The sequence below is a fragment of the Epinephelus fuscoguttatus genome, linkage group LG17 (genome assembly GCF_011397635.1).
Source record: "Epinephelus fuscoguttatus linkage group LG17, E.fuscoguttatus.final_Chr_v1".
Classification (NCBI taxonomy): Eukaryota; Metazoa; Chordata; class Actinopteri; order Perciformes; family Serranidae; genus Epinephelus; species Epinephelus fuscoguttatus.
In genome coordinates, this window is record NC_064768.1 from 2,746,914 (window position 1) to 2,891,092 (window position 144,179).

General features: G+C 42.3%; 4 protein-coding genes across 7 annotated transcripts; 1 reads left to right on the forward strand and 3 right to left on the reverse strand.

Annotated features, from left to right (window-relative positions):
• Window positions 1–7,002: 7,002 nt before the first annotated feature.
• On the reverse strand, window positions 7,003–33,599 carry tmem200b (transmembrane protein 200B). Of its 3 annotated transcripts, none has more exons than XM_049601608.1 (2): window positions 33,370–33,599; window positions 7,003–9,830 (listed from the first exon to the last, which is right to left on the reverse strand). In XM_049601608.1, exon 2 carries the CDS (start codon window positions 9,778–9,780, stop codon window positions 8,542–8,544), a length of 1,239 nt encoding a protein of 412 aa, XP_049457565.1. In that variant the 5' UTR covers window positions 9,781–9,830; window positions 33,370–33,599; the 3' UTR covers window positions 7,003–8,541. The 3 variants fall into 3 exon arrangements, with proteins under 3 accessions (XP_049457565.1, XP_049457566.1, XP_049457567.1); XM_049601609.1 differs by having other exon boundaries at window positions 33,118–33,599; XM_049601610.1 differs by lacking the exon at window positions 33,370–33,599 and adding an exon at window positions 29,134–29,374.
• Window positions 33,600–47,881: 14,282 nt separating this feature from the next.
• On the reverse strand, window positions 47,882–91,344 carry LOC125904303 (uncharacterized). Its single transcript, XM_049601638.1, has 2 exons — window positions 87,291–91,344; window positions 47,882–48,993 (listed from the first exon to the last, which is right to left on the reverse strand). Exon 1 carries the CDS (start codon window positions 89,147–89,149, stop codon window positions 88,376–88,378), a length of 774 nt encoding a protein of 257 aa, XP_049457595.1. The 5' UTR covers window positions 89,150–91,344; the 3' UTR covers window positions 47,882–48,993; window positions 87,291–88,375.
• Window positions 66,244–70,587, forward strand: LOC125904297 (zinc finger and SCAN domain-containing protein 12-like). 2 transcript variants are annotated; one of them, XM_049601630.1, is made up of 2 exons: window positions 66,244–66,652; window positions 69,036–70,587. In XM_049601630.1, exons 1-2 carry the CDS (start codon window positions 66,457–66,459, stop codon window positions 69,680–69,682), a joined length of 843 nt encoding a protein of 280 aa, XP_049457587.1. In that variant the 5' UTR covers window positions 66,244–66,456; the 3' UTR covers window positions 69,683–70,587. The 2 variants fall into 2 exon arrangements, with proteins under 2 accessions (XP_049457587.1, XP_049457588.1); XM_049601631.1 differs by having other exon boundaries at window positions 66,251–66,652; window positions 69,039–70,587.
• Window positions 91,345–93,644: 2,300 nt separating the features above from the next.
• Window positions 93,645–102,239, reverse strand: LOC125904269 (uncharacterized). Its single transcript, XM_049601583.1, has 2 exons — window positions 98,749–102,239; window positions 93,645–95,501 (listed from the first exon to the last, which is right to left on the reverse strand). The coding sequence occupies exon 1, from the start codon at window positions 102,237–102,239 to the stop codon at window positions 100,539–100,541; it is 1,701 nt and encodes a 566-aa protein (XP_049457540.1). The 3' UTR covers window positions 93,645–95,501; window positions 98,749–100,538.
• Window positions 102,240–144,179: the final 41,940 nt, after the last annotated feature.

Sequence of the window (144,179 nt, forward strand, 5' to 3'; positions counted from 1 at the left end):
CGCATGAGGAGATCCATCTCTGCAGCTGTAAAACGCTCACTCTTTCCAGTTGGCAGGTCCGCCATCTAACTAGCTCTGCGCCATGCGCTCCAATTGCACCTCTTTTAATTAAAGGGAATGAGAGGTGACACTCTGACTGGCTTATTGAATGATATGCCCAAAACACACCCATGACTAATTCACAGAGTAAGTCCAACCCTTTTAGACTCTCCACCATGGAGCACAGTCTAAAAACGCACTGTCTAACTAGCAAGTGACTGGGACACGCCCATGCGCCGCACACCTGGCTCTTAGCGTTTTAGACCATCTAAATAGGGCCCCATGTCTGCATTTATTGCTCTCATGGTACTATAACTGTAAATTCAGATTGACAGCAGCAGTCTGTATATTTGCACAAAATAATAACTTTCCAGAAGTTGATTTCCATAAGTGAAATGAATAGGACGAAATGCCTGGCAGAAGATCTGAAAAATGCATTATGAAATTGAATACCCACATATGCTTTTGAAATGTGTCAGCAGGAATGTATAAATGATTTGCAGGAAATTAGCTAAAACATGCCAAATGCTGATGTGATTCTTTGAATTTGCTGAAATGGATTTGGATGTCTGATAGTGAAACTTCTGATGATGTTGTTGTGCCGTACAAGGATTTCTAACAAAGGCCTACACTTTATCCATAAACTTTTGGGCCTACATGTAACAATCAAAGCCTGAGACCACATGTTGGCGCCCAAAAGAACAAAGGAATCAGTCAACCCCCTTTCTCTGTGTGAATCAGCTGATTCAACCCCCAACACAGCACCCCAGCTGACCAGCAGAGTTCCCTTGAAATACACAGCTCCCATTGGGTGAAATCCGCCATGGCCAACCCCGCACCGATGACGTCACGCCGGGGTATATCATCACAGAGCGTACCTGAGGGAAACGCTTCTGGCTGTGATCCTCATAGCTAATAGAAGTACCCACAACTGTTCCTAAAGCTTAGCAACTCGTCCCACGTGGCGAACGCTTTAGAAAGAGTTATTACTGTGCACAGTTGGACGCGTTTTAGGCCTACGGATTTCCCTCGCTGGTCGAGCTGATCTCCTCTCCTCTCCCTCACTCTGTGCGCCGAGGAACACAGAGTAGCCCGCACGAGACCACGGATTGACCCTCTCACCCGGATGCCCGTGGATGAAGTTTGGTAGATAACAAGGACTGCCTGCTTCAAGAAGAAGGACAAGGACCCCCTTCTTTCCCAGTGATTCCCGCTCACGAGCGGTGCTCGCCTCGCCAGAGACTTGCCCCCTCGCCAAGGACCCGTTAGCCGCTGTGAGCCGCTAACCACTTCACCTCTGCCACAACAAAGGACGCACGAGGAACGACCGACACATCACTCCACCTTCTGCAACAGTAAGAGGCTTTAGCTCTGGGCAGATATTAGATAGTGTGTGTTTTCTTTTTAAGTTTGTAAGGGCTTGTTGATACGGACCGCCGCGTCCGATTTTGGCTGCATTGATATTGTAAAAATATTGCCTGTGTTGCTGCTGTCTGTTATTCTCCTGCCCGTTTGTGTCTGCTTGTAATACGCAGTGATCCGACCTCGTCGGACCGCTATTGTGTCACCCAGCACGCGGGATCGATCAGTACTTCGGCTGTGTTGGTTCAATGTCCAGATTCACGCCGCTCACCAGCTGAGCCGAGCGCGTCTCTGCGTAACACAGACGGGTTACTGCATCTCAATACCGCCTGCGTGACCACACTTCTGAGTGCTTCCCTTTCTCTCTTCCTCTCTTCCACTAACCTACACTTGGAGCCGAGCAATTTGAACTTCCCTCTCTACCGGCTCCCCTCCTTTTTGAGTCGCGTGCTTTCTTGGCAAGCCGCCATTGCGTGACGTAGCTTGCAGCGTCACAGCCGCCATCTTGCTACGCTCACACGCCTCTCTCTCTCTCACACACCCACTCGCTCAGACATACATACACATACACACACACACACACACACACACACACACCACACACACTCACACATTCTCGCTCACTCACCCACTTTCTCCCACACCCTCATACACACCCACACACACACACACACACACACACACACACACACACGCGCACACACACACACACCCTTCTTGATGCTTGCTGGTTGATTCGGTAATGTTTTATAGTTGATACGGTTTATAGAGCAATGTTGATGTTGGTTGTAAATTAATGTCATCAGTGTGAATAAACCCTGTTATACTGCAAAGAGAGGTTGCTTTGGTTTTTCATTGTATACTGTGATGAAGCTGGTTGACAAAGTCAGTGCCTGAGCTCCACTCCTTCCTGTTCATCTTATAGTTGCTGATATCTCCCTAGAATTAGCTTCCTAAGTGAACACTCTTGAGACTGAATTTACGTCTGATCATTGGTCCGGGTTTTCCCGGTGGTGCCCCGCTGTAAGCTAATTTGATTATTATGCTTATGTAATAACTAATTAGTTATTAATTAATTAAGCAAATATTTTAATAATCCATAATTAATATTAATAATTATGAATTATTGTCAATGATCATATTTAGCTCCTCCTCTTCCCAACAATGTGGTAATCATTATCCTGCTCTGACCTCATTCTGAAGATGCAAATGTTTACAAATCCCTGCTTGTCAGACACTAATGCATTGGTATATTAGCTAATGGACAGCAACAATGGTGTGCCAGTCTAAAAGATCTAGCTTCATCTTGAATCAATTGAGCTATTCATCACAGAAACCTCTCTTTTCAAATGTTGCTTTCTTTTGGTTTGCAATGTGCTGAAAGCTCGAAAAAGAGGCTGCAAGGTTATCCCTTTTTTTTTAATAATACATCTGCAACTTCTCGCCCTCCTGCAGCCATGTGATCTTTTCCCTCCCTGGCTTTTGCCGCAGAGGGCAGGAGGTCCTGCCAACTAGCTTTATGAACTGTTAGAAACCCTGAAGCCATCTTGTAAACGACCAATTAAATGAACAGAGATCATGAAGGACTGCATACCTGCCCAGAGGGAACCTTAAAATCTAATAAGGGAACATTTGGAGCGTGCAGGAAGCTCTACTGAGGAAAATTGCAGCTGCGGAATTCCCCTTGCCACTCCACTCCATCCCTAACCTCCTGCTCAAGACCAATTCAAAATATCAAGCTGGTACTGTGGAACTGGAGGGAATGAAAATCAATTTCTCACATTTCCATTCATCAAATGATAAAGTGAACATGGGCCTCAATGGTCCAAGACCCAGCAGGATGTTTTCAACCTGAAAAATATATGAGTGAAATGCAAAGTCTCCTTTGGAGTGAGGAATAAGGTCGCCAGCAGCAAACATGGAGAGATGATTATTATGCTGCATTCATATACAACCACGTGCCATTACCCTGACAGCTTGAAGAAATGACACAAAAGCAAACAGGAGCTACTTTTGCTTTGCCTTATATTTGCAACACAGGCATAGCAATGCTGTTTAATTCCGGTGTCAACACAGGGCACGACACAGCGATTGATTGTTCTGTCAGACTGCTCTTATTGCTTGGTTTTTACATTTAGAACACAAAGTGTCAGACATGGCATACAGAACAGACAGCACAGACAGAGAAAACCAGAGTAACACTGTTGTTTCAAAGACGGAGGGCTCGCCTCTGTACATCTGCACATGGTGTGGGAGATGGCAAGGAAGTGGGGGTTGGGGATTCATATTCTCTTACCTCTGTGACACATACCCAGCTGTATGCAGTAGCACCCATCAACTCAAATCGACCTGGAGCTGCAGGCTCGCCTGCACAATCCATTATGTCAGTTTGTTCAAAGAAGGTTTTAAGAAGAGACAATCAACAGGAAGTGAAGGTAGGTGTCCCTACTTTCATAACAGGCTAATACTGCACTGACCAGAAGAAGGACAACAAAGAGATCCTCCTTCATTATTAAGGATCAGTCTTTTTACAACTTGGGTCTTATTTTCATAGTTATGGTCATCCTTCTTATGAGTAATAATAACTATGTAATCAGCAGTGGCCATTAAAAATAGGTTATGAAACAGGAGTGGTCAGAAGATCAGACAGGTTCTTCAACCACTGTAAGAGCCAAATAGGTCATTCATTCAGCAGTCTATTTATTTGCTATTTATGTACACTGGGTGGTGCTTCATTGGCATTTGGAGTTTTAAGGTATAAAGGTAGGAACAACATTGTTGCCGTCAGGTTTTGCATCCCAGAAGAGCAAAAGGTTTTTGACCACTGTGGTGGTATGCAACATGCTGTGTGTTCAGTTTGAATGAAAGATTAAAAAAAATGGGGGCTACTGTGATAAAGTAAACAAAAAACTGCTGTAATAAAGTTAAATAAGTCTTGTAATAGTTAAATAAATCAAAGTGGAACCACTGGTGCTTTAATTTTCAACAGTTAGCAGAAAGTCAGACTGTTACCATTGCACCTTCTAATGTGAGGATTAATTCATTGTGGGCTGTAAACAAAATAACAGCTCTCCAGTTCATATGTTAGTAGTATTTGGTTTTTTTCTGTCTCTCTCCTTCCCCTCCCCATTCTGTTTTACTCTCCCTGCAGTGTGTGTGTGTGGCAGGAGGCGTGGCTGATTTTCCTCTCTCTCCCTGAGATTCGGCAGACGAGGCACACCTGGCTGCAACCTCCACTAATCAACCCTCCACATAAGCCTGGTCATGACTCCACTCCTGTGCCAGATAATTCCGTCCTGTTCGGTAGTGTCACACGGCTTTTGTAGTTTGTTCTCCAGTGATTTTTGAAGAGTTTTGCTGCTTGAAACTTCTCAGCTCCTTACCAGTGTTTCTTTTGTGTTTTTTCAGTGTGTGCCTCGCTGCCTACGTCAGCCACCAGTGCCTCTGCTCTCCAGCGCTTTTTTCCTGTGTGAAGCTGGATATTTTTGCAAGCTCGGACGCCTTCCCAGCTCCCAAGCCCGCCTGTCTCCTGATGCCACCACCTGTGTCTTTTGACTACCTTTTTCATTAAATACCCTCAAACTTCATACCTGTGTTTGTTCCTGCCTCAGTTGGTCCAGAATCCAAACCCGCCTCGCAACAACACTATGGTTAAACTCATTAAGTTAAACTCTTACAATGGCACATGTAAATGTGATGATTTATTCACTGGAAACTGGAAACAAACTAACAGCTCTCCAGTTCATATTTTATGTGCAAGTTGCACTAGTAGTCCAGACCTCCAGATCGTGGTCTGGAGCCGTGATATAAAAACACAGTTCACCTCGCTTGCCCACAAAAAGGAGAGAGGGATCTGAATGGGAAGAGTGTGAGGTACGAGGTATCATGTTTGTCTGATATGATTTGACTTTTTCTTTATGTATGTGTATCTGTCTGCGAGTCTAATGCTCTCAATGTTCACAATATAGTCATTTCACATATCGCACACGGAATAAGCCGTAATACATTAAGTATATTTGATATTCATCTGGCTTATTTGGTTTATAAATTACAATTGTTAGTTTTTAAGCACACAATGAATGCCATTAGCAGTACAGCAAACCCAAACCACGATGTTAGGGGAACTGCTCATTGGTCTGACAGCCCATTGTTCCGACCATATTAAACCCATTGTTCCGAAGTCCATTCTGAAATCATCATGATGCCCTGTGGTTAAGGTCTGGTTAGGTTTAGGCACAAAAACCACTTGGTTAGGGTCAGGAAAAGATCATGGTGTGGGTTAAAATGAAAAAGAAAGTGACAAACACATAAGCCGTGAGCCTGCTCCGCCTCAAGCCTTTCCCAGCTGACCCAGAGCCAGTCGCGGCGCACCATACACCCACCGCGAGCCGTTCAGCACCGCGGACAGTCGGACTAATGGGATGTTGAACCAATGGGCTGTTGGACCAATGACATGGACCCGATGTTAGTGTGGATAGGCGGGCAGGGCTTTTAAATCTGGATGTCAGGCTTAGTTGTTGATGACAATGATGGTAACATCCTTTTGGCCCAACCTTACTGCTGCAAAATACATTAACAAACAGACTGGCTACATAATAGTCTGTGTTAAAAAAAAAAAAAAAAAACATGCATTAAATGTCTAAATACTGCTTAGAAATACTAAATAGAGGGACCTAAGGTTTTTCTACCAAACTTAATGAAATAAAGCCAATGTCAAGTGTCTGTTACAAGTTTAACAAGTAAAACACACTGTTAATGGGTCGACACAGGATACGCTTAAAAAGAAAAAGAAGATTCAAGTTAGAGACAGAGTGGGACAGTGTTGAAACTGATACCCCTTGGCCCTGGAGAAATCTCTCTCTGATGGGCTGCTTTACAGTACATCAGATCTTCCATTACACCTTCCATCAGAGCAACTATTAGCCATTCTGAATTGTGGTTTATAGCCAATATTTCCTAACACGTACACTTCTTTTATTACTGGCAAATGTTCCTTTTAACCAAATGCCCGGGATTAAACACCATTAGAAAAACCATCTAATTACTAAACTAAGATCACTACATGGATGATACAGAGATACCTGTACATGCTATCACTGACTGAGACCTTATCCAGGAGTTGGATGTCTACTATTTATCTCTTGTGCTGACTTTAGCTGTGTGGTCATAGCTGTGGCTCTTCTCATTTCTGTATTCTTTCACAGCTATTTACTCACTCATTATTCACACATGGTTCTTGTTTTGACCCTGAAAGCTATATAAAGTATGATGGTGTGCATAGTGAAAATAAAAACAGAGCTAAAAGGTGGTTGATAAAGTAGGATACTGAAACAATAAACATAACTTTAACACAGACTAACACATTAAGGCCTGCATGCTGGGGCAGAGTCCTGCACTGGGTCAGGTACCCGTGGGTAACCAAAAGGTACCTCACAAAAAGCTGTGTAATGGGTAAATATATGTGTGTGTGTGTGTGTGTGTATATGTATATATATATATATATATATATATATATACATATATATATATATATATATATATATATATTTATATATATCTATATATATATATATATATATATATATATATAAATTTGTGGGTATGGGCATGAGTAAAAATAAACTACTCATGGGCAAGCAAAAACATATTTTTTATTTTTCAGAATAAAACAACTAAAAAAGATTTGCAGTATATGTGTAATATTTTGACAACTAAATCCCTATTATCAAGCTGCGATTCCTTTTATTTTGAAAGTCAATGACACAATTGAGTCAATGACCCCATTGTCACATTTGTCACTGACGTAGAGGACTCCAGCTATGAAAAGCCTGAGGATTAGGTTGCAGCCTACATGGAGTTCGAGACACCCAAGGAGGATCCTTTTCAGGTTTTATGATGGTGAAAGGAGCATGCTAAAATTTTTCCTAACCTGGCAGTGACTGAATGTTTTCACCATCCTGGCATCAAGCACAACCAGTGAAAGAGACTTTTCCTCCGCTGGATTTGTAATTCAAGAACGGAGAATCCAGCTTGATGTGAGTGGCTGTAACCTGTGTGTCTTTAATCGGGTCGGGATATAGGACTTTTATTAATGGGTGTGCGCGGGTATGGCTTTGACCTAGACATAACTGGTAACAGATCGGTTTTGGTACGGAGTTTTTGGCTATGGGTGGGTGAGGGTTTTCAAAAATGGACCCGTGCAGGACTCCATGCTGCGGTGCTCACACATGGGTGTGTATGCCTGTGTTGGTAAGGGTCCTTAGTGAAAATAGTGCCCAGGATTGATGGGCATGATAATCTGTTCATAACAATATAAAGGGAAATCATATATTATTATCCAAAGTGACCATTACGACCATCCATTACAGTTTAGAGACAGTTGTGGTGATATCATCCCAGATCTCAGCAATCAGCTTGGAGAGTACAATGTTATTCTAAAAGATACTGTAGAAATAATGTCTAAACCTAAGAAATTAAGACCCAAGTTGTAATAAATCAGCATACCTTTTAACTATCATTACTTCTTATATACATAAAAACAAACAATGACATTATTTTCCATAAGTATTAAGATGTAACATACTGTACATCACTGCCATGCATTGCATTTCGAGTACCTCAGCTGAGGGAAAAAAAAATCCCATTTTTATATAGTAGTTGCATTCGTCAAAAGCTGTCAGCACTTTATGGACTTAGGAGTCCAGGTGGTTTGGTTCAAAATTGATTGCACAGTGAAAACAACCACCCTTCTATCTCTCTTTCACTAGACTGTGCACACTGTGTCCTGGAAACAGGCAAACCCATTTTGGCATTGAGATACAAGTTGTTTTCTGGCAGGTAAACAGTCTGTCAAATTGCTTTGCTCATCTGTGACAGTGTATGGTCTGTTTATTGTTCCTCCAACGACATAAAACATTTCCAAATCCAATTGGAGGCCAAGCAAAGACCATAACCTCTGAAGATTGAGAACGATCGGAAGATCCTTGTGAGAAGTACTGTATTCCAAATGACCCGGGGCTCACTTTCTCTCTGCCCCAAGCAGAAAAAAAACCCCAAAAAACATAGTGCAGTTTAAAATCCAGGGGAAATATTAGTATGATCCTCAGTTATCAGGGTCATCAGAACTGTCACCAGCAGCCATCACTGGAAAGGTCCAGAGCCAAAATTCTTATCCCACTGAGAACAATGCTGCTCTAACTGGACAAGCAGTTTGTCCACTGAATCCTCTTTGTTCTCTAGTTTGAGGTATCGTCTCCCACTGCCCAGGTCTAATTGAGGCCAGCTTCTGTGAGTTTGCTCCTCTGCAGCATCCACAGCCTGCCAGGGGATGTTCACGCAAACCTGTGAACCAGCCTCTCTGCTTGTGACTACCAGCTGATTTATTTCAGCCTCCTTGCTGGCTGTGTGGAGTCCATCCTCCAGACGCACACCATTTTGGGCTATATAAGGGTTAGTCCTGTAGCTCATACTGTGGCAGCGTCTTTGCTTGACAGCTGGGGTATCCACCTCGTCTAGGGTGGACATGGAGCTGGCAGACACCAGGCAGTTGCTAAGCTTGATGAGTGAGGCGGGCTGCAGATTGAAGCTGGTGCTGCCCCTGTGCTCAGCACCAGACTCTGTGTTTAAGTTTGTCTCGCTGGAATTACATGAGCTGGAGTTAGAAGGTGGAGGCTCTGACTCCTGGTGGTGAAGAGCTTCAGTCTGGAGAACAGCTTGCTGGTAGATGCCCTCCAAACCATCCATCTGGTCTCTGGGATATCTGGTCTGAAGCAGGGGCTCAGAGCTGGCCAGCTGCTGCAGACAAAGGATGTTGAGATGAGCAGCTGGTAAACTGCTCACCCACTGGTAGTGTTTTGCCATCGAGTTGGCTGCTGCAATTTCTTTAAGGTCTGCAGAGGGAACAGCCGCAGACACAGAGCAGATCACACTGCGCATTTGAGCCAGAAGCATCTGAGTCTCTCTGTCCCTGTTCTCGTAAAGGACTGTGTTGGCACATATGAGGATAAAGAGACCGACTCCCATGATGACAGGTCCCAGCAGCTTCATCCGCTCACTGTGGATGAGGCTGGCTGTGGATAGGAGGCCCTTAGCTCCCAGACTCCAGCCAGAGCTCTGTGACTCAGAGATGCTTTCCCCCTCTGCAGCTCCCAGGATGGATGATCTCGATATCCGATAGGGCCAGTATCCCGCCACAGCCAGAGCCGTGCCAACAATCACCACAATGACCCCCAGCACAAGAAAGGCTCCAGGCAGGGAACGGATGCGAAGCTTGCCTTGGATCACCCTGTCCTTCTTCTTTCTGCCTCGTAAGGTGAAGCGAGACTTCCGTCGGCTGGGAGGCGAAGCTGATGTAACACCTTGGGCCTTCTGGGTCTTCATAGCACAGGTCAGCCCAGAGCTGCTGCTCCTGGTCAAACCCTGTCAGAGGACTTTGGGAGTGAGGACATTTTAAGAGTTAATGCAGCTAATGGTTTATCTACATGTTGCATCAATTAATTCAAATACTTGTGAATCTGTATCTAAGGGTGCACAAATACATCAGTCACTTTATCTTTTTTAACATAAAATGTAATTATGCATTTTGCCATTTATTTTAACAACAGTATATTTCTATTCAATTTTGAACAAATTTAAAGCCAAGTACACAAATTTAAAATTTATAAATGATGCCCACTAGTGGTAGTATCAAAAAAGACAGTGTGACAGAATAAATGGGCTGAAAGCAATACATAGACTGCAAAAGAAAAACTGATATTGTCAGAATAATCTCAACTATGTCATCATCTCGAGAGATGCATAATAATATTTGCACGTCATCGGTATCAGCCAATACTGGTTTTAAAATGAATTATCAGAATCGGCCAATGTACTTTTTCTTATTTTGCACAATGAATGACACACACATGAATGACTACATACATTGAACACTATTGTATTTCATGTCTCCATTTACTGGTGGGCCAGTATGTTGATGTTAATTCCACTACAGAAGAGACTTGATGATCTAAAATCAGGTGGGGGAAAAAAGTGGTTATATTGATATCGGTATTGGTTATTGGCCAAATGAGTTGTTACATATTGACATATCGAATATCGGCAAAAAATCCAATATTGTGCATCCCTAACCATCACATAATGAGTTTTTCTACAAAAGGAATCTTTTAAGGATCCATCTGTGATTAAAAAACAAAAAAAACCAAAATGTCTAATCATACCACCAGACTAAATCCCTTTCCCCTTTCTATATTCTCTTTTCTTATAGCATCTATGACTGTCAATATTGTTCCAGTATATGAAGGAATATAGTGTAAGGTTTGATCTCAATAATGTTTGGTAAATCTGTATTCATTCTCAATAATAAAATTAAAGCAAAAACATATCAAATAACATTTTTTAACTAACTTGGCTAACACTGTTTACAACCTAATTAACGCCTTTCTGTCCAGGTGTTCCACTGGATCCACAATCTATAGCACTTTTTTTTATTTACAGAGATTCTGAAATACTGTTGTAAAAGATTTGCCAATGTGCAGGCACCGCTTAGGAGGAGACTTGATGATCACTAAAAATAGGGGGAAAAGTGGATATATCAATATCTGGGTTTGGTGGATGGGTCCAACAACCACCGACTTTCACCCAGGAAGTTGGTTTTTGCCTCTTGATGATGATGAGGATTGTAAAGCTAAACCCTATTCTTTTTTCCTAAACCCAACGATGAGCTTTTGTTGCCTAAACCTAAAAAGAGCTTAAAGGGACTGTGTAAGTGTATAACACTTTCAGTTATTTATTGGCAAAAATTGATGTCTGCATTCATAAATATGTCATCATTGGTGTATCATTAACTCCATCAATAATCTGACTTATTCTCGTAAAAGCAGAATTGGATTTGTGTGTACACTGTGTGGGTAAGTCGTCTGGGGGGTTCCATAGAGTTTCGGCATCTTGAGAATACATCCACCAGCAAGGGACATACAGCCCCGCCTTTTGGCGTTTTCGTTGAGAGCCAGGCCAGTGCTGCATGACTGACAAGCCAAAGGAGAGGGGCAAGAGGCGCTTCGCTACTACCCCAGCAAATTTTAAAAGCCTGCTCTACTGCAGCATAACAAAGTCCCACTCTTTGAGCATAATGCAGGATCATGCATATGCAGCATCACGGGAGACGGAATCCTTGTCACCAAGAAAGCACAAAAGGCAATCAAAAAGGCAACATGACCGGCGAATTCTAAAAACGAGGGTCAACATCGGGGTAGCCTTTCCCAGGCGGAAAGAGCTGCTGAAGCAGAAAGGTAATGCAATTATAGGCCAGCGCCACTAACAGCGCCTAACAGCGACAAGTGGCTCAACCTCACACACCTCATCCCTCTCCTCACATCAAGGCCTGTGATTGCATTACCTTTCTCCTTCAGCAGCTCTCTCCACCTGGGAAAGGCTACTCCAATGTTGACCGTCGTTTTTTGAATTCACCAGTCACGTTGCCTTTTTGATTCCCTTTTGTGCTTTCTTGGCGACGAGGATTCCGTCTCCCGTGATGCTGCATATGCATGATTCTGCAATATGCTCGCTGTTGCAATACGCGTTTGAAACAGCGTGTTTTAACAGCTTTAAAACACACAATGCACGCAACAGGCTGAAGTTGACACAGCATCCCAGAATGTCAACAACCAACGCACCCAGAGTAGCTTGCACATTGTAGCCTATCTAAGCGTGGAAGGGTCATGACCAAATGTCAATATGTGATAAGGTTGGAGTGAGAATGTTTTGGCAGATAAGCTTCTACCAGATTGTATGATGCTGTCTTCAGTAACATCATCCTCTACCAACCACAGTTCTTGTGGCCTCCATGTTTTATCTCAGTAGCGACCCTTGTCCCATTATGTAGCTACATTCTTGAGAAAGTATATGTCATCCCTGGCAAGTTCCCTGATAGCTTCAAAGCCTCTGTAACACTTTGCCATAGAACGCATCTGGCTTCAGATGAGGAATTGGCTCTAGTTTCAAGCAAATACTTTCTTCTGAAATGCATTTTATCTGTCATCACGACAGAGACGTTACACATTACACATAGATCACTGGAATCCAGACATATTTAGCCCTGCCTTAAGTCGGTCATCCATTGGTCAGTGGTTGTTCACAATGCACAGTCCTTTTTCAGTTTTAAATCATTTCAATTTAATTAAAGTCCTCAAACTGTTCCAAACCTTCCATGTCCGTGGGGAGCTTGTAAATTCAATGAGGTACAAACAAAAGTAGAGAAACACACACACATGTGCTGTTCTTCTTGAGCTCCCTCATGGTCATAAACAACATAGAGTGAAATGGAAAAACAGCTTCACTCTGACTGCAATTACTGTGAGGTCCTGAGCATGTTGCAATGAGAGTAAAATATTCTCTCTATGCTGACTAGCAGACAATGCATATTCTTATTGTGATGACCCAACAGCAGATGGAGACATGAAATACAATACCTTTCAATGTATGTAATATTCATTCATTGTGCAATTTAAGAAAAAGCATGTTGGCCTATTCTAATAGTTAATTCTAAAGCCAATATCTGCCGATACAGATGACTAAGGGCGGGGAAAAATCAATACAGCGTGGGATCGTGATATTTTCTGTGGCAATGCTGTATCAATACATGGTTGCCAAATATCGATCTTTTATTATACATTATTAATTTTTGCAAATACACATTTTAATACAACCTTTGTTACTAGAATAATAAAAATCAATTGCTTTTTTGGTCCACTAGATTTTGCTGATTTTTTTTTTTTTTTTATTTTTTTTTTTTTTTAGTTTCTTTGTTTTTCTGGTGAGGTCAGCAGAGAGCTCAGTCAGCAGCATTTGGCAGGAAGTTAATCAAAACAAAGATGGAGGCACCAGAGAAAGAAATCAGAAATGTGCCGTCTGCATTTAAATCAAACATCTGGACTTAGTTTGGATTTTTTTTAACACAGAAGGAAAGGGGGACCTGGATATGACACATATGACACATGCAATTTGCAAGCAGTGTCGTATGAGAAAAAAATACTCTAGGAATACTACGAATATGAGGGCTCACCTCATACACCACCATCCAGAGATAGTGTTAGCCACTGACGGTCAAGCTAATGCTTAACCCGCTCTGCCAACACTGGACACACTTAGTTTTACAAAACCACCATCCAACTCTAAGAGAGCAAAGAAAATATCATAGTCCATCACCTATGTCATGTGCAAAGATCTCCATACAGCGTTGTTGAAAACAAAGGCTTCTGTTTACATGCTAAGAACACTGGAACCCAGGTATGTGACTCCACCCCAACATTTTTTCAGCAACACAGCTGTACCCAAGCTCTACAGAGAAGTAAAGCATAAAGTTGAGAAATCTTTGAGTACAGCAGGAAGGGTGGCATTAACTTGTGATGCCTGGACTTCAAGGTCAGTTGATTCATATGTGACTATAATGGCACATTATCTCACAAAGGACTGGCGACTGCTGTCTCACATTCTCCAAACTAGAGCACTACACGTCACAAAGTCACACCGCAGCAAACAAAGTAGACCTCCTGCTAAATGCAGCACAAGAATGGGGGATTGTTGTTGTAATAGACAACACTTCTTACATGGGTGTTGCCCTTCAGTGAAGTGTAAAGTGTTTGGCTCACACACTGCCAACAGTTCAGTTTGCCAGGTGTATGCAGCATTTCTGACAGGTTTTATGAAGGTGCTGGTCAGTCTGTCTGCTTTGCATTACATTTTGCTGCAATAAAAATGATTAAAGTCAGATGAACAGATTGCAAACTTTATCTTATGAGGTAAAACTGATGTTGATAAAGTTTTCCTTTGGGTAATTAATTTGCAGTTGGAAAAAAGGTGATAAATCACAACATATCACAATATATTTTATCACAGTAACCTAAGTGTCGTGATATATCGTATTGTTGGTCTCCTGGCAATTCCTACCTCTATCGATGATGTCCCAGTATTATCATGAATCCCTATTATTAATCATTAACAATACTTGGAAACCACTAATAAAATGGCCAGGTTTAATTTTATTGCCTTTGTGCTCCACTGTCTCTCAGATTAACTCATATGGCAGCGGTGCCTGGACAGCGTGACGTGTGTGGTTGTGCTGCTGCCGTGGTCCTGCCAGATGCCTCCTGCTGCTGCTGCTGCCATCATTAGTCATTAGTCATACTTCTACTGTTATTATACACGACTATTGTCACACATGTATACTGCCAGATATTAATACATACTTTCAACATATTGTACCACAGTAGCCAGAACTATAACTATAATATTATTACTTTCAATAATGTTGTTGTAAGCTACTGTCATTACCTGCATCTCTCTCTCTCTCTCTCTCTCTCTCTCTCTCTCTCTCTCTGTCTGTCTCTCCTTCTCTGTCTCATTGTGTCATACGGATTACTGTTAATTTATTATGCTGATCTGTTGTGTACGACATCTATTGCACGTCTGTCCGTCCTGGAAGAGGGATCCCTCCTCAGTTGCTCTTCCTGAGGTTTCTACCGTTTTTTTTCCCCGTTAAAGGGGTTTTTTTGGGGAGTTTTTCCTTATCCGCTGCGAGGGTCATAAGGACAGAGGGATGTCGTATGCTGTAAAGCCCTGTGAGGCAAATTGTGATTTGTGATATTGGGCTGTATAAATAAAATTGAAAAATTGATTGAAATTGACAATATCAGAGTACTTCTGTTTGTGTCAACACATTAATCATATTTATGCAACTTCAGGTCTGCTCAACATACTTGCCCTCTGCAGAGGCTCTACACCTTTCCCAGTGTGAGACATAGGTGTTTCTAGACCATTTTGGGGGGTGAAAATTAAATTAAATTACTGTTACTATGTTAATGTTACATGTTGTGCATTGCATTTCAAATAAAAGTCCAAAAAATAAGTCCAAGGTCCATTTATGGTAATTTTGGTACTCACTATAGGGGGCTGGTTTACTCCAGAAACATACATACTGTTTATGTGTATGTTGAGGAGCTGCTGTATCAAAATGAGTTGTCTTCCCCCAGAAATTAGGGTTACGATATGTTTCTTTTATGATTCCAATCCATTCCTCTTTTGCTGTGGCTCAGCATTTAAATAACCTTTATCAGATTTCATGGTTTAGTCACAGACTTTCCCAAAAAGTGTTGTGCTTTTCTTTCACAAATGTGGGAATGAAATTGAGTTAAAATGTACAAAACAGTGAAATTTATCTTGCCTGGCCGGGCAGCTCTCCAGGTGCTCAGCACCCCTAAACCTTTGATCCTAGAATCGCCCCTGGTGTGAGATATACTTGGTTAGATGGAGAACGACTGTCCAGCTTTTAAGGTTCAACAGAGGTCTCTGATTGTTTTTGTTAATGAAAGGGTCATCAACTAAATCATTTATTCAGCATAATATTTAGTTAAAAAACTGTTCAACCGTTTCTCCAATATTTATATCTGTCCTTACGAATGCAATTATGCAAAAGAAAACCTTGTGCTAACTAGACTACAGCACATGAGTGAATTATTTTTTGAGATGTTGACTATCATTGTCCAGCAGTGACTAATGACTAGGGGTGGGGGATAAATATATTTTTGTGTAAGTAACGTATAGAATAAATTATTAATATGACAAATACAAATTAAATGTTAGCCTACAGGAATAATATAATCAATTGCGTTTTCAGTCCACTAGATTCATTTTGCTGCTACAAAAAAATGGCTGAAGTGAGATGAATAGATCAAAAATTTCATCTTATTAGATAAAACTGATGTTGACAAAGTTTTCCTTTTTTGGACAAAATTTGCAGTTAAGAAAAAGCTAAAAAATCGCAATATATTTTAGTGCAATACTCAGCACATCACAACGCATTTAAAATCTCAATAACAACAAGTATCGTGATAATCAGTGGAAAAATAGTAACTAGTTACTGTTACTAGTTACTTCATTAAAAAGTAACTGAGTTAGTAACTTTGAAAACTAACGCGTTAGAGTATAAGTTACTGCCAAAACTAACGGCATTACTGTAACACGTTACTAATAACGTGTTACTGCCCAACACTGGTGATAATATCATATTGTGGCTCCTCTGTTGAGTCCCAGCCCTACTAATGACTACATTGCAACGCAACAAATCACATACAACATAAACTTTGTTATATAACTTATAACTTTATAACTAGTAGAATTAACAATTGGGAGGAGGCAGCTCGTAATATCTAACGTACACACTCCATGTTTGAAACTATCAATCAATCAATCAATCAACCAAAAAAAAAGGAGAGAAAAAAAAACAACAATTATGGGCTGGGTATCATCATATTAACACATCATCAGTATGGGCTGATACTGGCTTTATAAATGGTTGGCTATTTGAATCAATCAACATGTTGATAATGGCCGCGTTTCCCAGTTAAGATCGATCTTAAAGGAAAATTTCGGTTTATTTCAACCCGTCTCCTATCGTCCTAAATTTGGTTCACGTGACTAGTGACATGCGCGGCCGAAATATCGAGAGAACAAGCAGTGATCTCATAGCGTGCCTGAACAAGCAGCAACAGCTGGAAGGCAGAACCGGACGGTCGCCTGAACAGAGTAGGAGGAGGAGAGAGCGAGGCGCAACAGGTAACGTTAGACGACGAGAGAGGAGGAATGGCTGCCACAAGGCTTTAGCTCTGGAGATAGGTGGTGTACCTGTGAATGCTGTGCCCCAGTGCCCACAGAAGAGGAATGCCTCTGTTGCAAGGAATGGGACCGGTTGCAGCCTTATTTTCAAGGTCTGGATGTGACTGAGGATGAGACACCTCCACCTGGAGTAACGTTAGTATCCAGCTGGGCTTTATCTAGAGTTGGCGAGATATATTTCGGCTGCGCTTTGGAAAGCAGAGCTAGAGGGATAAACAAACATGGCACCACACCGGTAAGGTAAGACAACACGTTTACATGTCATTTTCTATACGTTCTCTGACATTAATCCTAACGATATAAGGCGGTCTTTGTGGAAAAAAGCTTGTTTAGTCGACTAACTTTGCACTTGAAGGGATGCCCATTCTCTTACGTTTTAACAGGTCTGACGCTACAGCTATCTAGGCTAACGGCTAACATGCTAACTATTATCTGTATGTCACTAGTCACTTGAACCAAATTTAGAACGATAGGAGACGGGTTGAAATAAACCGAAATTTCCCTTTAAGACTTCAGAGCACAGTTAAGAACGTCTTAGCTAAGAAGGGTTGCTAAGATAAGAGTTTTTCCCAGATGAGTTCCCTAATGTCCTTCTTAGGATCGCTCTTAAGATCGCTCTTTAAGAAGCTCTTAACAGGAGCTGACCACTACCGCGGTGCTGAAACTAAATCAATCGATGCCAGGCAATTCGATCACCCACCACTTCATCAGCGCATAAGTCACACACAGCCCTGCTACCTAACGCACTAATTCCCTGCTGCTCATGTGTATGTGTGTTCTAATAATTCTAATGAAAAACTAAGACAATAAATATTTGTTAATGATCTATTTTCATGACGAAAACAAGACTACAACTAAATAAGAAGTAGTCTTGGTAAGTGAATCATGAGGAAATGTATTATATTTAAACAAAAATCTGAAAGATGGACGAAAGGACAAATGAACTTAAGGACCTGCATTGTATCCTGACCACATTGTATCCTACATTCATCAACGGTGTGTCTCTGCTAATGATCATCTTCACGTGACCAGTTCACGAAAGGACAAAATTGACAGATTTATAGACTATATTAATCTACACTGAGAATCAGACAAAACGGCAGGTATAAACTATGAAAACACACAGGCAGCACGCTGATAGTTGTAAAAGAGTTAATGTAACATGTATGTGAGTGGAGACATACAGCTGCTACCCAACACACTAATTCCCTGCTGCGCATGTGTATGTGTAATTACAGGTAACAGGTGTATCCAACAGGTGTATCCAAGTAGAAATCACATCCATTTATGCACAGTAATTGGTTAATGCAAATATAAAATTACCTGTGGGTAGCTAGGTGCACACATTAAGACAGAATGGCAGAAGCAGGGTGCAAGTGGGCCAAGAGGTCACCTGCATTCACCCCAGAGGAGTTGGCCATCCTGATGGATGTAGTATGACAGCAGCGGAACATACTCTTTGGCGGAGCAAAAGGCAAAAGAAATCTAGTGGCCAAGAACCGCATTTGACACGCAATCGCTGAAAAAATGGCTCCCTCCAGCCCCTGCAACCTGTGAGACTGGATGGCGGTGAGAAAGGGCCTCTTGTCCCCCAGTGACTCAGGTGAGGTTGAGCCATCTGGGAGCGGGGCCAGAGGAGCTCAATAACCAACCTCCCTGCCCCTCAGCATCAGCCTGCCCGACAAAGACGTCCCTTGCACACTCCGAAGCTCAAGGCCTGTCCCCGTGCTCCAACCCGCACCAGCAAGGTCCGCTGTCCACCTGCACCTACAGTGAGACACTCGTGGGCCTCGAGAGGGAGAAGCTAGCCGTGCTGTGTCGGATCGAGGGCCAGCAGTGGAGACAACTGGCACTTGCCGAGACGCAGTTCTTTTTACTCAATATTATGGTTTGCTCGTTTGTAACTGCTTTATCTTTGTTATTTTTTCCCTTGTCCCTTTGTGCGTTTATTATTTTGTTTAATCTGTTTCTTGTACTTGGTTTTATTAACTGTAAAGTGTATTGAGACCATATGCCATGGTGATTTTGCACTGATTTGTTTCCCCACAATGCGCAATCTATCTCATTCAATTTACTAATCAACCTCCCTTCATTGCAGGTGATGCAGAACCCATGTGATGGGAGGTGTCCCACCACTTTAGGCTATTTTATGTTTGAATAAACATGGTTTCCTTTTTAGCCATGTGTTGTGTGAATCATTGCACATCATAAAGTAAGGGTGTCAAATCTACACACAGAGGGTCCCAGGGAATTGATATAATTTTATGATTTATTCCTAAAGACTACTCATGACATATGTTAGTGTGTAAAGCGAACACTTTTGCATTTGACTTAACATATTACAGATACATGTGTTTTACATTATAAAAAATAAATTTCATTGCCTATGTGCACTGCCTGTTGACACCTACGTCCTATCTGACAAAAACTTTGCTTTTGGGCACTTAATCATGATATTATTATGATATTACATCTGCTAAATGAAATTGTAACATTGTAAAGTGTGCGTAACGTGCACTTCAAGCATGACGCACGTGCCTCTTCCAGCCAAAACCACATGAAAACTTCCGCACACTGCATTGACTTTCAAGAATACTTATTGTTAATGTTTCAGTGCTGGACCTTCATTAGGCAAAGCACTGAAACATTGCAGCAATAAAGTATTCTTGCAAGGTAACAGTGTGTGGGAGTTTACATCTTGTTTTGCATCTGTGCAGCCTCATTCAACCCTAGGCATGATAGTTGGGTGGTGTGGTGGTATGGGTGGTGTGGTGGTAGTGGGCTTATTGTTGGGTTCTTTATTTTGTGGTGGTGATCAGGGGAGTTGGTTAGTGTTCAGGTGCTTAGATGACTTGGTGACTGGTGGTGACAGGGTGGGAATGTCCGGAATCAAAACAGGTTGATGAGCTCCTGTCTGGCCTGGACACCAGCTTAGTGGGGCATCATCCTCTAATTCCTCATCCTCATCCATGGGTGACAAGCGCAGCACCCCCCAACAAGCAATGAATGCAGCGAAAGTGGGATTTCCATTTTCCAAACAGCCATTCAACATGGGTCCTGGTGTCCATGTGGGTCTGATTGATCCTCTCCTCTGCTGGTGTTGCTGGATTGGCCACGGGGGTCACGAGGTAGCTACGGAGGGAGTAGCTACTGTCCCCAAGGAAGAAGCTCCTGCCAAACTCTCCCCTGCCAGCCTTCTGCCCCACAGCCGAGTTGGCCCACATGGCTGTCATGTGTGCCTCCTGGCCACCTGGCGACGATGTCGGTGATCAGGCCCTCATGGTCCACCACCACCTGCGTGTTGATGGCAGTAAAGTGCTTCCTTCCGATCCAGCATGGGTCCACCAGGGTGGGGTTGAGGATCGGAATCAGTGTGCCGTCCACCACACCAATTACCGGGGGAATCCCAAATCGATCCCCATGGTGTGGAATCCGTGGTGGACCTGGCGGACCTCCTCCCTTAGGGTGGGCATCCTGATGTGTGCCGGGGCATGGGGCAGGAGGATCGGTGTCACAGCTACCACACTCTGTGACACTGACGCCTCGCTGAGGCCGGTGCCGTCTCCCACCACCTCCAGGGAGCTCCCCACTGTGTAAAAACGCAGCACAGCCAGGCAATGCACCTCTGGGCTGAGGGCAAAATTGCACCGGGTTGCCCTCCAGATGTGTGGAGACACTAACCCCCCTATTCCACCAGATGCATGTGGGTTGCGTCTGCGATCTGGAATGGCAGCGAAGCCGATACGTTTCAGTTCTAGTCAATGTGCGTGCTTCCACCGTCTGCGGCTGTGCTGCGTTCAGGCTCCGTCACAGCTGCGGTGCTCCGGAGCCCTCCGCAACAGATAGGCAGGACTTCTATTTTTGCCGGATGCCAGAGCACAACGCAGCAGCAGCAGGTTTTCAGACATCATTTCACCCCATTGACACCATGGACAAGGAGATGTTAATCATGAAGGTGCACCGAGATTTCTTCCTACTAATGTTACTCCTCTGGTTTTGTGGTTCTGTAAATAGAAACTACATCTTGTTATATCTTGTTTGCATGAATTCGCGAGATCTCGTGGGTCCTCATGACTCCCGCTGTCCGGCAGAGCTGCACCGCTCTGCACAACAAACGCAGCCGGTGGGTGCTGATGGACGGACCCAGTATAAGTAGGCTTGGCAGGTGATTAGAGGTGTGGTTGAGGTGTGGTTCTGCTCCCGAACCTAAGTTAACAGGTTAACTACATTTCACTAGCAAGAACCACGCCACAACAATATGTCGTTTAAAGGTTTAATGGAATGCAGGAGTTATTGAATGTTGAGAATAAATGAATGGATGTGAGGTAGAGGGAAGATGTCATCTGTTAGGCTGGTCTGGGAGGATGTATTGGAGACCGGGCAGAGGGAGACTCAGTGTGGGGGTTCCGTCTCAGGCATAATCCACCCGAGCTGATCACTGGCCCCCAAAAGAGTCAGATTTAAATGGAACTGATTTGCGATTTCTGATCATATGCCTGTTTTGTTTGAAGTTGCTTTCTCCTGTGCCGATGTTAAATCTGGTGCCCCTGTTCAGCGCCGTCGGATTTTTAACTCTTTTACTGCCGGTCAGTTCTCCGTGGCTTTTAACCAGCTCTGTGTCCGCCCTGCCTCTGCTAACACAGAGGAGCTCAGCTCCTGGTTTAACTCCTCCTACCGAAACATACTGGACTCTGTGGCTCCAATAAAAACTGTGCTGCCCAAGGCTAAAACTGAGCCATGGTTCAATAAGGAAACCCGTGCAGCTAGACGGGAGTGCCGCAAAGCAGAGCGGAAGTGGAAGAAGGACAAGCTGCAGGTTTCCCTCCAAATCCTAAAGGACTGTTGGCGCTCCTACCAGAACACTGTTAAAGAGACCAAAAGGAAATACCTGTCAAACCTCATTGAGTTAAATCGTCATAACCCGCGTGTGTTATATAAAACCATTGACACTGTTCTTAATGCCCCACAGCCTGTCAGCTTGGAGGCGTCTCCTGACATGTGCAATAGCTTCCTGCATTTTTTTATTGATAAGGTTGCTACTGCAAGGGCTCTCATCTCAGCCCCTGCATCTGACCCCTCTGTCCCTGTTCCTTGTTCTGCAGCTCTTGATAAGTTTGAACCTGTGTCCCTATCATTTTTAGAAGAGCTGATTGGCCATATTAAGCCATCAGGTTCTCCATGTGACGTTGTCCCTCCTGGTTTCTTCAAAGCAGTTTTCCCTAGTATAGGGCAGTCGGTTCTGGCCATCATCAACAGCAGTCTGTCCTCTGGTGTTGTTCCCCCGAGTCTGAAACATGCAGTGGTCCAGCCCCTACTTAAGAAACCTGGCCTTGATGGCAGTGTGCTGGCCAATTTTAGGCCCATCTCTAAGCTGCCTTTTATGTCCAAAATCTTAGAAAAAGTTGTTCATGCTCAGCTAAAATTGTTTTTAGATGAGCATAATGTCCTGGAGATCTTTCAATCAGGCTTTAAAACTCTGCATAGCACCGAGTCGGCTTTAGTCAGAGTTTTTAATGACATCCTCCTGGCAAATGACTCTGGTGACCATGTAATTCTTGTTTTGTTGGACCTAACAGCGGCTTTTGAAACCGTGGACCACAATACCCTAGTGGCTCGGTTACGCACCTAGTGGGCATCTGTGGTACCGCACTGGAGTGGTTCAAATCTTATCTGGCTGACAGAAGCATGAGTGTAAGCCTTGGAAACTCAGAATCCAGCTCTGCTCCACTGCCGCATGGGGTTCCACAGGGGTCGATTTTAGGGCCCCTGCTTTTTCTTTGTATTTCCCCTGGGATCCATCCTGAGAAGGCATGGCATCTCTTTCCACTTTTATGCTGACGATAGTCAGATATATGTGCCGCTAAAAAAGAAAAATGCCTTCTCACTCACACCACTTCTGGCATGTCTTGAAGACATCAAAGAATGGATGGCCTTGAACTTTTTAAATTTTAATGAGAAAAAAACAGAAGTGATGGTGCTTGGTCCCAGTGGCCTTTGTAAACCTCCCCCTGTTGACTTGGGCCCTTTGGCAGATTTTTTAAAGCCAACAGTCTCAAACTTGGGTTTTAAGATGGACAGTGATTTTAAATTGGATCGGCAAATCAGCTCTGTAGTGAAGTCCAGCTTTTTCCAAATTAGACAGCTGGCTAAGGTGAAACCTTTCCTTGCACAACAGCACTTTGAAACAGTAATCCATGCCTTTATTACATCTCGGCAGGATTACTGTAATGCACTTTATTTTGGAGTCAGCCAGTCCTCCCTCGCACGTCTCCAGTTGGTGCAAAACGCAGCTGCACGCCTGTTAACTGGAGTACGTAAGAGGGAGCACATAACTCCCATCCTGGCCTCCCTCCACTGGCTACCTGTGCACTTTAGAGTCCATTTTAAGATTCTTTTATTAGTTTTTAAATCATTAAATGGTCTGGCCCCACCTTACCTCTCTGAGCTTCTTCACCCCTACGCTCCTGCTCAGGTCAGCTGATCTGCTGCTTCTGGAGGTGCAGAGGTCCAAACGGAAGCTCAGAGGGGACAGAGCTTTTTCCGTTGCCGCTCCTAAATTGTGGAACGAGCTACCCCTCCACATTAGACAAGCCTCCTCACTGTCCATTTTTAAAACTCGTCTAAAAACCCATTTTTATTCCTTGGCTTTCAACTCCGCATGAGACTCTGCTTCTGTTTTAGTGTTTTATGGTTTGTTTTATTTATTGTTTTATTGTTTTTAAATTGTTTTAAAAACAATAAACAATTATTTTAGTATTTATTTCCTGTTAATTATTTTATGTCCCTGTGTTGCTTTGTCTATTTATGTACAGCACTTTGTTTCAGCTGTGGCTGTTTTAAAGGGCTATATAAATAAAGTTGAGTTGAGTTGAGTTGAGTTGAACATGAGCTTGATGGAAATCGTTAAAACTGTTGCGGATGTAGGAGCAATATGCTTGGGATGACCAGCGGCCTAGAACCTGAATGGTTTGGTCTGAGATGCCTAGTCTGGCTGCTGTGGATGCTGCACCGATGCGGAAGGAGTGGCTAGAATACAGTTCTGGAGATACGCCTGAAATGCGAAGGACTTGGTGTAAGTGTTTCTGGAACCAGAATCGATTGGCCACTTTTCCTGTTTCAGTGAGAAAGAGTGGGTGTTGAGGTGATGCCTTGGCAGCATACCTGGAGCTGATGTATTTGGTCAGTGGCTCGTACGGGCTGAGGTAGGATTCGAGGCGGAATAAGTAGATAGGGAAAGAAACTCCCAACTGATCTGTTTTGCTCCTTTGAAGCGTGAAAATGAGTGAGTCAGCAGTGTGGATGGTTATGTCAGATAGACTGGGGTGATGAGAAGGATTATAGACGGATGAAGTCAGGGCGAATTTAGAGCACCTCAGGAATCCAAAAAAGGCCAGAAGAAACATGGATTCTAGGGTTAGGTCAACCATAGGAGATATGTAGCCTGAATGAAGGGAGTGAATGCAGAGGCCTGAAGTGAGTGGCAACCACCTAGCTGGGAGAGCCGGTTCCTATTTGCACAGGCCTTTTATTAACATAGTAACGTGAGAATGGGAGGTTGAAGGACAATGGAAGCCAGTGACTAGTTTGATGAAGAAGTTGATTCCTGCTAAGTAGGTCTGGATGGTGGAGGACCGTATTTTTTGGATGGAATGAGCATGGGTGATGAAATTGCAGATGGACATGACGTCCAGAGAGGGAAAAGGCAGCTGGTAGGTGGAGTGATATGCCTTGAAGCAATTCCAGTCAGTTAGGTAGGCTGAGAGTGTGTTTGGGGCTTTAAAGTCCTAAATGGGCTGGCACCCCCTTATTTAATCGAACTCCTGCACTTTCATGCTCCCTCCAGAGCCTTGAGATCGGCCAGTCAGCTATTACTGGCTACTCCTAGGACTAGGCTGAAGACCAGAGGTGACAGAGCCTTTGGGGCAGCTGCCCCTAGGCTCTGGAATAGCCTGCCCCTGCACATTAGGTCTGCCCAGACCCTAGAGGTTTTTAAGTCTTTTCTGAAAACCCACTTCTTCTCACAGGCTTTTAACTCAGGTTGAGCTGGACACCCAAACATTTTATCTCATTTTTATCTTATTTTGTAACTCTTGTATTTTATTATATTGTATTGTATTTTATGTATCTTATGGTTATTATTGTGGTGTACTATTAGGTACCTCATTGTATTTGCTTGTTTATTTCTATCGACCTGTTCAGCACTTTGGTCAACCTTGGTTGTTTTAAATGTGCTTTATAAATAAAGTTTGAGTTGAGTTGAGTTGAGACTGTCAAGAATGGCTTCTTGTGAAGTGTGAGAGAGGTTTGACAGCTGTGGAGCTAGTTGAATATTGTGGCTGAAAACGATGGGATAGGTGTTGGGTGAAGATCCGATTCTGGGGCCAAGTGTCTGAATTTCTGGAATGAGAAGCGAGACAATGAGTCAGCAATGCTATTGTGATGATCAGGAACGGGGCTGCCCGGAGGATGAACTGGTGTTGAGCTGAGAATAAGGTGAGTCTGCGTAGGAACTGCATGATGGCTAAAGAACGAGATCGACCTTTGTTCAGGATCTCTACGACTGCGGTGTTATCGGAGTGGATAAGTATGGACTTCCTAGACCTTTCGTGCCCCCAAAGAATGGCAGCTATTATGATGGGATACAGCTCGTAAAGCGCAGAGGAAGGAGAGCGGGATTCTGAGTCGAGGGATTCGAACTCTGGGGGCCAAGCGGAGGCAAACCATCTCCCTCCATAGTAGCCGCCAAAACCTGTGGAGGGAGCCGCGTCTGTGAAATTGTTGAATGTCCTCAGGCTGGGTGATGAAGTCGTCGCAGAAAAAGGAAATGAAGATAGGAAATGTAGCCACGTACGCATTTCCATTTTGCAGGTATCGTCTAGAATGACCCTATCGTGGAGAGAGGGAATGGCAGCAGCCTTAGACAAAAGGATGGACAAGAAGGATTTAGCTTGAGGGAATATGTGGATGGCATAATTGAGATGGCCAAGGAGGGCTAACAGCTGGCGTTTGGTGCATCTGTCTGCTAGGAGGTGGTTTGACAGAAGCAGAGAGATGCGCTGTATTTTTCTCCAAGGGCAGAGATGCTTGGAAGGAAATTGAGTCCTGGGTGATGCCTAGGAATTCAATGGAAGTGCCAGGTCCTGATGTTTTCTCCTCGGAAAGAGGAGAAAACATCAGTGAGGTGCTGTACAAGTTGGTCTGCAGCTGTGGTTGGATTGTGGGGGCAGGGGCTCCTGGCATGCGCACCGCCGCAGAAGGAGCAGACATGCAGGAGACAGCAGTTGGACAGAGCACTGCCCAAGTGGTTGAAATTGTTGCACACCATCCTGCCACCCTGGTAGGGGATTGGCCTTCCCCGTGTGTCGACCCCCTTTGGCACAGGGACATTGACCGAAGGACGTATGTTAGCGGGCCTAGGAATGGTGGGAGGTGGGGGTGCGGCAGGTGACAGGCGGTTAAAGACTGTGGTGGTGCGTGAGGAAGATGTATGTGAGCGAGGCAGTGGAGCAGTGACAGTGCATGCTGAAGCAGGGTGAGAAGGGGCTCCACATCGCTCGCAGGAGAGGGACGTGCGGGCTGCAAATATGCAGCAGTAGAGTTCAGAGTCAAGGGTGCCCCACTACGTTCCCTGGTTAAATTGCTGTATCCAGCCAGCTGCTTGGTTAGCGAAGTGCACATGGTAACTGTAAAACCCTGGCCATGTTGAGCACGATAGATAGTTAATCATCCATCTGCTCTCCGTGTGGGAAATGCAGAACAGATGACGTCGCGGTAGAGAGAAAAAGCGAAGGCAAGTTCTATGGAGGTTAGGTCTTTAGACTGTGAGGGTAGTGGGTGGCGGAGTTGCATGGAGCCGAAGTTTGTCTGCACTTCCCTGAGCTGATTAGTGTCAGTGACTGATGGCTTCAGAAGCTTGGCTAAATCTATGTAATAACCAGTGAGAATCTGTTGGCGTAGTGCAGGAGAGACTTGAGAAGGCCGATAAACAGATGAAGCTGGCTAGACAGGTGGTGCTGCTGTGGCGAGGGTGAAATTGCCAGTACCATGAGAAAATACATTTGGGTGTTGGGGAAGGGATGGGGTGGGGATGGGGAGGGGAGGGGGAAAGGATAGACCAGTTGGAAGTAAAGGAGGAGGCTGGAGATCACCGAGTTGGTTAGCCTGTGGTGGGACCCCTTGAGTTGCTGACTAAGGCTCTCCTGCTGCTGCGTTGGCTATTGCAGAAAAAGAGGAGCAGAAGCCGTGTTGCTGGGAACGGCTGAAGGAAGCATAGAGGAAGGGATGATGGGAAGAAAGGATGTATGTGCACAGGGATTTTGTGAAGCCTGCGAAGACAGGAATGAAAAGAAAGCTGAAATCATCTGAGAGAATTCAGGAACAGAGGGAGCAGGCACAGGGGGGACATACAACCTGGCCCCCACCTGAGGGGGCTGGTGATGCAGGCTGTGGCTGAGGCAGTGACGGCCTTGTGACATCACGCCTGACGACACCGGCAGTTGGTGGCACGGGTGAAGAAGCCGGAAGAGCGGGAGGTATGGAGTCTGTTGCTGCGTTGATAGAGGCTGAATACAGTCGAAAAAGTGTGGCTTTGTTGGCGTTGCGGTGAAATGGGATGCCCTCGCTCCGCAGGAAACATCGGAGGCAAGTGACGGTCCAGTCTCTGATATTGGGCTCAGTTTGAGGACATGGAGAATGCCGACTCGCAAATGAGGGCGCACCGCGGGTGCGCCGCGTTGAAGAGCCAGGAGCTGGAAGCCTAGGCGATGGGGTCAGCTGCCGATGAGGAGAGGGTTGGAGCTGGCTCCTACGCCCGTGCTCGCGGTGTGTGGTCCTCGCTGAAGGAGGAGAGGAGGCCTGAGATCTGCGGACCTCCGTGGTCTGAGTCGGACTCGGAGAAATCTCGTTGGCGGAGCTTGAATGGAGACGGCGGGACTGAGGCACTGAGGCAGTCTGGTGGACCGGTGTCGAACAGATCGTCGAAGGGATCACCGTCTGAATCAGTCGGGTAGATCTGCAGTACCGGATCCATGGTAGGTAACATTAAGACAATCTTTACGTTTTTGTCTTTGTTTGAAGTTTTCTCTATGAAGAGTTTAGGCGAGACGCACGGTCTGTCTGAGCTCGAGAAATCTTGAGACAAACAGGGTAGGATGGGTTGACCCAGTATAAGTAAACTTGGCAGGTGATTAGAGGTGTGGTTGATGCGTGGTTCTGCTCCCGAACCTAGGTTAACTACATTTCTTTTCTGTCACCAATGAATGCTAAACATTATAAATCTTAAGTATAAAACAGATCAAAATATATATGGTGCACATTGTTTTAATATCTCCTTGCTTAGTGTAATATTAATTTGCCTGACGCGGCTGGATCTGTGAGCGTTTGGTCGCTAAGAGGACTGTTAGGAGTGGGTCAGCTCGATCTTACAACTCCTTCTTAGTGAAAGATCTTAAGCTAAGAGCGATGTGGGAAATGCGTTTTTCTTTCAAGGGAGGCTTAAGAGCATTCTTAAGAACCTCTTAGCGCTAAGATCTTCGTAACTGGATCTGGGAAACGCGGCCAATATTGGTACATCATCGGTATCAGTCAATATCAGCTTTAAAATTAACCCAAAAATCCAGTGGTTACAACTTCTCGAATGTAAAGAGTTGTTATCTATGAAAGTCAGTTCAATATTTTGGGGTTTTGGACTGTGGGTCTGACAGTCCAAAATATGGCAAATATGGAAAAACCATGTCTGGCATTTTTCAGAACATTCTGATAATTTACAGACCAAACAATCAATTTATCAAACTGGCACATTACTAAAACAAATGCAAATAATCAAAAGTTGCAGCCCTAATTTTCAACATTGTTATTTAGGCAAAGGCGTTGTACAGCTGTTTGTCTCCAGACATTAAATGGAGTTAATTGTTTAACTTAGGTTCAGGAGCAGGACCACGCCTCAACCACTCCTCTAATCACCTGACTAACGTATATATACCAGCACAGCTCTACCACAGGCCTGTCAGATCTCTCGAACATTGACAACCCTACGTATCTCAGCAAGTGTGTTTTTCGTGTACTCACCAAGATGGATCATGTGATGCAAGTCAACCCGTCCGGGTCCGACTCCGATGACTTGTACGACTCCCTGTTTCAGCCAGGTGATCCTCTGACTCTGTCTCAGCAGTCTGCCAGTAGCCAACACTCCCAGGGGAGCCGGCCGCGCTCCGTGGTCCACATCCCTCAGTCTTGCCGTGGTTCTCCGTTGGGCTCCATCAATGAGACTGCCCCGACTCCTAGCGGGTCCCAGGCCTCCTCTCCTCCGTCCTCGTGGGTGGGAAATCGACGCCGCGTCCACAACCGTCGGAGCCAGCAGCGGTCTCCTCCTCCCCCTTCCCGCAGCGGTGCAGCGACTAATCAACCTTGCGGCTCCCGCGGCGCTCTGTCGCGCTCCACTCAGCCATCTCCACCATCTCCACGTCCACAACAAGAGCCCAACATCAGGGATTGGACCATCGCCTGGCTCCAGCGGTTCCTGAGGGCAAAAAACATCCCCTTCCACCGCAGCGACAATAAGCTCCTGAGGGAAACACAGCTCCTTCTCCCACTTCCGGGTTCCCTTCTGGGGCCTTCTCCCGCCAGCGTCACTGTTGGTGACGTCACGGCGCCTCCACCACTCCAGCCGGAGCAGCCTCTCTCATTCATTCCCCCAGCCAGGGGTCAGGTCGTATCACCCCCTGTGCCTGCTCCCTCTGATGCAGATATGTCACGCGCAATATCTGCCTTCTTCTCCTCCCTGTCTCGCAGGCCTCCACTCTCATCCCGTGCGCACACATCCACCATCCCCACATCCCTTTCCTCTACCCTTCCTTCCAACTATCCTGTTCCGGCTGGCATCGCAGCCCAGGAGCCCCGTCCTGCAGCACAAGGGGCTCCTCCGGTGGGTGTTTCACTGCCTTCCATTCTCTTTCCGACATGTCTCTCCGCCCACATCTACACCTCACCCAGTTTGACCCTTCGATGACGTCATCTCCATCCCGTTCATTCATCTGCAAATCTGAACTCCCCCATTCATCACCACCCCATTCATAACCATTTCTGTGACAATTACATCTTCATTAAATCTTTAAACTGCATTTCATTGTGGTGTGGTCCTTGCTAGTGAAACAATATTCAATTGAGATGTTTGGCTCATGCTGTTTTTTTTTTTCTTTTTTTAATGTCAAATCAGATCTTAAACTCATAGATGTTTGTATAATGTACACGTATTTTAATGTCACTGGTATCAGTTGTGCAAAGGTTGATGAAATAACTGCCTTATTCATACAGCAGTTTGTTCTTGTACTCCCCTTTCCTTTTGGATCATGACTGCAGTAACACAAACATGTCCACTGGAGGAGAAATCCTAATTAACAGTGGACATTCACAGTGCATTCACCATCTCTGACACCAGATTCCATTATTAGAGCAGGAAGGTTGTGCCTAATTGTAAATACAAATATGATCAAGAGGATGCTCAGAATTCCAAATTACTGTATAGCCTCATTTAAAGGTCCACAGGTGATAATCCAACTGTTCTCTTCAATTGGCTGTTATACTGCTCAATCCCCCATTTGTATGTATTGTCACTTTGGGTAGTACAGCTTGTTCTGCCGAGCTCATTTTACCATGCTGTCCCACTGCTGTCATGTTTGGTAATCGACTCAGAAAGATGCTTGAGATCCTGAAAGCCTACTCTTGACCAAAAACATTCACAGGAAGAAACGAACCATCTTCTTCTGACAAGCTAACAGTTAGCCATGGTTTCCTGGTGAACCACTCCACATAAAATCTGCGAAAATTCTCACCAGTGGTTCGGTTTATAATGGCTGGTGGCCGCTGGCGTGTTTAATGTCTCGAAGATTGTTCATGGTGACCACAGTTACCATCCTCTTCAAAAGTAATATTATTTTCTGTCAACAGTGAATGATGACAACAGGACTTGGCAAATAGCTAGTTGAATTTACAGTGGGGCAACGGGTAGTTCCGATTTGGCATCACATTTGTGCCATCTGCTAACAACTGCTGGCTTGTCATAGAAGATGCTTTTTTTGGTTTCTGATCAGGAACAAGTTTTCAGGATCTAAAGTATCCTTCAGAGAGGATTGGCAAAGTAAACATAGGCTACTGTACAGCATGGGTACTGCCCACATAAACTGATGGCACATACAAGTAAGGAATAGTGTTTTTTGTTGTTGTTGTTTTTTTTCATAATTTATTGCAGTGATTAAAGGCTCATCAATCCAGACCATTGTTTCTTTCATGCACATCATTTATTTTTTAAATATAAATTACAAAAATTAAGTGACGCATACTCAACATAACCATACAAAAAAGAATATAAATAAATAAAAATAGGGGCGTCGGTGGCTTAGTGGATAGAGCAAACATCCCATGTACAAGTTTTAAATAAATGAAAATACTGAGGAAAAAAAAAAAAAAAAAAAAAAGCAAGGAATAGTGATGCATGCATGAGCATGTCATTGGTATTAGCCAATATTGGCTTTAAAATGAACTATCAGAATTGTCCTACATGCTTTTTCTTAATTTACACAATAAATGAATATTACATACATTGAAAAGCATTCTATTTCATGTCTCATCAGCTGGTGGGCCATCATAATAAGAGTATGCACGCATAATATGATATTAATTCCACCACAGAAGAGACTTGATGATCACTAAAATTTGGTGGGGAAAAAAGTGGATATATTGATATCTGTACCAGTTATTTGCCAAATAAGTTGTAAACTACATCGGCATATTGGATATCTGCAGAAAAATATCCAATATCGTGCATCCCTAGCAAAGAATTGAACAACAGCAACTTGAGGAGAACAAGTGTTTGCTTAGTTAGATCATCACCTTAAACTCCATGGGAAATGATGATTATCTTCTATGCATTAAACAACCCAACGGCCACCAGCCATTATAAAGTAAGAATCGAAGACCAATCTTTTCAAAATGGCCTTTGTCCCATCCTAAATTGTCCACTGCTTGTTCCCTGGTATGTTTCTGTCTGAGGCCTCAGTAGCCTGTATTTGCTCTGTTTTACTTACTTTTTGTTGCCTTGTTTTATTGGTTTATTGTCTTTGTTCTTATTGATTGCATGTTTTGCATGTGTTTTTGATTGCTTGATTGTATTTTGTAAAGCAAATGTGAATTTCTTTTTTGTGAAAGGTGCTATAACAAATACATTTATAATTATTATTTATCATTATAATTATCACAGATTTTACATTTATTGGTTTTCCAGGAAAACATGGCTAACTGTTAGCTTATCAGAGAAGATGCTTTGTTTCTTCTTGGTATGTTTTTCGGAGGGGATGGTACCTGGTCAGGACAGGCTTTCAGGATCTCAAGCATCTTTCCGAGAAGGTTACCATACATGAAAGCAGTGGGACAACATGGTAAAATCGGGCTTGTCTTGAAGAGTAAACATAGGTCACTGTGCAGAATGGGTACCAGCCACATAAACTGACAGCACATACATGCAGAGAATTAGGTAACAGCAAGTAGAAGAGAACAGGTGTGTGCTCAGTTGGATTATCACCTCAAACTCTGTGGGAAATGTGAAATAGCCATTTTGTCAATTGCAATATGGTGTTGGTTTTGCATCTGTCCAAAGTGGGTATGGCGTCACTATATTTTCCAACTAAAAAGGCCACTGCATAGACATACCGTTATCATACCGTTCATCTTCTGTTTTCCAACCAGCAGAGGAAGCTGAACTGAAGCCAGTCACCCCTGGGAAGCCACAAGTTGAGCTTCATGATGGGAATAGACGTGTTTTAAATGTATGAAGATGACCTCACAGCAGGGTGTGGAAGGGCGAAACCGTACCAATAAACATGTTTTTTATAATGATACGAATGCAACACAAGCAACACGGTTTTTGTTTTTTTTTTCTATGAAGCCCGACAGAGGCAGGCTTTACCCGCTGTAATCATATTCAGTCAAGGCTTCAGTTATGGTAAAATCAACATGTAGCTTCTTTAATTTACAGGAATAAGGCGTTTTTATCTTTACCTTAACAATGGACAGCCGTGAACTGTTCAACTACCTCCCCGAAAAATTGTGTCTGCTGTTTGGAGGCTACAAAGAGACAGGAATGCGTCTGACTAACCGTGCTGCTGCATTCCTCTACAACACACACCAGCTCACCATACACACTGTCGTCAATGAAACTGAAAGTCACAGTGTAACCGAGTCCATTTCATTCAGCTGCTCTGACTGCAGCACATTTAACAATCCAGCAGCCGGTGACTTTTGGAAACTTGCCTGTATTTCTCGGATCCTTTAGCAGCTTGTTCATAGTTTGAGGACACATGACATCCTGATCATTTGAAATGAATAGTCTCCAGGCTGTGCCAGACCCAGCTGTTCACTCTATTCCAACACAAAGCCTTTCATGCGCAGTCTTCATCAACTCCTCCAGACTGTCTCACAGAAAGCTCGTTTTTTTCACGAGGACAATGAAATCCAGCAGAGCCCAGCCCGCCGCTGTGTCCGCTCTGTAGTCTGTCTGCAGCCGCTTCCAATGGACCAGCATATTATCAAGCCAGCAGCAATTTATACCTCCGCTGAGACACACTGTGTTTTTCAAAATAAAAGAATTACTGGGGCCCCGAGCCTAACAACACACCATCGTGTATCCATTCCCGGAGCAGTTAGAAAATGTCCTGTTATCATCCAAACGCAGTGGTGGAAAATAACTGCACATTTATTCAAGTTTTATATATATATATATATATATATATATATATATATATGTGTGTGTGTGTGTGTGTGTGTGTGTGTATATGGGAGATGGTTTGTGTCAAAGCCCCCACATTACTCATTCTCCTTTAAAAGAAAGTAAAAAGAATGTTTTTAAAAGACAGATTTTACATAGGCCTACTGCAGTGTAATTAAAGATAGCTACTATACTTTGCACTTTCTTTCTACTCAATTACATGCCACTCGGCTACAGTTACTATACTAAGTGTTTCAATTCAATCAATTTTATATATATATATATATATATATACATATATTTCTTTTTCACTACTTGTCTGCAATTGCAATCAATTTTATTTATAAAGCCCAATATCACAAATCACAATTTGCCTCACAGGGCTTTACAGCATACGACATCCCTCTGTCTTTAGGACCCTCGCAGCGGGTAAGGAAAAACTACCCCAAAAAAACCCTTTAACGGGGAAAAATGTTTATCAGATAGTGCTGTCGCAACATTTATGGATTTATTCCATGGACATTAAATTTAACACCATGTCCCTCTGTAACTGAGGCAAGTCCGGTTCCAGGCAGGCATAGCCCACATGAGGGGGCAGTCATAAATGTGAAGGGGGCATCAGCACATTTTTGCCATAGATAGAGCTGACAAATAAAGGTCACTTGCTCATTCACTCACTCACTCGCAGGATGTGGGGACGCTGTGTGATTGCCCTATAGAGGGTGTCAAAAGGGTCAGGGTACCTTCAGACAGTTCGTTTTTTTCGTTTTAAACCAAAAACGAAAAAACGGAAATACCATGGTTTTCCTGTTTTTTCCTTTTTGGTTTAAAACGAAAAAACGAGAAAATGGAGCCGTTTTTCCGTTTTTGTTGTCAGAAAAAAAAACGAACGAAAAACGACAAAACCAAATTCAAATAACAGCCCGATTTTGGTTTTTTGCAGATTCATTTTTTCATTTATTGTTTTGGACAAAAAGTAGAACTGCGGTGACATCAGAGGCAGAAGTAACTTCAAAATAAAAGACAGGAAGATAAGATTGCCTATGAAACTTAAAAATATCCTATAAAACTTTCCCATGTATCTTTTATTTCCACTTACACCTGATGTTTTGCGCATTTTGAAAAGCTGCCTGCCATTGCTGTGAGGAACTTTTTATTCATAAAAATAGAAATAAAATAGCAAATTTTATGGCTAAGGTAAAACTTGTTGTTCAACCATAACGTTGCTGTTCAGAGACTAATAAGGGAAATCGTCATGCATATTGTTCCCATGAAGGACGTATAGGGATTCCCTCAAAGGTTGTGTTTTAATATTCATTCGCCGAATTGTTTGCAATAAAGTAATCGAGGATATAATAAATTATTGTGTGTGTTGCGTTGTTTTCTCCATAACGCATTGTTGCGTCAGTGAAGTGTCAAACTGATGTTTGTCCTTTTTACCAGCAGATGGCAGTAGGCCTATGGATTTATTTGCTGTCAATGAAAGCCTGGTTTTCTTAGTTTCTGTTGGATTATATCAGGGCTCCCCCTGACCAAATTGGGGCCCTAAGCGAAATTTTATTTCCCAAATGTATCATAAGTACAAAATGACCGTACAACAACTTGCCATTTAACTTGACAACCTTTATTGGCAATAACAAATGTACTGTAGATACAGTAGTTTGGCTGTATGAGTCAAATAAAATAAAAAATTCAACCTGAAATAAATAAATAAATATTAAATAAAAATAACTTCAAACTGAAATAAATAAATAAACAAATCTGAGTCACAAATAGCCATCAATTACTCATCAAAAGAAAGTAACTTCCACCACCTCAATCCCCCACCCTTGATTAAACACTGAAAATAAAATAAAAGAGGGAGACAGGTTTTTCCTATTTAATCTTATTTTGTTATATTTCTCCCTCTCCCCTCTCTGGAGGCGTCTGATCTCCCTCAGCACTCCGCCTCTCCCACCTTAATTAAACACTGAAAACAGAAATAAAATACAGAGACATTCTTTTCTATTTTCATCTTATTTAGCTATATTTCTCCCTCTCCCCTCTCTGGGAGCATCCGACCTCCCGGCCCGCACATACCCTCGAGGCTCGGGTCTCCCCCTCCATGGAGCTTGCCCGCCCTCAAGTCCCCGCACATACGCCTGAGGCTCTTTTGGACGACATGTCGACAACTCTTCATCTGCTGCAGCTCTGCAAGTGCCTGCCAGCGCACCCTCTTATTGTTCAGATGTCGAGTGCTGTCAATCATTGCAGCGACGCATGGGCGGTCAGGTCTCTTCTCTCCTTCCTCGAGCGGATTCTACGCGCGCCTCATGGTAGCGCATGTGCGCATCCACTGCACATATGCGCAAATGCGTCCCCTCGCGCAAAATGTGGCCTCATCTCCCCATGGAAGATGAGGCCCTACGCACAGCGCGTGTTCTGCGTTTAGGGAGGGGCGGCCCTGTGTTTTTCGCCTCCATTGTGTTGCTTTAACGCCAGGTTGTTAGCGTACTGCTTTTTATCCATTGAATATTTGATCAGATCCTGTTTATGGTCTCATCAACATGTTTATTTTATAACATTCCAACTCATCCTGGTGATCCTTTATTGAAAAGATATATAAAAACATATTAAACAACAATCCTGGGGTTCTGAGTATTTATTCATAAAATGTATGTCATTTTCTACAATCAAAATAATGTAGTCATTCAACCCTGTTACTTTATGCAACCCCACTACTCTAATTTCAACCCTGTTACCATATCATTTTCATTTAAAAAAAAATCTTAAATGATTTTCCAAGCTCATAAGGGTGTGACATATTGTCTTTTTAATAGTATGAGTGATTATATGCAGAATGTATTTTTAGAAAATATTTAAAAAATAAATACTAAAATGACTAAAAATAATGTGTAACTTCTGAAAAGTTGGGCAAGATGATTTCAAAAGTTGCTTAAATGAATTTAAGACAAGTATTAAATGAAATTTAATGAGTATACGATGTAAGTGTGACTATTTTATATGTAATGGTAAAATATTTAACCAGCAATATTTTAAAATACACTTTGGTCTGGGTCCTGAGTATTGGTAACAGGGTTGCGTCAAGCATGGCTGCCAAAAAATAAAAAATCTCATAAAATGTGTATCTTTGATGTCTGAGCTGGACAGATCAAATTATTTGATGGTTTATTACCTGTTCTTCTTAAAAACATAACAGAAAATTAAAAAATAAAGGGTCGATTTTTCAAAATTCTTTTGCCTAAATTGCCCTCCAATTGTGGAATGACCCATATTTATGTTCTGTCCTCTGAGTTAAGTCAGTAAGGAAAGGGTTAACATACATTGCTTGTGTTAAATATGTGACAACTTGGACACCGCTGTTGACTGAACAACCACGCTTTAATCCAACAACTTCCATATACATTTACATCATCACATCATACTCAGACGCTTATACAGAATATATCACATCCCTCTTCTTAAGATTTTTTTTTTCTTTTGCAACACTTAAGTACCACAACACTGCTGCTAAACCTGTCTTTCAAACAGTTTCAGTACCAGAAGTAAACTAAAAAAAAAAAATCTTAACTTCTTGTACTGTATTCTACCTCGTACCTTACAGCACAATATAAACTTCAGTAAGTTTTCTCTTGCAAACATGAATTAATAAATATTTTACTTCACACCTTGAACCTGTAACATGTGTGACCTTGTTTCAAACTCTGCAATACTGTATGCATGTTTAGTCTCTGTATCTAGCTGGAATCTTGACTTGTCTCCCAGACCGTGTGACACAACTGTGACTGCTCTGGCACTGCATCAGTGTCAGCCTCCTGAGTGGCCTCTGTGTCTTTGCAGTCTGCATCATTTTTGCTGTCACTAGTTTAAATGTCTGTATAGGTGGAAATGTCCTGTGCATCTGTAGGTGGAAACACCCTGTCGCCGGTCTTCAGTAGATGTTTCCTGTTCCTCCTCTAGACTGTTCCTTCCGGCGTGCGAACTATGAAGGATTGTGGTTGCTGATGCTTGCTCACCACCACAGCTGGCTGCCAGGTGTCTCCTCTCTGTATTCTGACGTTTTCACCTGTTTGTATATCTGGCAGTTGTCTCGTGTATCTGTCATAGTAGCTCTTTTGCTTCAGCTGCTTGTACTTTTGTTTGTCATGTACTTGAGGTCTGTCTTCAGGAGTCAGTAGAGTAGTGGATGTTGGCAGTTTGGACTTCAGACAACGGCCCATTAACAGCTGTGCAGGACAGTCGGTGTGCTGCGGTATTCAAGCAGAGCAATGTAAGGATCGCCATTGCTGCTGCGTGCCTTTTTGAGTAGGTTCTTGACAGTTTGTACAGTTTTCTCTGCTTGTCCATTAGACTGAGCATGTCCTGGACTGGAAGTGACATGTTGAAATTCCCAGCTTTCTGAAAATGCTCTGAATTCAGCACTGGCATATTGCGGACCATTGTCACTAATGATAGTGTCTGGAATACCATGCCTGGCAAATGTTGACTTCAGTGCAGTAATGACACCTCGACTGGTCGTGTCACTTAGCTTGGTGATCTCAGGATAGTTTAAGTAATAGTCGACACAAAGCAGATACTCTGCACCATTGTAGTGAAACAAATCTGTGCCGATCTTCTCCCATGGTCTTCCTGGTAGTGTGTGATGAAGCAGAGTTTTTTTTTTTTTTTCAGCCTTTTTCAGCCTGTGGCTGGACTCGAACCCGGGCCGCTGTGGCAACAGCCTTGTACAGGGGGCGCCTGCTCTACCACTAAGTCACCGACACCCCTGAAGCAGAGTTTCTCTTGGATTGCTGTTTTTATTTTCATTACAGACAGCACACTGAGTTACAATGTCCTCTATCTGAGTTGACATACCTGGCCAGTAGAGAATGTCCCTTGCTCTTTCTTTACATTTTACTATGCCCAGGTGTGACTCATGAATCTTGTCCAGCATTTCTTGTCTCATTTGTTTTGGTACAATGAGTTTTGCATTCTTAAACATCAGTCCTGATGCATAGCTGATTTCCTCTTTAAAGGTCCAGTATTTCTGCATTTCCTTTGGAATCTCCTTCCTTTCTGTCGGCTATCCATTCATTGTGATGTCTCTGAGCATTTGCATTTCAGGATCATATGCTGTTGCTTTCCTGAACATGTTCAACTTTTCCTCAGAGATGGGAAGTTGAGGTGTGACCCAGTTGACCTCCAGCTCTTCTCCTAGTAACTCCTCTTTTTGCTGTCTGAGGTAGGCACGGCTCAAAGCATCAGCAATGTACAGCTCTTTCCCTGGCTTATACGTGACATTGAGAGTGTACCTCTGTAGCCTGAGAAGCATCCTTTGCAGCCGCATAGGAGCCTGGTGGAGTGGCTTTTTGAAAATGCTCTCAAGTGGTTTATGATCACTCTCAATGTGGATTTCGCTGCCATATACAAATTAGTGTAACTTCTCACACCCATAAACTAAGGTGAGTAATTCCTTTTCGATTTGAGCATATCGACGCTGACAGTACGTAAGTGCTCGTAATCCATACGCCACAGGCCTCTCCTCTTGCAGTATTACAGCTCCTATTCCCTCTGAACTGGCATCCACAGATGATGTCACTGGCTTTTTGACATCATAGAACTTAAGCGTTGGCGCATTGGTAACCAGATGCTTCAATGTGTCAAAACTTTTCTTCTGCTCCTCTACCCAGTGCCATTCAATAATGCTCTCTAGCAGCTTTCGGAGTGGAGCACTGACCTCTGATAAGCTGGGAATGAATTTGGCAAGATACTGTATCATGCCCATAAAACTTAGTAGTTCCTGTTTATCTTCTGGTGGTGGTAGCTGTACCACAGCTTTGACCTTTTCATCATCTGGTTTTAACCCAGCAGCACTGAGTACATGACTTATGTACTTGATCTCTGTTGTTCTGATCTTGCATTTATTTCTGTTCAGCTTCAGGTTGTACTCACGTGCTCGCTCCAGGAGCTTCCTCAGCCTTTGATCATGTTCCTTAATGGTGTCGCCCCATACCAGCAGATCATCGATGATGTTGACTACCCCATCCAGGCCTTCAATCATTTGTGCCACAGATCTTTGGAATACCTCAGATGCAGAGGAAATCCCAAAGGGTTGACGCAGGAAGCAATATCTATGTATAGATAGATATAGATATATAGCAATATAGCCTGATCTGCCAGAATCCTTGATTGGCATCAAGTACTGAAAAGTATTTCGCACTGGGCATGCGGGAGACCACCTCTTCAACTGTTTTGATGGCTTGGTTTAGATCTTGTGGATCCATGCATATCCTTGTCTTTTTCTCTGTGACCACTGTCACCATGCTATTGACCCAATCAGTCGGTTCTGTTTGCCTTGTTATGACTCCCATCTGTTCCATTTTGTGTAGCTCCTCTACTACTTTATCCCTGAGAGCCACAGGAATTTTTCTCGGGGTCTGCACAACTGGTGGAATAGCTCTATCAATCTGAATATGGTGTTTTCCTGGGAAACATCCTAATCCAGACAACAGGTCATCGAAGTCTGTAGGATATGTCATTTTCATTTTCAACAGCATAGACTCGCTTCACCAGGCCAAGCTTAATGCAAGCTGATTTGCCCAATATCGCTGGAACCTGTTGCTGCACTATCTCAAACTCTATCTTGTATTTTTGACCTTTGTGCAGACAGGTAAGTGTTTTTTTGCCTAATGGCACCGTCTTGTGGCCAAAATATGCAACAAGCTTGCAGGTGGATTTTCTTAGCTCACCTCTGATGTCCAGTGAGTTAAATGTTTCCACTGACATTACATTGCACCTTGCACCAGTGTCGAGCTTGAATGTCACATTCCTCCTGTTTATTAGGATATCAGATCCTGAGTCCAGTCGTCTTCATCCTCCATCTCTGCATTTTCAACATTTTTAATGCACATTTCATGTTCCACTTCAACTGTGCCAATGAACATATCACTGCTGGCCTCACTCTGTTCCACAGCATGCATCTACCGTGTGTGGCCCTGAGATCTGCACATCTTTGCAAAATGATTTCTTTTGTGGTATCACTTGCAGGTCTGAACGAAAGCTGGACATTTTCTGTCTGCATGCTTATAACCGCATCTGTTGCAATTAATTTCTTTTTGATCATCCATTGGAGCTGGCTTTGTCTTTCTCTTATCGCATCTGTCTCTCTGGGCAGTTTTCACAGTTTTTACTTTGTGTAGGCTACTTCAATTTCTTCATTGAGCACTTTAACCTGACTTGACGTGATCTCACTGGCACGGCATACATCAATTGCTTTTTCCAAGGTGAAATCCGTCTCTTTCAATAGCCTTCCTCTCACTTGATCATTTCTTATGCCACATACAATCCTGTCACGGATTAATGAGTCATGCAGTTGTCCGAACTCACAGTCACTTGCCTTGTTCTTCAAATCTGTCACATAGGCACCTATGCTCTCTGTCAGTCCTTGAGCCCTCGTGAAGAACATGTGGCGGATGTACGGTAGGTTTTTTCTTGGTTTGCAGTAGTCTTGGAACTTTTTCTTCAACATTTCAATTTTATCTTTCTCATCATCTCCGAAGACAAACATGTTGCAAACCTTTTTTGCCTCTTCCCCCGCCACATGCAGAAACGTAGCGCACTGCACATTCTCTGCCTTTTCGTCTACTCCGCTGGTGGTGCTAAACAGCTCAAACTTCTGGATCCATATTTTCCAGTTCTCCGCAAGATTACCTTGTAGGCTCAAACTTGACGGTGGCTATAACTGAGACATCTCTGACGTATCTTTCTCTTCTCTCTTTCGTTATCAGTTTATCTTTTTCTTTTGTTTTTATTCTGACACCATGTTAAATATGTGACTCGGACACTGCTGTTGACTGAACAACCACGCTTTAATCCAACAACTTCCGTATATACATTTACGTCATCATGTCATACTCTTATACAGAATATATCACAGCTTGTAGTATCAGATCAAATTTTTCTTCTAAAATATACCCAAATAAGCACACACTGTTTTGTATATGTATATGGTTTTGTACTGAACTTGCAAAAGACCTTTATTTTGATAAAGCAACTTTTATTTTGGTATGCTGTAAAGGATATCCTGTGTGCTGTGGGATAGGGAAATCCAAGGCTATTCAAGAGAAGGCTGAGACACGGGGTCAAACATGGGGGGATTGCACATGCACAGTAAAATCTGGTCTGCACTTCTTCAAAGGCTCAGTAGATGACGTGAGACCGCGGAATAAGGGGGATGTGCATGTCTATGTGTGCATGCATGTCATTTTCACAGCTTATTACTGGACTGTCACTGGTGGCCTGCGTTGTGGGTGAGAATGACAGAGATGCAATTCTGACAACTTCAGGCAGCCTCCGTCCAAAAGTCCAAGCAGACCGCACCAAGCGCACTCCTTGATCACCTGAGCGGATCCTGCACTTTTTATCCAGTGCCCCTGCTGTCACCCTCCAGCATCGCAGCTCAAGTTACACTGCACATGTGCAATCCCCCCATGTTTGACCCCGTGTCCCAGCCTTCTCTTGAATAGCCTTGGGGAAATCCCGGTAGTGAAAAAAGTCAGTGGCTGCGTCCGAAAGGCCCACTGGCATACTGCATACTACTACTACGTACTACCACTAGATACTCCTCCTACCTACTAAACAAGTTGGGTCCATTCGGACATACTAAAAGATTGGTGGGAAAACACTCCATCTGCTGGCAGAGCGGAGGTACTGCACCAAAATCTGAACGCACCTGTGACTATTGAACTTGCCCAAAAATGAAGTTGTCCACTCTTTACCCACCAGCAACATGTCTGCAAGCTCTCTCATGCTTCTCAACATGCAAAATGCAACGCGTCTGCGAACTTTTGCACATAATAATTAATTCACTGCCACAGTAAGCAATGGCAAAGTCAGGATAGGCGTTATAAGCCTTTGCTTCAGCCTACACCTTTTCAGTCAGTCCTTGTTTTGTTTACTTGTACTTTGTTGCTGATATTTTTTTTCTGTGGCTTTTTAATGACCGAAATAAATCAATCAATCAAACATGACATGCCACACTCAAAAACTTAAACTTTGCATTTGAAGATCCTTTATATTAGTAGGGTCCAGAACCTCAGTTCCATGACCATTTTCTGGCTAAACATGTTTTGATGATTGATTTGACATCTATAGATCTTTCATAAAAAATTTAGCTCCCAGGTCCCTCCCAGAAATTCCGGGCTTTTTTGCTAGAGTGCCAAATCCAAGATGGCCGCCAACAGTCTTCTTGAAAAATTAACTTTTGAACCGGAGCACCTAGAATTATGTATGAAGACACTTTTTCATATAAGTTGACCATGAGGGATTTCAATTCTCACATCAGTTTGACGTTATGACATCATTTTGACCCAGAAATGCAAGATGGCTGCCATCCAGTAGTGTGAAAACTTAACTTTCGAATGTAAAGGTTTTTTTCAATGAAAATTATTTATAAGACACCCTCTAAAGTGCATTTTACTTTTTAAACTATATTTGATCATTTATTCAGGTAGATCATGTCAATACCTTTCAAATGATGTATAATACACCAAGGTTTAAACAAAAATGACTTTGTTGACACACAGTAAAAAATATCTTAAGACATGTATTAACCATGTTAGTGCGTATGTGTGTGTGTGCGTGTGCGTGCGTGTACGTGTGTGTGTGTGTGGTGGGGGTACTGTAAGCTGTTAGGCTACTGTTGTGGTTAGCGTACTGTCCCTTTTAAATATATTGTGGTCACTGCACTTTAAGAAAATTGCTGTTACTCCCTGGTCATCTTCTAACCACTTCATCCTCTTGAGGGTCGCGGGGGGGGTGGAGCCTATCCCAGTTGACATCGAGCGAGAGGCAGGGTACACCCTGGACAGGTCGCCAGACTATCGCAGGGCTGACACATAGAGACAAACAACCATTCACGCTCACATTCACACCTATGGACAATTTAGAGTTACCACTTAACCTAGTCCCCAATCTGCATGTCTTTGGACTGTGGGAGGAAGCCAGAGTGCCCGGAGAGAACCCACGCTGACATGGGGAGAACATGCAATCGAACCGGCAACCCTCTTGCTGTGAGGCGAGAGTGCTAACCACCACACCACTGTGCCGCCCTGAGTAAGTATCAATTTAAAAAAAAAAAAAAAAAAAAAATTCCTTAACATTCCCAACCAGTTAGGCAAAAGTAAAATGAAAATTGAATCACATTTCATCATCTGAAATATTTGTTAATAATCATCATATTTGCTGCTTGATCACAACCGCTACCAGTTGCTAACTTTAGCTATCACACGCACGCACGCACGCTCACACACACAAACACACAGTAACACACACACAGTCACACAAACACACACACACACACACACACACACACACACACACACACACACACACAGTGTGTTAATAATGTGTGTATTTGTTTCATATATTCAAATAACTACACAAAGGCTACACACACACACACACACACAAGCTTAAAGGAGCTATAGGTAAGAAATCTAAAGCAAATAGTCGTAAAATCCTCCTAATATGTCACAGAGACTAAGGAATAATGTTCGTATAACATACTGATCTCACCGAGAACAACAGTACAGCCAAAATTTTTACGGTCTGCAAATCATGTTTATGTTTTGAATTTGTGTTTTGGCCTGTTGCGCCACCCACCGCCGTCTACCAGTCACGCAGTCAGTAGAGTCTCAGCATCAGTTACAGTTACGATTGAGCTACAGCAGCATGGCTAGCTGCATTAGCAGTGTCCCGGTACATAGCATTAGCAGCCAGCTCCTCCTCAGCTGTATTCCGGCAGCAGTGTTAGCAGCAGAGAAGCCGGACTTGCTTGAACGGTCTGCTGGAAAACCGAAGATCATGGACGCGGCGACGCGGCCCTGCCACGGCAGTCGCCTGTGGGCAAACAAATCAGTCTCCAGTGTGCTGCAACCTCGAATCTGTAGGTGAGGGGGGGGCGGACATGACTCGCGGAAGCTAGCTTAGGTAGCTAATGATTTTGATCATATTTTAACATTGTGCCAACCCATTTAAATCACAAATCACCTAATTTTTTAGAAAGGATTTGTGTACAGTGTCCTAAGCTAGCTTAGGACCAGTTGCTCAATTACTAACTTAAAGGCGCTGGATGTAAGAATGTGGCCAAAACGGTTACTGCACTCAAATTCAGAATACTGCCGCGAGTCGTGTCCGCCCCCCCTCACCTACAGATTCGAGGTTGCTGGACAGCGGCACGCTGGAGACTGATTTGTTTGCCCACGGGTGGCTGCCGTGGCAGGGCTGCGTCGCCGCGTCCTTGATCTTCGGTTTTCCAGCGGACTGTTCGAGCAAGTCCGGCTTCTCTGCTGCTAACGCTGCTGCCAGCTGTATGTACTATGCTATGTACTGGGACACTGCTAATGCTGCTTGCCATGCTGCTGTAGCTCAGTCATAAGTGTAACTGATGCTGAGACTCTACTGACTGCGTGACTGGTAGACGGCGGTGGGTGGCGCAACAGGCCAAAACACAAATTCAAAACATAAACATGATTTGCGGACCGTAAATTTTTTTTTAAATGCGAATATTCTGGCTGTACTATTGTTCTCGGTGAGATCAGTATGTTATAGGAACATTATTCCTCTGTGACATATTAGGATGATTTTACAACTATTTGCTTTAGATTTCTTACATATAGCTCCTTTAAGCTTTGTGTGTGTGTGTAGCCTTTGTGTAGTTATTTGAATATATGAAACAAATACACACACTATTAACACACTGTGTGTGTGTGTGTGTGTGTGTGTGTGTGTGTGTGTGTGTGTGTGTGTGTGTTTGTGTGTGTGAGCATGCGTGCGTGTGTGTGATAGCTAAAGTTAGCAACTGGTAGCAGTTGTGATCAAGCTAGCAAATATGATGATTATTAACAAATATTTCAGATTATGAAATGTGATTCAGTTTTCATTTTACTTTTGCCTAACTGGGTGGGAATGTTAAGGAAATTTTTTTTTTTTTTTAAAAATTGATACTTACTCCGGATTAAAACATGACCAGGGAGTAACAGCAATTTTCTTAAAGTGCAGTGACCACAATATATTTAAAGGGACAGTAGGCTAACAGCTTACAGTACCCCCACCACACACACACACACGTACACACACACTTACACACACACACACACACGCACACACACACACACACACACACTAACATGGTTAAAACATGTCTTAAGATATTTTTTACTGTGTGTCGTCAAAGTCATTTTTGTTTAAACCTTGGTGTATTATACATCATTTGAAAGGTATTGACATGATCTACCTGAATAAACGATCAAATATAGTTTAAAAAGTAAAATGCACTTTAGAGGGTGTCTTATAAATAATTTTCATTGAAAAAAACCTACATTCGAAAGTTAAGTTTTCACACTACTGGATGGCAGCCATCTTGCATTTCTGGGTCAAAATGATGTCACAACGTCAAACTGATGTCAGAATTGAAATCCTCATGGTCAACTTATATGAAAAAGTGTCTTCATACATGATTTTAGGTGCTCCGGTTCAAAAGTTAATTTTTCAAGATGGCTGCTGGCGGCCATCTTGGATTTGGCGCTCTAGCAAAAAAGCCCAGAATTTTTGGGAGGGACCTGGGAGCTAAATTTTTTATAAAAGGTCTATAGATGTCAAATCAATCATCAAAATATCTTTAGCAAGAAAATGGTCACGGAACTGAGGTTCTGGACCCTACTATATTGTTTTTGAAATAATCCAACCTGTTATGGTGGTGACAACCATCATCACTTCTCATAAGTGTCACAACGCTAACATCATGTGTCAATCAAGTGATTAGTTCATTGAATATCAATATCTAGACACAGCATTTCCACCAGCACATTCTGTCATGTGTGTAGGCTGAGTCACTTTGAACACCTGTCACCTCACACAGTACAATGACGTCCAATAAAACTGCTATGCCATGATGTACTTTCATTATGCCAAACTTTATCATCATTTGTTTTAACAATACTAGTATTTATTATTATCATTACTTATTTTATTGTTGTTTGTTGTTTGTTGTTTTGAATGTCAAACGAATGTGAATGTCCAATATCAAACTGACTTAATACCGGTATAAAACAGACCGCTTTGTTCATAATCATAATAGCAGAAATACATTTTTGACCAATGAAAAATGTGTGTGTTGATAATTGTATATTTGTGCAACTTAAATCTTTAGCTTATTGCACATAATAAAGGAGGCGTACAGACCTGTGCAGCCACAACAATGCTACATTATATAAATATATATATATATATATATATATATATATATATGTGTGTGTGTGTGTGTGTGTGTATGTATATGTATATATATAGGTAATGTAACAAAGTGTCAATCAATCAATCAATCAATTTTATTTATAAAGCCCAATATCACAAATCACAATTTGCCTCACAGGGCTTTACAGCATACGACATCCCTCTGTCCTTATGACCCTCGCAGCGGATAAGGAAAAACTCCCCAAAAAACCCCCTTTAACAGGGAAAAAAAAACGGTAGAAACCTCAGGAAGAGCAACTGAGGAGGGATCCCTCTTCCAGGATGGACAGACGTGCAATAGATGTTGTACAGAACAGATCAGCATAACAAATTAACAGTAATCCACATGACACAATGAGACACAGAGAGAGATACAGGTAATGACAGTAGCTTACAACAACATTATTGAAAGTAATAATATTATAGTTATAGTTCTGGCTACTGCGGTACAATATGTTGAAAGTATGTATTAATATCTGGCAGTATACATGTGTGACAATAGTCATATGTGTATAATAACAGTAGAAGTATGACTAATGACTAATGATGGCAGCAGCAGCAGCAGGAGGCATCTGGCAGGACCACGGCAGCAGCACAACCACACACGTCACACTGTCCAGGCACCGCTGTGATATGAGTTAATCTGAGAGACAGTGGAGCACAAAGGCTCCGGAGAAGAAGCCGAGTTAGTGACATCCAGAATGGCCGGGTTAGCTAGATGCAGTAATAGGATACGAGACAGAGAGAGAGAGAGAGAGAGAGAAGGAGAGAAGGGGCCCGGTGTATTATAGGGGGTCCTCCGGCAGACTAGGCCTAAGTCAGCCTAACTAAGGGCTGGTACAGGGCAAGCCTGAGCCAGCCCTAACTATAAGCTTTATCAAAGAGGAAAGTCTTAGGTCTAGTCTTAAATGTGGAGACGGTGTCTGCCTCCCGGACCGTAACAGGAAGATGATTCCACAGGAGAGGAGCCTGATAGCTGAAGGCTCTGGCTCCTGATCTCCTGTTGGAGACTTTAGGGACCACGAGTAACCCTGCGTTCTCAGAGCGCAGTGTTCTGGTGGGATAATATGGCACTATGAGCTCTCTAAGATATGACGGAGCTTGACCATTTAGAGCTTTATAAGTTAACAGTAGGATTTTAAATTCAATTCTGGATTTTACAGGGAGCCAGTGCAGAGAAGCTAAAACAGGAGAGATATGATCGCGTTTCTTAGTTCCTGTTAGTACACGTGCTGCTGCATTCTGAATTAGCTGGAGAGTTTTTAAGGACTTACTAGAGCTACCTGATAATAGAGAGTTACAATAATCCAGCCTTGAGGTAACAAAAGCGTGGACCAATTTTTCTGCATCTTTTCGGGTCAGGATAGGCCTAATTTTCGCAATATTACGCAGATGAAAAAATGCAGTCCGTGAGGTTTGCTTTAAATGAGAATTAAAAGACAAATCTTGATCAAATGTTACTCCGAGGTTTCTTACGGTAGTGGCAGGGGCCAGAGCAATGCCATCTAGAGAAACTATGTCATCAGATAAAGAGTCTCTGAGTTGTTTGGGGCCAAGAACAATAACTTCAGTTTTGTCTGAATTTAACATCAGGAAATTGGTGCTCATCCAAGTTTTTATGTCTTTAAGGCAGTTATGGAGTTTAGTTAATTGATTGCTTTCTTCTGGCTTCATTGATAAATACAACTGAGTATCATCCGCATAACAATGGAAATTTATAGAGTGATTTCTAATGATGTTACCTAAAGGAAGCATATATAGAGTAAACAGGATTGGTCCGAGCACAGAACCTTGCGGAACTCCAAAACAAACTTTGGTACGTAAGGATGGTTCATTGCGAACGTCAACAAATTGAAAACGATCAGATAAATAAGATTTAAACCAGCTTAGTGCAGAACCTTTTAGGCCAATTAAGTGATCCAGTCTCTGCAGCAGAATTTGATGGTCAATTGTGTCAAGCGCCGCACTAAGATCTAATAAAACAAGTACAGAGACGAGTCCTTTGTCTGAAGCAATCAGAAGGTCATTTGTAATTTTAACTAGAGCTGTCTCAGTGCTATGATGCACTCTAAATCCTGACTGAAATTCCTCAAATAAATTATTATCATGGAGAAAATCACACAGCTGGTCTGCGACTACTTTCTCAAGGATCTTTGACATAAAGGGAAGATTAGATATTGGTCTATAATTGGCTAACACCTCTGGATTTTTTAGTAGAGGTTTAATTACAGCTATCTTAAAAGACTGTGGTACATAGCCTGTTAATAAGGATATATTGATCATATCTAATATATGAGTGTTAACTAAAGGAAAGACCTCTTTAAGTAGCCTAGTTGGGATGGGGTCTAAGAGACACGTTGATGATTTGGATGAAGAAATCACTGCAGTCAATTCTTGAAGAGAAATTGGGGAGAAGCAATCTAAATATATATTAGATTTTACAGCTGTGTTTGAGGTTAGATAGGTACTATCTGAGGGCAGGAGGTCATGAATTTTGCCTGTAATAGTTAGAATTTTGTCATTAAAAAAGCTCATAAAATCATTACTGCTAAGGGCTAAAGGAATACAAGGCTCAATAGAGCTTTGACTCTCAGTCAGCCTGGCTACAGTGCTGAAAAGAAACCTGGGGTTGTTCTTATTGTCTTCTATTAATGCTGAGTAATAGTTTGCTCTGGCATTGCGGAGGCCCCTCTTATAAGTTTTGAGACTGTCTGTCCAGATTAAACGAGATTCTTCCAGTTTGGTTAATCACCAATTCCTTTCAAATTTTCGCAATATTTGTTTTAACTTACAGGTTTGACAGTTATACCAAGGAGCGAACTTTCTTTGCTTTTTTAACTTCTTTTTAAGAGGAGCTACAGAGTCGGCGTTGTTAAGTAGCGAGCCTACGGTGCTATCAACAAAATGATCAATTCGGGAGAGGTTAAAATCGCACGGGAAACCTCTGTTACTGAAGGTATTGGTATTGAATTTAACGAAATAATCTTTTCCTTAAGTTTTGACAGCACTATCTGATAAACATCTAGTATAGTAACTGTTGCTGAGTGGTGTGTAATCGAGTAAAAAGAAATCAAAAGTAATCAGATAATGATCCGATAGCGAGGGATTCTGTGGAAAGACTTTTAGGTTATCAATTTCAATTCCATATGTCAGAACTAGATCGAGGGTATGGTTAAAACAATGAGTAGGTTCATGTACACCCTGACTGAAGCCAATGGAGTCTAATAATGAGATAAACGCGGTAGCCAGGGAGTCATTATCAACGTCGACATGAATGTTAAAATCGCCTACAATAATAACTTTATCTGATTTAAGAACTAAACTGGATAAAAACTCTGAGAATTCAGATAAAAATTCAGAATACGGGCCAGGAGCACGGTACACTATAACAAATAAAAGTGGCTGCGAGGTTTTCCAGGTCGGATGTAAAAGACTAAGAACGAGGCTTTCAAATGAATTAAAATCTAGTTTAGGTTTAGGACTGATTAACAGGCTAGAGTTAAAAATGGCTGCAACTCCCCCTCCTCAGCCGCTGCCTCGAGGAATGTGGGTATTATTATGACTGGGAGGAGTGGACTCATTTAGACTGACATATTCATCTTGACACAGCCATGTTTCAGTGAGACTGAGTAAATCAATATGATTATCTGATATTAATTCGTTTACTAATACTGCTTTAGACGATAGAGACCTGATATTTAACAGTCCGCATTTAATTCTCCTGTTTTGTCTTTCTGTCACAGAAGAGGTTTTAATTTTTATGAGGTTGTTATGCACAACTCCTCTTTGTTTAATTTTAGATTTAGATAATTTAGGCGGTCGGGGGACAGACACCGTTTGTATAAAACTATTAAAACTATGGCTGGGTAACTGAACTAGAAGCTCAGAGAGGCATTTAGGACTGCGTCTCCGAGTCCTGGTCTCAACTCTGGGTTGTCAGGGATTTAAATTACTAATAAAGTTTGCCAGGTTCCTAGAAATGAGAGCAGCTCCATCCAAAGTGGGATGAATGCCGTCTCTCCTAATAAGACCAGGTTTTCCCCAGAAAGTTTGCCAATTATTAACAAAACCCACATCGTTTGCTGGACACCACCTGGACAGCCAGCGGTTAAATGATGACATGCGGCTAAACATGTCATCACTGGTCAGATTTGGGAGGGGTCCAGAGAAAACTACGGAGTCCGACATCGTTTTTGCGTATTCACACACCGAAGCAATATTAATTTTAGTGACCTCCGATTGGCGTAACCGGGTGTCATTGCCGCCGACGTGAATAACAATCTTACTGAATCTACGTTTAGCTTTAGCCAGCAGCTTTAGCAGTCTCCTCTTGACTGTTGTTCTAGAGATGGGTCTGCTGCTAGAACTCTGTGTGGCATTCATCTGCTCTCTGATCTGAGCTGCTGTTAACTTGCGATTTCTGAGGCTGGTGACTCGGATGAACTTATCCTCAGAAGCAGAGGTGACTCTTGGTCTTCCTTTCCTGGGTCGGTCCTCATGTGTGCCAGTTTCGTTGTAGCGCTTGATGGTTTTTGCGACTCCATTTGGGGACACATTTAAAGTTTTTGCAATTTTCCGGACTGACTGACCTTCATTTCTTAAAGTAATGACGGCCACTCGTTTTTTTTCAGTTAGCTGATTGGTTCTTACCATAATATGAATTTTAACAGTTGTCCAATAGGGCTGTCGGCTGTGTATTAACCTGACTTCTGCACAACACAACTGATGGTCCCAACCCCATTGATAAAGCAAGAAATTCCACTAATTAACCCTGATAAGGCACACCTGTGAAGTGGAAACCATTTCAGGTGACTTCCTCTTGAAGCTCATCGAGAGAATGCCAAGAGTGTGCAAAGCAGTAATCAGAGCAAAGGGTGGCTATTTTGAAGAAACTAGAATATAAAACATGTTTTCAGTTATTTCACCTTTTTTTGTTAAGTACATAACTCCACATTCAATTTCAATTTCAATTCAATTTTATTTACACAGCCCAATATCACAAATCACAATTTGCCTCACAGGGCTTTACAGCATACGACATCCCTCTGTCCTTATGACCCTCGCAGCGGATAAGGAAAAACTCCCCTAAAAAAACCCTTTAACAGGGAAAAAAAACGGTAGAAACCTCAGGAAGAGCAACTGAGGAGGGATTCCTCTTCCAGGACGGACAGACGTGCAATAGATGTCGTACAGAACAGATCGGCATAATAAATTAACAGTAATCCGCATGACACAATGAGATAGAGAAGGAGAGAGAGAGAGAGAGAGAGAGAGAGAGATGCAGGTAATGACAGTAGCTTACAACAACATTATTGAAAGTAATAATATTATAGTTATAGTTCTGGCTACTGCGGTACAATATGTTGAAAGTATGTATTAATATCTGGCAGTATACATGTGTGACAATAGTCATATGTGTATAATAACAGTAGAAGTATGACTAATGACTAATGATGGCAGCAGCAGCAGCAGGAGGCATCTGGCAGGACCACGGCAGCAGCACAACCACATGTCACGCTGTCCAGGCACCGTTGCGATATGAGTTAATCTGAGAGACAGTGGAGCACAAAGGCTCCGGAGAAGAAGCCAAGTTAGTGACATCCAGAATGGCCGAGTTAGCAAGATGCAGTAATAGAATACCAGAGAGAGAGAGAAGGAGAGAAGGTGCCCGGTGTATTATAGGGGGGTCCTCCGGCAGACTAGGCCTAAGTCAGCCTAACTAGGGGCTGGTACAGGGCAAGCCTGAGCCAGCCCTAACTATAAACTTTATCAAAGAGGAAAGTCTTAAGTCTAGTCTTAAATGTGGAGACGGTGTCTGCCTCCCGGACCGTAACAGGAAGATGATTCCACAGGAGAGGAGCCTGATAGCTGAAGGCTCTGGCTCCTGATCTACTTTTGGAGACTTTAGGGACCACGAGTAACCCTGCGTTCTCAGAGCGCAGTGTTCTGGTGGGATAATATGGCACTATGAGCTCTCTAAGATATGACGGAGCTTGACCATTTAGAGCTTTATAAGTTAACAGTAGGATTTTAAATTCAATTCTGGATTTTACAGGGAGCCAGTGCAGCGAAGCTAAAACAGGAGAAATATGATCGCGTTTCTTAGTTCCTGTTAGTACATGTGCTGCTGCATTCTGAATTAGCTGGAGAGTTTTTAAGGACTTACTAGAGCTACCTGATAACAGAGAGTTACAGTAATCCAGCCTAGAGGTAACAAAAGCGTGGACCAATTTTTCTGCATCTTTTCGGGTCAGGATAGGCCTAATTTTCGCAGTATTACGCAGATGAAAAAATGCAGTCCGTGAGGTTTGTTTTAAATGAGAATTAAAAGACAAATCTAGAGGCCAGAGCAATGCCATCAAGAGAAACTATGTCATCAGATAAAGAGTCTCTGAGTTGTTTGGGGCCAAGAACAATAACTTCAGTTTTGTCTGAATTTAACATCAGGAAATTGGTGCTCATCCAAGTTTTTATGTCTTTAAGGCAATTATGGAGTTTAGTTAATTGATTACTTTATTCTGGCTTCATCGATAAATACAACTGTGTATCATCCGCATAACAATGGAAATTTATAGAGTGATTTCTAATGATGTTACCTGAAGGAAGCATATATAGAGTAAATAGGATTGGTCCGAGCACAGAGCCTTGCGGAACTCCAAAACAAACTTTGGTACGTAAGGACGATTCATTATGAACGTGAACAAACTGAAAACGATCAGATAAATAAGATTTAAACCAGCTTAGTGCAGAACCTTTTAGGCTAATTAAGTGATCCAGTCTCTGCAGTAGAATTTGATGGTCAATTGTGTCAAACGCCGCACTAAAATCTAATAAAACAAGTACAGAGACAAGTCCTTTGTCCGAAGCAATCAGAAGGTCATTTGTAATTTTAACTAGTGCTGTCTCAGTGCTATGATGCACTCTAAATCCTGACTGAAATTCCTCAAATAAATTATTATCATGGAGAAAATCACACAGCTGGTCTGCGACTACTTTCTCAAGGATCTTTGACACAAAGGGAAGATTAGATATTGGTCTATAGTTGGCTAACACCTCTGGATCCAGGGTGGGCTTTTTTAGTAAAGGTTTAATTACAGCTACCTTAAAAGACTGTGGTACATAGCCAGTTAATAAGGATATATTGATCATATCTAATATATGAGTGTTAACTAAAGGAAAGACCTCCTTAAGTAGCCTAGTTGGGATGGTGTCTAAGAGACACGTTGATGATTTGGATGAAGAAATCACTACAGTCAATTCTTGAAGAGAAATTGGGGAGAAGCAATCTAAATATATATTAGGTTTTACAGCTGTGTTTGAGGTTAGGTAGGTACTATCTGAGGGCAGGAGGTCATGAATTTTGCCTCTAATAGTTAGAATTTTGTCATTAAAAAAGCTCATAAAATCATTACTGCTAAGGGCTAAAGGAATACAAGGCTCAATAGAGCTTTGACTCTCAGTCAGCCTGGCTACAGTGCTGAAAAGAAACCTGGGGTTGTTCTTGTTGTCTTCTATTAATGCTGAGAAATAGTTTGCTCTGGCATTGCGGAGGCCCCTCTTATAAGTTTTGAGACTGTCTGTCCAGATTAAACAAGATTCTTCCAGTTTGGTTAATCGCCAATTCCTTTCAAACTTTCGCGATATTTGTTTTAACTTACGGGTTTGAGAGTTTTACCAAGGAGCGAATTTTCTTTGCTTTTTCAACTTCTTTTTAAGAGGAGCTACAGAGTCAAGTGTTGTTACTTGGCGAGCCTACGGCTATCGACAAAATGATCAAAGTCGTCACGGGAAACCTCTGTTACTGAGGGACTTGGTATTGAATTTAATGACGGAGTAATCTTTTCCTTAAATTTTGCGACAGCACTATCTGATAAATATCTAGTATAGTAACTGTTGCTGAGTGGCGTGTGATCGAGTAAAAAGAAATCAAAAGTAATCAGATAATGATCCGATAGCGAGGGATTCTGTGGAAAGACTTTTAGGTTATCAATTTCAGTTCCATACGTCAGAACTAGATCGAGGGTATGGTTAAAACAATGAGTGGGTTCATGTACACCCTGACTGAAGCCAATGGAGTCTAATAATGAGATAAACGCGGTAGCCAGGGAGTCATTATCAACGTCGACATGAATGTTAAAATCGCCTACAATAATAACTTTATCTGATTTAAGAACTAAACTGGATAAAAACTCTGAGAATTCAGATAAAAATTCAGAATACGGGCCAGGAGCACGGTACACTATAACATATAAAAGTGGCTGCGAGGTTTTCCAGGTCGGACGTAAAAGACTAAGAACGAGGCTTTCAAATGAATTATCATCTAGTTTAGGTAATGTCATGCCATGTGTTCATTCATAGTTTTGATGCCTTCAGTGAGAATCTACAATGTAAATAGTCATGAGAATAAAGAAAACGCATTGAATGAGAAGGTGTGTCCAAACTTTTGGCCTGTACTGTATATATATATATATATGTATATATACACACACACATACATACATTCACCTCAGGAGTTCTTACCTGTCGGAATCCTTCGGGAAACGGTGGAAGGCCAGGTGTGGGGTGTTCCACTGATAGTTGTTGCAGTTCATTGCACTACACTGTTTTCTTTTACTTTTTTTCTCCTCTCTCCTTGACATTGTTGTATATTAAATAGCGATGATGTGAAGGTGATGAAGAAGTCTCCGATGACACCATCTTGCTTGCATAAGAAAAGGTTTATTACAAGAAGTACAGCATCTATCAAGCATCTAGAATGCTTGGAGAGGTTCTTCAGCCAATATGAAACACTCTGGAAAACAGTCCCAAATTCCCTGCTTATATAGACCTGGTGGTGTTTGTGAAATGTGAGACAAAGTCAAACAGACAACAGAGAGACATTCTTGTTGGATTTCTCCAATCCTTGACCTACGCTATAAATATCTTTTCTTTGACCCTGACCATATATGTTTCTTTGACCCTGAGCCCCTTACTGGTCATCCATTCCAAAGCTTCAGAGTAAATGATAATACACTACATATTTCCCCCCTTCGAGACTACACAGAGTCTCGAAAACAAAGAGGTAATACATACATTTTTGCAGTTGTGAGAAAAATAACAGTTCCTCCAATGATGCTTTCTACAGCATTAAACTTAGCAACATAGCAACTTTATGGAGTGCGAGAGCGAAAACCTGTCAGGCAGCTATCTTTCTGAAATATCCTTCAATCAATCTAGACAGGAAAAATTCTCTCACGGCCCCTCTGCCTTAGGCGACCACATATAGTACTCCAGACCAATTTAAAAAGGAATAATTTTTGATAGTTTTTTAGAGATATGACTTGAAAAAATACATATGAAAACCTCAGTAAATAAAATCAAAAATGTCCAAATTCAGGCTGGTCGACCCATCGCACCTTCCAATGGACCTTTCCCTGCTTAATCACCTATATCCCTGAGCACTCACGAAAAAAACAAAACATCTGAGGTCCCAATGTATTTTGTCATTAGCATAAATCATCATTCTTCAAACAAAGAGAAACCATAAACATGTATCACACTGCAGCTCCTCAGCAGCGTCGCCTCTCAATGTAGTGTCGATGGTGTTTTAAATCTCGACGTTTTTATCGTGATGTCCTTGTTCAGGGCCCTCCAGTCCATTTACTGTCCATACTTGAGTGTCTGAATCCCTTCAGAACATCGGGGTTCCTGAGCAATCAACCACCCTCACAGTGGTCTTTCCCCAATATCGTCCTAGGTAGAAAGAAAAGAAAACACCAACCAGTATCTTTTGGAAAGACAACAGATGCAAATTAATTAAACATCAAATGCAAAACTTCACCTTATAAGTAGATGTGAAATTCACAATATCATACTTTCACACTGTTCCTAATTATAAGTCACATTTTCCATTTCCCCCCTTTAATCATACCTCTCTATAGTATGAAACTACTGAATAACACAATAAGAGATATTAAGAGCATAATTTTATTAGATGTTTAAAATGGATATTTCTCAGCCAGGTCACCAGTCACTTCTGCTTCGTCAACGTCTGTGTCAGTCTTCTGTAATAATGGCATCTATGTTTCCGTAACCAACTCATACAGTGTCATATACAAATCACACAGCTTACTTGAGCGACACACCATAAGCGCCAATGGAAGAGCCGCTATTCAATTTAAACCTTTGGCAAAATTTTTCAAAACACCATTCATTTTTTCACACATCCCTTGGCTTTGTGGATGATAAACTACTCCAAGACGCTGTTTAATTCCTAATTTTTCAAAATCAATTTCACCATTTTATCCACAAATTCCTTCCCATTGTCTGAGGATATCTAACCTGGAAGTCACCACCTGCTTATGTCCTCTCTACACAAAAACTTGGCAACAAACTGAGCATCCTACCACTTGGTTGGACAAACCTCAGGCCATCATAAAAATCTGTCCACAACTGTTCATCCATTTCAGTTGCAGCTTCCTGGATTAAAATCACACCCCTTAACGTAATTTTATCTTCCAAGTCCACTTCATGAGTGTCCAAGAAAACTTTACCCAATTTATCTGCTCCTGTGACGGCTTTTTCAGCTTCGTCAGCAGCTTTATTTCCTTGTGTAACCTTTGACACATCTATTTTATGTGCTGCACATTTAGCTATTGCTATTTTTTTTAGGCTTCATCACTGCATGCAACAATTTCATCATCTGAGCATGATGCTGTATTGGAGAGCCATCCGTTTTCTTAAACCCTCGGTTCTCCCACACTGATCCAAATAAGTGACACACTATGTACATATGCAGAGTTTGCATATATTATCACTCGCTTGCCTTCCTCTGGAGTTGGCAAATTCTCAGCTGGATCCACCATGGCACACTTCACTAGGGTGACATCTTCCTGCTCTAAGAGCCTATGATAGTCTCTAAGCCTAGGCATAGTCAATGTATATATACCATAATTCAAGAGATTTCTGAGACCCTGATGGGTAAGAATTGTCACCAGATAACTCCTCTTCCTTTCCCTATTTGCACTAGACCAAACCCTGGCTGTGGGTAGAAAACAACTGGAACCACTGATGGTGGCTGGGACGATTGGTACTGAACCTGGTTCGGCTGCATATGTGGCGATGGTTGGCTTAGTGGAGGCTGGCTCTGTATAACCACAGCCTACTTCTTTTCCTCCTTCTTAGTATCCACCAATTGTATTTGATTCAGTTTTCTGAGGATCTCTTGATCCTGCTCTTTTTGATCATGCTCCTTTTTCCTATATAGCTCCACTTGATGGGCTATATGATCTGTATAAACACCCTTTGTCATACTTCCAAGACCAACCACTTCTGCCAGTTTACTTCTTACTGGTAGGAGCAACCCCTTCTGTATTTTGGCTCGCAAAATGGATTGTTCCCTTTGATTCAAATCCGGATCATTTCCTGTGACATTTCTCCACACTTGATGGGCTCTTGACACATAGGCCCTCAGATTTTCTTCCTGTCCCAGTGGTTCAATATGAATGTTATCTGGATGTACATTTGTCAGAAATGTATCTCTCAGTGCTCTCCACACTCGACTTCTAGTTGCAGCAAACAGCTCTGGTTCATTTACAGCAGTTCCCACATATCGATTAAGTCCCCACAGTAATTAAACCAAATAATTATACTCCATTTATTGATTTAATAATCAACTGATCAGTCCGTTGCCAAGCTCCTCTTGTAAATAACTATAACATATAATATTTTATATAGATATATATAGATGTACTCTATTTCCCCCAAATTAAGAAATATGTGTATGATAGCCTATAAGTGAAAGCAAACTAAACGTGGATCAGCAATAGTGGCTATAAATGAGTATGCACACATTCGTTAAAAACGCAGGTTTCGGTGAAAAGAGTTCGTGGATAAAACAGCGTTGGCCTTGATCAGATTAGATTCAGGAGCTGCCCTTGTCACAACCTCATTTGCAAAATTCTTAGAAGTGACAAAAGTAGAAGTTGTCACCATCGCTGTTATATCATTTATCCCCTTTAACGTTGTAGCTAGACTAGTAGCCTAATTCTTATTTTCAGGTGATTATACCCCAAAGGAAACATCTCTGGTAAATGTCAGAGTCATATAAACACAAGCTGAACAGCTGTCACTAACAAACCTCTCAGTCTCTCAGACTAAATCGGCTACAGTTACTACTTACTCCTACGGGTGTGAACCTTATGCTAACATTAGCTGCTATTAGCTGCTGAACAAGAGACTATCATCGTGTAATGGCATTAGCCCTTTGACTCTGTGTCCTATGCTATCAGACTATGTGCGCAACTGAGTTAAGTGCCAAAAGAGTCTATCGCTGCACCATGACTCCTTCTTTAGCTCCTGGGTGGAATTTTATTACTTACATCTAACCTATTCTGACTATCTTCACCCCAGAATGATCTTGATCACCCATCTCTGACTCCTAACTCACCAAAACTAAATAATGCAGGTTCTGCTGATTCATCATCTGTTTTAATGAACTTTCCCACTGTTTGCTCCATGGTCATTCCCAGTTATTATTAGTAATAGGCTCCTCATGAGTGCTCCCCAAGCATGCACTGTTAACAGTGACAACCTAGTCAGACCTACTATTCATCTTCAGCCTGCCTATCATCTTCATCTATCATGATTTAATAATTTTCTTCAAATAATATCAATTTCTTTATGATCATCGAGGCTTGGCTTAGCCCAGAGGACCCTTTTCCTCTTAATGAAAACCTCCCCTTCTAATTTCTCTTATTTATTTATTTATTTATCTTATTTTCATTCCTTTTCATTTTTATTTATTTATTTTATTTTATTATTGTTTTTTGTTGTTTTTTTTTTTTTACCAAGACCAGTAAGAATGTTCATAAATGTTCTCCCATCTCCTTTGGAAATTTTACCACCTTTTAAATCTTCAGTTTTATAATTAACAGTAGAGACCCAGTACTCTGTGTTTTAATCTATAGACCCCCAAAACTGAATTCTGGCCTTATTACTGAATTTTCTGCACTTCTGTCCCTCATCACTCAACACTTTGACAATATTATTATACTTGGAGGCTTTAACATCCACGTCTGTTGCCCCTCTTGCAATCTTGTTTTATGCACCTAAGAAACATTTCTCATATTAGATCTTTTTATCTTTCCATGACCTCAACAAAATCGTAAATACCCTTGTGTCCTCCTGCTTAGACTACTACAACTTTAGGTCTCTACACCTGTCTTAGCCAGAATTGTCTCCACCATCTGCAGTTGGTGCAAAACTCTGCTGCCAGACTGATCGTCTGTTCAAGGAAATTTGAGCACATAACTCCAGTTTTAGCTGCATTTCACTAGCTGCCAATTAAATTTAGAAGTGATTTTAACATTTTAATATTAACTTTTAAAGTTCTTCATGACCTAGCTCCTCGCTTCATCACCGAGCTTTAATTCCCTTCAAGCCAGCTCCTTATCTAATTTTAAATCTCCTTGAAAAACATATATTTATAAAAAGGCATTTTATTCCTACTAATGGCAGCAGTCTCGTGCATCTATGCTCTTGTTGTCTTTTCTCCTTCTGTTTTTACTCATTCATTCATTACTGTTGTTACATCGTTCTTTACTATATTATTGTCACTTTATTTTCTCCCTTTTTTTTTTCTTTTTACATGCACCTTGTGACAACTATAACCACCTTCACAAACACCTTGTCTCCTCTATCTCTTCCTCAAACTCTCATACACCATAGGTGAATAAGAGAAAACAGACAAGAGTTCAGTACCTTAAGAACCCACTAGGTCCTCATAAACAACACTTAAGTCATTTTCATCTATAACAAATGCTTTTCTCCTTTAAACGTTCAACTATTAACAAATACCCAATTATGATTATAATACTTTATTTCAGTAATATATATTATCCTCAAGCTGTATTTCTTCTTATTCTTTTTACTTTAATTTGATTCAGATAACCTAAAAACTGTCAAACTATCAAATCACAATGATCTAACTTTATTTATTTATTTATTTTTTTCCTCTGACAACCTTACAAGGAGAAAAGGAAAGGGAGCACTTTCCCCTTTTAGGAAGATCAATCCTATTTGCATTTGATATGGGGTATCCCCCCTTGCTCCACCTCTTAGATTTATCAAGAACGTCCACTATTTTAATTTTAGAGTGAACATCTAGCCCAATTTTCTAAAGATCAAATATGCTCCATATAGCAACATATGAAATCATAAACAAGGAACTCACACACACACACACACACACACACACCGGCCGGAGCACACACTCTCACACAGACTCACTAAAAATATCCTCACTGATCTTTTCACCTCTCTTCACAGACATAAATGTCCTTCTTGGGGCTCATAAGTTTTACAGAACCAAAAACGTCCCCTCGAAAGAGGCTCATAACTTTTATCAAAGTCCCCTTCAAAGGCTCATAAGTATTTATCAATATTTATAAAGTCCTCTTCTTTGAGGCTCATATATTTTATCACTAAAAAACAAATAAATCTCCTGTTCTCAACTACAACCTATATATATATATCTATTTCATATGAAATCTATCACATCAACATAACATAAACCCCTGTAACCATCCCATTTCGCAATCTTTCACACACAACCAGAACACAGCTGAGACAGGACTTCCCTCACGCAACAAATTCAACATCCTCCCAAAAACACAAACAACTTTCAATCTTCAATTCTCAACGTTGACTCATTCACACTGTCCTATAGCATGCTTTTTGCCGCTCTTTTCCTATTTCCTTTTTACATCTAAATTTATGCTACCTTATGAGGTGTAAATATTCAATGAGAGGCCATATCAAACCATCGTTTGTCAACGAATGTTAAGAGTAAGAGCATACAATTGAATTTTTATTCTACACCTCCAGTTCCTTGAACTGACCTGAAATTCACCTAGTGATATCCCAGGATTTTAGGCCCATCTAAAATCGCCTCCTTGAGGGCTTTTGTCAAATCTGCGGCATTTTCTCTTTACTTATTCCTATTTTGCCTTTATTCCTATTTCTCTTTACTTTATCTTTATCCTTACCTTATCTCTTTTACCTTATCTCTTTTTTTTTGTTCCATGCGTCCAATTTCCCTTGGGCCCAGGGTTAACACTATCCTCTTTTGTTTTTAGCCAAATTCCTGACTAGTTCTCAAAGCCTACTTTCACGCAGTGACTAATATACACATGTCTTACCATTATGAAGGTACAGGGCCCACCTCTTCATTAACTGCGCATGGTATTTTTTAGCTCACCTTATCGTTACTAATCAGGCTATTCTACATTTTCTCATTGCTTCACTGTTATTTCTTCTTTCCTTAGTTTACTTCAAAGTTTATTCTCTTTACTTACTTTACATTAATGTTTATTCACTATCTTTCCTAAGACAGACTCCTTACATCAATGTTTATTCTCTGTCTTTCCTAAGACAGGCCTCTGTCTTTCCTAAGACAGGTCACTCCCCCCTTTTGCGCTGCACACAGCGCAATCCAAAACAAATTTAGAAGGAGAAACACCCCTAACACCTACACATCATGGCACACACACACACAGATGATTCGTTACGGTGTGACCAAACAGCAAACACACAACAGCCCCAAAAGAGCGAACCAGCACCCAATCACGTGAAATGCTCACCGTATGCGCCGGCTTGGAGCGGGAGCAGATGCACTGAAGCTGTCATTGATGCCGCAGGACACAACACGTCCGGAGTTCGTGACGCCAAAATTGTTGTGCCTTCTTCTCATCCTGTTCGTGACGCCAAAATTGTTGTATATTAAATAGCGATGATGTGAAGGTGATGAAGAAGTCTCCGATGACACCATCTTGCTTGCATAAGAAAAGGTTTATTACAAGAAGTACAGCATCTATCAAGCATCTAGAATGCCTGGAGAGGTTCTTCAGCCAATATGAAACACTCTGGAAAACAGTCCCAAATTCCCTGCTTATATCGACCTGGTGGTGTTTGTGAAATGTGAGACAAAGTCAAACAGACAACAGAGAGACATTCTTGTTGGATTTCTCCAATCCTTGACCTACGCTATAAATATCTTTTCTTTGACCCTGACCATATATGTTTCTTTGACCCTGAGTCCCTTACTGGTCATCTATTCCAAAGCTTCAGAGTAAATGATAATACACTACAACATCTTGCATGTTGTCTGGGCGCAACAGTCCAAGCTCAACAGTCCAAAATGGCGGTAGCACCCCTGGTGGCTGTTGGCAAAAATTCAACGGAGCTTCGCTAACCCTGCATTCCAAATCGCATACTTCTACTATATACTTTTAGTATGTACTGCAGCTGCCCTTAGAAAGTATGTAGTGTAGCATGCAGTATGCATACTACTGGGACACACAACATCCGCCATCACACCCAGTCCTCTTGCTCACTTCCGCTGCCATCCGTAGCGCCACATTTGAATATTTTGTTTTGTTGTACTTCGGAGATGCAGCAAATCTCCTCTTGTCGAGCTCGCCAGAGTCGTGCATACCGTCGGAGGTGCTGGAGAGCTCTGTTGCTGTTATGTCGTAATGTATGTTGTTGTTTCTAATAAACTGACGTGTTCACGTAAACAGTCCCAAGCCTATTATTAGTGACCTGTCTATTGAACTAGTCACCAGTAGGCATATTAACCCCCTTCACATATAGCTCTCTGTTGCTGGCATGCATACTGCTATGACCGGATGTAATAGAACATCCTGGTACTTTTGGCATACTGCATCTGACATATGTTAGAATATAATGATTTTAATGTGTTTGCTATTTGAACTTTAGGTAATGGCTTGATGTTAAATACTGTGATGAGTTCGGCTAATCAAAATGTGCTTGCTTTGCAGAAGTGGAGACGTACAGGAGAGAAAGAGACACGGAGACAGATGAGTGCATATCGCAATGCTTAGATAATTAGCTCCATATACAGTAAAAAGAACAGAACGATGTACAGATAGTAGAGTACTGCAGGTGTAGGGAGGTGCTGTTGTTCTCTTGTCTCACAAAACAGGACCCACGCCCCACCCGTCATCAGGAAGGAGTCAGATTAACACGAGGCGGGGACGTGGTGCAGCAGAGAAGGAAATGGAACAACCAATGAGAAGAGGACGACGCCTTGCGTGCACAATGACTCATGTTACGCTTAAACATGCTGGGTCAGGGAGAGATAGTCAGTCAGACTTCGTGAACTGACACACTTGTTGCTTGTCAGGGACCGACAGAAAGACCCAGAGCTCTGTAATTTTATTCCTTTACGGCTTAATAAAACTGCATTAATTGAGAACGAATATCTTCTCCTATAGACCTTTTTCACGACAGACATTTTGACACGTCAGAGTAGGAGCAACACAGGTGTGTTCAATGACACTAATGACAGCTGCGTTCCACTTAGGGGAGACCCTGGTATTGTCCATGTTGGCTAAATGTTACTAGCTTACTGGGACACTGAATGGAACTCAGCCATCCTTAATGTTATCATTTTCACCTGTGCTTTTTCTACTGACACAAGTCAAAATGTCTGCTGTGAAAAAGGTCCATTGCTTCATTTAAGAACATGCAGGACTGAGCTCACACATACATGAGAGGAAAGTAGGATGAGACTCTTAGTCCAGCACATACTATGTACTGGGACACACTAATTCTTTTTCTGGCATACTAAATAGTATGGTAGTATGGGTATTGGAACGCAGGGCTGGTATCCATGCTCTTTGATCATACTACAATGTAGGCGTGTTTAGTAGGGGTGGTAGCATACTACTCCTCCCTACTACGGTTTTGGACATACTACATACTAATTTGGTCTACTACAATCCATACTGTGGAAGCAAATTGTGACTAATATTTAAATTAAAATGTATTTGCAGAAATGCTTTTTCATTTTAAGAATGTGGCTGCATTATTTGACTCATATATAAAATTAATCATCAGTCATCTTATTTGCATTTTAATTTTCTTCTTCAAGACTGCTCATTCTTTTACTTAATTAAAATGAAAAAGAAAAAGTCATTTGAGATTTAATTTTCAAAATATGCCCCAGCAAATAGATACCAAAATTCAATTTGAAATGTAAAATTTGAAAATTAAAATGCATTTGCAGAAATGCTTTTTCATTTTAAGAATGTGGCTGCATTATTTCACTCATAAATAAAATGAATAATCAATCAACCTGTTTGCATTTGCATTTTCTTCTTCAAGACTGCACATTTTATGCCATAATCAAAAAGAAAACAAAGAAGACATTGCTATTTCATTTTTGTGGTCTGCCCTGCAAAATAGTGCCCATATTTCGAAAATGATTTGGCAATCTGAGCGACGCAGGAGAGTGACGTCAGTAGCCGCTCTTCTTCAGCTGACCGTGCTACCCATCTAATATGGTAGGGGGCGGTGTGCACATTTGATATATGGATGCATCACAGATCATGGCACTCCCTGAGATTGTGCTTTCTAAACATCGGAATTTCCCAAAACTGAATAAATACCACACATAGCAACACAAAACTGCTTTGCTAGCTCAATCATGTTGTAACTAAGATATCTGCTGGAAAAAATAATTTTTTCATGGACTGTTCATTGAGGATAAAAAAATTGAAATTGAATTTTGGTATCTATTTGCTGGGGCATATTTTGAAAATTAAATGTCAAATGACCTTTTCTTTTTCATTTTAATTAAGTAAAAGAATGAGCAGTCTTGAAGAAGAAAATTAAAATGCAAATAGGATGGTTGATGATTAATTTTATTTATGAGTGAAATAATGCAGCCACATTCTTAAAATGAAAAACCATTTTTGTAAATGCATTTTAATTTTCAAATTTTACATTTCAAATTGAATTTTGGTATCTATTTGCTGGGGCATATTTTGAAAATTAAATCTCAAATGACTTTTTCTTTTTCATTTTAATTAAGTAAAAGAATGAGCAGTCTTGAAGAAGAAAATTAAAATGCAAATAGGGTGAATGATGATTAATTTTATATATGAGTCAAATAATAATAAATAGTCAAATAATAAAAATAAATAATAATGATAATTCTTAAAATGAAAAAGCATTTCTGCAAATACATTTTAATTTCAATATTAGTCACGATTCGCTTCCATAGTGCTTGCGCTCAATGTCAGCCACGTGTTTTAAACAATGGAGAGGTCTTCACAAAACCAGCAAAGAACAAAGAGTTCAAACTAAAAACCAACAAAATGTATTTAGACATCCAGTCCAGCAAGTGGCGGTATATCCACAATGTGCTACGGTAAAACGCTCACTGAGCAGGCTCACAGACCGTCACAGGCATTAACCTGGAAGTGTATCCAGGAAACAGTGAAGCACACGACGCCTCGCAGCGTGAAGTCGTCCTGTTTTCTTTTCTCCACTCCGCCGCTCAGACTGCCGGGAATATGTCTAAAATCGAGATGCTGAGGCTGCTCATCAATCAGCGGCTCACCGAGGCCGCGGAGGAGATCTTCGGGGTGTTCGGAAGAACCATAGCCGAGTACGAGGAAGAGATCTCCCGCTCAAAGCTGGAGATCGACCGGCAGCGACGGCTGCTGGAGCTCTCCAGGAAGCCACAGGTCTCTCTGCAGGCCAGCACAGGTGAGGAACTGTTACTGCCCACTGAGCCGCCCGATAGAAGAAAGATATGTAGAATAAAGCTCATGTGACAGCAATATTTAGGGACTGTTCGTTACTTATGGGGGGGGTAGGGGGTGATGTAAAAAGGATGAGGCATCTCAAATAATTGTGAAAAGCACTGTGGAGGGACGTATATTTGTTTTTTGGCCTAGGGGAGGGGCATACATATTAAATGGCTGTAGTTCTTATTCATTTTACCGCTAATTTTTTAAAGAGATCATGCAGGTATGTTATACCAATTATCACAGCCAGGAACTGTAAAAACAGCAATTTTTGTTGGATTTTTAAATTTGTGATGGTGCTCAGACTGATCATGTGCATCAAAAGCCTCCATCAGAAAAAAACAAAACAAAACATAACCAAATCTGAGGTTAAAATAGTGCTATATTAAAATCAGTCTACATCTCATTTAAAGTAGCAGTGTGTGTAATTCACTCATAAAAAAAATTGTAGTTTCACAGTCTTACAGAATTTATGTAATTATCAGTCAGAATGAGCCTTAAAGGAATGAAAACAGAAGGGTTATTTTTGGCCGAACAAACGTTTTATTACTATGATTGAAACTATTATGATAATGGAAGTTTGTGTTAAAACTTTACCCTTTGATTCAAATAAAGGGGAGGCTCTCCGTCAAGTTGCTTTTTTTTTTTTATTTATTTGTTAGTGTGGTAGATAAGCAAATGTACATGGTATGATGACTGTCAACTTTTATATCACAGTATACCTTACATCAAACATATCACTGCAGTGAAAAGTGATTAAAAAAAAAAACCAAAATACTAAAAACAGTGAAATTACCTCAAGTGTGTTTTCTTCTAATTTGTCAAGGTTTTCATGTTTTCTTTAAAGATTGCTAAAATTACACCGTTTATCACAGCCAGAAACTGTAAAAACAAAAAACTGTTATATCTTTAAATTTCTGTTGGTCCTAAAAATTTGGCAAAAAAATAAACTGTTTGCATGATAAGAGTCAAACACTGAGGCTTTTTTCAGCTCCAGGATTTCATCTTCAACTTTTATTTTTAAATCAGTATGTACATATAGAGATGTATTAATGTGTTGATCAGTTTAATGTTGCAGCTGGTAAAAGTGGAGCTCATTTTAATGACTTTACATACTGCTGGGTAGTTTCATCTATAAAAATACATCATCATTTATGAACTGATTATATTTTGTATTATTAATCTGAATCTGCAAAGTAACTAAAGCTGTAAGATAAATGTAGTGCAGTAAAAAGTACAATAATGGCTTCCAAGATGTGGTTGAGTTGAAGTATTAAAGCTATAGTTGGTAATGTTGCAGAGCTAGCAACATTTGAAAGCGGCACCTCCTCTAAGCTCCTCCCCCTCCCATCAGTGCTCCGTCCAAAGCCATGGCCCCACGCAAGCTTGAACGTGCATCCTGCAGTCAGCAGGGCAGAGGAGAGCCGAGTAAAATAACAAATCCCCCCGAAGAAAACAAATAATTATCTGTCCAACAGAAAGACAGCAACCTCTGCATCACTTTTCAGGTCCTTCAGCTCCCTCAGTTGTCTCCACCGTTCAAAAGCTGCATGGATGTTGATGTCTGGTTTGTCCTCTCCCTTTATCGAAAGCCTTTTTCGGCGCAGCCTTTTCTGCCTCTGACTTTCCTTTCTCAGCTTGTTTAGCGGGGCGAGCCGTTACAAGTAACGCTGGAAGTGGTACTTTTGGCTGCATTTTCTCTGCCATTGTTCAGCAAACTCCTGCTAACTCGGTATTTCTGCTGAGGAGTGTGCTGAATATTTCCGGCAACGGTGACACGTGATGAGTGCACGCAGGGAGGGGGGGGGCTCGGGCAGGACGAGACATGAAGGCATCTGATTGGTTCTTTCCATTCGCACCAAATGGCAGGGATTGGTCAGAGTTTTTACAGGCCTGCAGCTGCCACAGAGGTCGGATTTTTTTCATCCCTTTTTCTGAACACATTATGTATTGACTACTCTCAGGGTGGAAGGACCATTTAACCCAGTATAACAAAAAGTGTTTCTGAACAGGATTACCAACTATAACTTTAAGGGGCATGAAATGGAAATACTAGAAGTGAAAGTACCTCCAAATTGTACTTCAGTAAATGTTATACTCTACTGCTGATGTTAGCATTTAGGTCAAAGCACTGCTGTGTCTTTATAACACCAGGTCATCAAGATATGACATTGCTGAAATGAGGTAAACTATAATATTAAATTATCTCCACCTTCACATGGTGGAAAAAGAAAACAAAGACACAGATCTCATTTACATTTGGAACATTTCAAGCTTTTCTTGATAAAGATTTGAGCAGCTTTAGTTGATCCACCCTTCCTGGCTGTTTTGTCTGTTGTCAGCAGCTGTCTGTGAGCAGCAGGACTGGAGTGCCAGTCTTGACCTGAATGAGATGAAACCTGCTTCCATCAAAGAGGAGGAGGAGGAGCTGTGGCCGGAAGAGACGCCTCAGACGGCCGATCAGAATGATGTCAAGTTCGTGTTGTTCCAGAGTGGCGGTGTAAGAAATAAGCAGGGCGATGACCACATGACCTCCTCGCTCTCAAAGCTCCAGGACCTGGGTGACTCAGAGCTGGACCCCCAGCCGGGCACCTCGGTCCAGCCGACCAGTTCAGACCTGGACGACGATGCCCCCGAAGCTGCAGATCCGGCTTCAGGTAACGGCGACTGTGTTGACCTGGACGCATCACTGTCTGAGGTAGTGGACTCGTACATTTGCACCATTTGCGGCCGTGCGTTTGCTCAGCGAGGCCACTGGGCCAAACATGTGCAGGTGCACCGCAAGGTCGAGAGCAAAGTGGACAAGTCATACACGTGTGACATTTGCGGGAAGAGACTGACGCGGTTCGACGGTTATCAGAAACACTTAAGAATTCACACAGGGGAAAAGCCATACTGCTGCGACGAGTGCGGCCGCAGATTCAGCGACAACTCAAATTACAAACGGCACATTCGCACGCACATGGGACAGAAACCACAGCAGAGCTGAGGCTGCGGGACGAGTGTTCATACTGATGTGTGACCAAGCAGGACAGACGATCAAACCTCTTTGAGCCAGGAAATGTCCAGTCTGATGTGGAAAAATATGAAATTCCTCCTCCTCCACACCAGCTTATTTACAGAAATCTGCATTTTACATTGAAAACAAACAAAACACGACACACTAAACCCAGAACAAATTATTCTACTACAGATTGAGTTCCAGATTTAAAAGGTTTCCAGGTTTTACTCCTGTTTTTTTGATATTCAAACCAGAAAAACTAAAACTCGTTTATTTAAACTGTGTCGAAAGAGAAAGAAACAACCAGCTGTGTTGGTCGACCAAACATGTCACCATTTCATTTTGCTGCTGTTAAACAAGAGGAGGAAAAACAGGATTTTAAAACATTTTTCTTGTGCCAACATTCTACTGTGAAAAAAATAAACGGACTGGAAACTTTGATTTTTTTCATATTTCTCCACGTTGGTGTGAACATGGACCCAGACAAGGAGGAAGAGACACTATAGAGTATTTTTCTATGTGATATATTTTGACAGATATTTCTGCACTGGAGGAAATGGTGATGTTGCACTTTACAGATGCATTAAACATATGTGACAGTCACAGGTTCAGTTTGCTGTCAGTTTAGACTCATTGAGATCTGCCTTGTTCATGATGGAACTCTGTGTCCACTAAAGATTATTTTTGAATTTGTTAATCTTGATGGTAACAGGGCAAAACAATCATCCAGCAGTCATATTTTTGATTTAGTCAGAACTTCATGACACATCAAAGTCTGAAGTCTCATTTCAGGGTGTCAAACATGGCTGCCCATACAGTCAACAGGAAGTTAATGCTTTAACAAGGCTGTATGACATTTACTAAGGTAATAAAGTCACATGATTGGAAACTCATTTTTGTGTTTCTCACATTGATTCAAATGTTTTGATTGTGTTACTGTTAAGTTTATGAAAATTTCACATTCAACAACAAATGTTTATATTCTTTTACAGTGTCATGCTGTGAGCAATTTTAGTCAGTTTTAAAGGGTTAGTTCGACATTTTGGCAAATACGCCTATGGCCGTAATCCCTGTAGTCATATGGGTTGGTACATTACCTTTAACAGCATATGTTTAGTGCAGTTACTCCCGTCATCAAAACAACAAGTTTGTTGAGAAGAAGCCGACTGCTGATCATGGCAGACTGAGGGCTTGAAGTTCTCCGGCACTGTGCCGGATTTCCGGTGCAGGAATATTTTTTCTCGTAAATATTTTATCATCTTGCCGTAGCAACAGTCATTTAACCAGTCGTTTTAAAGCAAAGCAAAGTGATAGTTCCAACTACCAATGATGTATCACATTATTCAAGGTAAACAAGGAGTTCTAGCCAATCAGAGGCAGAGCAGGGAGGGCCTTAAGTTTTCACAGTCTCTCATTCAGTCACGCCACGGACACACCGGATGCGGAACCAAAGCTCAGCGATAGAACAGATCGTACCAAACAGGAAGTCGGACACAGAAAAGACGAGAGAATCTGGCCAATTTTCAAAATAAAATAAATTTAAAAAATAAAAGCCTGTTTAATTATGATGTTGCTTGTCCGTCTATAAATATTTGTTCAGTTTGGTCTAGACACGAGAGAGATGAAAACACACACACACACACACACACACACACACACACACACACACACACAGAAATGGCTACAGGTTAGGGGTTGCAATTCACACATACAGAAGGGGGGGGGGGGGGGGGTAGAAGTAAGTGAGAGATAATTTGTGAAGCCACAGATGGGTTGTCACTTGCTAATTAGTTCAGTCAGATAGAAGATGCTCCTTGATGTCAAAGGTCGTGAGTACATTTTACATCAACTGATGTAAAATGTACATTTTAATGCAGATGTTCTTGTTGTCTTCCTATTCTGCCTCTTGTTGCTCAGAAAAAGTGTAGTGAGCTAAGCTACTAGTTACTCCAATATTAAATGAAGCTTCACTACATCAGAGCTATCACCCTCAGAAATGTAGCAAGCTAAGCTACAGCATAATGAAAGTAACTAGTGCAACTACATCCAAGCTTTTTACTAAATTGAACCAACTTCATGCCAAGTCAGTGTTATCTTACTGATCAATAAAACTGTCAGTCAAACAGATAAGGCCAAAACACACCGGCGTCGTACGACGCGCATCAAAACAGCTGCCCCCATTATTTTCTATTTACAAACCCATACAGGCAGCGGCTCGACGCGCTTTACGCTGTTGTCCTATTTTTCCAGCGTCGCCGCCCTTGAAAAAGCGCTATTTTGTACTTCCCAGCCTAGCGCACTGGAGTGTGCAACAGAAATCCGGTTGATGCCCCGCAGCGCGACGCTTTTTGTGTGTGTTGGGGGCGGCACTTGACTCGCGTCAATGACGCCGCTGTCATATGACGCCGCCGGTGTGTTTTGGCCTATAGGCAGGCAAAAACAGTGAGCTGCGCTAACTCACAACACGACTCAGATCACAACAGCAAGAATGAAGACCTGCTTCAAACAGTCACAACATGGTCAAAAACGTATGTGCATGTATGTATGTGTATGTACACTGCAAAAACTCAAAATCTTACCAAGAATATTTATTTCTAGTCAAAACAAATCTCATTACACTTGAAATAAGACTCATGACCTAAAAAGTAACTTGTTTTTAGACAATTTTCACTTGTTTCAGGAAAATTTTAACTTGAAATAAGCAGAAAAAAATCTGTCCATGGAGCAAGTTTTTTTTTCTTATTACAAGCAAAGCTTTTCTTATCAAGTGGCGTGTGCCGTCTGCAGGCAGCAGAGCACCGTTACATGTACCAGCGTTGTCACGTCAGCGTGGTTACACCCCGCCTTTCCGAAAATAGACCTCCATTCTTCATAATGGCAGGGTTTCCCATTTTTTCTAAAGGCCCCGCTATTCCGAATATTGGGGACACCCCCTCCATTCCGAAATTGATTTTCAAGTCCATATTTCTCCAAGTTTCCTGCATCAAACACTGCTGCCACTGCCGATGGGGTCAAACGGATCATGTGCATAATTAACCACAAAACAAGCAAATACTTCATCTTAATTACATATAACACTCATTATGCTTCAGCTGAATCCTCTAAGCAAATGACCATGTTGAATTGAAATTAGTTTATCATGTTAAATGTCCGAAATTGTATGAACTTGCTCCAATGCGTTAAACCAATCTTTGTGCATAATCACACAGCCTGATATGCCCTGGCAAACACAGTGGGACTGCTGTACAGACCGTTGGTCTTTCTTATGCTGTGTTCCCACCAAACGCAAATTCGCGCGTCAAGATTACATACAAAGTCAATGCAAAGGCGCGATGAACGCAATAGAGGCGTCTAGCGTGCGAAATTCGCGTCCAACGCCACATCGCTCGAGTTGAAATATTGAACTTTTGAGGCGAATTGGCGTGACGCTGTGCCGCGAAAGCCAATCAGCGTTGAGACTCTCCCGATGTCACTGGCGTGTGTCAACAACGTCCAGTTGTGAACACAGCAATAAACTGCTACTCACCGGAGACAGATGGACAGACGCTCCGCAGCTGAAATGGAGCGCCTGTAGTTGGTGTCCTGCTGGGAGATCCTGGCTCCAACCCTCGCCAACAGGTCCTCAAACTGGGCCCAGTCAGCCTGTAGTACCACTGAAAGTGGCTATCATCCAGATGGAGTTCCTGGAGGAGGTGGTGAAACTGGCCGAGCTGGATGCGCTTCTGCAGGATAGGGTGAACCCAAAAACCACGACGTTTGGCCCTCCGACGCATTTGGGACTTCCAGAGCAGGTACAAAGCAGCGATGGTGGTTATCTCAGCCATGCTCGTCAGTGGCTACCCGGAGCTATATGATACTACATGTCTACTCTACAGAGACCGCAACAAAAAGGAGCAGGCTTGGGTGAAAGACGCCGAGGAGACTGGTCTACTTGGTAAGTCCTGTAAATATGTGCCTTTAATTAGTTTGCAGAATGGTTGTACTATGAACGTTAGCACTAGCTTAGCTCCAGTTAGCACAGCCGGCTTCCCCGCTACTCGCGTGAATGACGCAAATTAACAAAATGGTCAGGCGTCCAAACTCGGGCATTACGGGCAGCGCGTTACAAGCGATTAAATCGCGTTCATCGCGTTTGGTGGGAGCACAGCATTACCCTAACACCAGGGCCACACTGCCAACGAAGTGCTGCGAAGCGCAGCGCACCGAAAATCTCGTGTGAGCCCGTTCACATCAGACGTGCATTTCTCCACGCCGGTCGACAAGCGCTTCTGCTCCCAGCTGTTGTCTCCGTCACATTTGGGGCTGTTTTTCCATCAAGAGTATCTCTCTCTGTTTGCGTGTGTGTGCCCCAACCCCCACCCCCTATAGCCAGCCCACACTCTCTCTCTCTCTTTCTTGTGTGTGTGTGTGTGTGTGCGCGCGTTAGTGGGTGTGAGTGTGTGTGTGTTCATCTCTCTCACGCTCTGTTTAGATACCACTGACTAATATGTATAACCTATATTCCTTCCCGGCTTGACACATTAGCCGAAACAATCGCTGTGGATGACACAATCGGTTAACATGGGCGCCAAAAGGAAACTGGCTTTGCTTCGAGGCGCTTCGAGGCTATTCGCAGCACTTCCGCATCCGGTGTGGCCCTGGCGAAACCCTGGGTATTTTCTGAAAGCACAGAGCAAAGAAATGTCTTTTTTTTTTCTCCCCCAGTCTGCTGTCAGCAGGAGTGGCGGCTGCAGCGGGGATTTCAGCACCACGGACAGCGCGTGTAAAAAGACTTGACAAGCGTCTCCTTTTAAATGTGTTTGCTGCTAGCGAAATTATACATAATAAATGAAGACAGTGACATTTTTTCAATAAAAAACAATGAGTTGAACGTTCATTTCAAGCTTTTGTAGTACAGCGAATTTCAGAATTGTGCGAGTGCGGCCGGAGAGCGGGCGGCAGTGTTTGGTGCAGGAAACTCGATATGGACTTGAAATCAATTTCAGAGTCGGGGTGGTTCGGAACGGCGGGGTTTCGGAATGGAGGGCTGTCCCCCGTCAGGTTTATGCGGAAGTGACTCTGTGTGGTAGTGGTGACAGATTTATTTCAATCCGTAACAGAAATTTCCGGCTCGTTTGAGCTTAAAAAATGATTTTGGAAATGTAGCTTGTGTGGACGCTACGGAGCTAAGTGATCAATAAAAAGAGCTTAACTACTGAGAAGTTACTTGATTCAGAAAACAGCGACGCTACCACCAAGCTACTGAGAAATGTAGTTAAATTACAAACTTCCACTATTGTAGTGACGCTACTGCCCAACACTGACGATCACTTACCACCTTTGCTGCATGATTTGATAAAAATGTGCGATTGCGATTATGGTGGACAATATTGCGATTTGCGATTGCGATTACAATATAATTACAATAAAATGTAATAAATAAATGGTATCATGAGTCTTTTTGCTTGATTCAGTGTTTCCCCTACATTATATTAGGGGGGCACTGACCTGACATAGTTATTGTTATGGACAGACAGTGAGTCATTGACCATCAACAGACTGAGCACAGTCAAACACGCTGCTCACACAGCAGCGTAGCATGGCACTGTACACACAGTGGAGCGAGCCTGCGTTGCGTTCAGGCGTTGTCACGTAAATGACAAATTCCAGCACGCCATAGCACAACACAGCAGCATGTCAAGTGGGCCGAACCCAAGCAAAATTGCTCAATTTTTCATTTGTTATGGAGTCCATGATTTCCCTATGACACTTACAAATGTTTGCGTAACGCTTTGTCTTTAACGTTACACGGCTCGGCTTTCTCTCGCATGCATTCCTCCTACTTTTCTCTGTGCTGTCTCAAGTGTTATAGATTGGTCATGTTGCCGTGGGACATGGTGACTTTGACTTTTACACTTACACAGCACATCTTCCTGTCCAACATCGCCGTACCTGAAAGACATGCCGTGTAAAAGTTTAAAAGTTAAAGTCGCCACGTCCCGTCTCAAGTGCCGATAGAGATTGGTCGTGTTGCCGCGGGACATGGCGACTTTAATTTTTACACTTACACAGCACGTCTTTCTGTTCAACGTCGCCGTACCTGAATCCAAAGTATCGCCATGTAACAGACGTTTTTTTCGCCACCAACTCAGCCTGTTCATGGTCGAGCTCATGCTCTTCTTCAGCATGTTGGTCACTGCTGCACGCCGGCTGCACGCACCAGGGGCCTGTATCACGAAGCGAGATCAACCTTTCCTGGGTTACCCAGACCTATCCTGGGTTGACTAACCCTAACAATGGCAATCAGGATCATCTGTATCACGACGCTGGATATCAACTCTATAACTCAACCCAGGGTTGCTTTATCAAGAGCCGTGAACGCGCACGCAGCAGACCAATCACAATCATGAGAGAAGCGCAGCGTCACTGAATGTCACTGAGTGTCCTCACAGAGCGCCGTATGTGAGGAAAAAAAGTATTTCTCGTGAGGATCAGAGATTAATTCTACTAAAATATGAGGAGGAGAAAAGCAACTTTACAGAAAAGGACAACACCGTGGCAGCTGCAGGAGGAGGAAACATGCGTGGCAACGCATAACGGGATGAATAATGTTTAGTTTTAGTTTAGATTAGTTTATGTGCACATAATGTTAAAAACAGACAGTATTACATTTACAAGATTAAAAAAGAAAAGTGCCGGAGAGGTTAGAAGCCACTAAAAGCTTATCAAAGAAATTCCCCTGTCAAAACATCAATGAAATCACATAATCCACCTTATTTTTCACGGAAACACGGAGGCAAAACAGAACGCAGCCAGCTTCCGTTTTTTTGTGTGACACTTCTGGTCCAGCACTCTTACCGTGTAAATGGGAATCGCCTTGTTGTTTACCTTGCTGAGTTTAGCTCTACATATGTGTATATCACATTTTTCACGTCACTATATCACCATTTAGACTAATCTGATGTTTGTAAAGTTTATAAACACAATGACTGAACAAACATTAATATTTTCTCTGTGTGTAATTAATAACATGGTTATCGTAGATTAGCTGGGCTAACCGTTGGCTGTTAGCCGTTAGCCGTGTCTGTAATAACTCACTAAACTCACAAAGTGGCCCATGAAAAAAATATTTTGTCCAGCGGATGTCTTAGTTACAACATGATTGAGCTAACTGGAGTAGTTTCATGTCGTATCCGACAACGGGAGGCTTTTAACGGATGACGATCCTGATGTTAGCTTTGCTGCTAGTGTTAACGTTAGCTGTCCCTGTCAGCTGCAGCCACTGATGCTTTCTAGACATCGTGAATTCCCAAAACTGAATAAGTACCACACATAGCAACACAAAACTGCTTTGCTAGCTCAATCATGTTGTAACGGCTGGATGGTTGATGCGTACATGCTGATTCGGGTGCTATCAGAGCCGATCCGCACATCAATATGGCTTAATGATCAACTCAGTCAATTAAAACAACCCATCCTGTGTTAGGAGTGTATGTCGCCGACAGAAATAAAGAAAGAAAGAGAAGGGGGAAAAAAGATAGAAAAGCAGCGTACACCTCACATATTTATTTCTCACAGTTGCGCAGACGTTTGGCTGGCATGCAGAAGCAACGTCTGTGTGTCGAGGGTGCGAGCCGCAGCTTCAGCTGCTCAGGTAGAGAGGCTTAGCCCGGTGTGTTTTTTCGCTTATTCGGTTCTGCAGGTTCTCTGCTAGTACACTGGAGACGGGGATCAAGCAGTTTGTCTCACTCAGGATAGATTGTGCTTTTTTGGTTCATAGTTTATGATTGATGTGCGATTTACTCGCGTTTAAGTTAGAGGGACTAAATTTCCGTTATAACGGAAACGTGGGCACAGTTATCTATACAAAATACACAGACTAACTAACTAACTAACTAACTAACTAACTGATTGACTAACATAAACAACTGAAAACTGAAAAAAAAAATAGCTTGCACCGTTAGCTCCGGTAAGGGAAAGCATGAGGAAAGGGGCTGACTGGAAGTCACACACAAAAAAACGGAAGGTGATCACTAATTTACTTCCGTGTTTGAAAATAAGGTGGATAGAGAAGAAAAGAAAAACGGGTAAGGAAAGAAGAAATAGAGGAGGAGCGAGGGAAAAATCAAGACAAAACAAGGTAGCAAATAAAATGATGTGTAGGTTAAATTACTCATCACTGGTTCAAGTAGCTACAGTACCTGTACCTGTACATCTGACACGGATCACACCCTTGAATCCCATGAAATCAATGCTGCGCAGATGAATTGCGTGTATTACAATTACCGTCTAACATCATTGCGTCTGATAAATTGGTCTTCTTTGTCATAACGTTATATATGCTACAATAAAGCTTAAAGCTGACGCCACAATTAAATCATATCAACACCAAATTGATAGTCTGAATAAAATCATCCTGATATTGAGCTGTGTTAGAAATTAACAGTTGCGCAAAAATATACCTAGTCTCCCTCTTTAAAAAACAAAAAGGAAAATCCCTCAAACACCATGAAGTGTAGACATGATAGGCTACTTTCCACATTTCCAGCAGCAAAGCTGTCAATTAGGCCCATTATCTTTAACAGGGATCATTTCCTCCAACAAAACAAAATGTTGGCACTAATTAATGGTGCTATTAAGTGTCCACAAATGATCAGTTTCTTTCTTATGAAGGGGTGGGATGAAATTTCGACTTCTTTCCACTCCTTTTTGAACAATCTTTTCATTGTCTGTTGTTGTTGCTTTCTTTTCTTTTTTAATGTTCAAAATAAACTTTCAAATCAAAATCAATCAAATTAATTAAACTTCCCGTCATGACTGGGCTGCGTTTCTGTCAGCGGAGTCATTTTTTTCTGAACAGCTGATTGGCCAGTGGGTGGTGCTTTTTATAAGATCAGATTCAACCCTGAACTTACCCTGCTCCGGAGCAGGATAGCCGTTCAGAGTAAGTTACCATGGTGATATACCCCGATAAGAACTGAACCGGCTTCGTGAGACCGAAAACCCAGGGTTAACCCCGAAGTTACCTCGCTAAGACATTAATCCTGATTCGTGATACAGGCCCCAGGATAGCTTGTGGGCGTAATGTCAACAAACTCCGCACACTACAGGAGAGGCAGTCACGTTCACAGGCACACACGTTAACATTTATTTAGCCTACATTAAATCACAAATCGCAGCCTTTTATGCGGTTATGTAATCGCACAGCCTGACATTGCGATTGCGATTAGATTAATCGTGCAGCACTACTTACCATGTCTGCTCGTTTGGTGATGCCGACAGATGGTATGGCAGTATCTTTCAAGAAAAGCCTTTGAACCATTCCTGAGCTTCTGTGCTCCATCCTGTCACTGTAGTCCTCCGGTAAAAAATGGTTGGAGCAAACATTTTCCGAACCATTTCCACAGGCGTGTTGGGATCGATGTCCAGCACAAATAGCCATTGTTTCATCCTGTCCGTATTACTGGTTGGAACTACGTGAAACTTCACTTTGCTCAAGAAAGTAGTATTTGCTTCATGTGTCGTAATGTTACTTAATTATACATTATTATTATTTCATAGCGTGGGGAGTGCGCAAGCCATGTGTTGTCCACTTGAGCGTTTTGGAGTCATTTGATGGTGTATTTGATTAGTTTTGAGGGAGAGAGGGGGCCGTACCGTTCACCTCCATTTTGTGCGCTGAGCAGTGGGCAGCTCTGCCCCACCGATCTCAGAACAGCAGGCACTGACAATGAAAGGTAATGTACCTACTCATATGACTATAGGGATTACGGCAATAGGCGAATTTGCCAAAATGTCAAACTATCCCTTTAACCATTTCATTGTCTGTGAGACAAGGCAAGGCAGCTGCATTTGTATAGCACATTTCATACACAAGGACATTTTAAAGTGCTTTACAGAGCAATAAAATGTGAAACATAATCAAAGACACAGAAAAGAGTAAAGAGAAAAGACATCTAAAAAGGTAAAATAATTACTGAATGATTTTCAATTTAAAAAAAATCATTAAAAATAGCAAAAGTGCAGACAAAAGGCGCAAAAATTAAAAGATTATTTAAAATCATTTGAAATTGAGTTCAAAAATCAGGTTGCAGTCATTACAGGGTGGAGGTGGATATGTAAAAAAGGAATTAAAAAAGGAATGCTTCTGGCTTTGACTTAAAAGTGTTCAGAGTCAGGGATGCCTAATGTTATCTTGTAGGTTATTCCAGGTTTGTGCTGCTTCAGCATGTTTTGTTCTGACCCTTGGGACAGTCAATAGGCCAGCCCCAGGTGTCCTCAGGGTCCTAAAAGGTTCATTTGTCACAAGCATTGCCGAGAGATATTTGGGCGCTGAACCACAGAGGTATTAGATTTTGAAATCAGTTCTCTGAGTGACAGGTAGCCAGTGTAAGGATTTTAGAACTAGGATTATGCGGTCAATCATATTTCCTAGTTTTTGTCAGGACCCTAGCAGCAGCATTCTGAATAAGCTGATGTTACTGAACAGCTTGTTTCGAAAGTCCTACAAACGGAACACTGCAGTAATCTTATCGACTGGAAATAAAGGTGGGTGAGCCTTTCAAGGTCTTGCTTTGACATTATTCCTCTGGCTCTTGGAATGTTTTTTAAATGGTAGTAGGCAGATGACATTATAGATTTTATGTAGCTGTGTAAATTTAAATCTGAGTCCAGGAACGTTTCTTTTGTGAATTTTAGTTATAAGAGAGAGGGATTCAAGGTGAGGCCTGACACTGTCTTTGTTTTTGATGCCCAAAGACAATGATGTCGGTTATCTCTGTTGAGTTGGAGAACATTTTGACACATTCAATGAATGATTTGCTCAATACAATGACACAGGTGTTGTACAGGTCCATAATCACTGGTGAGAGCAATATGTATATTTGCGTGTCATCTGCATAATTATGGTGGGCTACGTTATTATTTTGTGATTTGGCCTAATGGAAGCATATAGAAATTAAATGAGGGGTCCTAAAACAAGACTTCAGAAAATCCAAGAAATACTGAAGACTCCATCAGAGTCATCATTTCTGTATGTGTGATAGTCACTTTACAAACACTAAAATCATTTCTGCTAAATACTTGAATTCTGTGACATTTTTTGAGGTCCATATTAAGGTTGTTGTACATTGAAATACTAAAGCACAGAGCTGGCAGTCCTTCCATCCATCAGCTCCAATCTGTTCAGCTTTTATTTACATCTGTTTATCATTGACTTTTTTATAAAAAGTTTCCTTCAAATAAGTTTGAACAGCCGGGGTGTGAGAGTGATAATGTGACTGTTTTATCTTTGCAATTTTGTTGTATTTATCATCTATTGCGAAAACTTCATCTGTGTTTATGCCTGACCTGGAATCAACTCAAACACAGAAACAAAACATTTGTAGAACTTTTCAAAATGTCTTTTAAACAGCATCCCAAATGGTGTCTGTTTGGCAGCTATTTTAGATTTAGTCTTAGTGTTGAGATGAAAATGCTTACTAGTTTTAGTTAGGGATGTCCTGATCACGTTTTTTTTTTTTTTTTTTGCATCTGATCCAATACTGAGTCCTTTATTTTGAAACCGAGTCCGATACCGAGTCCAATCCGATACTTTGCAAAGCATTAAGAAAGAAAAAAAAGAATACATCCAAGTTGTCCCATAAGGTTTGTTTTTTTTCTAAATAGTATCCAAAAAGCTTATCAGTGGTTCAGCAGCACAAAATGTACACATATTCTGAATTGTAAACAAATCGTCCCTCCAGAGTTGCCATAGGGCTGTGGTAGGCGAGGTTTCGCCGTTAGGTGTGGCTGTGTTGCTCGGAATAAAGAGAGAAGCGGTGGCCCGCTGAACTTGTTGTCTTGACTCTTGTCCGTTTATTGCTCATTAGCTGTCTTCAGTTAGGCGAACCCAGGACGATCAGTTACAATACATTGGAAAGCGGAGGCAACAATGAACAACATAGATGAAAAACCTGGCCATTTTTGTTGCTTTGATTCCTCTGATCTTTTTTTAATCAATTTTTACACTGCCAGTCACATGAATATGGTGTATGTAAGTGTTGAGTCAGAATTTTTTTAGTTCCTACGTTCCCTGAAGGCACTGTCACTCATGATTCCACACCCCTCTCAGTTGATGCCATGCCCCCCACGCCACATCGGGTCAAAAGCCTGAAACTCAAAAAACAGATTTGAAACTGGAAAAAAAAAAAAAAAAAGATCTGAAAGTGAAAAAATAAGATTTGAAACTGGAAAAAATAAGTTCTGAATCTGAAAAGATAAAACATGCAACTGAAAAAAATAAGACCTCAAATGTTAAAATATATATATGGAAGTGAAAAGTGAAAATAAATTATTCATTCAAAAGAATTACCAAAGTGAATCAAAATTATATTTAACCTGAAAAAACATTTCATATACTTGTTTTTATTTTGAATACATTGTTCTATTTTTCAAAATTCAAGATCAACACATGAATTTTCAGTTTCAAATTTTATTTTTTCAAGTACAAAACATTTGACCCTAATGTAGCTCCATATGACAAGAGCATTCATCGCCGTGCATCATCTGGCAGCCAGGTGAGTTGGTTCATTAGCGTAATGAACAGAAGGAAAGCTCTCGTTATCGAGTGTCTTTGGCCCAATCCCAAACCACTCCCTACCCACTACCACTTCACTACCGAGTGTCACTCCAAATCAAGTTATACTCGCAGCTGCGGAGGGCACTCCTGATTAAGGAAGTGTATGAAAGAGAAGCCAAACCATGGAATGGCATTGCTACTCTACCGGAAGAAGGAAGCAGATGTAACCATGGATACTGACAGACGCTTTGTGAAAGCAAAATAGAGCAACAGGCTATTAAAAAAAACATTTAAATATTAATTAAAATTAGTTAAATTGAAAAGAAACTTGGATAAGTCAGATAAGAGATACAGTGCAGTGTAATCAAAGTAATTAACTTGTTCATATGTTCTAGACACAGTTTACACATTTACATATTTACATATTAATTCATCTGGGCAATTTTACCTCCATCCCTGCTTTGCAGCATTCCTGTTTTTAGTGAAGAGACTCTCATTTTTAATCCGTAGATCGATTAACTGCTTTGTTTTTTCTTCTGTCCCTGTGAACACAGAATTATATATATTTTTTAAAAAATCATGAGAATGGGATGAGGAGTTTTTTAGACAGTTTTAAATAGTTTATTTAAGCATATGGACATGTAGGTTTTCATCTTTTGACACAAAACATTCTGTGAGTTTGTTTGAGACTGTAAAGTCAGTGTGAGGAAAACAAATGTGTGTGTTTGATCTAAAATATTTTACAAAGTAGAAAGATGGAACTCATCAGAAGCCTGCACTGATGTACACTCGCTATCTAAGGGCTGAGTAGTCCACTCGCACTCAGCGATAATTGATTTGGGACGGCCCTTAATATGGCGGAGCTCCGCGTGACCGCGCAAACGGAGGGGGAGTGAATAGGGCGAGGGGGCCTTTGTCTATGTGGGGAGGCGGGGCTATGGGCTACACACATACACACACACACACACACACACACACAGTGCGAACTTCATGAGAGGGAGACGAGGCAGTGAAAAAAACAGTTGAGCGTCAGAGAAAGACAGGGAACTTGTTCCTAAACCAAATGCCATGGCCCCTGTGTGGGAGTATTTTGGATTTAAACCAAATGACAGAGGGGAGCCCAGTAATTTGGACAAGCTGGTGTGCCGGGTTTGTTATAAAACCGTCTCAACAAAAAGAGCAAATATGACCAACTTAACTGCACACCTGAGAGGGAGAGACTGAGTCCACTTTTTTGGTTTTATTTATTTATTTCGATATTTTTATGCGTTATTTCGGATATTTAAATTTTCTTTTTTGCATTTCTAAATATTCTTGTTAAATAAATGTTTATTTCTCTTTAAAAGGGTGTACTTGCATCAATATGCCTTTATTATCATTATATAAGTTTAAAAAATGGTCTAAAAACAGCAAAATTACAACAACAATAAAAATGGTCTTAAAAGCACAATATTACGTGATATTATCGCTTGTCACAATAATTTCTGATGCAGTTAATCGCCCAGCAAAATTTGTTATCATGACAGGCCTAAAGACAACTAGGATTTGTACCCAGGTTCATTGTAAACTGACTTATCCATCTCACTGTTAAGAAGCAGAAAAATAACTTAATTAAAGTCTGAATTATTTCATCATATGTAGGGATGTCCCGATCCAGCTTTTTCACTTCCGATCCGATACCGATATTACAGCCTTAAGTTTTGGCCGATACCGATACCGATCCGATCCAAGCGCGTATTATACATTTTCACTTATTTTGTTGTCAGTCATGTTAGAAAAGGTTTGATCAAGCAATATTACTCTAATAAGAACAACTACTTAATCAGGTTAGTTAGAATGATCCACAACAGTTGGTATGAGAAACTGACCGCTTTATTGTTAGCAGGGTTAAATAAACAAACTTTAAACTTGAACAATAACATTAAATAAAAAATATAGCTGGTTTGCTTTGGCTGCTTTGGCCCCTTAATAATTAGAAAATAAATCAACACAAGAAATCTTTAAAATGTCTAACAATGAAATTAAAATAGCAGCAAGACTCCACACACTTCACTCTGACATCTCTCCACTTTGTATGTATAGGTCCTGTTTGTGCATGTGTGTGTCTTTCGGACCTGTGTGTAATTGACAAGCAAGAGTGAAAACATTGAATTTCCCCTCAGGGGGATTAATAAAGTAAATAAACTTAAACTTGTGCTTTGCCCCCCTAATAAATAAAAAATAGATTAAACACCACAAGACATTGTTGACATTTAACAAACAATGCAGCCTTTCCTTTTCAGTTATTTTAGTAGTGCCAGTGCCAGCCTAGTGCACAGGCACTGTAGTGTAAGATGTAATCATAGATCAGGTAAATGCTCATATTACATAAGTTGATTAAGGTTAAAGCTCATATAATAATGTCCTTATGTATCCATGTGTGTCAGAACACTTTTACACAGGTTTATGTATTCAGATATTGAGAACACACACACACACACCATACTATGTATTGCCTGAAAGTGTAATAATGCACACACACACACACTAAAGTTATATTGTATGAAGGCACAGGGGACCTTATAGTAATAGTCCCCAAGGTCCATATGTTTTTTAAAAAATAAGGTGAAACAGAGTTCAAACCTAATGGTGGGAGAGTTTGGGGATTTCCGGGATGAGGTAAAAGGATTACACCATTAAAACATGCCCAGGCATGATCTGGACAAAAGAAAAAGGCCTGCCACTAATAGGTTTGGGCTCAAGAAGGAAGGACTAAAGGAAAAGGGTGGAGATTCTCTCAAATCTTCACCAGCATAAAAGGGAGAGCACAGAAAGCGAAACTTCAGTATTGCTGTGTTGAAGCTTGTGGACACATTAAACTCGATTGTACCAGATTCTATTTTTCTCCAGTGTTTCTCTAAGTGTTAGCCAACTGAACCTAAACTGCTAAAGTCAACTCAGAGGACGATCTTGAAAAGAAGTTGAAGACGAGGTCGGGAGCCATCTGGCCCAATTCCAGGCACTGATTTTTGCTTCTACAGCACACAATATTGTACAACTGTTTAAACAAGCAAAAGTCCATCCATGGCTCCAATTTCACTAATTGTGCTCAAAACAGTGCCATCAGTGCTCTTTACTTAAACAGTAAGAGTGTAAACCAAATAAAAATATCACTCTCAAAAAGCCAGAGCAGAAAACAAATCGTCAGTTAACTAAATTGACCGCTACTCTTCCTACCCTCCGTGTGTGTCTGCCGTCTGCATGCTGGCCTGGTGGATGGATAGTAAGTGCTGGAGCGGATCACTGGAATGTACTGCTTGAATCACGGAGTGCTGGGCTGGCTGGAAAACCTGGATCTGAGTTCTTGGATTGGCATTTTTCCATGCAGTCCAATCCGATGCCGATGCACGTTTTTTTGCTAATATCGGCAGCCGATACCGATCCGATCGGGACATCCATAATCATCTGCAACATGTTAGTCTGCGCACAGTAATCCATATGACACAATGAGACAGAGAGAGAGAGAGAGAGAGAGAGAGAGATGCAGGTAATGACAGTAGCTTACAACAACATTATTGAAAGTAATAATATGATAGTTATAGTTCTGGCTACTGTGGTACAATATGTTGAAAGTATGTATTAATATCTGGCAGTATACATGTGTGACAATAGTCGTGTATAATAACAATAGAAGTATGACTAATGACTAATGATGGCAGCAGCAGCAGGAGGCATCTGGCAGGACCACGGCAGCAGCACAACCACACACATCACGCTGTCCAGGCACCGCTGCGATATGAGTTAATCTGAGAGACAGTGGAGCACAAAGGCTCCGGAGAAGAAGCCGAGTTAGTGACATCCAGAATGGCCGAGTTAGCAAGATGCAGTAATAGAATACCAGAGAGAGAGAGAGAGAGAGAGAGAGAGAAGAAGAAGAAGAGAAGGTGCCTGGTGTATAATAGGGGGGTCCTCCGGCAGACTAGGCCTAAGTCAGCCTAACTAGGGGCTGGTACAGGGCAAGCCTGAGCCAGCCCTAACTATAAGCTTTAAGCTTAAGCTTTAAGAGGAAAGTCTTAAGTCTAGTCTTAAATATGGAGACGGTGTCTGCCTCCCGGACCGTAACAGGAAGATGATTCCACAGGAGAGGAGCCTGATAGCTAAAGGCTCTGGCTCCTGATCTACTTTTGGAGACTTTAGGGACCACGAGTAACCCTGCATTCTCAGAGCGCAGTGTTCTGGTGGAATAATAAGGCACTATGAGCTCTCTAAGATATGACGGAGCTTGACCATTTAGAGCTTTATAAGTTAACAGTAGGATTTTAAATTCAATTCTGGATTTTACAGGGAGCCAGTGCAGAGAAGCTAAAACAGGAGAAATATGATCTTCTTTCTTAGTTCCTGTTAGTACACGTGCTGCTGCATTCTGAATTAGTTGGAGAGTTTTTAAGGACTTACTAGAGCTACCTGATAACAGAGAGTTACAGTAATCCAGCCTAGAGGTAACAAAAGCATGGACCAATTTTTCTGCATCTTTTCGGGTCAGTATAGGCCTAATTTTCGCAATATTACGCAGATGAAAAAATGCAGTCCGTGAGGTTTGTTTTAAATGAGAATTAAAAGACAAATCTTGATCAAATATTACTCCGAGGTTTCTTACGGTAGTGCTAGAGGCCAGAGCAATGCCATCAAGAGAAACTATGTCATCAGATAAAGAGTCTCTGAGTTGTTTGGGGCCAAGAACAATAACTTCAGTTTTGTCTGAATTTAACTTCAGGAAATTGGTGCTCATCCAAGTTTTTATGTCCTTAAGGCAGTTATGGAGTTTAGTTAATTGATTACTTTCTTCTGGCTTCATCGATAAATACAACTGAGTATCATCCGCATAACAATGGAAATTTATAGAGTGATTTCTAATGATGTTACCTAAAGGAAGCATATATAGAGTAAATAGGATTGGTCCGAGCACAGAGCCTTGCGGAACTCCAAAACAAACTTTGGTACGTAAGGACGATTCATTATGAACGTGAACAAACTGAAAACGATCAGATAAATAAGATTTAAACCAGCTTAGTGCAGAACCTTTTAGGCCAATTAAGTGATCCAGTCTCTGCAGTAGAATTTGATGGTCAATTGTGTCAAACGCCGCACTAAGATCTAATAAAACAAGTACAGAGACTGAAGTGTCAAAGAATCGGTGCCTGGAAGTGGGCCTGTAGGCTCCCGACCTTGAACCTCTTGTCTTTGTCAGTTGTCCTCAAATGTCGATTTGGTATCTTAGGCTCAGCTGCAAACACTTAAAGAATCACTGGAAACAGGCAAAGTCCGATGCAATCAAGTTTAATGTGTCAACAGGCTTTAACACATACAACTTCGTGAGTCAAACCCCGGAGCGTGACTAAAAATCTGTTTTCGGAGCCCTAGCTTATATGCTGGTGGAGATTCAAATGAGTCTCCACCTCTTTTTGCTAATCCTTCCCACCCAGGACCAATCCTATTGGTGGAGAACTTTTCTTTGTGTCTAATTCTGATTGGGCCCATTTTTAATGGTGTAATGCAGCCTGGAATTTCCCAAATTTCCTTCCCTTAGATCTGGTTCCATTTTCACTCTATTTTTAAAAAATATGTGAATTCTGGGGACTTTCTACACAGTCCACAGTGCTCCTAGTTTCGTGCAAGATAAAACCTCAAGAGTACAATATGTGAGTGTGTGTGTGTGTGTGTGCTACAACAGTTGAGTATGTGTTTCATCATATAGACTTTCTGTTCCCCAGTCAACTTAGGTACCTTAACCTTGTTACTTGATTCATTGAGCACAAACTTTTACACTACATTCCCCCCTTTGGGGCTACACAGTCCCATAACTATTTGAATCAAGAAGGGGAGAGAAAAATATATATTCCCCCCTTTGGGACTTCATAGTCCCATAACTCTTGATTAAGATTAACTATTACCACATATTTAGCAATAGTTCTAACTCATAAATCAGATTTCATCAATCATCATTTTGTCACACATCTCTTCATTAATGACTAACATACATCATGTGTTTTCGTATTAAGGAGTAGGCATACATCACAGCTCATTGATTTGCACCCAAATCACGTGTCAATAAGCATTATGACATCATCATACATAGGTTTCATTGTCACTTTGTTATGTCCATTTCAGTTCTTATGGCTTAGAAATTGCTGGGTCGCCAGCTGCCCTCTCAGCACAGAGATCTCGGCCAGGAGAGTGTCTCTGAACTCAGTCATTTCTTTGAGTTGGGTGCGCAACTGCAGCAGCTCGCTGGTGGCGCGTTGGTGATGTTGTCGGCTCAGCGCATGATTCTCACCCTTCCTGATTGCATAGATGTCACGGCGGATTTTGCGCACTTTCTCACGCAGGGGGAGGGGGAGACTGCGTACCAGCATGCGGTAAGGTCCTTGGGCAACAGAGTGAAGCTGTGAACGTAGTGTGTTTTCTATTTCACGATCCTGTGAGGTGGTAGGCCCTTGATCTTCCATGTCTCTCTTTACATTCTGGAACGGGGGATATTGTGGAGTGGGGTTTTCTGGGATGGGGTCAACTGAGGCCTGACCTCCCCTGGTGGAGGTGTCCATTGCTGGATGGGAGACTCCTGGGGGGTCGTCAGCACGGCAGGGGGCTGTTGGTGATAACAGCAGTGAATGAAGGGTGTGTGCTGGTGGTGGATTGCCCAAGACTGCAGTGTAGACCTGCGCCGGCGCCATCGTGTAGGGGTTGGAGCTGCGTCGTCCGCCCATCTGGACATCTTCATTGGGGTTGCAAGAGGACACCTGGCGACTGCCCACGGGGTATGGTGGTGGAGGAGGACGAGGAGGTCCCATCACGCCTGGCACCTGCTGTTGATACTGGAACATTGGCTGGTCCTCTGGGTTCTGTTGGTATGGATGTGGGGTTCTCCAAGGCTCAGCCATGGTTTATATCTATCTCGAAAGTTTGTAAAGGACACTTTTAGTATGCTATCCCTTTCCTGTTAGTGCTGTGTCTGTCCCTTCAGCATTAAATTGTGTACATAAGCCATGCAAGCAAATTTACTACATTTAGTGGCTAAGTTGTTAGTAGGATTGGTGACAGCAGGACCTCCGCGTCCTACATTATTTCCACATATTCTTCCTCAACTGACCTCCATTTCCAATCATCCTGACCCAGTGTATTGTTTGGCATCATTATTTCATACTGATTCCCCTCATTCGGCCCTGTGCTTTGGTTGAAATCTTTAAAGTCTTTTCCTCCAGGGCCACTCATGTTTTCATATAATTCTGTGATTGTCTTGGGACGAGAACCATGATCTATTATAATAAATTGTCCTGCGACGCTTGCCATCGCTCTTTTGATAAGGAGTTGCACTAAAGGGAGGATACAACAGGCTATTACACAAAGAGCCAAAACAACAAGTCCCAATAACATTCCAATCGTGTATAAGATCTTTCCTGGGGATAATGTTGATAACCAATCCCAAAGTGAAGGGATCTTAGTGTTCTAATTAGAGTGCTGCACATGTTGGTCCCTTAAGGTGCGTATATTCTGTAAGGCGCGGGTCAAATTGCCTTCTTCTCCCGTGTGCATAGGAATGACAGTACAACAATGTTCCCCTATTACATCACAGACCCCTTGATCTTCAGCAAGCATAGTCTCGATAATGAGCCTGTTCTGCACTGCCATTAAGGATGTGGCATGCAATTGCTCACTCACACCTTGTAAGGCTTCTATCGTCCAATTCACAAATCGTTGCTGATTATACCATAAATAATTTACCCAATGGCTATTACAAGCTGTATACTGAGCATTGGCTGCAGCTCCCCAGAGTGGCCAGGAGCCCAGTGCTCTGCCTGACGCTATCCACCCATCTGATATGGCTTGGTGTTCTGTAGGGATCCCTTGTGGCATCTGGTCCCATGTAATGTACACACTAGCATCCTCCTGCCAAGAGTGCGTGGGAGTGTTAGTTGATCTACGAGTCCGACCGTTAGTAGTGTTGCTTGAGCTGCTATTTACAGTCAGCATTGCAAGTTGGCCTGTTGTAAATGTGCCAGTTTATAGCTGATTAGCTAATTTTCAACTGCAGTCCCTGGGCAGAATGTTAATTGCCAAGTGTAAAAACATGGAAGTACACATAACACAATAATACAATTACAAAATACACATTTCGAATTTACATTGCCAAACACACGTCAATACAGTCCGACTTAACGAGATCTACTTAATGGACACACTTCTGGTTATTCTTTAAGCAGTCTTTGAGCTTTCCTTTAAAAGCATAAAATGTAGGACATTCCCTTATTGTGGAGGGAAGACTGTTCCAAATGTCCCCCCCTAGGACAGACAACACATTTCTGCCAAATGTGGTGCGTCTGTGAGGGATCTCAACGTCTCCTCTGTCGCAGGCCCTGGTGTTCATGCCCCTGACAGTCCTGTTTTTTATAAATTCTTTCAGAGGTGGAGGAGCAAGACCGTGACGAGTTTTGTACATAGCGCAGGCAAATTTAAAAACCTTGAAGCTATCAAAACTTAGAAAACTATACTTTTTGAGGATAATACAGATGTGATACGAGTAAGGTTTTTTGTCCAGTGTCTTTAAAGCTTTTTTATAAAGGGATTCTATTGGTTTGAGTGCTGTTGAACATGCCAATGCCCAGCTAGTGAAACAGTAGTCAATGTGTGAGAAGATCATGCAGTGTAAAAACATCAGAGCTGCAGTATTAGTTAATGAGTTTCTTATTTGTCTGAAGTTTGCCAGGTTGTGTTTAACCGAATTAGACACCTTTTTAATGTGTTTCCTGAATGAGAGTGTCGAGTCCAGGATGACTCCAAGATATCTAAACTCGTTTACCAACGAGAGCTCCTCTCCTCCCAGAAACACACCAGATCGAGTAATTTTTGGTTGCTGTTTTGCAAAATACATACAGACACTTTTTTTGACGTTTAAGGAAAGACATGATTTAGTGAGCCAGTCTTGGACTTTACCCATTGCTATTGTGAGACTCTGAGCCGCCTCTGTTGTGCTTTTTGCTGCGGTAAAAATAACCGCGTCATCTGCGTAGAGCTGGGCATGGACACCTTCACAGACATCAAAAAAATCATTAATATACAGTACAGGCCAAAAGTTTGGACACACCTTCTCATTCAATGCGTTTTCTTTATTTTCATGACTATTTACATTGTAGATTCTCAATGAAGGCATCAAAACTATGAATGAACACGTGGAGTTATGTACTTAACAAAAAAAGGTGAAATAACTGAAAACATGTTTTATATTCTAGTTTCTTCAAAATAGCCACCCTTTGCTCTGATTACTGTTTTGCACGCTCTTGGCATTCTCTCGATGAGCTTCAAGAGGTAGTCACCTGAAATGGTTTCCACTTCACAGGTGTGCCTTATCAGGGTTAATTAGTGGAATTTCTTGCTTTATCAATGGGGTTGGGACCATCAGTTGTGTTGTGCAGAAGTCAGGTTAATACACAGCCAACAGCCCTTTTGGACAACTGTTAAAATTCATATTATGGCAAGAACCAATCAGCTAACTAAGGAAAAACGAGTGGCCATCATTACTTTAAGAAATGAAGGTCAGTCAGTCCGGAAAATTGCAAAAACTTTAAATGTGTCCCCAAGTGGAGTCGCAAAAACCATCAAGCGCTACAACGAAACTGGCACACATGAGGACCGACCCAGGAAAGGAAGACCAAGAGTCACCTCTGCTTCTGAGGATAAGTTCATCCGAGTCACCAGCCTCAGAAATCCCAAGTTAACAGCAGCTCAGATCAGAGAGCAGATGAATGCCACACAGAGTTCTAGCAGCAGACCCATCTCTAGAACAACTGTTAAGAGGAGACTGCGCGAATCAGGCCTTCATGGTCAAATAGCTGCTAGGAAACCACTGCTAAGGAGAGGCAACAAGCAGAAGAGATTTGTTTGGGCCAAGAAACACAAGGAATGGACATTAGACCAGTGGAAATCTGTGCTTTGGTCTGATGAGTCCAAATTTGAGATCTTTGGTTCCAACCTTTGTGAGACGCAGAAAAGGTGAACAGATGGATTCCACATGCCTGGTTCCCACTGTGAAGCATGGAGGAGGAGGTGTGATGGTGTGGGGGTGTTTTGCTGGTGACACTGTTGGGGATTTATTCAAAATTGAAGGCACACTGAACCAGCATGGCTACCACAGCATCCTGCAGCGACATGCCATCCCATCCGGTTTGCGTTTAGTTGGACGATCATTTATTTTTCAACAGGACAATGACCCCAAACACACCTCCAGGCTGTGTAAGGGCTATTTGACCAAGAAGGAGAGTGATGGAGTGCTGCGGCAGATGACCTGGCCTCCACAGTCACCGGACCTGAACCCAATCGAGATAGTTTGGGGTGAGCTGGACCGCAGAGTGAAGGCAAAGGGGCCAACAAGTGCTAAACACCTCTGGGAACTCCTTCAAGACTGTTGGAAAACCATTTCAGGTGACTACCTCTTGAAGCTCATGGAGAGAATGCCAAGAGTGTGCAAAGCAGTAATCAGAGCAAAGGGTGGCTATTTTGAAGAAACTAGAATATAAAACGTGTTTTCAGTTACTTCACCTTTTTTTGTTAAGTACATAACTCCACATGTGTTCATTCATAGTTTTGATGCCTTCAGTGAGAATCTACAATGTAAATAGTCATGAAAATAAAGAAAACACATTGAATGAGAAGGTGTGTCCAAACTTTTGGCCTGTACTGTACATGGAGAACAATAAAGGACCAAGTACTGACCCTTGAGGGACCCCTACTGGGCAATCCAGGCAAGGGGACCTGACACCATCGACCAACACACACTGCTTTCTATCTGCAAGATAGGATCCAAACCAATCAAGGGCCTGTGCAGAGAAATTGAATTTAGATAGCTTGGTTAGCAGTAACTGGTGGTCAACAGTGTCAAATGCCCTTTTGAGGTCCAAAAAAACAGCTCCCACACAGCCGTTCCTATCTAGAAGGCACTTAGTTCTTTCCATAAACATAGTCATAGCCGATTCTGTGGAATGATGAGCCCGGAATCCAAACTGCATCGGGTGTAATGTTGTAGGACCCTTATTGAGATGTTCTATTAGCTTTGTAGCTACCCATTTTTCTATTATTTTAGATAAGACCGGAAGAATACTGATTGGTCTGTAGTTGTTTAATTCAGATTTACTCCCTGATTTAAAGATTGGAGTTACCACGCTCACCTTCCAATTGGTCAGGACAGCAGAGTGCCTAATAGATATATTTAACAACTGTGTGATGGGACAAACCAGAGACTCCTTGTGATCTATTAAAAAATTTATATCATTAGTGGGGTACAGATTCCTGTCCAATTTGCCGGCAGCACAACCTTTACCTGTAGATCTTCTTCACACATCCAAAATATGTCTGCCAGTGGTGTTGTACCATTAGTTAAATCGGATGTTAAAATCCAAGTGGTATCATTATAATGACGTCCCATCACATACGAATCATTCCCACCATTTACCACCTGGTGACACTGAATTTTAGCTTCAAGGGTCGTGTTGCACACCTTCTGTACCCCTGTAAGCTGTGTCGTACCCGCTGACGAGGTTACATTTCCTATAATCTCCTCATACCTACATTGGATCAACCTTTCTGCTTCCTGGGAAGAATTAGTAGCGGTGGCATTATTCAACCACTGTTCTATATCATTTCCCCGTGCTACACAAAATGGGAATACAAGATCCGGTGCCAAATTTACTACTGGGGGCATGTGGAATTCCTGCTGGAACTGATCAGTGGCATTGTTAAAGGTTCCAGGACAGATTGCAGTCGTGTTGGACCACCTTGTTCGTCCCGCTGCCATCCACATAACACAGGCAGTAAAGCACGTCTTATGTTCCCAGCATTTATCTATGTTTGGGAGTGGTCTGACCCCTGGTAGACCCTTCCTTCTATGGCATGCTATACACGTAATATTATACTATATATTATTATGCTATACAGGTTTGGCGGAGTATTCTAGCCATTGGTAAAAAAGGTTATACTTCCAAGTGGTGGTTCTAATTAGTTCTACCCTCTGCATCACCACATCTCTTGGCTTTCTCTGGGATGGTGGTTTCAATTGAAGCCACTGGTGAGCTATTTTAGTGGATACACTGTGTCCTGTGTCTGTATCAGTGCAGCCTCTCGTGTCACACACAACTCCTGCTGTCACCCTTCCCTCTGCAGTGCAGTGTGAACTTACAGCTTGACCATGCAACCTGATATTTCCTGGACCCTCCACCAAGATGTCGTCATAAGCATGTGATTTGTAGTAGGTTAGTTGTATCATCTCCCTATGTGGTATCTGTCCTTGTTTCGCAGCTATGGTTCCTAAGGCCACCAAGCACTCACTCATCTGCATCTGATGTTGATTGCCCAGTTCTACTCCTGCACTCTGCCTCACTCTTAGGATGAGCAATAGGGTTAGTAGCACTACACCTATCACTCCCACATTAGCTCCTCCTTTTCTGCTATTCAAGCCCTCCCGCTTACCGGGGGGCTGTTCCTTCTCCTGGATCTGATCCCCTTGTGTCTGTGTCTCTTGAGTTTGAGTTGGAGCCCGAGTCTGAACCTGAGTCTGAACCTGTGTCTGCTGCTCTACTTTCGCCTGATTCTGAGCTGAGGCTTTCTTCTCCTTCTTCTCTCTCTGCCTCTGTTCCCTCTCCCTCCTGTCCTTCTGCCTCTGCAGCCACCTCTCTCTCTGCACTTGTCCTCTCATGATCTTCCCTATCTCTAGCAGATGGTGACTCATGTGATTGAGATTGGCTGCCAGTCCTGGCGGTTGAGGAGCTCCTCTCTGATGAGCTCTCTGCCACTGTTGATACCCTCTCCTGTAGTGACCCGCTGCTCTCACTCTGGGCTGGACTGCTGCCATCACCCTGGGTTGCCTCTGCCCTGCGTCTTCGTGCAACGCGTGCTGACCTCCTTGTCCCCTGTTCCTGTGGGGAGGCGTCGCCATCCCCTTCTGGTTGATCACTTTCTGAAGAGGCTGCTCTCTGCCTGGTTCTAGGCCAGGGTATGGGTCTTGCTGGGCCTTGTGGGTTAGCTCTGCAGCAGTGGTTAAGATGGAACCAAACATCCTTACCTTCAACTTTCAAGGCAGTTGGTGTGGCAAGTATCACCTTGTATGGACCTTCCCTTCGTGGCTGGTCCCACTTTCTTTTGAACACCTTAACGTACACCAATTCTCCAGGAACAATTCTCTGGAGGTCTGCCGGGATGTCGACCCCTCTGTCTGCTGTGGCCCCTTTCACCTGCTGGAACACTGCCCTGTGGATGCGAGTCAGACATCGTAAATAATCAAACATCTCACCTTGTAACTGTTCCAGGGACGGTCCCTCATAGGGACCTCTTAAGTAAGGTAGCGGCATGGGCTGGCCTGTAAGCATTTCATGCGGTGTTAGATGCATGACTCGGCTGGCTTGTGAACGCATAGACATTAGTGCAAGTGGTAAAGCATCCACCCAATTAAGTTTGTTTCCACTATCTGCTACTATTTTGGCTATTTTGGTTTTCAAAATACCATTTGCCCTTTCTACAGCTCCCTGTGATTGGGGATGATACATGCAGCCAAATTTTTGTTTGATCCCTAGTTGCTTCAATGTCTCTTGTATGACGTTAGACACAAAATGGCTGCCGTTATCTGATGATATAGTATCTGGCATTCTAAATCTTGGGAAGACTTCTTGGCACAAGAATTTTGCAACTGTCCTGTGGTCTGATTTTGCTGTAGCTTTTGCCTCCACCCATCTGCTAAATCTACATATGACCACCAAAACGTACCTCATTCCCCTAACTCTTGACTGTGGTCCCATGTCTATGTAGTCTAGCATGATATGTCTAAAAGGACCGTCTGGGGGTGGTATGTGTGCCAATGGAGCTGAAAAATCTTTCCTGATGTTGTGTTGTGCACAGATGTCACATTCATTTAATACCCTATCCACTGTAGCTGCCATAAATGGTGACCACCATACTGCTTGTAGTTTCCTTAACCCTCTGTGGTCCAGAACCGCGCCGGCGCGTCAAAATCACGTGACCGATTTGAGACGACGTAGCAGCAACACGCAGCCTCGCTGAGTCTGTTTCATTTTGTGTGGAAAGTGCAAACTTCAAACTTTGTACCACTTTTTAAATCGTCTTGATAGGCCATATAAAACCGGACTTATGATAAATAATAAACGCCATGATTTTCCTGAATATTCTTGTCACGTTTGATCCGTGTTTGATGCAGGAAGAAACGGTAAAAACGGGCCGTTCGGCCTGACGAGAGTGCTGAAGGCAACAGCAAAAAACAAAAAAAAAAACAAAACGACACCCCCTTTCCTATTGGTTGAAAAATGCACCACGTAAACCAATTACAAAATTGTATGGCAACACACATCATTTGTTGCTGGGGGAGAGGGGGAAGTTGTGGGAGTGACGGCAGTGAGAGAGACTGCAGCGAGAGAGAGACAGCGATCGCGATCGCAGATAGAGTTGGGATTTGTGACGTTTAGCGTGTTTGGAGTGTATAGTTAGTGTGTGGTGTAGTGTGTTTTGGAAGAGGAGAGAGGAAAATGAGTCTCCGACGACCGCGTTGAGTGGTACTCGGAGGTCCGCACAGAGGAGCGGACGGTGTGGCAGGGCACGCCCACCAGGTCCGGATCTCCGTTTGCTCAGGCAGCAGAGCCACACAGTGTGTGTCACTCCTCCTGTTGTCCTCCTGTTGTGTCCTCCTCCTGTAGTGTGTTGTGGTGGACAAGAACTGTTTTTCAGAGTGGCACAAATAATTTGTGTAAAAACACGTAGGAGAAAAGCAAGCACTCTAAAAATAAATCCCTAGAAAGGTGCACGACCAAAAACAGCGACAAACACAGACGTTTCGACAGAAGAAGACTTTCTGTCGAAACGTCTGTGTTTCTGGTACTGCCACCCAAGTTGGTTTATTAAATTTACCAAAAGGACATTTGTGAGTGCTGGCATTTTCCCCTTTGACAAATAATTTGTGTGGCATCTGATTGTTGTAATGTGAATGTTGTAAGTAGGCTAGTTGTTCAAAAACGCCTGAGGCATTGCTTGCATTTTAATGTAAATAGTTATGTATAACATTGTTGTTTGCTAAATTAGGACATATGTTTTTGAAGTTTAAAATTTATATTTTTATTCTAAGTTACAAAAATGGTTCATTAGACATGTTTGTGGTTTTCACAGTAAAAACTCTAACTTTTTCCTACTCGGATTTTATGTTTTTTTGTGTGATTTTAGGTCCAGTGTGTTAATACAGTATGTCAAAATGAAAAAATAACTGTAAAGGCACACAGGTGAGGTTGTGCTGAAAAGAATGATACCAAACAAGGCAAGGTAAATAGTTTTTTAAGGTGAAATTTAAAGGTAAAATGAAAAGTAGTCAAAAACGGCCAATTACCCCCTAGACCCCATAGGGTTAATATCTCCCCCCTTGCGCAATGGTCACTACCATGCGCCCAAATTACTGCATGTCTTAACAGCAAAGTTGGTAGTACAAAATGTCCATGAGCATCTAACCATACACCCTGCAGCGGCCCTGGTCGCATGTTCTTTATAGCTCCCCTTTTTGTCCACAAACGTTTTTCAGTTTCGTCTACCCTATCCTGGGCAATTTTAAGCGAGGGCAAGGAAGTGAGTGACTCGCAGTCTTGTATGGTAAGTATAGGTGCCATTACTGCACCTATTGCCGCTCGTTTGGCCGCTTCATCTGCAAGGTTATTACCTCTTGCTATCAATGTGTCAGTTTTTTGGTGGGCTGGGCATTTGATTACAGCTAGAGCTTTGGGAAGTGACATGGCTTCTAAAAGGTCAAGAATGGCAGCTCCATGGGTTACCGGAGTGCCGTCTGCTCTGCGAAACCCTCTTTGTTTCCAGATGTCGGCATGAACATGGCATACACCATAGGCATATGCCGAGTCTGTGTAAACATTTAGTGATTTTCCCTTTGCCAATTGACAAGCTGCTGTCAAGGCTTTTATCTCTGCGAGCTGAGCTGAGCAAGGTTGAGTGAGGCTACAGGATTGCAATGTCACAAAGCTTTGATCAGTGTTATTGAGCTGAACAATACCATATCCTGCGTGGCTGCCGGTGCCGTCGCGAAAACAGGAGCCATCAACGAACAGTGTGAGATCTGCAGGAATTGGTTGGTTGTATAAGTCTTCCCCAGCGCGCATAAAGTTGTCTGTTTCATGAATGCAATTGTGTGGTGCACCTTCTGTGGGCAACATCAGCTTTGTTGCAGGATTAACGATGGTGCAACGCTGTATGTTAAGCTCAGGGACTGACAAAACAACTTCATAGCCCGTGCGTCTGGCTTGCGTTAAAACAAAACGCGGACTTGTTAACAACGCATGAATTTGATGTGAGGTGTATAACGTCACAGGATGTCCCATGGTCAGCGATGATGCTTTCTGGAAGGCAAAAGCAGCTGCTGCCAGTCCCTGGTAGCAGGGTGGCAAACCAGCCTCAATGTTGTCAAGTTTGGTGCTATAATAGGCTAGTGGTTGTTTACCTGTGGGCGTGTCTTGCATCAGGACAGCACAAGCAAACCCAGATTTTTCTGCAACATAGAGGTGAAAAGGTTTAGCATAGTTAGGTGTTCCCAACACGGGAGCAGATTGCATGTCACTCTTTAGGGCTTGGAACGCTGCCTCCGCCTCCTCTGTCCACTGCAACTGTGCTGCATTGTTTGTTTGTCCTGCTGCTCTAATCAGAGTCCTGAGGGGAGCAGTTTTTATAGCATAGTCACAAATCCAAGGTCTGCTGTAACCTGTCATACCCAGAAAAGACAGCATCTGGCCAACCGTTTACGGTTGAGGGGCCTGGATTACTGCTTCCAGCTGTGAGGGTGCAATAAGCCTTTTGTCCCCAGATAATTGTCTCCCCAAGTACTCTACTGACTGCTGGCAGAATTGCAGTTTGTTTTTGCTGACCTTGTGTCCTCCTTCTGCCAAGGCCGTGAGTACAGCAATGGAGTCTTTTTCACATTGCTCTTTGGTCGCACTGCAAATGAGCAAATCATCTACATACTGTAACACAGTGCTTGATACATTCAGACTAGTCTGTTGAATTTGGTTTCCTTATGGGGAAGTTAGGCGTATTGCAAGGACTTCTAGTCTCAACCAACACCCCTGCTTCTACCAACCCCTTAATTGTTGGTCTGATACCATCAATGGCATGCTGCTTGAGAGGATATTATTTTTGGTATGGTAAGTTAACATGTGGTTTTAACTTAATGTGAACTGGTTGAGCTGATTTTATTAAACCTACATCTGTCTTGTGGGCCGTCCACAATTGAAAAGGAACTTGATTTAACATTTCTTCATGTTCTGCTGCAATTGCCATTTGTGTGGGTGTGGTGACATTTACCGCTACCTTGTGTGCTACTGCCTCATCACCTACTTTAAGTGAGATCCTGATGAACTGCTTATCTTTAGAAATGTGAATGTATTTGTTTTGTGTGGGTGTCCACTCTTGCACCTGCAGAGCACGCCTGACCATAGGACCAAGATGATGAGACTCACAATTTCCTGCCACCAACAATGTTATATGTGGTGTGGAGTTTGGTACCTGAAACCATCCTGATAATTCTTCCGGAAGATGAATAGCTGCCGCTACACCCTCCGGCCCCAAAAATATGTCCTCACTTGTGACCAGACATGGTTTTTTGTTGATTACAGTATCCCAGCATTCTTGGTAATCTACGTGAGTCTGATCTTTGTCATACATGAGCGTGCAGTGCAGCGGCAGAGTGGGGGTGTGTGCTATGTCATAATGCATGCGAACCCATGTTTCCCATTCAGCCCATTTCTGTTTGAGATGTGACTCTTCAGTTGACAACTGAAGCCAATAGACTAGGGCTTGTTGTTTTTCTGGTGTAGTCTGGGGAAGCTGGGACATCATGTTCTGCGGGGGATCATCAGGGAAATCCAAATACAGTCCATCTTGGGTGCACATAATCTTAGCCTTTAAAGGACATAAAATGTCTCTTCCCAACAAATTTACTGGGGTGAAGGCTGAATATAGCAAAGGAGCACAAATGACCTTGCCTGCAATGAGCATTGGAACGGGCTCTGTTAATGGTATGACTTGTGATTTCCCAGAGAAGCCTATAGTTTTTATCGATGATGCGGACAGGGGGATCCTTGAGCCTTCTTTTCCAATGCATGAATATGTAGCACCAGTGTCCACCATGAAAGGATATTCACGGTCCTGGATGACAACAGGTATGATTGGTTCATCATGTGATTGTAATGATATAGCTGGTAACATCAGTTCCCCCTCAGGCTCCTCTGGGCATCCCTACCAAGGACGTGGCTGTTCCATGTTAGGCCAGTTCTGTGCTGGTCCTTCCCATGGGTTGCTAGGGCATTGAGCTCGTATGTGGCCTGGCTGTCCACACCCCCAACAGAGACCATCGGACGGAGCCTGATTGGCTCCTGGGTATGTTGCACCCATGTGAGGTGGTCCTGATTGCTGATTGAATTGTTCCTGATAGCCCTGCTGGTTGCCTGGTGTGTAGTTTCTACCCCCTCTCCATCCACGGTTTCCTCCTCGGCCCCGCCCTCTGGGGGGTCGCTGAGCGCCACTACCTCTCGGTGCCTGTGTCTGATAATAGTGGTGGTGGTGTGTGGCGTTGACAGCTGTGTCTTTACCTGTTGCGTTAGAGTCAGTCAGGGTTGGCTGTGGAGGAGCTGGAGGCTGGCCGTTCTGCGGGGCCGCTTGGGTTGCCATCACCATGGGGGCTTGAACCTTGGCCTTTTCTTTCTCTTTTTTCACCAGTTTGCTCAACTCCCCTAGTTGTAGCTGAGTTAATTTGGTAGCCAATTGTTTATCATCTTCCTCCTTTTTCCTTTTGTCTTTCTTATAGAGCTCCACATGATGAACGATGTGCTCTGTAAACAATGGCCATTCCATCTTTATTAGTCCTACCACACCCTCTAGGCGCCGCTGTACCTCTTCAGGCATGGCCTTTTTTACCATCATTTTAAAGAGGCTCTGAGTGGTCTTGTTGGCGTTCCATGCCTCTCCCGTCTCCTCCTTCCATCTCTTTTGGAAATTGTGCAGGGATTTCGAGGGACACTCATCCTCCCCCATGGTTTCTCCTTCCAGTTTGGATGGGTCTCTTTTCGCTGGGTAGTGTTTTCTTAGTTGTTCCCACACACGAGACCGATAGCCTCCAAATTCCACTCCATCATTGATGTTGGTTCCAAAGGCTGCACTCAGTCCAGCGTCTGCAAATATCTCTTTGGTGTTCTGTTTTCCTGCCACGTACATGAGGATGGCTTTGATGTCCCCTACCGCCAGCTGTATGCCGGCTGTAGTCTCTTCCAGGGCCAGTATCCATTTATCAGCACCATCTGTGAGTATTGGTAGGCGTTCTGCCAGGCCTATCATGTCCATAAATGGCCAAGGTTCATATTGTCTTCTGCCACTGGTCTTTGTTATTGTAGGGCATATGCTGGACCCCACACTGTCGTCAATCTCCTCTTCAGCCATTTTGAGCACTTTTATGACTCTCCCATTTCTTAGTTTCATTCCTTCTGGACTCAGACTGCTGCTGTGCATTGAGATATTATGTGGCGCCAGGTCTGTGTCTGTCTCTTGTGGTGCCGGGTCTGTGTCTGTCTCTTGCATGTCTTCTGTTTGCCACTGGTCTTTCTCCATTGTGCCTTGGAGTCGTATAGTAATGTGTTCTGTCGTGGGCTTGGCATTGGGTCTTCTCTGTTCTTTACTTGGGCCTTGAGGTTGTCTAAGTCCTTCTTCCAAGGTCTCTATTTCCTGAGACATGTGGTCCAATTTTTTATTAGTTTTAGCAATCATGTCTTGCATTTGCTGTATCATGTCCCCTCGCCCACTCTCTTCCTTGGGACTGTGGTTGCTTCTGTCAACCTGCATAGTACTCACGTTGTTGAGTGTGCCACGTGGTGGGTTGGAGGCGGCCCTTTGCTTTAGCCAGTCTTCTTTGAGGCGTCCCAACTCTTGTTCCAGTAATATTTCCATGTCAGAGGCGCTCTGACATCTCAGCAGTCGCTCTTGTTTCGCCTTTTGTGGATGTCTGAATTCTTCAGCAGAGACATCACAGCAGCTTGAATAGTAGGGCTTGGCATCCTGTACCTTTAATTGTCTGTGTCTCTGATCTTTACGTCATTTCGTGGGTGGGGCCTGTTCTTCACTGGGAGGAGCTTCCTCTTGGCTGACAAGTCCTGTCAGTTCCATATCTGCGGTCCAGGCACCACCACTAACTCTCCTGTTGTGAGGTGCTCGTCGACGTTGGTCTGTCTCTGGGGCCTCAGCTTCTTCATCTTCCTCATCAGCTATCGAGCCATCAGTACTTTCTGTGTCTGAGAGGAGAGGCTTCTCCATCGGCAGCTGGGCTCTCGGAGTTGATGTTTTTCTCCGTTTGGGTTCCTTCTTAATGTGCTTGTTTAGGGTTACTGTAAACGTCCCTCCCATTTGGTCCCCCAGCTCTATGGTTTCTAACAATGGATATTGTCCCATTATTGGCTGTGTAGGCTCTTGTGGGTATGGGAGCGGTGGTGGTGTGGGTAGGGGCGGTGCTGTGGGCACTGTAGGGGTTGTGGGCGTCACCTGCTCTTCTGTCTGTTCTTTTCCTTTTTCCTCCAACTGCACCATTATTTTTGTCCCTGCTTGTTTGAACCACCCCAATACCTCTCTTTCCTTTGCTCGCTTGTTTTTCAACGCGTAACTGGCCTTAGTATCGTGAGCCTCAATGTGTCTTAGTTCTGATTCTACCTCATCACAGCATGCCAGGTTAAAGGTACCATTCAGAGGCCAGCGATGTCTTCCCGATGTTCTCTTGTGCCACTTGGCCACACACCGTTGGATTCTTTTAGCTCGCGTTGGGTGTTGTCTTATCACTATTTCTACAGGGGTTAAAACCCCTTTCTCTATCTTACCCTGTTTGGCTCCCATGAAGCATTGCTTCGCCTCACTATTTCTAGGGATTTCTGGCTGTCTGTCTGTCTGTCTCTGTCGTACGTATCAGCACCACTATCTTCCCTACAGTTATGGCAGTTTTGTATCGTGTTCCTCCAATTGGGTTATACTCTAATTTATGTGACCCGTCCTCCTGTGGAACCTGAACTATGCACCTAAATTTTCCTGTCTCCCACTCAACTTTTCTGGGCACTACAGTGATCTGCAGCCGCGGATGATATATCTCTCCTGTTCTGTTTTGTATTCTTATCTGTTGCAGAGGCTGTGAGGCTACTGGCGCACCGTCATAGTTTTCACACATGTACTGCAACAGTGAATGTAATGAGAATGGATTCCACAAGCTACGCAAAATCGCTTCCCACGGGGCACCTGGAAATAATTCTTTTACTCTTTTCAAATTTACAAATTTAGTGATTTGCCAAAGCTTTTGTTTAATTTCTTGCTCACTTTGCTCGTGCTCAACCCCCTTGCTATCGTAATAAGTTCTTTCTATCCAGAAATGTGTTCGTATTCCCCTGTATTCTATCGGGCCCTCAGTTAAGCAGTGTTCTTCTCCCCAAATCTCGTCTTCAATGATTTCTCCCTCATCCATCTATTTTTAAATCCTCACTGTTTCTCCCTCTCAGTGCTCACCTCCCTACTACAACAGGTTGATTTATTAATTTAATTTCTTTTCTGCTGGCTCTATTCCACCCAGCTCTGAACAGTTTGATCTCAACCTGTCTTTATTCACTTATTTTATTTATTATAAACCTATTCATATAAGCTATAGTTACTTATTTTAGACTGTATTTATCACTTATTTTGATTCCCTACAGCATCAAAGTAAGGTTGCAGATATTTTCTTTTATCCTCCCCTTAACAGCCAGCCAGTTTGTATGGAGTTCACCTGAGCAACTGGTCCAGTCAGTGAAACATATGGACTTTTCGTTCGCACCGTTAGGTTTTCTAGTCCCCAGACAATTTTGCTGACACCGTTAGGTTACCCTTGTCTGGTTTTGTTTCACTGAGACACTGTTAATAACTACCTCATATAACAAAACTTTTGAAACAGATTTCACAAAACAAACACAGACACCAGATTATGACAAAGCATTCAAACCCTAGATTGTCTGTTTTCTCGTAACGACCTTTAACCCAATAAAGATCAGAACCAAAAGCCAAATTATAACAACGCTCTGTTTTTGTGTAAGCCTACTACTGTTGGCTGTGTTCCTCAGCCTGTGCTGGCTGCATTCCTCACCTCCTCCCTTCGTATTCTCTTTCAAGTCAGTCTCCCAATGATTTGTACTATTTTTTTACAACTATATGTCATTTAACCCTTTACTGCATTTACAACACTTATATTGTTTTATACTACAACTTACTTCTAACTACACTACAATGTATGTACAATAAGTTTACAATTTACAATTAGATTTTTACAAATTTTACACTTTTGATCGATCTGATAATTGTTTTTGACTTATTTTTTTGTCTTTTTCTCTTTTCTTTTTCTCTTTGGTTGCAACGTTTTAAGCATCCTGTATCCACAGAAGCTTTTTATTTAGGCCTTTTCCTTATCTCTATTTCTGAGCTCTCCGTCTAAGCAGACCTGACGGTTGACACACACACCTGCCCCTACAGGCTTAAAGGTGCGCGTGGCAAGTCGCCAGCGGTATCCACGGATTCGCTTCTGAGTACCTCTGACTCTTTTTATCTCTGCATACCGCCCGAGCAGCCTATTGGTTGGCTCAACGACCCTGCCTTCACAGATTTAAAGGGTACGTTGGTCAAGTCAATAGCGGTAACCACGGATATGCTTTTATCTCTTACTCTTTTACTGGGTTTTACTTCTTATTTTCTCTGTTTTCTCAATACTTTAAATACTTTAACTTTACTATCTTATCTGCTCTTGTTGCTTATTTTCCTCACATTCTCACACACACATTCACTCTTCCGCGCCAAGATCGCATGCGCTGCACCAGACCTAGCCGTTTCCCAGTGATGTTAGTTGTGACTCAATAATGCTCCTAATAATTCAACCAATTTAGATCTCTTTTAGTAATTCAATAATTTATCATAATTAGGTTCTTTAGAGGAGGAACAATGTCAAATACCTTCGACCTGGGCGGCTCCAGCACTGCACCCCAGACACACCCGGTTTAGGCAGAAAAAAGGCTCTGCTTACCTTAGTTTGGTGGCCACCTGTGTGTCCGGCGTACAGCCCAGCGCCCCCGGGCTCCGGCTCCAACACGTCGTTCTCTCCTGGCTGGCAACTCGCCACTTGAAGTGTCAAAGAACTGGTGCCTGGAAGTGGGCCTGTAGGCTCCCGACCTTGAACCTCTTGTCTTTGTCAGTTGTCCTCAAATGTCGATTTGGTATCTTAGGCTCAGCTGCAAACACTTAAAGAATCACTGGAAACAGGCAAAGTCCGATGCAATCAAGTTTAATGTGTCAACAGGCTTTAACACATACAACTTCGTGAGTCAAACCCCGGAGCGTGACTAAAAATCTGTTTTCGGAGCCCTAGCTTATATGCTGGTGGAGATTCAAATGAGTCTCCACCTCTTTTTGCTAATCCTTCCCACCCAGGACCAATCCTATTGGTGGAGAACTTTTCTTTGTGTCTAATTCTGATTGGGCCCATTTTTAATGGTGTAATGCAGCCTGGAATTTCCCAAATTTCCTTCCCTTAGATCTGGTTCCATTTTCACTCTATTTTTAAAAAATATGTGAATTCTGGGGACTTTCTACACAGTCCACAGTGCTCCTAGTTTCGTGCAAGATAAAACCTCAAGAGTACAATATGTGAGTGTGTGTGTGTGTGCTACAACAGTTGAGTATGTGTTTCATCATTAGACAAGACATGGTGTGTTCTTTCAGTATGTGCATACAACATTACATAGTCTGGTGTTATGTGTACCTTGCCAATGTCTAATGCAGGTTCAAAGCGTTTATAATGCCTTATACATGGTTATATAGACTTTCTGTTCCCCAATCAACTTAGGTACCTTAACCTTGTTACTTGATTCATTGAGCACAAACTTTTACACTACAAGACAAGTCCTTTGTCTGAAGCAATCAGAAGGTCATTTGTAATTTTAACGAGTGCTGTCTCAGTGCTATGATGCACTCTAAATCCTGACTGAAATTCCTCAAATAAATTATTATCATGGAGAAAATCACACAGCTGGTCTGCGACTACTTTCTCAAGGATCTTTGACATAAAGGGAAGATTAGATATTGGTTTATAGTTGGCTAACACCTCTGGATCCAGGGTGGGCTTTTCTAGTAGAGGTTTAATTACAGCTACCTTAAAAGACTGTGGTACATAGCCTGTTAATAAGGATATATTGATCATATCTAATATATGAGTGTTAACTGAAGGAAAGACCTCCTTAAGTAGCCTAGTTGGGATGGGGTCTAAGAGACACGTTGATGATTTAGATGAAGAAATCACTACAGTCAATTCTTGAAGAGAAATTGGGGAGAAGCAATCTAAATATATATTAGATTTTACAGCTGTGTTTGAGGATAGATAGGTACTATCTGAGGGCAGGAGGTCATGAATTTTGCCTCTAATAGTTAGAATTTTGTCATTAAAAAAGCTCATAAAATCATTACGGCTAAGGGCTAAAGGAATACAAGGCTCAATAGAGCTTTGACTCTCAGTCAGCCTGGCTACAGTGCTGAAAAGAAACCTGGGGTTGTTCTTATTGTCTTCTATTAATGCTGAGAAATAGTTTGCTCTGGCATTGCGGAGGCCCCTCTTATAAGTTTTGAGACTGTCTGTCCAGATTAAACGAGATTCTTCCAGTTTGGTTAATCGCCAATTCCTTTCAAACTTTCGCGATATTTGTTTTAACTTACGGGTTTGACAGTTATACCAAGGAGCGAACTTTCTTTGCTTTTTTAACTTCTTTTTAGGAGGAGCTACAGAGTCAAGTGTTGTTACTTGGCGAGCCTACGGCGCTATCGACAAAATGATCAAAGTCGGTACGGGAAACCTCTGTTACTGAGAGACTTGGTATTGAATTTAATGACGGAGTAATCTTTTCCTTAAATTTTGCGACAGCGCTATCTGATATACATCTAGTATAGTAACTGTTGCTGAGTGGCGTGTGATCGAGTAAAAAGAAATCAAAAGTAATCAGATAATGATCCGATAGCGAGGGATTCTGTGGAAAGACTTTTAGGTTATCAATTTCAATTCCATACGTCAGAAGTAGATCGAGGGTATGGTTAAAACAGTGAGTGGGTTCATGTACACCCTGACTGAAGCCAATGGAGTCTAATAATGAGATAAATGCGGTAGCCAGGGAGTCATTATCAACGTTGACATGAATGTTAAAATCGCCTACAATAATAACTTTATCTGATTTAAGAACTAAACTGGATAAAAACTCTGAGAATTCAGATACAAATTCAGAATACGGGCCAGGAGCACGGTACACTATAACAAATAAAAGTGGCTGCGAGGTTTTCCAGGTCGGATGTAAAAGACTAAGAACAAGGCTTTCAAATGAATTATAATCTAGTTTAGGTTTAGGGCTGATTAACAGACTAGAGTTAAAAATGGCTGCAACTCCCCCTCCTCGGCCGCTGCCTCGAGGAATGTGGGTATTATTATGACTGGGAGGAGTGGACTCATTTAGACTGACATATTCATCTTGACACAGCCAGGTTTCAGTGAGACTGAGTAAATCAATATGATTATCTGATATTAATTCGTTTACTAACACTGCTTTAGACGATAGAGACCTGATATTTAACAGTCCGCATTTAATTCTCCTGTTTTGTCTTTCTGTCACAGAAGAGGTTTTAATTTTTATGAGGTTGTTATGCACAGCTCCTCTTTGTTTAAATTTAGATAATTTAGGCGGTCGGGGGACAGACACTGTTTGTATAAAACTATGAAAACTATGGCTGGGTAACTGAACTAGAAGCTCAGAGAAGCGTGTAGGACTGCGTCTCCGAGTCCTGGTCTCAACTCTGGGTTGTCAGGGATTTAAATTACTAATAAAGTTTGCCAGGTTCCTAGAAATGAGAGCAGCTCCATCCAAAGTGGGATGAATGCCGTCTCTCCTCATAAGACCAGGTTTTCCCCAGAAAGTTTGCCAATTATTAACGAAACCCACATCGTTTGCTGGACACCACCTGGACAGCCAGATATTAAATGATGACATGCAGCTAAACATGTCATCACTGGTCAGATTTGGGAGGGGTCCAGAGAAAACTACGGAGTCCGACATCGTTTTTGCATATTCACACACTGAGGCAATATTAATTTTAGTGACCTCCGATTGGCATAATCGGGTGTCATTGCTGCCGACGTGAATAACAATCTTACTGAATCTACGTTTAGCTTTAGCCAGCAGTTTTAAATTTGATTCTATGTCGCCCGCTCTGGCCCCAGGGATACATTTGACTATGGTCGCTGGTGTTGCTAACTTCACGTTCCTCAGAATAGAGCTGTCAATAACCAGAGTTTTATCCTCAGCGGGTGTGTCTCTGAGTGGGGAAAAGCGGTTGGAAACGTGAACAGGCTAGTGGTGAGCCGTGGGCTTCGGCTTGGAGCTGTGCTTCTGGCGAACTGTAACCCAACCTCCCGGCTGAACGGGAGTTACCGGAGGACAGTTAGCAGAGGCTAAGGCTATGCTATGTGGCTCCGCACCGGCTACAGGGGGCTGGCTAACTACCGCAGCTACTGAATGGTTTTCCATGGTGCGGAGCCACGCTTCTAATTCACTAAGCCTCGCCTCCAACGCAGCAAATAAGCTACACTTATTACAGTTACCACTGTTGCTAAAGGAGGCAGAGGCATAACTGAACATTTGGCACACCGAGCAAGAGAGAGCAGAGGGAGAAGCCATCACTAACTGTAAAGCTAATGTAGCTACCAAGGCTGGTAACGTGCAAACAACAGCTAAGAGATTAGCGAGAAAGTCGTAGAAAGGAGGAGAGCTATAACGTTAAGTGCTTAAACAGAACCAGTGTGGGTTAAGACTTGAAGTAGACATTAAAGCAACGTTAAAGCAATTGAAGTGAGAAAGCAGGCTAGTAGAATCCACCAGAGCAGTACAGAGACGCTGTCACAGAAACACCGGAAATGACACAACTCGCTTACCGCAATACGTCAGCACGTACAGCACGTCAGCACGTACAGCACTAGTGAACAACAGCATCATGAAGACCTAGGAACTCACCAGACAGGTCAGGGATAAAGTTGTGGAGAAGTTTAAAGCAGGGTTAGGTTATAAAAAAATATCCCAAGCTTTGAACATCTCAAGGAGCACCGTACAATCCATCATCCAAAAATGGAAAAAGTATGGCACAACTGCAAACCTACCAAGATCATGGCCGTCCACCTAAACTGACAGAGCGAGCGAGGAGAGCACTGGTCAGAGAAGCAGCCAAGAGGCCCATGGTCACTCTGGAGGAGCTGCAGAAATCCACAGCTCAGGTGGGAGAATCTGTCCACAGGACAACTATAAGTCGTGCACTCCACAAATCTGGCCTTTATGGAAGAGTGGCAAGAAGAAAGCCATTGTTGAAAGAAAGGCATAAGAAGTCCCATTTGCAGTTTGCCACAAGCCATGTAGGGGACACCGCAAACATGTGGAAGAAGGTGCTTTGGTCAGATGAGACCAAAGTTGAAATTTTTGGCCTAAATGCAAAGCGCTATGTGTGGCGGAAAACTAACACTGCTCATCACCCTGAACACACCATCCCCACTGTGAAACATGGTGGTGGCAACATCATGCTGTGGGGATGCTTTTCTTCAGCAGGGACAGGGAAGGTGGTCAGAGTTGATGGGAAGATGGATGGAGCTAAATACAGGGCAGTCCTGGAAGAAAACCTGTTGGAGGCTGCAAAAGACTTGAGACTGGGAAGGAAATTCATCTTCCAGCAAGACAATGGCCCAATTCCAATCCGATCCCTTACAGACTCACTGACTTAGAGGCACGTTCATGTTAAGTGCATGAGTGTGTGAGGGCTGTCCCATTGTCAAATCGTCAAGTCAGTGAGTCAGTGAGTGAGCCCTTTATGCCCCCTTACCGTAGGTCAGCATCAATGCTGACTTACGGTAAGGAAATTACCCACAGTTCATAGCATTGTGACGTCAAATACAGGGGTTGCCCTCGGAACACCGGAAGTGTTATTAAAAAAACGAAAACACGGTTGGCAGATATGCAAACGGTAACATTATGGAAGGAGAGCAAAAAAAACTCTGATAGATAAACAATGAAACATTACATTAACAAGGATTTAGGATGGTACATACACACATAAGAGTCAGAGGAATACCAGTGGTTATATTCCACACAATAGCCTATGGCTATATTTATATCTACCTATCTATCTATCTATCTATATATCTATATCTATATATATATATATATATATATATATATATATATATGTAGCCTATATTCTTTGTGTATGGAATATATGCTGACAATAACCGATAAATGATCATGCCCAGAGCCTCCAGTGTCAACAACATTTTGTAGAGAGGGGGATAAGTGCTGTCCCATTCCTATTTGTAGCATCCGGAGCCCTTTCAGACTCTCACACTCAGTCACTTACAGCTGACGTCAGTTAAGTCAGTGAGGGTTCAGGGCTTGAGTCTTTAGGGGCCGGACTGGAATTGGGCCAGTGACCCTAAACATAGAGCCAGAGCTACAATGGAATGGTTTAGATCAAAGAATATTCATGTGTTAGAATGGCTCAGTCAAAGTCCAGACCTAAATCCCATTGAGCATCTGTGGCAAGACTTGAAAATTGCTGTTCACAGACGCTCTCCATCCAATCTGGCTGAGCTTGAGCTATTGTGCAAAGAAGAATGGGCAAAAATTTCAGTGTCTAGATGTGCAAAGCTGGTAGAGACATATCCCAAAAGACTTGCAGCTGTAATTGCAGCGAAAGGTGGCTCTACAAAGTATTAATGCAAGGGGGCTGAATACAAATGCACACCACATTTTTCAGATTTTTATTTGCTTAAAATTTTTAAACTATGTATCATTTCCGTTCCACTTTACAATTATGTGCTACTTTGTGTTGGTTGATCACATAAAATCTCAATAAAAAAAAACATTTAAGTTTGTGGTTGTAAGGTGGCAAAATGTGAAAAAGTTCAAGGGGTATGAATACTTTTTCAAGGCACTGTAATTATCAGCAATTAGCCCCAAGAGGCCATGGTTTGTCAGCGATTTTACCACGGCTAAGGGGCGCCCCGGTTACTACATATACTTGGCTGGGTTTCATAAAATAAACACACATTTGTAAGAGCTGCAATAATTTATTAATGGGAAATAATCATTCTTTCACTCTTCCGCCAAAGAAATAGTTCCTCAACAAGCAACAGACGGACGCAAAAACACACAGGAGCTACAGAAACACAGTGGAAAGCATGCTTAAAGCTTATTAACATTTATCTTTGTTGACTATTTAGCTACATTTATCTGGATATTTCCATTAATTGTGCAATTGCTGAAGTAGTGTTCAATTATGTTAGCACTCCTCTTTGCTAGTACGGGGTTGTCTGACTCTGGACAGGTGCGTTTTAATTGCACTGTGCCAGAAGCAAGGATGTTGCTCCAGGATTTTCTCTCATCATAGTTTGGGCGCCAGTATGACTGCAGGGAGGATTCACATTTATGCCCCGTTACTGACATGATTTCTCTCGCCTCTAAGCCAGCGTCAGAGAGTTTTTGTACAGTGGTGCTTCGCAGGCAGTGGTTGGTGTAGATGGTCTCGGTGCCGGCTGCTTTACAGATCCGTGGCAATATGGAGCCGAGAAAGTTCACCCCCATGGGCTCTCCAGTGTACCTAACCGTTAGGAGAGAGAAAAATAAGTCCCCTAAACATTTCAAAGTAACTAAGCTACACTGTAACAAAACAAACAGACGTTACATGTTAACTTACCATACATCGTCGGTGTAGTTTCTCCGCTTTGGATGGAGATAAAAGGCCGGTGGATTGGGTGGCAGCAGTGACGGATATTTCTCCAGTGAAGCGACAGGACACAGTGGGTTCCCTGGCTGCTCGAACATAAATCCCTGCAGACTCTTTGTTTCGTTCGCTGGCATCCTGGTGGTTTTTGGTGCATTCATTAAATGACAGTGTTGCATATTTTTGACCGTTTTCGTCCTGTTGGATGATAAATGAGTCAGGCTTCATTTAGCCCTCCTTAGCTCTGCGTCCCATATGCAGCTGCACATCAAACCAAACTTTGTTGACAAGACCCTCAGGTGTGTTTGGATTCAGTGCCCGAGAGAGCTTGATTTTCTGAAAGTCGGCCTGTGTTAACGCTTGGTGGTGGGATGTTTTGTCACGACCTTCTCGGCGAAGTTTCTTCACTACTCCAATGAAGACGTTGTTGCTGGTGGTGAACTCTGTATCGTTCATCAGACACCAGGATCGACTGATGGGCGGATCATTAATGTGACGGTTAACCCCCGCACGAAGGCCAACATAACTGCTGAAACTGTAAGCTTCACCTTTCCCGTTTTTCACAGTGGCGGGGGCGGCAGTAGCTCAGTCCATAGGGACCTGGGTTGGGAACCAGAGGGTTGCCGGCTCAAGTCCCCGTCCGGACCAAATGGACTGGTGGCTGGAGAGGTGCCAGTTCACCTCCTGGGCACTGCTGGGGTGCCCTTGAGCAAGGCACCGAACCCCCTAACTGCTCGGGGCGCCTGACCAAGGCAGCCCCCTCACTCTGACATCTCTCCACTTTGTGCATGTATAGGTCCTGTTTATGCATGTGTGTGTATTTCGGACCTGTGTGTTAATTACAACGGAGTGAAAAAATTGAATTTCCCCTCAGGGGGATTAATAAAGTATATAAAATTAAAATTAAAATTAAAATTAAAACTGGTGGAGAACCTGGTTTAGCTCAATCCTGGTGACCATTTTAAAATCAATAGCCACCTCCTTCTCGGCACACCAGGTCTGAAAACAGTGAACTGACCACAGAGTCTGTTTAACGGTCCCAGCTCCACTTCTTGCCTTTTCCAGCTCTTCAATCTCGCTTTCATTAATTTCAGCGTGTCTCCTTTCTTTTTCTCTTCCTTCTCGATCCCATCGATCTCCTCTAGCCACTCATCCATGCTTAATCCACCCATTAAATCAAAATTCACAACAATGTCCGACATTGTGATAGGTAACAAAACAGGTAACAGCTGCAAACGGTTTAACAATTAAGTAGGTGGAGTAATACGGTGATGCGGTCACAGGTGTATGGTCATAGTGGTTTTACAACGGCTTCCAACCAATCACGATCAAGGCTTGGATCAAGCCGTTTTTTAAAAGCAATTAACAAACAGACAAAGTGGTGTTTAAAACTGCATATATTGCTAGCAGATCTGTTCTCTGGCATAAAGTGCAGCCGTTACTGGTTCTGAATGTGGGCTTTAGCAGGCAGCTGCTCTTTCCTCTTCCTTGTCATCCCCTCACTCTGAATGTAGGCATGGACTGTAACGCTATATGGCGTATACTGCCCCCATCAGTTCTGGAAGAGTCATAGCACTGATTCTTCCGCTGGTTTCGGTTCTTCGGTTTTTCAAAAAATGAGCATCGCCGGGTTTTTTTCATCATGGAATTGAAAGGTATCGCGAGTATTGGTTTTCATGACATCACTAGTCCTCTCACAGAGTTGGTGATTCAAACTGAACTTTCATCTCTGTCAGAGAAAACTGACTGTTTACTTACAGCACAGCTACACTCACAGATAACTGAGCCTCCTACCTGCCTGTCAAACCCTATCAACCCAGAAACCTTCTCTAGTCTGGACTGAGTGGAGTCCTGCGGGGATCAGCTGTGAACTTTGGTGGTCGGTGGCTGCCTGCTCCACTGCTGTTCAACAGCTAATGAGCGGAGCTAACTGCTAACAGCCACTGCTTCAACAAACTCCACAAATCCATTCAGCGGCTCCACCATCCACAGTCAGACACACACTGCTGATTATTTACTACTGAATTGCAGCACACTACTCGCACCAATGGCTGACGCTGCTCCACTCTGAGTGTTTCTGCTGGCTAATGAAACATCCTGGTGCAGACTATACGTTGGAGTTTACCAGCTTGTCGCTCATGAGGCATTTGAAGATAATTACAAACACTTTCAATGCCCGATAGTCCACCACCACTAACATTTTCATCACATCTTCCTCAATAAAAATGAAACAGACTTTCATCTTAGTTTTTATTATCAAGATTTGTTTTTAGCTCATCTTCTTGTTTTTGTCACGGAAAAAAGGTCGATGAGAAATTTCATCAACGAAATAAACACTGCATCCAAATCCACCCAAATTCACGCTTTTGACTTGTGATTCTAAGTCAGAACACAATAAGGCCAAACATGGTGGAAAAATTATAATATTTAAAATGTCTAATGTATGTTTTTGTCCTATTCTGGGGACAATGTCTTTCATAATGTCAATACAAAAAGAAAGATGTGAAGTCAACTACTTGACCTGCTTATTTTACACCAGCAGATGGCAGCACAACACTTCATTTAAAACAGCTTCTTTGTAAACCCACAGTGGTGAGGACGTTTAAATTCAGCAATATAATTTGTTTCAGTAGCTTAATTAGTCAATCACTGAAAGACACAAAACACTGCAGGTTCCCTATTTAAAGAGGAAGTGAAAACAAACTGATGAGAAGTAGCTCTGCAGAGGCAGTCAGAGAATTACTGTCTGTATAAAAAGAAACCCCATACAATGTAATTTATAACTGTGATTGAATATAAACAAACTTGTGTATAAAACATAAAACAAATAATTGTTTCACTCTTTTTCAGATAGTGGTGGGTTACCCCCTTGTATACACTCTGTAAAAAACACTTCCCTGCTATGTATTGCAGATGTGCCTTATCTGTGGAACTTTCTCAAGGACCTCTTAAAAGGCCCCTTGAACTCAACAAGAATTTAAGTAACTCTCTTAAGGACTTGGAGCCCTTGAACAATCCTGGAATTCCCCCCATATATACTTTGAATCCCATTCATGACTTAAATTCCTTGAAGAACGCCTGGAGCATCAAACAAACTTGGACACACTAAGGGCTTCTAGATCATCCTCAAGGATTCCTGGACAGCAGCCCATATTCTTACAAGAACTAATGGGATGCCATCAATGACTGTGAGATGTTCAAAATTATTCCTGGAACCCCTTCAAGGACTCCTGTAATCCTTTATAAAATTTGTGAAACTCCATCAGTGACTCATGTAACAATCTCAAAGACTCTTTGGCCACTCTTTTACAGATGATGGGTTTTGTGATACATTCTACCTCCTCATGTACGCTCTGTAAAAAAACCACTCACCTGCTATGTTGTACAGATTTGCACTATACCTGGAACTTCCTCAAGGACCTCTTCAAAGCCTCCTCGAACTCAACAATAATTTAAGGAACCCTCTTGAAGACTTGGAGTCCCTGAACAATCCTGGGATTCTCCACGTGTACACTTTAAATCCCTTTTCATAACTGTTGAATCCCTTGAAGGACCCCTTCAGGGACCCTTTCTTCTTTCACAATAACTAACTTGGACACACCAAGAACTTTTAGAACATCCCAAAGGATTCCTGGACAGCAGCCCATAATTCCTTAAAGAACCACTGGGACGCCATCAATGACAATGAAATGGCCAAAATAATTTCTGGAACATCTTCAAGGACTCCTGTAACCCTTTCTAAAATGTGTGAAACTCCATCAGTGACTCATGTAACAATCTCAAGGACTGTTGGGCCACTCTTTTACAGGTAATGGTGGGTTTTGTAATACATTCTACCCCCTCGTGTACACTCTGTGAAAACCACTCACCTGCTATGTTGTGCAGATTTGTACTATACCTGGATCTTCCTCAAGGACTATGGGGCCATTATGGTAGCAAAATAGCTGCAAATGCGTATCTCAATCTGTGTGTGCGTACGTGTGTAAAATAATTTGTAAAAGCGTAATAAAGTTTGTGAATGTGTACAAAAATCTGCAAATGTGTATTTAGAATCTGTGTGTGCATAATCAGATATGTAAATGTGTAAAAAAAAAAATCTACAAATCTGTATTCAGATTTGCAAGTGTATTGAGATCTGTAAATCTGTACAATGATCTGTAAATGTGTACAACAATCTATAAATCTGTACAACGATCTGTAAATCTGTACACAGATCTGCAAATGCGTACAGAGATCCGTAAATATGCCGCAACCTTCCAAGAGTCTGGCTGCAGACCTCCAGCGTGAGGCTACTTCCACTTTTAGAGGAAGCGGCTTTGTCACTTAATTATAATCAATTACAACACTGCAACACAAAACCATTCGTTTCTTAAATGTACATGCATGTGTATGTAATTTCTTAGATATACATGTTGACGTTTTTGTTTTTGTTTGCCTATTCTTCATTACGTGGCATTTAACATGGGTGTAAGTCTGCCAGCAACATTATTGCATAAAGTCAGCTGTCAAAATGGGTTATAAACTCTGCCAATATAGCTGTAGCTAAGTTCATAGAAAAACATAACGCTTGTCGACTGGACAGTTGGAGCCTCTCTTCCGGTCAAAAAACAAAAACACCTCTCATATATAATTTACCATTGAATAGTTTAACGTTAATTTATTGCAAAGATCTGAACTTAATGTGGAAAATATATTCCATGACAAAGGAAGCTTATGCATCTGCTTACACTGTGAACCTGCAGCTCCTTTGAAGAGAAGTTACATGAAACCATCAATCGACATAGCAACATAATTAATCTAAGCTTTTTTCCATAGCCTCAACATCTCATGTATAACATTTATTTAAGTTAAATATATTATTTTGTCTACTACTACATTAAATGATTCCACCATTGTCTTTTATATGATATACTTTACACTTGAAGATCATTAGAAGACATAGACGCCAATCAGATTTTCAGCCATGCTTAAATTTAAAAATGTCAGCATGTGTGGAGGAGAGGAGTTCAAACTGTATTCATTTTCTTAAAACGTACTAACTTACTTGTGTTCTTCATGGTATAATGAAAATAAATCATTAGGTGCATGATTTAAAAAAACAAATATGAAAATACATAAAATGACAAATTTTTCTTTCTGTTTATTCTGCCTTTAATTGAACATCATTAGTCCTCAATGTCACATTCGGTGTATGCCAAGTACCCTCATTTGTCAGCAATCTCCTCACAAAAGATCCACGTCTTCCATTTTGTAGAACTTGAATTTAAATGGCTTCAGGATTGCGTCTTTCTCCATGTCCTCAACCATGGAACTTTCATCTTCAACCCTGAGTCTGCCATACTGGTGTACAGCCTCCGCCAGTTTCTCTTCTCCCACTGTGATCACACTTGGCGACTCCACCTTGTCTAAAAACAAGTGCTGGTTTGTTTCAACCCACTCTGCTGCCTTTTAACATTCATAAATTACCCTGGCTCCAACTTTGTCCTATGGAGAAGACAGAGAGAAAAAAGGTAGTCTTCATATAGCAAAACTGCTGTACCATAAACTTGCCATAAACTCTATTATAAAACTCTGTTATAAAAATAACAGCACGTAGAAAGTAGCAAAAGGACACTTCAAAAGGAGCTTTTTTGTCAGAATAAAAAAACAGGGAAACATTCCGACACTTCCACTGACTGCTGTGCAGCATTCCACTTTATGCCCTGCACTTGTTTGAATAATTGAGTGATGCATCTACATAACACAGAAAAAACGTCAGTTAAGTTAAGTTCATAGTATATATTTCAATTAGTAAAAGTATAAACCGAGTGAAAGATAGCAAAACATTTCATGTTCATTTAGACAACAAATAACCTGAGCGTCGTAGTCAACCGCTAGCCACTGTTAGCGTAACATATGTAACATTCGGTAATTTACGTGCATAGAGTGGCTGGTAAAACGGCAAACATATGCAACCCGTGCATTCGTTTTTTTGGGATATATAAATTGTCATTGTCACTTACTGTCACAGTAGTAGTCAACTGGCAAAAGTCGGACACGGCGGCAGTCAAATGGCAAAAGTCCTTCACTTGTAAGCAACTGACGAAAATGCTGGAGTCCTTTTGGAGACGCACAAAAAGTTTGTTATTTCCAGGCCTGACGCTGGAGGCGGAGGAGCCTGCACCGGAAGCAGCCTCACGCTGGAGGTCTGCAGCCAGACTCTCTTGGAAGGTCGCAGCAGCTTGAGCCTGTCAGCCTGTGCTCAGGGTGACGCGCACTTTGAGTTACAGTCACAAATCTTCTCACACATTTGCAGATCTCACACGGCAGAAGAGTAGCAAAAATCACGTGTATAAAGAGAGCCAATTGAGAGGCCCGACTGAGGTAAAGCTGAAGACATAGGTATTTACAAATCTGTCTACATATTTACGGATCTCTGTACGCATTTGCAGATCTGTGTACAGATTTACAGATCGTTGTACAGATTTACAGATTGTACGCATTTACAGATTATTGTACACATTTACAGATTGTTGTACACATTTACAGATTATTGTACAGATTTACAGATTGCAATACACTTGCAAATCTGAATACAGATTTGTAGATTTTTTTTTACACATTTACATATCTGATTACGCATACAGATTCTAAATGCACATTTGCAGATTTTTGTACACATTCACAAACTTTATTACGCCTTTACAAATTATTTTACACACGTACAAATCTGATTACGCACACACATTGAGATAAGCATAACAACTACCTTGGACTAATCTCTAGAACGTTCCCAAGGATTCGTCAAATAACTATTGGGACACCATCAGTGACAATGAAATGGTCAGAACAATTCCTGTAACATCTTCAAGGACTCCCGTAACCCCTTCTAAAATGTGTGAAACCCCACCAGTGACTCATGTAAAACCATCTCAAGGACTCTTGGGCCTCCTTAACGACACCAAGGTAACCCCTCAGGGATTCCTGAAATAGTTGAAACCTGTGAAGGATCACACGATTTAAGTCAAAAGCTCCTGGAAACTCATTAAGAACCTTTGAAACTGCACCTAGGATTATTCAAACCCTTATGGCGACCCCAGGACACCCATGCGAACTCCAGGAGCTACAGAGTTGATAGTATGAACACCTTCATATAGTCAGCCATCTTAAGGACTGATCTACATGTCAGTTGAAACTGACTTTTTATCTCTTCAGAAGTGCACCGCAGTATTTCAACAGAAAAGCAGTGTGGCATTGGATGCTGTTTGTTTCAGGGAGAGAAGAAAAACTATTTTTTTTCTTTTGATTCATCTGCCAAAAATGAAAATTGGAATGAAAAGAGAAAAAAAACATTAACCAGCAGGGCTTTATACTTATGACAGCAGGATGTAAAATATGCTGCTCATTGTAACAAACTGGATATGGAGAAAAATACTTCCTTTGTTTAGTTTGTTTGAGTTAAGAACTTTGTCAAAGACCTCTGGATCTACTTTTTCAAGCAACCCCAGGACACCCATATGGATCCCTGGAAACCCCTCAAAAACTTATGAACCCACCCAATGACTTAAAGAAGAAATTTTGTAACAGCCTCAAAGACTTAAAACACAAAGAGGATTTCTAGAATGCCCCAAGGGACACATGAAATAACATAAAAGACTTCACTTGTCCTTAATGACTTCTGAAACACTTCCTTGACAGCAGGGATCTCTCTTGAGAACCCAAGGATCCCCATAAATACCTTTTAGGATGCTTTCAGACCTCGAGTTGTCTTGCTTTGGTCTGAATCAGGGACTAATTTTGTTACAAAGTTGCATAATTGCCTAGAGTTGGTTCGTGTTCTCATGGCCACATTTACAAGCGGACCAGATCAAATGCCTTTGCAAGAAAGCTGCTCTTGATTGGTCAGAATTTCCATGTGGAAAAAATCCAGGAAGTAAACAAAACGTCGGAGAAGAGTTCACTTGCTTGATAAATGCGACACTTTCTGATGTCACAAAGGAGGGACAACTACACAGGTTGATTTTAGTGCTGGTCATCATGCACTATATTGCTTGCATTGTTTGTATCAGGCAAACCATGTAGTTTGAAGACGATGCACAGCTCCAACTATAAAACACTTATTGATGCATTGGATGTGCTGAATGTGCATATTAAGGCAGTGCAGGGGGAGGCGCACATTGATAACCCTCCGGGACTGTAACATGCTCATGTGTAACCCAAGCAATGCATAATGCGACTGCAGCTGGTTCAGATCGAGGTCGAAACACATTCTTACCACAAATGAACCGCACCAGAGTTCATTTGTAACTAGACTGAGACCACCTCTTCAAGAAGAGGTGTTTCTCAATATGCGTTCTTGTCTGTACTTGTGTTCTTGTGTCCCTGTGAAACGTCATCAGCCGCAGCCCAAGTACTGTCCCACTACACAAGTTGGCATTTCGCCAAGAATGGTCAAGAGCCTGGAAGTTTTCTTGACAGGCCCCTTTTTACCGAGGATGCATCGGTTGGTAACTTGTACGTTCTTGTCAACACAAATATCCCGGCATGCATTTCGTCAGTCAAGAGAGCCCCGGGAAGCTTTGAAAAGGAGGACAAAAGCTGTAAGTTTTTTACAAATTTCGTATGCTATTTTATCACAAAATTCACTTCTGATGATTTTTTATGTGTAAAATGAACTGTGTAGACTTCAAATATAGGCAGTTTTACAAAAATTGACGGCGAATTTAATAATTGCTCTAACATTGTCGGAGTTGAGAAGCTCCATAAACTGGCTCGCCTCCAGGCAGCGCCTGCGGGGTTAGCTGGTTAGCTAGACGGCTTGCTCCGGTCTGCTTACCGACCCCTCTTGTTTTTCCACTGTCTCACAGTTAGGTGACAATGGCAGAGGAGAGTCAGACCCACAACTGTAGGATATGTTTTATTAATATTCATACCACTGTTACTGTGTCGTTACATTAATTTCTGAAAAAATTTAACATTAAGTAACGTTAGTTTAATAGGTTGTAGCCTGTCACGTTAGCCTAGTGTTATAGTAAACAATCTCTGTTATTGTGTCATTATATTCTGTGTGATGTTAACGTTACCATTGTAACTTAAATCAAGGGACAACAGAGCAAACCAGTGCCCTAATTGAGTGGCGAGCCGCCAACGAGGTCCTGTTTACAGGGAAGAGGAATTCCTCAAAAAATGGATGGGAGTGAATTAGGGCTGTACCCAAATATTCGGATATTCGAATATTCGTTTCCATGGGTAGGTATTCGTTATGAAAATTGGTATTCGATTTTTTTTTGTGCTAAATGTAGTCTTTTGTTGTTGGTAAATGTAGGTTATCAATAAAAATCAAAACTTTTAAATTGCATTGTTAAAAATGTGAAAATATAGTATAGTCTACCAGCTGAGCTTGTGAGCTTGTGTGACACTTCGCGTGTCTGGGAATACTTCATATTAACTGAAGAAAAGACAAAGGCAGTGTACAAAATATGCGACAAGAAACTGGCATATCATGGTGGCACAACAAGCCTCAAAAGTCACCTGGATGCTGTAAGTAAAAAACCGAGACCGCTATTCTGAGTTATGCTCTGTCACCATTTTGTTGTCTTTATCCCCTGTGTGCACTTAACTTTGCTTGAAAAATGGTTGCAACTAAAATAGTTACAATAAAACATAAGGAGTAACATAATGTAGGGACATCTGGAGCTGAGGCAATTATTGGCTTAAAAGACGTCGAGTAACTTTTATTAGCTTATAGCCGTAGCCTAATAATAATTTCCAATGTCTGTATAGGTGCACCCCCAGGCATCACAGCCATCTTCATCAACAACCACCACCAAGAAAACTGTACAGACGGTCCTAGAGTTCCCAAAACCAATAAAAGAAAGAAAGAGATAACTGATGCCATTGTGGAGTTCATAGCTATTGATATGAGGCCTGTTAACGTGGTTGAAGGCGAAGGCTTCAGGAAATTAATGAAAGTGATGGAGCCCGACTACACTGTACCCAAGCGCTCTAGTGTTACGCACAGCCTGTCGCTGAAATACAGTGATCTGAGGGACCAAATTGCGAGTCTTGTTGAAAACGCAACTGCGGTTTGTTTTACAACGGACATCTGGACCTCAGTGAGTAAGGAAGCGTACATGGCTGTCACTTGTCACTTTATTGACGATGAGTGAAAAATGTGCACTTTTGTATTGGAGACGAAACTAATGGAAGTGAGCCATACCGTAGTGAACATTGCGCAACAGCTTGGAGAGGCTGCGGAAGCATATGACATTCCAAGTTACAAGAGAGTAGCCGTTGTTCACGACAATGCCAGCAATATGAAGTTGTGCACGGAGACGCTGAAGAACAAACTGGAGAAATGGGGCATCGTTCAAGGGTGTCCTGCCATTTCGTCATTTTAAATTGTTCTTTTGTTTGCTGTGGGAGCCTATATGTTATATTTGTTAGCCTACATTTCGTTACACATTTAGCCTATTCATTGTAAGTTGTTTGTTTTTGAAATGTGTGCTGCATTGCTTAGCTGTAATATTTTTCGTTTTTTGTTCAGGCTATTTAAATTTGTTTATTATTTAGGCTACTGTGTTATGAAGGACTGGTGTATTTAGATTATGATTTATTGTGTAATATAGGCCTATTATTGAATTGATGTTTTTTTATGTTTGAGAGATTTGGAAGTTTAATAAACGTCATCAAAGAGATCATCTTTGCATTTCACTGACCGATGCACTGAAGTCACACACCTCTCAATTAGGCTAAATCTAGAAGAGAATCCACATTGCATACATAATCCTCATTGCAACTGGGTTGAGGCTGTGGATCAGTGACAAGTTTTACCACTTTATCACTATTCCCTCTAACTTGTAGCTGTTTTTTCGTTATCTTTTGAATTTAATATGAATTATGGAACCGTTTTTGTCAACGTTTGTTTCCCACGTTTTGTACAATAAATTATTGTTTAAAGTTTCAACAAGTTTGGAGTGCGTAACACACATAGACGTCGGAACTAGGGGTGCGGGGGTCCACACTCGCACAATTCTGAATTTCGTTGTACTACAAAAGCTTGAAATGAACGTTCAACTCATTGTTTTTTTTATTGAAAATATGTCACTGTCTTCATTTATTATGTATTAATTTCTCTAGCAGCAAACATATTTAAAGCAGACGCTTCAATCTATCAATCAATCAATTTTATTTATAAAGCCCAATATCACAAATCACAATTTGCCTCACAGGGCTTTACAGCATACGACATCCCTCTGTCCTCAGGACCATCGCAGCGGATAAGGAAAAACTCCCCCAAAAAACCCCTTTAACAGGGAAAAAAAACGGTAGAAACCTCAGGAAGAGCAACTGAGGAGGGATCCCTCTTCCAGGACGGACAGACATAACAAATTAACAGTAATCCATATGACACAATGAGACAGAGAGAGCGAGAGAGAGAGAGAGAGAGAGAGAGATGCAGGTAATGACAGTAGCTTACAACAACATTATTGAAAGTAATAATATTATAGTTCTGGCTACTGTGGTACAATATGTTGAAAGTATGTATTAATATCTGGCAGTATACAGTACAGGCCAAAAGTTTGGACACACCTTCTCATTCAATGCGTTTTCTTTATTTTCATGACTATTTACATTGTAGATTCTCACTGAAGGCATCAAAACTATGAATGAACACATGTGGAGTTATGTACTTAACAAAAAAAGTTGAAACAACTGAAAACATGTTTTATATTCTAGTTTCTTCAAAATAGCCACCCTTTGCTCTGATTACTGCTTTGCACACTCTTGGCATTCTCTCCATGAGCTTCAAAAGGTAATCACCTGAAATGGTTTCCACTTCACAGGTGTGCCTTATCAGGGTTAATTAGTGGAATTTCTTGCTTTATCAATGGGGTTGGGACCATCAGTTGTGTTGTGCAGAAGTCAGGTTAATACACAGCCGACAGCCCTATTGGACAACTGTTAAAATTAATATAATGGCAAGAACCAATCAGCTAACTAAAGAAAAACGAGTGGCCATCATTACTTTAAGAAATGAAGGTCAGTCAGTCCAGAAAATTGCAAAAACTTTAAATGTGTCCCCAAGTGGAGTCGCAAAAACCATCAAGCGCTACAACGAAACTGGCACACATGTGGACCGACCCAGGAAAGGAAGACCAAGAGTCACCTCTGCTTCTGAGGATAAGTTCATCCGAGTCACCAGCCTCAGAAATCGCAAGTTAACAGCAGCTCAGATCAGAGACCAGATGAATGCGACACAGAGTTCTAGCAGCAGACCCATCTCTAGAACAACTGTTAAGAGGAGACTGCGCGAATCAGGCCTTCATGGTCAAATAGCTGCTAGGAAACCACTGCTAAGGAGAGGCAACAAGCAGAAGAGATTTGTTTGGGCCAAGAAACACAAGGAATGGACATTAGACCAGTGGAAATCTGTGCTTTGGTCTGATGAGTCCAAATTTGAGATCTTTGGTTCCAACCGCCGTGTCTTTGTGAGACGCAGAAAAGGTGAACGGATGGATTCCACATGCCTGGTTCCCACTGTGAAGCATGGAGGAGGAGGTGTGATGGTGTGGGGGTGTTTTGCTGGTGACACTGTTGGGGATTTATTCAAAATTGAAGGCACACTGAACCAGCATGGCTACCACAGCATCCTGCAGCGACATGCCATCCCATCCGGTTTGCGTTTAGTTGGACGATCATTTATTTTTCAACAGGACAATGACCCCAAACACACCTCCAGGCTGTGTAAGGGCTATTTGACCAAGAAGGAGAGTGATGGAGTGCTGCGGCAGATGACCTGGCCTCCACAGTCACCGGACCTGAACCCAATCGAGATGCTTTGGGGTGAGCTGGACCGCAGAGTGAAGGCAAAGGGGCCAACAAGTGCTAAACACCTCTGGGAACTCCTTCAAGACTGTTGGAAAACCATTTCAGGTGACTACCTCTTGAAGCTCATGGAGAGAATGCCAAGAGTGTGCAAAGCAGTAATCAGAGCAAAGGGTGGCTATTTTGAAGAAACTAGAATATAAAACATGTTTTCAGTTATTTCACCTTTTTTTGTTAAGTACATAACTCCACATGTGTTCATTCATAGTTTTGATGCCTTCAGTGAGAATCTACAATGTAAATAGTCATGAAAATAAAGAAAACGCATTGAATGAGAAGGTGTGTCCAAACTTTTGGCCTGTACTGTATATGTGTGACAATAGTCATACGTGTATAATAACAGTAGAAGTATGACTAATGACTAATGATGGCAGCAGCAGCAGGAGGCATCTGGCAGGACCACGGCAGCAGCACAACCACACACGTCACGCTGTCCAGGCACCGCTGCGATATGAGTTAATCTGAGAGACAGTGGAGCACAGTGGAGTTAGTGACATCCAGAATGGCCAAGTTAGCAAGATGCAGTAATAGAATACGAGAGAGAGAGAGAAGGAGAGAAGGTGCCCGGTGTATTATAGGGGGGTCCTCCGGCAAACTAGGCCTAAGTCAGCCTAACTAGGGGCTGGTACAGGGCAAGCCTGAGCCAGCCCTAACTATAAGCTTTATCAAAGAGGAAAGTCTTAAGTCTAATCTTAAATGTGGAGACGGTGTCTGCCTCCCGGACCGCAACAGGAAGATGATTCCACAGGAGAGGAGCCTGATAGCCTAAAAAGAAGTTAAAAAAGCAAAGAAAATTCGCTCCTTGGTATAACTGTCAAACCCGTAAGTTAAAACAAATATCGCGAAAGTTTGAAAGGAATTGGCGATTAACCAAACTGGAAGAATCTCGTTTAATCTGGACAGACAGTCTCAAAACTTATAAGAGGGGCCTCCGCAATGCCAGAGCAAACTATTTCTCAGCATTAATAGAAGACAATAAGAACAACCCCAGGTTTCTTTTCAGCACTGTAGCCAGGCTGACTGAGAGTCAAAGCTCTATTGAGCCTTGTATTCCTTTAGCCCTTAGCAGTAATGATTTTATGAGCTTTTTTAATGACAAAATTCTAACTATTACAGGCAAAATTCATGACCTCCTGTCCTCAGATAGTACCTATCTATCCTCAAACACAGCTGTAAAACCTAATATATATTTAGATTGCTTCTCCCCAATTTCTCTTCAAGAATTGACTGCAGTGATTTCTTCATCTAAATCATCAACGTGTCTCTTAGACCCCATCCCAACCAGGCTACTTAAGGAGGTCTTTCCTTTAGTTAACATTCATATATTAGATATGATCAATATATCCTTATTAACAGGCTATGTACCACAGTCTTTTAAGGTAGCTGTAATTAAACCTCTACTAAAAAAGCCCACCCTGGATCCAGAGGTGTTAGCCAACTATAGACCAATATCTAATCTTCCCTTTATGTCAAAGATCCTTGAGAAAGTAGTCGCAGACCAGCTGTGTGATTTTCTCCATGATAACAATTTATTTGAGGAATTTCAGTCAGGATTTAGAATGCATCATAGCACTGAGACAGCACTAGTTAAAATTACAAATGACCTCCTGATTGCTTCGGACAAAGGACTTGTCTCTGTACTTGTTTTATTAGATCTTAGTGCGGCGTTTGACACAATTGACCATCAAATTCTATTGCAGAGACTGGATCACTTAATTGGCCTAAAAGGTTCTGCACTAAGCTGGTTTAAATCTTATTTATCTGATCGTTTTCAGTTTGTTCATGTTCATAATGAATCGTCCTTACGTACCAAAGTTTGTTTTGGAGTTCCGCAAGGTTCTGTGCTTGGACCAATCCTATTTATTCTATATATGCTTCCTTTAGGTAACATCATTAGAAATCACTCTATAAATTTCCATTGTTATGCGGATGATACACAGTTGTATTTATCGATGAAGCCAGAAGAAAGTAATCAATTAACTAAACTCCACTAAACTCCATAATTGCCTTAAGGACATAAAAACTTGGATGAGCACCAATTTCCTGATGTTAAATTCAGACAAAACTGAAGTTATTGTTCTTGGCCCCAAACAACTCAGAGACTCTTTATCTGATGACATAGTTTCTCTTGATGGCATTGCTCTGGCCTCTAGCACTACCGTAAGAAACCTCGGAGTAATATTTGATCAAGATTTGTCTTTTAATTCTCATTTAAAACAAACCTCACGGACTGCATTTTTTCATCTGCGTAATATTGCGAAAATTAGGCCTATCCTGACCGGAAAGATGCAGAAAAATTGGTCCGTGCTTTTGTTACCTCAAGGCTGGATTACTGTAATTTTCTATTATCAGGTAGCTCTAGTAAGTCCTTAAAAACTCTCCAGCTAATTCAGAATGCAGCAGCACGTGTACTAACAGGAACTAAGAAACGAGATCATATTTCTCCTGTTTTAGCTTCTCTGCACTGGCTCCCTGTAAAATCCAGAATTGAATTTAAAATCCTACTGTTAACTTATAAAGCTCTAAATGGTCAAGCTCCGTCATATCTTAGAGAGCTCATAGTGCCAGTGCAGAAAAGACAAATCTTGATCAAATATTACTCCGAGGTTTCTTACGGTAGTGCTAGAGGCCAGAGCAATGCCATCTAGAGAAACTATGTCATCAGATAAAGAGTCTCTGAGTTGTTTGGGGCCAAGAACAATAACTTCAGTTTTGTCTGAATTTAACATCAGGAAATTGGTGCTCATCCAAGTTTTTATGTCTTAAAGGCAGTTATGGAGTTTAATTAATTGATTACTTTCTTTCTTCTATGCGCGCTGTCCATGGTGCTGAAATCCCCGCTCCTGCTGACAGCAGACCGGGGGAGAAAAAAAAGACATTTCTTTGCTCTGTGCTTTCAGAAAATAGTCCCACTGTGTTTGCAGGGCATATCAGGCTGTGTGATTATGCATAAAGATTGGTTAACGCATTGGAGCAATTTCATACAATTTTGGACATTTAATGTGATTAACTAATTTCAGTTCAACATGGTCATTTGCTTAGAGGATTCAGCTGAAGCATAATGAGTGTTATATGTCATTAAGATGAAGTATTTGCTTGTTTTGTGGTTAATTATGCACATGATCCGTTTGACCCCATCATGCGGTCTGTTCGTCCCTGCTGCTCACTATAAAATGTGTTTACTATAAATAAATGCATCTCTGTGCAGAGAGGGAAATATTAAAAAGTGATCCGTTCATCCCGGCTTGGGCCCGCGGGCCTGGTCGGGCCGGGCTTGGGCAGAGAATCTAAGCTCTAGTGGCTAAGCCTTGAGCTGGACATACTGAGGGATGTGTGTAGGGGACGAGAAGTTAGCACCATCCAGGATGTTGTGTCCATCCTGCAAACCTTGCAGCCCTAAACCCGCTCCATGCTGTCGGAGGTGGAGAAGCTCATTAAACTCTGTCTGGCCCTGCCCATATCTGTCGCGGCATCCGAGCGCTCTTTCTCAGCCTTGCTCATGCAGGCTGAAAACCTGGCTGTGCAACAGTGGCGGAGCCAGAACGTAGCTAACGGGGTGGGCCTGCAAAAATTTTGATGGGCCTGATTATTTTTAAAGCTGAGATGTCTGTGGATTTAGAACATACTAAAACATGACTAAAACTGTGTGCCCGCACAAAGCCAGAAATATGCATACACATTATTTTCGGCATATTTGTAAAGCCGTGTGACGCTTGATTCTGTTTTATAACTCTCAGTTAATGTACATATTTGGACATATTGACATATTTGATGAAACCTTATTGTTTTGCTGCTATTAAACAATGAGAGACATGTATTCTCCGTTTACTTTATAGCATAAATATTCACACTACTGCGCACAGGGAGACAGAGACCTGCTCTGCTCCAGACACACTCAGCACCTTGGACAGCACGGCGCACCTGACTGTTACGCTACAGTTACTAGCCTATAAGGTTAATTCATAACATTGGTGTTGGATACAACACAGATATTGCAATGTCAGACCAATGGAACATGTTCAGACCCTCCTCACAGGCTCACACAAACGCAATCATAACATACCTCAGCAGGCCAGAATAAAAAAAAAACAGTCTTACCTGCAGTTGCTACACAAGACGGAGTCTTCTGGGCTTGGAGTTAAAAGCGTTGATTATGTCATAATCCGAACTGGCAATCATCTCTCTTTCAAATGACAGGAATGTCAGGTTGTTGAGGCGTCCAGTCAGCATGGATGATCTCAGGCGCGCCTGGATCCTGTTGGCAGCGGAGAAAAGTCTCTCGATGCTGCAGGAGGTCAAAGGGAGCATTGCGATGGCCCTTAACAGACTGTGCATATTAGGAAAAATGTCCGACAGGCAGCTGTCCAATATTTCCATCAGTGTGGGGAAGTTGTTCTGATCCATTTTCCGTCTGATGTGCTGAGTGAACACAGAATGTTCAGCATCAGCTATTTCAATCCCATACAAGTCACACGGAGCTTTTAAAATGCCTTTGTCTCCAAAAGTGGCAGATCCAGGTGCAAAAGAGGCCGATGCTCTGATTCCATATGTGTCCTCTTTAAATTGGCTGTTTAACTCCAATACCTGCCTGTCCAGAACACTGTTCCACAAAGCCTTTAAATCAGCATCACTCGTGATGGCCGATGTTTTCCCCAGTGTCATGGTGACAACAGATGTGCGAAACTTTGAAGGCAGCTTGCACGCACGAGAAGCAGCCACATCCCAGTTAGCTATCTAGTGCTTTTCCATCAATTCTGTCAGTCTGAGCACTTTTTCAAAGTCACCATTTGAATCATCCCAGAAAGTCGCATATGTAGCTTTCAGTGTTTCTATGAGGGATATGCAGTCTGTGATGCATAATGTTGAGCTCTGCAGCCCCTTTGTGGCAAAATCACTGTTTTCAAAAAGTTTGCAAAATGTCACAAGCATGAACTTTTTCATTTGCATCTGTTGCAACAGTTGTTCTGCTTCTGTTTTAGTTTGTCCACTGCCTTCTGCACATTCAGCTAGAGCCTCCAGTAACACATCCAACAATTTCAATATCTTGTGCACCAACCCAGATTTTGAACTCCACCTGGTGTCGCTCGATCTCTCCAGTTCCATGCTCTGACGGTCGAGGTGCATCTCCTTTTGGATCTCCATAAATTGAGTGTGCCGCTGGGCCCCAGTGAAGAAACTGTGTATTTGATTCACAGTGTCAAAAAAGGTGCTAACATGCCCGGATTCTTTGGCTGCACTGCACAACACTAAGTTCAGCTGATGTGAGTTGCAGTGTACATAAATGGCTTTCGGATAAGTTTTTTTCAGGACAACCTGAACCCCACCCCTGTGTCCCGACATAACAGATGTTCCATCAAAACAGAGCTGGACACAGAGAGAAGCATCCAGACCAAGTGGTTGAAGGACCTCCAGGATCTTTTGTGATATTCCTTGGGCAGACAAATCCATGGTGTCAACAAAGCCCACTGCCCGCTCTTTGATGACTCCTCCATGAATAAATCTCACACAAACAGCAACTAACTCTCGTTTTGCCAAATCTTTATACTCATCTGCAAATATTGCAAAATATTGTCCATGCAGTTCAGCCTTTATCTTATGAAGCAGGATTGATGCTGCAGCTTCAAGCAGCTCATTCTGAACCTGGTGGTTCATCAGTGTGGCATTTCGTGGCAGCTACTTCAGTTGGTTATCAATTTCTGGTGCATATTTTGACATGAACTTAAAAAGCATCACCGTGCAGCTGGTTCAACACTGTCCCGCAGCTTTGCGGCCCGTGGCTGTTCCTGAATAATGCCAGTTTTGTTTGTGCAATGACATGCGGCTTACTAGACTCATGTTTGTCGCCGGCCTCTCTGAGACGTTTCCAGTTTTTGTAGCCACTTATAAACGTAGTCTCAGTGTGCATCTCCGGAAAATGTCTGCAAGCTTTACAAAACACTGCATCTTGTTCTTTACTGTACTCAATCCACTTGTACTTCCCATACCAGTTGGCATTAAATGACCACGATTTCCCACCTATGACAGTAGCTGGGAATGCTATTAGCTTGGGTTGAGTGGCTGGTTCCTCCATCGGTGATAAATCCAACGGTGTCTCACTAGATGCGGCCAGCGGCGGTCGGTGGGTCGGAGCCGGAGCCGGAGCCGGGTTAGCACAAATGCTAGCATGACTCTCAGGGGATGGCGACAATGACGTGGTGGCTCTTTCCCCCTCATTCCTCGGGCCAATTAAGTTCTCCTGACGACCATCCTCGTTAAGCACAGCCTGGTCCGAACTTTCTTCTGTCTGTAGACGTGGTTTCTTGAAAAAGTGGCTCAAAGATAACTGTTTAGCCATTATTAAACAAGTCCAGCTTCCTGCTACAGTGTCTATGACCCTCGGCACCCGTTGTCTGACTGCTTGTGAACTCAAGCATATGCATGACATCGTCAATGACGCAACAGAGGAAGTTCTTTTTTTTTCATTTTTATTTAATTTTGAAATTTCTCAATAAAACAGAAATGGCAATTAAACATTTAAAGCAGATTCTATGATAACTTGTTATGAATTGTGATTTATTTTTATTTATTTTTTCAATTTTTTTTTTTCTATGAATCTTACCACCCATAGATCTGCCCCTGCTGCGCAACACCATGATACAGGTGAGACTAACATATCTGGCCACTATGAATGCTCACAGTGACCTCACGGATGAAAGCGTAAGTAATGGCCTAATGACTATAATAATAATGTCAAAATATCATTTACAGACTGATTTAACAGACGATCACCCCCAACCCCACCACCCCGCGCCGTGAACGAATATTCGGATATTCGTTATAAATTCTGCCGAAGGTCCGAATGTTAAAAAATGGCATTCAGGATAGCCCTAGAGTGAGTATGCTTTTTATGTGTTTGCATGCGACAGGCGGTGGTCCATTGGTGTGTTTGTATCAGACTTGATAGCCTCTTAGAAGAGTTTGATGCTGCAAAAATAAAGAAAACAAATAGAAAGTATAAAGCTAAAGCAAATATTATAAAAGTAAATTGTAACCTGGTGAATAGATAAGTACTTTCACTCTGAGGATCAATAAAGTTATTCTTATTACTATTCTTAAAGTAGGCTGTAGTGTGGTATCAGTGCAAAGTACTTGAGAAGCGCAAAAGAAAAAGTACAGGTGACAGTTATGTAGATATCAACTTAAACAAAATGACTAATTTGTACTAACAATAATAATAACTTATGTGTACAACTGTCACTCAACTATTCCTTGCATGCATGTACTGCCGAAGTGCAATATTGCCTTCATACGAAATGTCGGCATTATCATACCATAACTACATCATATCGAATAGTTTCTGTCAGCTTGTGTGTTTGTCACTGAAATATCTCTGTTAACTTGTGTGTTTAATTTGTAATAATATCATGTAATATGATGTCTGACTAAGTTGTCTTCTCTGTGTGTGTGTGTGTGTGTGTGTGTGTGTGTGTGTGTGTGTTTGTGTGTGTGCTTTATCCAGAGTCTTCGTGAAAAATTGCGGCTTTGCTGTGATAGCCAAGCAGGCCATGAAAAAATGGAACAACCTGAAGGAGAAATACAAGGTAACCATTGTGTCTGCTCTTTAGCAATGAAGCTATATACATATTTGTTAAATGTGGAATTCATCAGCTCAAAAAAGTCAAGCTGAAAACAAATATTAGTATTACACAATATTTGTGGAATCAGTATTTCATTGTGGCAAGACATCTTAAAATAACGGTATTATAACTTGACATTTCAACACTTGATAGTGTTGCAACAAACATATTAGTCAACATTTGTGAAGCCATTCAAACTGGAAACCTTTTGGGACTTCAAGCATTCATTCATTGATGCTGTCTTTTAGGAGTTTAGGGATCCTCCGACAGGGAAAGGGGTGGAGGCAGGTGGGGTGACTGCTGCACTCCAGGGGCAGCACTCCATAAGCCCGCCCCTGGTAGTGGCATCTAATTTGACCACCACTACAGGTGGTGTTGTCATCTCCCCTTCCTCTGTCCCTCCCAAAAAACGGGCCAACCTGCCGCCAAGAAAGAGGGCCAGGGTCAACCAGGAGCTCCTGGAGTTCCTGAAGGAGCAGGCAGAGAGGGAAGAGACGAGGGAGAGATCAGCCACTGAAAGGGCTGAAAGATACTAGTCTCTCTTTGAGAAATTTGTAGATAAATTATAAAAAATGTATAGTTGATTAAATTTAATATAACAGTTCCTAATTATTGTTTGTTCCAAATTATTGTTTGATGTATTTGTTTTGGAATAAATATTTGAAATATGGAGTTTCAGTCTGTATGGTAGATGAACAGTTATACATAAAGTGGTAACATGCAGTCATGTGTTATTTAGACTTCACTTTCCCAGCATGTAACAGAGCCAAAACACAATAAGGGACATATTTTAGATCTAATTATCTCCAAAGGGCTCAACATTTCTGAGGTTGTGGTGACTGATGTTGCCTTTTCTGATCATTACTGTGTTTTCTTTAAAATGGCCATCTCCGCTGACACCAGTAAAATTACAACAGAGGTAATCAGAAAACGCTATATCAACGAAAACACCTGTACACTATTCACCCAGGATTTTATACCCACACCAGCTCTGCCCTCAGTCTCTGTCAGTGATCTGGTTCATAGTTTCAGCTCTAAAGCTATGAATATTATGGACAATATTGCCCCCATGAAGGTCAAAGTTGTCTCCGGTAAGAAAAAACCACCATGGAGGAACGCCACATGGGTAAAAGCTCAAAAAAGAGAATGTAGAAAAGCAGAACGCAGGTGGCAAAAAACCAAACTTCAGGTTCATTATGACATCTATAAGGAAAGTCTGCACATCTATAACTTGGAGCTAAAAAGGGCGCGGCAGTCCTTTTTCTCTGAGATTATCAACAAAAATAACAACAATGCACAGACTTTATTTACTGTTGTTGACAGACTGACAAACCCATCAGTGTCAGTCCCTCCTGAACTGCTATCCACCAAGGCATGCAATGACTTTGCTTCGACATCAGGGACTTATCAATTTGAAATCTGGCGAGTTTCCTTAAACAGAAAAGACGCTGCTGGCCTTTCTTGCACAGCGCTTCAGTATTACAGTTAAATTTCAGATTATTGTCAATCACAGTGCCTAGATATTTGTAATTAGATACAATCTCCACAGCCTCACCCTTGACAACACTGTTCTGGGGAGCAGGGGGGGATCGTCTAAAATCTATGCACATATCTTTTGTTTTTGTGACGTTAAGTTGTAGGAATGCATTTTCACACCACAAGATAAAATCATCAACAACAGGACCGTGGCTAGTTTCACTGTCAGCAAGGAGGCTGACAATAACTGAATCGTCAGCAAATTTGATGATATGTCTATTTTTGTGGAAGCTGCGACAGTCATTTGTATATAGGATGTATAATAATGGAGATAAAACACATCCTTGGGGGGAGCCGGTAGAAGATATGCGGGCATTTGACAATTTCCCGTTCACCTTTACTCTCTGAGTCCTGTTGATGAGAAAATCAAGAAGCCAGCCGACAATACTTGGATCTAAACTGAAATTGTGAATCAGTTTCTCAACCAGCATATGTGGCTGGATAGTATTGAAGGCTGATGAGAAATCAACAAAAAGCAGCCTAGCGTGGTTCCTGTTTCCCTCTAGATGTTTATATAAGAAGTGCATTAAAGTGATGGTAGCGTCTTGAACACCCCTCCCATTTCTATAAGCGAATTGGAGAGGGTCCAGGAGGTGCTCAGTTTTGTCCAGCAGTTCTGCTTTAATCAATTTTTCAAACGATTTCATGACCAAAGAAGTTAAAGCAACAGGCCTGAAATCATTTAAAACTTTGGGGAGACTGCATTTGGCAACAGGAACCACAGTAGACTGCTTCCATAATGCCGGCACTTTCTGCTGTGTGATAGACAAGTTAAAAATGTAGTTAAAAATAGGGCCAAGTTGCTCTGCACAAACTCTCAGCATCTTACTACATATGTGATCAGGTCCTGAGCTTTTCCTAGGTTTGCATGCTTTAAAGCATCTGATTACACTGCGCTCGTCAAAGGAGGGAGAGAAAGAGGATGTAGACTGTAAACTGTTTCTGAGTTGAAAATGTTTGTCGCTAAAATCATATGTGTCGAATCTGACAAAAAACTCATTAAAATCCTGTGCCAGTTGAAAATCCGATCTGTAGCCTTGAAGCTCCAAGTTATTTCTACTATTTTCTCCTAAACCTGTAATAGTTTTCATACTTTCCCATACAGAGCCTAAATTATTCATCCTGAGCTGAGTTTCAATTTTGTCCTTGTATTTCCTTTTACCAGCCCTGATTTCACGTTTAATTTCCTTTGTCAATTCACGCATTTCAGAGATATTCCCATCTTTGAATGCTTCTCTTTTTACAGTAATTTTGTCAATACTTTAGACACCCATGGTTTACTATTTGGAAAAACTTTAACAGTTTTCTCTGGTATAACAGTGTTCTCACAGTATGTTATCCAGCTGCTAACAACCTCAGTCAGTTCATCAATATCAGAGCATGACTCTATAAACATGTTCCAATCAGTGCTATCAATGCAACCTTGTAAATTTAGGCAGGCATCATCAGACCAGTCTTTCACGCGGATTTTCTCCACTTTACCTCTCTTAAGCTCTGTGCGGTATGCTGGGATGAGGTGCACACAGTTATGGTCAGACGAGCCCAGGGGTGGGAGGGGAATAGACTTATATGCGCCTTTAACAGAGCAGTAACACAAATCCAGGGTCTTGTTAAGTCTGGTGGGGCAGGTGACACACTGATGGAAGTCCCTCAGCACTTTTGACAGAGAGCAGTGGTTCAAATCACCCAATATGATGTTTGGAGCGTCAGGGGACAAAAGTTGTAGTCTCTGTATTTTCTGACGGATAAGATCACATGCATTACTCTCATTGGCTCTTGGGTGAATATACACTAAGGTAATAAATACCTGAGGAAATTCCCGGGGCAGATAAGGAGGCCATAGTGAGACTGAGAGCAGTTCCAGATCAGCAGAACAAAACTTTTCTCTGATTAAAACAGATTTTGTGTTACACCAGCGTTCATTAACATAAAGGCATACCCCCCCGCCCGAGGACTTGCCCGTAGCTGCAGCATCTCTGTCCAGCCGAATTGGTGCGCCAAATCCATCCATTTCCAGGTCCTTGTCCGGGTCTCTGTCAGTCAGCCAGGTCTCGGTTAAGGCTAAGATGCAGGCATCTCTGAATTCGTGATTATATCGGACCTGGGCCTGCAACTCGTCAGTTTTATTGCGGAGGGACTGAGCATTTGAGAGGATGATGGAGGGCAAAGGAATGCGAGAGAGGGGCTGTTTTTTCATCCTAAGGCGTACGCCCCCTCTGCTCCCTCGTTTTCTAATCCTTGGTTTACGGTGTGATGGTCCCCCGGGCAGCTCACTGCATCCTATTAACTGCACCTCGTCCCAATTTGGCACCCGAAGATCCGATGGGGGGACATGGACTGTACTCCATTGGAGAAGTAACTCCCTATTGTACTGAATCCGCGGATGGGAGTCCGTAGTATGTAAACCACCAAAACACCAGGCCAGGTGGAATAGCAGCCCTGTCAGGAGAAAGGTGAAGAGATCCATGGTTGATGCGATGTATTTTTAGCCTTCCTGGAGCTGCTAGCCGCTTGGCGTCGGCGCGTCCCCACTCCGGTTGAGGCAGCCGGGACGCTGGTTAGCCCTGGCGCTTGCAAAGACGATGTTTAGCCTCACCTGGAGCTGCTAGCCGCTTGGCCTCGGCGCGTCCCCACTCCGGTCAAGGCAGCCTGGATGCTGGTTAGCTGGTTAGCCCCGGAGCTTGTGAAGGCGATGTTTAGCCTCCCTGGAGCTGCTAGCCACTTGGCGTCGGCGCGTCCCCACTCCGATCGAGGCAGCCGGGACGCTGGTATGCCCTGGCGCTTGCGAAGGCGATGTTTAGCCTCACCTGGAGCTGCTAGCCACTTGGCATTGGCGCGTCCCCACTCCGGTCGAGGCAGCCTGGACGCTGGTTAGCTGGTTAGCCCCGGAGCTTGCGATGGCGATGTTTAGCCTCCCTGGAGCTGCTAGCCGCTTGGCGTCGGCGCGTCCCCACTCCGGTCGAGGCAGCCGGGACGCTGGTTAGCCCTGGCGCTTGCGAAGGTGATGTTTGGCCTCCCTGGAGCTGCTAGCCGCTTGGCGTCGGCGCATCCCCACTCCGGTCGAGGCAGCCTGGACGCTGGTTAGCTGGTTAGCCCCGGAGCTAGCGAAGGCGATGTTAAGCCTCACTGGAGCTGCTAGCCGCTTGGCGTCGGCGCGTCCCCACTCTGATCGAGGCAGCCGGGACGCTGGCTAGTTAGCCCTGGAGCTTGCAGATGCAATGTTTTTAGCCTTCCTGGAGCTGCTAGCCGCTTGGCGTCGGCACGTCCTCTCTCCGACTGAGGCAGCTGGGATGCTGGTTAGCCCCGGAGCTTGCAGAGGCGATGTTTAGCCTCCCTGGAGCTGGCGTCGGCGCGTCCCCACTCGAGCGATGTTTAGCCTCCCTGGAGCTGCTGTGTTAGCTATGCTAACTAGCCTCGCCGTAGCCAGGCCCCCGAGAGCGTCAACGGGGCTAGACAGTCCTTGAGCCGCCGTCCAGTTTTCATGCATAAATAGTGGACTGACTGACTAACACTAGGATGATAAGAACAATAAAGCAGGGGAAACAGGGGAAAAAGAATGACCATAAAATGAAAAACACACAAGACTCTGACAAACAACTAACACTGAGCCTACGCCTGCTGCCGGTCGCTGCACGAGCATGCGCCTCCAACAGAGTGGCTATTTCACCTGTGCCTCATAAGACTACTCCAGTTAATTTGGCATTTTTCACCCATTAAATTATGCTACTTTGACAGACATAGTTAGAAACCTCAGGTCCACTACCTGCTGCCTTGACACTCTGCCTACAAGCTTTTTTAAAGATGTTTTTAACTGCATAGCATCAGATATACTACAGATAAACTGTTCTCTTCAGTCAGGCCTTTTTCCAACGGCCCTGAAGACTGCAGTCATTAAACCTCTCTCAAAAAAGCCTAATCTGGATGCCTCAGTAATAAATAACTACAGGCCCATATCAAACCTACCATTTTTAGGAAAGATCATTGAAAAGGTTGTTTTTCAGCAACTTAACACCTTCTTGGAGCAAAACAATTCCTTTGATGCCTTTCAGTCTGGATTTCGAGCACACCACAGCACGGAGACTGCACTTGTAAAAGTTTTAAATGACATTCATCTGAGCAGTGATGCATGAAAGATTTCGGTTCTGGTATTACTGGACCTCAGTGCTGCATTCGACACAGTTGACCATAAGACACTGCTCGACAGACTAGAAAAGTTTGTGGGACTTTCTGGCACTGTGCTAAATTGGTTTAAATCTTATTTACAAGACAGGGATTTCTTTGTGTCACTTGGCAATTATGAATCTGTGTGAACACAAATTACATGTGGAGTTCCTCAAGGGTCCATTCTTGGGCCTCTTCTGTTCAACATCTATATGCTCCCTCTTGCTCAGATTATGGAATATCATAACATCTCCTACCATACTTATGCAGATGACACACAATTTTACATAACAGTGTCACCGGATGACTGCAGTCCCCTACATCTGCTAAATAAGTGCATTGACAAAATCAATATGTGGATGTGCCAGAATTTTCTACAACTAAACAGACAAAACTGAGATAGTTGTTTTTGGCCCCAAAAAACAAAGATCAATAGTCAGTGCTCACCTTGACGCCATGACACTAAAACACTAAAACCTACAAATCTTAGTGTAGTTCTGGACTCAGACCTAAATTTCAATAGTCACATTAAGACAATTACTAAATCAGCCTACTACCACCTTAAAAACATAGCAAGAATAAAAGAATTTCTGTCTAAACAAGATACAGAGAAACTTGTTCATGCTTTCATTTTCAGCAGGCAGTGTCTTCATGGGCCTGAGTAAAAAATCAATCAGACAACTGCAGCTCGTCCAGAACGCTGCTGCCAGAGTCCTCACCAACACCAAGAGAGTGGAGCACATTACACTAGTGCTTAAGTCACTGCACTGGCTTCCTGTGTGTCAAAGGATAGACTTTAAAATCTTGTTACTTGTCTATAAAGCACTAAATGGTCTCGGGCCTAAATACATCTCTGATATACTTGTATGTTATGAAGCATCCAGACCCCTCAGATCATCTGGAACAGGTTTACTCAGTGTTCCCAGGATCAAAACCAAACAAGGTGAGGCAGCCTTTAGTTTCTATGCTCCCCGCCTGTGGAACAAACTTCCAGAATATCTGAGGTTGGCTGAAAGTGTCAACTCATTTAAATCAGGGCTTAAAACATTACTATTTACTGCAGCTTACCAGTGAGCTAGATATGTAATTTATTGTTAGGATAATCTGTAGCTATTGTTTTTATATTTGTCTGCTGTTGCTTTTGCTTAATGTTTGCTTTTTAAATGCATTTTCTGCACTGTTTTTAACTATTTATTGTCTTGCTTTTAGCTTTTGTTTTTAATGATCTATTGTTCCTTTAATGTTTTATTTTAATGTATTTCTCTTGTAAAGCACATTGAATTACCTTGTGTATGAATGGTGCTATATAAATAAAATTGCCTTGCCTTGCCTTGCCTTGCCTTGCCTTGCCTTGCCTTGCTTTACAGGGACTCCTTGTACATTGGAGATCTTCGGAGGATAAGGGCATCATGGACTGACCCCGTGTTTCCAATGTAGGTGTCCATAAATTTCCCGCCACTGTCACACACTCCCTGGAGCACCACTGAAGGGAAGAGCTTGCGGTTAATGTAGCGTTTCTTCTGTGGTTCTGCAGGTGGGAGAATGTGGACGTGGCACCCATCTATGGCACCAGCCACACACTGTCACAATGCCTTGTGCCCAGCCAGACGTGCAAAGCCTGCCCCCACATCCTCTATCTCTTCAGGCTTGGGGAAATGGATAACCTTGTGGAGGATGGCCATCATCCTCCACTTAAGTGTGGGCTACCCTGCCAACTGTGGCCCTTGGCATGGCAAATATGTCTGCTGTAACTCTATAGGAGGTGCCACATGCCAGCCAGTAGAGACAGACAGCCACCTCAGTCTCATGGCTCCAACCATGTGGCTTTTGCCGAGGCAGCATCTGGACCAGTAAATCGATGGTCTCCCTGGACAGCCTAAAGGCTGGTTTTAGGTCTGCCTCAGAGAAAAAGGTGCAGAGGATAGGCACAGTGTTGTTTATCTGTGCATACCTCCGGGGAGAATGATCCTGTATTAAAAAAGAAAGATATATTTTTCATGTTTACAATCATGAATTGACATTTTAATTATATTTATTTATTTAACTATTTCATAGTTTTTATCTGTTTACTGTGATCATGCCTATTTTACTTAGATGTATTAAAAATTATGTAATGTAAAATGAATTAAATATTGTTCTTTTGTCAGGTTCTCATTACGCATTATCATTTATTATTTATCTTGTATACAAGTGAACTTCACTGCCAATGTGATATAAGGTAAGTGTGTGGCATATATTATTTAATTTCCTCAAATAAATTATAAAACTTAATATGGTGTTAATTCCATGCCCCCCACTACAAGGTGGTGCTGGGGTACCATCAACAGTACCAAAATGCCAAATGTCAGATGTCAAATTTGACTGAGTGGTTGGAAATTCATGAATGAAAGGGGTGGGTCTATAGCGTCACTATTATACAGTTTGCGGAGGATCCTGGATCCTCCTGATCCATTAATAATAATGAAAAACAAAGTGCTGCTTGAGGGAAACTTTGTGAGATGAGCCTACTTACAAAGCCAGAGACAAACGCTAGGATAGCACGACGCCTTTCCTGACTCCTCTTCCTCATCCCAGCTCTTCTCAGCTGAAGACTCCTCCTCAGCTCAGCAGCCTCCTCTTCTGCCTCCTGGTAAAGTGTACCGAAGGCGATGACAGCTGCGATCCTTCGCCGGTCCATATTTGACATCAACCAGATTCAGTATACTACTCAAAACACCCTCAGACACTCTTAAACAACGCGATCCACAAACAATAGCCTGCCGTTGACTTGTGATGTACAGAAAATTCTTCTAAACAGCTTAAACAAAATAAGGAGGTGAATGAAATAATGAAAGGAGGTTGTTGCTGCTTTATTAAAAAATAGGTATTATATTGTTAGTGTACACTTGTGGTAAATTGCAACAGCTGAGCTTAGAGTATTGTGTGTGTGTGTGTGTGTGTGTGTGTGTGTATATACATATATACAGTACAGGCCAAAAGTTTGGACACACCTTCTCATTCAATGAGTTTTCTTTATTTTCATGACTATTTACATTGTAGATTCTCACTGAAGGCATCAAAACTATGAATGAACACATGTGGAGTTATGTACTTAACAAAAAAAGGTGAAATAACTGAAAACATGTTTTATATTCTAGTTTCTTCAAAATAGCCACCCTTTGCTCTGATTACTGCTTTGCACACTCTTGGCATTCTCTCCATGAGCTTCAAGAGGTAGTCACCTGAAATGGTTTCCACTTCACAGGTGTGCCTTATCAGGGTTAATTAGTGGAATTTCTTGCTTTATCAATGGGGTTGGGACCATCAGTTGTGTTGTGCAGAAGTCAGGTTAATACACAGCTGACAGCCCTATTGGACAACTGTTAAAATTCATATTACGGCAAGAACCAATCAGCTAACTAAAGAAAAACGAGTGGCCATCATTACTTTAAGAAATGAAGGTCAGTCAGTCCGGAAAATTGCAAAAACTTTAAATGTGTCCCCAAGTGGAGTCGCAAAAACCATCAAGCGCTACAACGAAACTGGCACACATGAGGACCAACCCAGGAAAGGAAGACCAAGAGTCACCTCTGCTTCTGAGGATAAGTTCATCCGAGTCACCAGCCTCAGAAATCGCAAGTTCACAGCAGCTCAGATCAGAGACCAGATGAATGCCACACAGAGTTCTAGCAGCAGACCCATCTCTAGAACAACTGTTAAGAGGAGACTGCGCGAATCAGGCCTTCATGGTCAAATAGCTGCTAGGAAACCACTGCTAAGGAGAGGCAACAAGCAGAAGAGATTTGTTTGGGCCAAGAAACACAAGGAATGGACATTAGACCAGTGGAAATCTGTGCTTTGGTCTGATGAGTCCAAATTTGAGATCTTTGGTTCCAACCGCCGTGTCTTTGTGAGACGCAGAAAAGGTGAACGGATGGATTCCACATGCCTGGTTCCCACTGTGAAGCATGGAGGAGGAGGTGTGATGGTGTGAGGGTGATATATATATATATATGTATATATATATACACACACACACACATATATATGTATATGTATATATATATATATATATATACATATACATATACTGAATAAAAAAGCACAGCTGTAGCAGGCTGTCTAGGGTATTGCGCAATACTTACAAGAACGCATCGTCTTAAACTGACAACAGAGCATCATGTGTGCTCGTGACCTTGCGAGTTCATTCTTCCAAGCACGACTTGCAAGAACATTATCCCCAAGAACACAAGTCCATTCTTTGCATTTTTGGCATTGAGAAAAGCCTAAGGTATTGTTCTGTTTTTTTTGGTGCGCACCCGAGCGTGATTGCTGTGTTCACACCTGTCCAAACAAACTGCACGTAGGAGGCAAACGAACTTGAGATGAACTCAGCCTGTTCATGGTCGTGCTCATGCTCTTCTTCAGCGTCTATGTTGGTCACTGCTGCACGCTGGGTGGTCACCTGACCATATGTGCTGCACACACCAGGATAGCTTGTGGGCGTAATGTCAACAAACACCACACACTACAGGAGAGGTAGTCACGTTCACAGGCACACACATTAATATTTTTTTTGCAGCCTTTTATGCGGTTATAGACCAGACGCACATAAATGTGGAGATTGAAACCCATTCAAAACACTATTTTTGATCCTGCTTGAATAAAAAGTAGAAAACATGCATGTTCTCATTTCTCCACTTAATTTGAAGCCTGTGGCTTGTAAGTATGTGCCTGAGAGATTTCCTTAGTGATGAAGTCATTTTAACCATATATGGCAAATGAAGGAAATACCTGCTTTTTCCGATAAATGGCACGCACACTATTCTCCTCTCCCTCTGCTCTCCACACAAGCGCTGAGGCATTAAGTTTGTGTGGGTGTGTGAGTATGTGTGGGGGAAAGTATGCATGTGAGTGTGCATTACCGTATGTCCTAATGCATACAAGCGTAGGTAGCTTTCATGTGGCCAGTTTTCCATATCCTCCGTTTCATGTGTAACTCTTGTAAAGAGAGATGTAAAAGTTTAAACACCACGATATTTTTTATTATAAAATATGTAAAACACACATCTACACAGGGGCCCCTGCACAGCTTTGAAATAAACGAAATGCAGGACCTTTCCCAGCACATCAAATGTACAGTCACCATGATAACCAAAACAGACCCCAACTTTGTTTACACAGCTGCACCTGCTGCACAGTGCACAGGAGTACAGAGGAAGAGAGCTTCTCATTTCCTAGCTGGCATGATGAAGGGGCACTACAGCACTGAGGAGGCACTTGATGTGATCATGGAGCCTGATCCCGAGCCCATGGAGCACGACACTGTAACCTCAGATTCAGACACAGAAACAGCTGAAGAGGATGAGGAGTACCTCCCGGGGGCTGGCTCCTCCACCAGCTCCACCGACTTGTCTGACGGTGGGCAAAGGGAGACGCCACCAGACCTGTCCTGGAGGTCCAAAAACGGAGATATCCAGTGAGCACCCACAAACTCAGAGACGCTCTAATTTAACCCTCCGGGCACAGGAGTAACCCAAGGACCCACCCGCTATGCCGTGGTCAGAGTTGGTGAGCTGATGGACATTTACGATTTATTTTTTACCATTCAGATCACAAAACTTATCATTGATTATACCAACCTGCATGGGAGAAGGATGGTCCTGGACTGGAAGGACCTCGATGCCACCACTGTGCGGGGTTACTTTGGACTGCTTCTGCTGGCCGACGTCTATTGGTCCTGTGGCGAAGCAACCCGCAGTCTGTGGGATGAGCAGACAGGCTGGCATATTTTCAGGGCGACCATGTTGGTCAAAACTTTTGGATTGATCAGCAGAATCCTGCGTTTTGATGACCGGCTGTCTAGACCACGGCACCAGGGAGCGGA

Bases quoted from the DNA above. Each gene is read 5' to 3' on its own strand.
- tmem200b (XM_049601608.1), bottom strand. From the start codon at position 9,780: ATGAAGACCCAGAAGGCCCAAGGTGTTACATCAGCTTCGCCTCCCAGC.
- LOC125904297 (XM_049601630.1), top strand. From the start codon at position 66,457: ATGTCTAAAATCGAGATGCTGAGGCTGCTCATCAATCAGCGGCTCACC. The intron at 66,653-69,035 runs GTGAGGAACTGT...GTCTGTTGTCAG, and splicing joins CTCTCTGCAGGCCAGCACAG to CAGCTGTCTGTGAGCAGCAG.
- LOC125904269 (XM_049601583.1), bottom strand. From the start codon at position 102,239: ATGGAAATATTACTGGAACAAGAGTTGGGACGCCTCAAAGAAGACTGG.
- LOC125904303 (XM_049601638.1), bottom strand. From the start codon at position 89,149: ATGGCTGAGCCTTGGAGAACCCCACATCCATACCAACAGAACCCAGAG.